Source organism: Lagenorhynchus albirostris, chromosome 1 (genome assembly GCF_949774975.1).
Source record: "Lagenorhynchus albirostris chromosome 1, mLagAlb1.1, whole genome shotgun sequence".
Taxonomy (NCBI): Eukaryota; Metazoa; Chordata; class Mammalia; order Artiodactyla; family Delphinidae; genus Lagenorhynchus; species Lagenorhynchus albirostris.
The window spans coordinates 66,344,591-66,488,769 of NC_083095.1; the positions used below are offsets into that span (position 1 = coordinate 66,344,591).

Sequence of the window (144,179 nt, forward strand, 5' to 3'; positions counted from 1 at the left end):
CATCAGTGAAGTGGCTGACTGCCCACCCCAAGATGCTGCCCAATTGGTGTCCTATTCCTGTGTATACATTTATGGAAAGAAAGTTTTGTGGACTGGCCTGCTTTATACCTTAAAAGATATATTTCCCAATGTGAAATGTATTCTCCATCCAAACAGCCAACTTCCAGTAAGTGTTCATATTTTACAAATTAATCTTTTTTTGTTTTTTTTTAAATTTTATTTTGTTGCACTGGGCCTTAGTTGCGGCATGCGAACTCTTAGGTGGGCATGCATGTGGGATCTAGTTCCCTGACCAGTGATCGAACCTGGACCCCCTGCATTGGGATTGTGGAATCCTAACCACTGTGCCACCAGGGAAATCCCGAAAAATTAATCTTTGAGTACATATTATCATCAAGTTATATTTAGAGTTTAGAATTTTTAGGCCTACAACTCTCAACACTGGTGTTTTGTTTTTGTTTTAACTTTGGGACCTAGCCTATTAATGGGCTGTGAAATTACCAGCTCAGGAGGATTGTAGCTATGATTAGTTGGTTATGATCAATACTAAAAAAATAGAGGAAATATTTGAAAGCATTATATACGGTAAGGGCAAGTTCTGTTTGGGAAACTTTCATATCTGTGTTGTATGTGTGAGTGTGTATGTGTGCACATACACACAGTGGGTCATGATGTCAAAAATATCTCTTACTCTGGGTCTTGGTCAAAATGAGAATTGAAAACTGCTGTTCCATGTAACCTGGCAGAAAGGTTTGTTGCCCAGTATATGGGGCAGGGGCAGGAGTACGGGGGAGGATTCCCTCTTATTGTTCTAAAACCTGAGAGCCCACAACATACCTCACACACATACCAAGAAGTTCCCAGTGTTCAAGTTTGTTTTGTAAGTCAGTTTTTGGGGACTCAGAATGCATTCTGTAAGAGAAAAACATCAAACTGGCCCACAAAATTCTCTTTAACCTATAATGCACTGTAGCCACAGTACTAAACAACCCAAGAACTGTGTGTAAGAATATTCCACAGGGAAAATGCAATCATTTTCCATTTATAAAGTGAGATACTCACTTACATGGAGTAGAAGACTCCTAACTTGGTTTCCACTAACCTCGTGATGACTTTAGGCCAAGTTATGTCTCTGGACTCAGCTTCCTCAATGGTGAAGTGTTGAGGTTCTTTAAGGTTTCTTCCTCCTTTGTCATATAATGATCCAGTATCTCCCTTAGTGTCCCACCTTCCTCCCTACAACAGAGTGTGGACACTTGGTGTCCACAGTCAAATATTCCTTTCTCCACCAGAGCCCAGGAATGTGCCAAAAGCTGTGTTTCAAAAGATACAGGAATTTCCACTGTAGATGGCATGGCCTTGCTCCAGAACCCCAAGGGTCTGCACTGTAATTGTCCCTTTAGGACTTTCAACAAACTCTACATTTCCACTATTGTCCCCTCCAAGACCAGAGGGTCTACTGGGTAGTATAGTATATTTGCTTATACCAAACCTTGTACCTTCTGCTGGGCTGTTTTGTATTCTGGACCACCCTGAAATCTGGCAGCTTTCCCTGTCACTTGGTACATGGGACAGCAGAATTCCTAGGTATATAACAATGGTTCTAAATCAGGGATGATTTTGCTCCCCAGGGAACATTTGCTAAGTCTGGAGCCACTTTTTATTTTCATGACTGGAGTAGGGGGAGTGCTATTGGCATCAACTTGGGTAGAGGCCAGGGATACTGCTAAACATCCTGCAACGCACAACATAGCTCCCCACACAAAGAATTAATTGGTCCAAAGTGCTAATAGTGCCAAGGTTGAAAAACCCTGCTGTAGAATGTGTTGCATTCAGAGCCAGAAGAGGCCTACCAAGTGCTGTACTTCCCTATTTGTAGAAGGGGATGCAAGATGCAGCAAATTTCTCTTACTTTGGAGGGAATATACTGGCACGTGCCTGACCGCTGGACCCCTAAAAATTCTACTGAAGTGACAGCTCGCTGATCTTTAAAGGGCTTATCTCCCTCTTCTGGAGTGCATTGTCTCATCAAGGACGCCACCTGCGTAATCAGTGTGACATCAGCCTAATGGATCATGGGATGCCCAGACACTTTCATCTCTTCACAATGTATTATAACAGATGTTAAGAGAATTGACAGAGTTCTGAGGTAAAACTTAAATCAACATCATCTACTCCTCATGAAAGCAAACTGTTTCTGATTCTCTTTCCCAATTGGAATATATTCTTATACTTGCCAAATCAATGGCCACATGACATGTATATTATTAACATACTCTATCAATGATATCATGCCTAACATTACATCTGTTATGTAATGTTACATAACACCCTTTGGTTGAATTTATGATAGTCTACAGTCATTCTCCAGGATCCATCTGGTTTCTTAGGAGGACAGACTAGTGAATTTCTAACAAAGGGGTGGTGATGATGCTTTGGGTCTCTAGGTATCAAAGGTCAACTCAGACCCTGTGTCTAATATTCTTTGAAATGCAAGGTTCTCCTCTTTCTCCAGTGTACAATCACCTGAGTAAAGGGCCTCAGTCGTTTTGGGAAAAGACAGGAAATCTTACAATATATACTGAGATGTTGTAGGATCTTTCCTCCTGGAGACCTGTTCGCCTTGTTAGTCAGTTGGTTCTGGTTGTGAATACAGGTCAGGGAACTAAGCAAGGGATTTCAACTTTTTTGGACTGGCTGCCTTTGGCCACTTGTTTCTCCATACTTGGTTAAAAAAATGTTTTTTAGATGTTAAACAGCATCCTTATTGAATGCCCATTTCTTTTGCCCCCAGAGATGAAATGTTCTATTAGCCTTCTCCACAATTCCCTGGTCAAGCCTCTGAGATTACCCCTTCAACCTTGCAGGTCATTGTAATTATGGCCTTGTGACTTCTTGCAGTTTAGTGTGCCACCTGCTTTGGGATGCCATCATTCCTGTTGCTATTAATTAGCTCAGTTCTGTGACTACCTTTCCTACCATCATCTCCAGCCTGTAGATGAGAGGAGTCACCACTACACTCTTTAGTGATACTTGGTGCCCCCTCACAAGAACATTCCTGATGGTCTTGATGAATGCAAAGTCACAGGATCTTGGTGAATGCAGAAATATTTAGATCCTAATATCTGTCCAACCCCACCAGTACTTGGTCATTGGCTATAGGTACCCAGAAATAGTATGTCTTGAATTTAAATGCTGCAGTGGATTCTGAAAGTGCTGCAGCTTAGGACTGTCAGCTGAGTGCAATCCTAGAGGCAATTCTTGAAAGATTTGAGCAGTGTACTTCCATGGCTACCATATGCACATGGTTTTGAACTGAGAAGCAGGCACTAGGGCAACACAAGTTGATGAGATGGGGATCACAATGACTTGCTTGTGCAACTTAATTGGGTCCTCCAGCCCCACTAAGGCCCAATCACAGATGTGCCACTTCCATCTTATGATAGATTGCTGCTGGGTCCATCTGACCTCAGGATGACTTGATGGATTTGACAGAACCTACCTCATCTTAAATAGTTCTGGCCACAAGGGCACTTAATAGTCCATGATCATGCTTTCTGTCTTTTCCATGGCCCATAAGCATGCCAGGAGCTTTCTGAAAAGTATGCAGTTCTCTGCTGCAGATGACATGGATTGCTTCAAAATCCTAAGAAACTCTGTTGTGATTCTTCTGTTGGGGAATGATACCATAAATGCCACATGCTGTCTTTTCCCATCAAATACCTAAAAATATAGGTAACTCTGCTTATTTGTCTTTTCAAAGATATGAGTTGCGGTTAACATATACACACTACTGTATATAAAATAGTTAACCAACAAGGACCTACTGTATAGCATAGGGAACTATACTCAATATTTTGTAATAACTTATAAGAGAAAAGAATCTGAAAAATATATATATTTTTTATATATATATATATATATATATGAATCACTTTGCTGTATACCTGAAACTAACACAACACTGTAAATCAACTATACTTCAATAAAATAAAATTTTAAAAATTTCACATTGGGGAAAGATTAAAAAACAAAAAGCAAAGATATGAGTTGTGGCTTTACTCTGTGTGTCTGTTTTCTACTTCATTACTTTTTACTCTTTTTCCTACTGATAATTTAGGTTTCCTAATGCATGCATTGAAAGCTATAAATCCTGTTTATAATATACACATTCAAAGCCATAAATCTCCCTCTAAGCACGGCCCTAAGCAACCTCCCACAATTAACATCCCACGAGATTTGATGTTATTTTCATTATCTTTTAGTTCAAAATATGTTTCATTTCAATTTCTTTCTCACCCATGAACTTCTTAGAAGTATATGCTTAATTTCCAAACATTTGGAGACTTTATCTTATTGTTAATGATTTTTACCTTAATTCTAATGTAACTGGAGAACAAACTCTGTGTGATTTTAATCCTTTGAAATTTATTGAGATTTCCTTTGTGGTTCAGTGTATATTCAATTTTGTAACAATTTTTTTTTTTTTTGCAGTATGCAGGCCTCTCACTGTTGTGGCCTCTCCCATTGTGGAGCACAGGCTCCGGATGCGCAGGCTCAGTGGCCATGGCTCACAGGCCCAGCCACTCTGCGGCATGTGGGATCTTCCCAGACCGGGGCATGAACCCGTGTCCCCTGCATCGGCAGGCAGACTCTCAACCACTGCGCCACCAGGGAAGCCCCAATTTTGTAACAATTTCATGTAAATATCTACAATTATTAGGTGCCATGTGTAATATAGGTCCATTATGTCATGTTTGCTTACCATGTTCAAATCTTTGATACCTTCAGATATTTTATTTGCTTGTTCCATCAGCTATGAAAGAGAGGTGCTAATCTCCTACTTGGATTGTAAACTTTTCTCTCTCTCCTTGTATTTCTTTTTTGCTTTATTTATTTTAATGCTATGTTATTAGGTGCTTCCAAATTTAGAACTACTATCTCTTCTTGCTGAATAAACCCTTCATCATTATTAAATGTTCTCTCTCTAGTAATGCTTTTTGCGTTATATTTTACTGTCTGATAATAGCGTGGCAATACCAGCTATTAGTATTTGCATGATATATTTTTATAAAATGCCTTTTTATCTTTTGACACAATCATATATTTTTCTTATTCCATAAATGCAAATTAGTCACTGATTTTTGAAAGTTGAACCAACTCTATTTCTTCCTCTTAATATCTTGCTAAATACAAATACTTAAGATTTTTGCATTTATATTCATGAGATTGCCCCACAATTATGTCCTTGTTGAATTTAATTATCAAGATTATGTTGGCCTCATAAAATCAGTTAAAGTATTTCCTCCTTTTCAGTTCTGCTAAAGACTTTATATAAGATTTGTGTTATTTCTCCCTTATTTGGTGAAATTCACCAGCAAAGCCATTTAGGCCTATGTGTGTCATGAACTTTGAAGTTACAGATTCATTTTAATAGATATCAGTTGTTTATAATCTTTTTCCTTTTAATATTTCTGATCCTTATGACTTTTGGTGGGGCCCTTGTAAATGCTTGCGATTTTGTCATTTTTAATCCAGTCTGATTCTCGTATCATTTAGAACATTTTTTTTAATTCAATGTACTTACTAATATATTTGGGTCTAAATGTACCATAATACATTTGTGTTCTGTTTGCCTTTATTCTTTCTTCTTTTTCTCCCCTTTTTATTAAGCATTTTTTATTTTCCCCCTTCTATTGACTTTGCTGTTAGACTCTTTTTTACTATTATTGTTAACATTAGATTTACCAAGGTATTTTTCATTGCTTTTCATTCTTCTCACTCTTTCCTACATATCAGCATTCCATTGGAGATTCCTTAAAGGCTAAATTTTTTGTTACTGAATTTTAGGTAAAGATAATTTCACTGTTGTTTGGCTTCTAATATTTTGATTAAGAAAGCAGATTTTAGTCTAAGCAGTACTCTTTCAAAGGTGATTCTTTTTCTCTGGTTGCTTTTATAATTTTTTGTCCAGTTTTCAGCAGCTTTATTATGATATGCTTAAGTATGGATTTCTTTTTCTTTCTTGCATGGGGTTAATTCACAAACTTTGAATCAGTTGCTTGCTCTCAGATAGCTGTGCAAAGATCTCAGCCATTATCCATTCATATAATCCTTCTACCTCTTTCTCTTTCTGCTCTCTTTCTGGGAAGTTCATTAAATTTATCACAAAACTCTCTTCTCTGTATTTTTATTCTTTCAGTTCTCATTTTATTCTATTTTCTTCTGACCAGTCTTTCACGAATTCTATCGTCAGCTGTGTCTAACTGCTATAAGCCCATCCTTTGCGTTCTTAAATTCAATTAATATATTTTTTGGTTCTCTAACTTCCATTTGGTACTTTTCTGTACTTTCCCAGTTATCTGCTGCAATCTCCATCTTGACTTTTATCTCCTAGGGCTCAGTTAGCATATTTTAAATTTTGTGTTTCTGTTACTTTTAATTCATGTTGCCTTATCTCCTCCACACATGCCTTATTTTGTAATGGACACCAAACTTGAGGTCTTGAACTCCAACTTCTGCCCACCTATGCCTACAGGAGGCCATCAGAAGTATTGCTCAGTTGCTCAGCTACCTCCTACAGAATTCTCAAAAAAATCCAAGGGGGAAGTGATTCCAAACACAGGTTTACCTATCTAGGCATCTTTTCTTTCCAAACTCCTGGCTGCAAATCTTCACTATCTTGTTAGTTTTTTGATGGACTTCAAATTGATTTTTTTGAAATAATTTTGTCCATTTTTTTCTAAGTGCCCTAAGTTGAAGAGTTGGTCCAAATGACCTTACCTGGCATTATTATAAATGGAAATCCCTTGTTACTGAAGCCATTTATATTCTAACTATATAGGAACCTGACTTTTTGTAAGAAAAAAGGTGGCTTGATAAGGGTGAAGATATGTGGGAACTGTGGTAAAACAAAACGAAACAAACTTGTGTAACTTTTTTTTTTTCCTTTAAATTCCACTTGAGTTTATGTTCACATAAAATGCTTTTCTTTCTTTTGTGGAGGGTGGCAAAATAGCTCTTACCTGCAAAATCTATGCTGCAGTAAAGTCATCTCAATGACAATTAACATTGTTTGAATCAAAAGTAATGTCAAGCTACTTTATACACTTTCAGTACTATCAGAAGTTAAAACAAGAAGTGAATCCTTCATTTCCAAATTTGCACTGGATGTACTTTCCGAACTTACACTATAATTCCAGCAGGATTTTTCGGACCTTGATGAAATTGCAAGGGAAATTTCTATATCTAAAAATATATTTGTGCAATTGTGGAATTTCCAAACTTCAATTGGAAATGATTTGCGATGCAATGACGTTAATTTTTGTCAGTAGAAATACTGTGGACATTTGTTTTCTCTTAAGTGTCTATATAATATTTTTGGTTTTGGCCTCTTGGCCTACAAAGCTGAAAATATTTACCATCTGGCCCTTTGTAAGTTTGCTGGTCCACACCCTAATACTTCAAACTGGTAGGTTTTCCCTCATTATGCATTATTACTTAAATGAAATGAGATGCCCTTTCCTCAATGCATCCTTCATTTTGTTCTCCTCAGAGTTCCTCTCACAAATATATTTATATAGTTTCTAGGCTACATAAAATCTGTAATGTGCAATTTCATCTGATTCTGTAAGACTTTCTCACTTTGAAGAAACAGATTTTCTTTCAGTTATAAATTGATATACACTATAACTCATTCCAAGGCCCTTCCCACCGTCACTACATTAACGGTGACTCAAGCATGAGTACTCTGGTCATATTCAAACACTGTTTGGAAAAGCCTACACACAGACACACACACAGACACACACACACAGACACAGACACAGACACAGACACAGACACAGACACAGACACACACACACACACACACACACACACACACACACACACACACACACACACAGTTTCTCACACAGTTTCTTTCCCTTTTGAGTCCAGCAGCCACTGGATTCCACTGCTTCTGTGATATTTCCTAGAGGAGCTACCACAGTCAGCACACTCATACAATTTCTGTCTAGTACAGGTTCTCTGACATGTATTTTAAAGATTTCTTTACAAAGGCTCTCTCTTATCTGGTACAAATATAATTTTTCATTACAGGGAGTTTTCTGACATTTACTGAGATTTACTCTAGCACTTAGTGCTTTCTCACTCAGTACACATATATGATTTCACTCTGTGTGAATTTTGTTACACTTGGAACTGTGACTTGGAAGTGAAGGAAATGCACAATCACTGCATTCATAACGTATACCCCCACTATGAACTTTGATGTGCAATTGTGCTAGTATCTATTGCTGTGTAAATTACCCCCAAACTCAAAACCCACCTATGCCTACAGGAGGCCATCAGAAGTATTGCTCAGCTGCTCAGCTACCTCCTACAGAATTCTCAAAAAAACCCACTTATTACATTTCTGAGGTACAGGAATCTGCAAGGGATTCAGCTCTGCCTGTCAGAAATGTTCCGCTTAGCTTTTTAGCCTTTCTAAGCTACAACATTTAATATCTTGACAGGAAGACTGGCTATTCTTTCAAACCTCCAATTTCGTAACTCCAGCCCTATGCAATCATTAGAAGCATAGCTGGTTTCTTTTTCCCTTAACATGGCCCTCTGCCTGGGCCAAATGCAGATCCCCAGACTATGCCCTGATACTGCAAAGGAAATCAGGGAGATTTAAAAAAAAAAAAAAAAAAAAGTTTTTTGATCTTCCACTAACCTCTGAATAGTTCTCCCCTCTGTGAGACTGAAGTCTATTTTAGAGTCAGTCATTTCCATATCACACTGATGCCTTTAAAAATATGGCCTTCGAAAATTATCTTGCTTTTATATGTTAGATGGTGTAGTTTTACCTGCTGTGACCTACTACATCCCATTGAAAATAGAACCTCTACATCGTTTGTAAGGCAAATATTAAAGTGGTATAAAAATGAAAATGACAACTTTGGAAAATTCAGGATGTATAAAGTTAGAACACTAAAAAACGTTCTACAGTACAAATTACTTTTTCCTCCAATTCCTTGCCCTATTCCCTTTATTATCATTTTCCTCTCTATTTCTTTGATAGAACCCTTTTATTCACAAAAAGGGGAAGAAGGAATTGCAAATACTTGAATTTCTAGGAAATAACATTAAAATTTCCTTACTAACAAGCCCAGATCTCTGCCATTAAAAAGCTTAGTTTTAACTAGATTATTACAATGGATGATTATAAAATTGCTCAGTAACTATCAAGCCTACATGATATAGTTATGAGTTTAAATTTGAATACCAAGGCTTTTTCTATGTAATTAACCCTTACCATATGAAATTTTTCTTCTGGAAACTCCATTTTGTCCTCCCTAGATGGAATACAAAAGCACATGACTGGGAATAAATCTGTTACACTTGCACTTCAGAGATTTGTATAGTTGGCTAGCTTCTGGATAGCCTGATTCTTAAAAAGCTCCCACAAGTGATTCTGATGTATGGAAACCATTGCTATAAACAGAAAAACACTCAAAGGCCAGCACATTCTTAAAACTTGAGAAAGGTTATTTTTACCTGAAGGAACTTGTTTGAACTTAAGTATGAATCTATTAGGATTTGCCATTATAAGCTTCATATAGCACTTAAATATAGACTAAAAACAACCAAAAAGATTTCAGAAGTAGAGACCTACAGTTTGAAGAGATGATCCATTAAATGATGGTCACATACTTCTAGATCCATTATGGACATGATTTTATTTTAGGGTTAGCACTTTAAAGATATTAACCACTTCATTAACCTATACAACTTATTGACATACTTATTATATGATCATGATTAATATATAGTGTGTGGAGATGGCAATTACTGCCCTCAAAAATATTACTTTAAGTTATCCTTAAGAAGAGAAATAAAGCTATGAAAGCAATTCAGTTCTGATGTATAAAATTATATCATCATTCCTACCTTCTAGATGCAACGTTTTAATAATTTATTATGATCTTTCAAAAAACTATTCCACATAGCTCTCATTACTTACAACTAAAAAAAGATGATCCCCTTTGGGAAAAAAGGCAGCATGAACAGCGGGCAACTGTCATCATCCTTCATAAAATTTTACTTTGACCTACATTACTTTGTGTTACTCTATCATACATTATTCCACATGGATAAAACTTGGAAGATCCTAATTCTACTAACCATCTGAGGCAGGGATCAATCAACTCAGCTCTGTGGACCAAATCCAGCCTGCTGCCTTTTTTTTTTTTATAAACACAGTTTTATTAGAATGCAGTCGTGTTAATTTATTTCTATATTGTTCTGGTTATTTTTGCACCACAGCAGAGTTGAGTAGTGCCAGAGACTGCATGACCTACTAAGTCTAAGACATCTACTGTCTGTCCTTTCACCAAAAAGTTTGTTCACCATGATCATAATTATCTAAGTGGATTTTAAAGTAACTTACAAGTCATTTTGCAATAAAGAATTGGATAGGGACTTGCCTGGTGACGCAGTGATTAAGAATCCGCCTGCCAATGCAGAGGACACGTTTCAAGCCCTGGTCCGGGAAGATACCACATGCCGTGGAGCAACTAAGCCTACAAAGACATTTATTTGGATAAAATGAAATACCAAGAATCTAGAGATAAGGGAAACTAAGAGCTCCAAATTTGAAACTGATAAGATAGTTTAAAAACTGGTAAGGGGGGGGGCTTCCCTGGTGGCGCAGTGGTTGAGAGTCTGCCTGCCGATGCAGGGGACACGGGTTTGTGCCCCGGTCCAGGAAGATCCCACATGCCGCGGAGTGGCTAGGCCCGTCAGACATGGCCGCTGAGCCTGCGCTTCCGGAGCCTGTGGCCTGAGAGGCCACAACAGTGAAAGGCCCGCATACCGCAAAAAAAAAAAAAAAAAAAAAAAAAAACTGGTAAGGACCTAAAAAATACTAAATAGTTAGGACAGAACATTTAGTTCAAGGTCATAAGAAAATGATCTGTGTGTGTGTGTGTGTGTGTGTATATAAATAATATATACATTATTGATACTATGTATAAAATAGATAACAGAAAAAAAAGAAAATGATCTGGTGAGTACAGATACATAACTAAAACTAAGTTTGATGAATTAGTAAAGCAATTAGTAAATATATCAATTGTTAATCCAACATCACTTGTGCTGGAATAAGATTTAACACAAAACAGAAATTTGAAAAAATAGGTTTTAACACTAAGGGAATCTTAACTAAGTATCAGATAAACTATTAGAACAAGAAAGCCATTATTAAATAGTTCATAATAAATTTATGAATAAATTTTATGAGGCAAATAAAGCTGAATAGAAAAACTATACTGTGGGAATAAACAAGTATTAGGTCGTTTCTAAAGTACAAATTCCTTGACAACTACTTACAGCAGAAGTGCGTATACTGCAGGTCTTGGCACTCTTCTAATGATGAGTAAAAAATAACTAAACCAGAACTGCCAGCACTGCATTAATTTCAAGGTTTATAATTTTATACATTAAACTTAGTTATAACTGAAATCCTACCTTTGACTACCATTGATTAGCTTTTCAAAATCATTCCTACTGCCTGCAAAATTTCTACAGACTAATATTGAACATTTTAAGACTTAAACAATGTGAGAACTGTGGATCCTTCCCACCCAGCGCCACCCCCCAAACACACCCCAAGAGTTAAAACTAATATTGTAAGGGAAAAAAAAAATGGCCTCATGCTTATAGGACGATGATGAGGACCAACTGAATAGTGGATATTCCCAAAGTTCCTTAGTTAGTAGATTTTTAACTGCTTTAAAAAGATCATGGTACTTGGATCACATCTAACGACTGGATATTGGATATGAGATGTCATTAATGCTTGTACAGTCTTCTCAACTACACACAGATCCTACCATAACAAACCAATTTTGAAGAGTAGTTCCTTCCCTTATTAAACCTTAGAAAATTTTATTTTCAGACATTTGATCAATTGAAAATGCTAAGAACTTTAACAGTTCAGACACAATAAAAAATTTTAAGTGTCCCATAAAGTTCTGAAACAAATCAGAAATTGTTCAGCCTAAGAATTAAGGAACGTAATTAAAAGGATTAAACTCAAGATAAACAAAATGATTCAGGTCAAACTGACCTCGCCAGATCCATAGAATCTGACAACATATACCTATAGAAGTTTGACTTAATATTCATAAACCATGAAGAAAATAAAAATATTGTTGTTCAATGTTAGCACCTCTGTTATAAACTAGAATAGCCTTCAAAAAATTTTCAGTGGCTCAAAATATGTCTAGCCACAGCTCGAAATTCCAGGTAACATTTGAGTCTTAGAAATCTGTGCAATCCTGTTTTCCTAAACATTTAAAAATTAATTTTCATCTGTATGTATACATCCAGAATAAATTTTAGATCTCCTCTCATGGGTACAGTAAAAGCTCAATAATACACTTCCCTAATAAAATTTTCATCACAATTTTAAAAACATTTTCCTATTTTATGAAAAAATATTAGTTGATTTTTACCAATAAAATGGTAAAATTAGAGGCAACTATAACTTAAAATTACACAGCTTCTTAATGTTTTATTCACAGCATTCTTCATACAGAAGAAGCTTCACTGATATTTAATTTACTGCAGCATCCTGTTGAAGCACAAAATTACATTAATTATAAACGAAGAAACAAAGCACTTTTGACTTTTTAAAATTATATATATATATTTATATCCAGTTGACAAATAGCATCACAATTATTACTGTATAAAAAACTAAAAATCACATGGAAGCTAAGGCCTAAGTTCTTATTCCAATTGTTCCTTTTTGTTCCTATCTAAGAGATATTAGAAATTAAATTGCAGTACCTCAAAAAAAAAGTCTACATTATTTACATACAGTATGGAAAATAAAAGCTGCTTTTTGGCTAAGTTAGATTGCTGCTACCTACATTATTTACATTGTAAATGTTGGAAGAAATAAGCACTACTAACAAATACCATTTCAAATGAAAATATGTTGTGCCTGGAATTTTGTTCTAAAATTAATTGTATATCCTAATAAGTGTTTGTTGAATAGAATTTGACTTCCCATAAATCTACTGAAAATTTGAGAATTCCACTACGCTTCTTTATACTGCTAATCTAGATACTGTTAAGTACAATACTGTAATAATTACAAGCACTGAAGCTTAAATGAAACGATGGCAACATGTGTGTAGATGGGATTTTATTTAAAACTGTAAAATATAATGCCTTAATGTTTACGCATAATTACGAGACTACCTAATATTCTTTTCATCCTTTAAGAAGTTTCATATATGATAGTTCCCTAAACAGTGAAACCTTCCAGTAACTTACCAGAAAAAAGTTTAATCATATTATTGTTTTTAGCATTATTTTTCTAATATTTAAAAACACATCTAAACCCTTGGCAAAAACAAACGCAATCAATTCAGTGTAACAGACTGAGCTTTAAACCGTATTTTAATTTTCAATTAACTGTAACCTATCTGTTAAGTGAACCAAAAGTAAAATTTTAAATGACCCACTATGAAGCTTTTCAAATCAATTATAGAATGCATAGAAAAGTGGAGATAAATTTTTGGGAAGGTGTAAGGTAGTAAATGTGGAAAATGGTAAATGCTAGTTTCAATAACAAAAGTTGTACTAAATGCACATGAAAGTTAAATTAACACAGTATAAAAGAGAATAGCTTAAATAAACTGGGATTCACATATTACAATAGCAAAGTTATGACCAAATGAACTGAAGACATGAACAGTTCTGAAAATTCTCTTTTCAGCCTACTTCCAAAAGAAATAGTCAGGCTTTTTTCCTGTACATAGTTTTGAGCTTTGTCTATACCATATATAGTAGAAAAATAAATTCTTTAGCAACCTAGAAACAGTTTATAAAACTCTTAAAGTTTAATTTTCTTTGCCAGACATGCCGATGTTAAACTGACAGCTATAAATTAAAGCTATATAGACAATAGGTATAAGTAATATAGAACAAGTTAAGAATACTACATTTACCAGATTTTTCTTTTTAAAAATTACTGTACTTTCTTAATTCCTGTGTGCTTTGCAATAGGAATAATAGGGACTTTGTTTTCTTAGAAAAGATAATAACATGTAAGAGTATAACACAAATAAGATAATTTATAATATACATGTACTTCAACAGCAGCCTGGTTCATGTCAACATCTTGATTCTGAAGTTAAAATTAGAAGTACAATACCTAGGACATAACAGTTGGGAAAGACAATATTTATTTTAGGAAAAAATGGAGTAAATCAAACTCTTAGGAGCCTCAAATCTCAAAATCATCTATTTACTACAGTACACATAAGACAACCTTAAAATTGCAGTATGAAGATTACAATGTGGACCAAAGAATTTTTTCTTTACTACACAAAATATAACCTAGCAACAAAAAAACCATTTTTTCCCTTTCTGGGAAAAAAACCGGCATGGTTTGATAATGAACAAATTTTGAATAAAGCCTAACAAAATTTACCTATGCCACTTATTCTGAAAATTTTATCCATCATTTCGTGTTCTGGTTGTAACTTCACTAAAGAAATGTTTAACCTCCAAAGCAGCAGTCATTTACAGCAAATCTGGTACCAACATCAAAGGAAAAAATTGGTTTAAAAAATGGTGCAAAAGCCACTTTGGATTTTAGTACAACATATCACAGAAAAGAATATGAATACAAGTATGCAACTTTATATATACATACTCCAAAGAGGCTGTCAGTACCCAAAGTATTTTTATTGCTATATTAGCAATGGATTTTTGGATATGTTTTTAAGGGCCACATAAAAATAGATTCAAGGGACAGATTTAAATTGAAGTCCTAGATTAAAATGTTTGGTTTAAAGAATTTTCTACAACAAATTTCATGTTTATGTATGAAAAGTTATATAACCTTATATGAAAATGTCATGAAGTATTTTCTACACTATACTAAATGTATTTCCCAAGAGGAAAAAAATTAAAATATCTAAAATATATTAGATTAAGATTACAAGACCATAATAGATCTTTTGAACATGCATCTGTTTACAGAATTAACAGTATACAAGATGTCTGTTTCATCATGGACTATAAAGAAATGAGTTGGTGACAACTATCCTTTGCACAACATTATCAACTCACTTTAGCCACAAGCATGTCCTTGGTATGTGTGTACAAGAAATATATCCATTTACCCCCATCAGATCATCCACAGGTTTACTTAGAAGATGAAGGTGCAGAAATATGTTAAGTGTACTTTTCTTTCTTTCAAACAACATCCCAAGCATGGCATAAGTAGCCTGAAATTATAAAATACTTAACTGGGCTTTTAGTTATCTATACAGACTGATAAAAGTAAATTAAGTTGCTCAAATTAGCACATCAAATAACAAAACCAGCCATAAAGCAGGCTGGAAAGCATTAAATGTTTCATATACGTGAGTTTTTAAATCATTTAATTTCTATAGAAAAATTTTATTCACAATATAATGTGACAAAAAATGCCACAGGAATGATATACTGATTGCAATAAGGTTGCATGCAACAGCAGCTTTGTATTTTATAGCTATTTTTGTTTATAAAAATTAAACCTCTCCAGTCATGCTTATCACATGGTCTTAGATTTGTAATGTAAATGAATAAGGAATACCATATAGTTCAAAGAGAAAATGTTTCATTATTTTGAATGTGAATTATCTGTAAGAAACATGAAGTATACTACTGAACCCTGAAACATGCATGCCTAGATTTGCTTTTGTCCAATTTCAGGCTGTCTGCAATCACTTCCTACTTATATAATACCAAGAGGATCCGTCTGTAACTGTGGTTGTATCAGCTGAGGTTGCAATGGTGGTGGTAACTGAAGCGGTACCATTGGTTCCACCAACTGTCCTGGGTTTGAAGGTGGTGGAGGAGCCACAGTGTTCGCAGTTTCCACAATTTCTCCATTGTAAAAGAAAAACTGACACTGTTGAATGAATGTTTCAACAACAGATTGATGGATCTTGGTGGTAGACAGAAACTCTCGATTTTCAAAATCAGGTCTCATCAAAGTTGGCCAAAAACAGATGGATAAGTTGTCTGCTGTCATTAGGTTGACTTTATTATGCTGACTGACCCTGAAATTATGATAGGAAAAAAAAAATTAGAAACCAGTCAAAACTCATTGCAATTAAAGAATCTGAGAGCTGGATATTATTTCAGATGATTTGGTTTTACCTTTTTTAAAAATCTTAACTTCAAATTTAAAACATTTTCCTGCTTGTGCATTCCATGTTCAACTACATTCTAATAACAGAAAAAAGCAGTAAAATCCATTCCTTATGAGAACCAAAGATGGTTTTTACTTTGGAAAAACTATCATATCCTCCAACCGGGAGACTTTTCAACTTTCAAAAAACTCAAGTTTCTAGTATTCCAAAAAACAATCTTTTTAATCATTAACTACCTTGTACATCGTTACAAATTTAATTTCAATGACAACAGTTCACAGAGCAAATTCTACCTTAAAATTCTTTTGATCTGACAATAAATAATTTACAAACGACCATATGTTAACTATTTTGCATCCAGTCTTTTAAATATGTGAGCAAGCACTGCTACCATTGTCTGTAATAAGCAAGAAACATAAGAAGCAAATCTTGAATTTTAACTCAAAATTATTAAATTGGGAGGAAAGTTTAGGTATTTTATCCAATCCTCTCATTCACACATGAAGAAACAGCCCAATATGCAAGGTAGCAGGAAAATTTTTTATTTGAATTTGTATATCAAAAAATTAAAAATCTAAACCAAAGGACCCACACCCCCAAACACAGGAGTTGCTCATCTGAGGTAAAATAAGTGCTCTAAAAACATGTGTTCTGTGGTAAAAGTTATTACTATTTGTTAAGAAACTAAATTAGAATATTCAGAGTAAAGTCAACCTCTGTTAAAATATAGTGTATAGAGGGGCCCAGTCAGGTGTGTCTATGTGGTAGTCAAGTATAGGTTCTGAAAATACCCATAGATTTGAAAGACATGAATATGGGCATCAAATCTAATTGTTGAGTCAAAAAGTACAAAGGAAAGGTAGCAAATCAGTTAGATGAGGGTGGTCAGGGTCCTTGAAGAGGTAATGTTTGAGTTGAGCCAAGGGTGATGGGTGTTAGTAAAACAGTAGGAAGAAAGAGTAATTTAGTCAAAACAGTGGTTCTCAGATACTACAAAGCTATAGTAATCAAAACAGCGTGGTACTGGCACAAAATCAGACATATGGATCACTGGAACACAAGAGAGAGCCCAGAAACAAACCCACACACCTATGGTCAATTAATCTTTGACAAAGGAGGCAAGAATATACAATGGAGAAAAGACAGTCTCTTCAGCAAATGATGTTGGAAAAGTTGTACAGCAGTATGTAAATCAATGAAGTTAGAACACTCTCTCACATCGTATACAAAAATAAATTCGAAATGGCTTAAAAATTTAAATATAAGACATGACACCATAAAACCCCTAACAAACATAGGGAAAACATTCTCTGACATAAATCGTAGCAATGTGTTCTCAGGTCAGTCTCCTAAGGCAACAGAAATAAAAGCAAAAATAAACAACTGGGACCAAATCAAACTTATAAGCTTTTGCATAGCAAAGGAAACCATAAACAAAATGAAAAGACAACCTACGGAGAGAAAATATTTGCAAAGGATGTGACTGACAAGGGGTTAATTTCCGAATACACAAACAGCTCAGTATCAAAAAACAAACAACCTAATCAAAAAATGGGCAAAAGACCTACATAGACATTTCTCCAAAGAAGACATACAGATGGCCAAGAAGCACATGAAAAGATATTCAACATCACTAGTTATTAGAGAAATGCAAATCAAAACTATAACGAGATACCATCACAGACTGCTCAGAACGGCCACCATCAAAAAGTCTACAAATAATAAATGCTGTAGAGGCTGTGGAGAAAAGGGAACCCTCCTACACTGTTGTTGGGAATGTAAATTGGTGCAGCCACTATGGAGAACAGTATGGTGGTTTCTTAAAAAACTAAAAATAGAGTTGCCATATGATCCAGCAATCCCACTCCTGGGCATATATCCAGAAAAGATGAAAGCTCTAATTTGAAATGATATATGCACCCCAATGTTCACAGCAGCACTACTTACAATAGCTAAGACATGGAAGATATGGTGTGTATGTATGTATATATATAGAGAGAGAGAGATAGATAGATAGATAGATAGATATACACACACACACACAATGGTATATTGCTCAGCCACAAAAAAGAATGAAATAATGCCATTTGCAGCTACATGGATGGACCTAGAGATTATCATGTTAAGCAAAGTAAGGCAGAAAGAGAAAGATAAATACCATATGATATCACTTATATGTGGAATCTAAAAAAAAAAAATGATACAAATTAACTTATTTACAAAACAGAAACAGATTCTCACAGACACAAAAAACAAACCTATGGTTACCAAAAGTGAAAGGGTGTGTGGGGGATAAATGAGGAGTTTGGGATTAACAGATAAACACTACTATATATAAAATAGATAAACAATACTGTATAGCACAGGAACTATATTCAATAGCTTTTAATAACCTATAATGGAAAAGAATCTAAAAAAAGAATATATATAACTGAATCACTTTGCTGTACACCTGAAAACTAACATGACATTGTAAATCAACCATACTTCGATAAAAAAGCAAACAAACAGATTCTCAGTGTGTATCAGAACTTCCTGGAGGGCCTGTTAAAACAGATTGATAAGTATGTCTGGGGTGGGGCCTGATAATTTGCATTCCTAACAAGTTCCCAGGTGATGCTGATGCTGCTGCTTTGAGGACTGAATTTTGAGAAAGACTGAGGCAGTCATGTTAAGATGTGATAAGGGACCAGGCACAAATTGATACTTTCGGTTAAGTCCTATTAGTTTAATACAGTGGCACTTGATGTTGCACGGTGGAAAAGGAAAGGAGATTTAACAGAGTAAGTTAGAACTAGGCCACTTAATGATAAACAATTTAGATTTTTTTCCTTTAGGATGTAAGTGATCTTTACACAAAGAACTTTTAGAAAGATCATTCTGGCATCAGGATCAAGGGAGAATCAAGAAGAAAAATAGGCAGAGAGAGAGCTCAATGACAAACTAGAGTTTCCTAAATGAGAAATGATAAAATTTAAACTAAAGCAGTGGCAGAGGAATGAAAAGGAAAACTAATCAGGAGAAAAAACTAATTTGACACAATAACTCACTGAATATGGAAGGTGAGAGAAAATACATCCAAAGAACAGCTCCATGGATTAATTTTTGCAATCTGTCAATCACCCAATATATATTTATCATTTATTTCCTATACTGGAATGTAAAGTTCCATGAAATGTGATTATTTTATTTACTGCTATGTCTGTATAGGGTTTACAAGAGTACCTGTCACAAAGAGTACATCCATTATAATCAATAGTTGAGTGTTTGTTCTAAAATTTAAGTCTGATGATACTATTTCTCTGTTCTACTCTCTAGTGGCTCCCCATACCATTCAGAGTAACAATCATGCAATGCTTTTTTCATTGACAAAGTCTTGCTCCCCACCCCACCCCCCATAAATGTCAGCTGAACTCAACAGTGCACTTAGTGATAGACATGAAAGCAACCTCCTTGTCAGTAAAATATTTTGAGGACTAAAACTAATCAATAGGCTAAACTCTGGGTAGTACTGCCCTATCCTTCACTCTGCTCAAACCACACAGGCCTTTTTGCTGTTCCTCAACATGCCAAATATGCCTGTCATTAACTGTTGTATCACTGGAGTCAAACACAGTTAAGTGTCTTAATATAACATTGATGGTGGGCTAGCACTGTGATTCTTTGCATATGCTCTTCCCTTTGTCTCTTTTCCCTATTGTTTTTAATAAAGTCCAATTCTTGTTTCAGCACTTTAATCAGGCAATACAATAATATGTTCATATACCATCCCTACATTCCATATTGGGTAAGGTCTCCTGTAGTGCCCTGTACACATCTGTTAAATCATGAACCACGTTGCATGGTAATTTTCAAAAGAGGAAATTCCACTAATTATACTGCAATACTATGTATGTTGGTATTTTCTCACAGACGGAGACCCCAGAGAAGAGTTACTAGAAGTGCTAATATAATTTTATGCTACATTGATAACAACAAAAAAACTTTAAACACTGCTTAATACTCTCTTTTAAGAGGTATAGACTGAAATGTATTTGTTTTGGACACTGACATTATTAGTTAAAAAAAAACAAACCTCAGTTCGTTAAAATGTTAGTAGAAAATACTGTGAAGAGTAGACTTTTGAAAAATGTAGTACAAATACTAATAATTCTATTCAGTCTCAATAACAACTTTGTGAGCTATTATTCTTCTCATTCTTATAGTTGAGAAAAATCAAGACTTAGGCAGGGTGAAGTATTTGTCCAAAGCCACAGAACTAAAAATGTTTCAAAGCCAAGCCTATTTAATTCCACAGTCTTGAGCTTTACGCTATTATACAATATTAATATTGCCTTTCATTTAAGAAATGGTGTTGGGAAGAGTATCTTTATAGAAAAAAGTATAAACTTGAAGCTTAACATATTTAAGGCTTTTGATACAGGATTAATGTCCTGCATTTCAGTCACAGTCAAGGTGGATAGTAATATGAATTCAAGTTTCTAATAAAATTTCACTATGAAGAATATCCAAACAAAACAAGCAAGATACACAAAAGAGACACAGTACAAAAGAAGAGGCAATTAAACCACTTAATAAAACTTGGATTCTAGTTATAAGATGTGTCACTTGAGCATATGATTTCTCTCTTTAAACCTCAACCTTTCCAACTTCAAATAGGTTGATCTGGTTAATTATCTAAGTGTCATTTCATAACTAAAATTCTAAGATTCTATAGAAGAGAATTGTTAAAGAACAGCAGTGACAAAAAAAAAGTACTCACCACACTTATTATTTATATAATCATGTTAGATACTAAAAGGGTCATATACCTTTCTTTAAACAAGTTGATGAAAAATCTATTTTAAAAATACAGAAAAACTAATTTAGAGAACCAAAATTGAACTGCATGTTTAAATTAGTCTCTCTTTCTCTATTCTATGATCACCCAATTTATAAAGTTACGAGTTTGAAATCCGTAGTGCATTTTATTTGCAAAAACGAAAAATAAAAATACCTGTTTAGATGTGTTATTACATATCTGAATACATCATAGTTAACAGGATGAAATTTCTTAACAATTTCTTTCAGTGCATGAAGACGTTCTGTTTTATCCGGGATTTCTGTAAAATTAAAGTAGCGAGGAATTTGTGTGAAACACAAACATTAAGAAATATTGATAAAGCTTCCTGCTATGCTTATTGTATGAGACAATCAAGAATGTATATAAAGCATATCAGGAGAGGGAAACAAAAACAAAGAAAATGTTGTAAAGAGCCTGCTAATAAACAGACTACCATCTATTTACAATAGCCTTTTCACAAGTAAAGCTAATAACTGAAGATCAAAGTAACCTGGGGGTGGCAAAATAGGAAATGGTATATTAGTAATTTCTCTAAGCAACTTATATAACTAGATACTGATTTAGAATTAACTAATTACTTACAAATCTGTTAGGCTCTTAATATTCATGCTACAGATAGTAAGTATTTTAGGCTTTGTGGGTGAAACTACTCAACTCTGCAGTGGTACAAAAGCGGCCACAAACAATATGTAACTAGAGTGACTGTGATCCAACAGAACTTTAAAAATCTGAATTCATATAATTTTAGTATTTCATAAAATTTTCTTTTAATATTTTTTCAACCATTTAAAAATGTAAAAAAACATTCTTAGCTTGCAAGCCTTCTGAAAACTGATGGCACGCTAAATTTGGCCCACAGGCCAGTTTGCCAACACCTGATTTAAAGCATTATACTTATTTATAATCCACTTAGCTTATAAAACATTGTTCTTCACAAGTAGCACAAGCAGTACAAGCATTTAGCTCAGTTACTTTCCAAATTTACACAAATTATGAAACAGGATAACTGAAATGTGGCTCTGCTGTAAATGGGAGAGGACAGAGTGCCTTACTGCTCTGCTCTTCCTCATTCAGTTCATTCTTCTAAAATAACAATGGATTCCTCCGGAGAAGGCCAGTCTGCCAACCAACTCATGGTAGTACACTAAGTACTAACAAATTTCTCATTTGCCACATATTACTTCTAAATCAGCCCTCAATATTTCCTAAGTAGGGAAGTTCTGAGGCTATTGTTCATGGCCAAAACGTAAGAAAATCTAAGCTATCAATTGGACTATTTTCCTAGTTTTCGTATGAGAGAATGTATAAGGCAACTGCATCTTATGACAATATACTGAAGTGGATTTCAATGAAAAGAAAATTAACTGAGAACTTTAACAATAAGTATTATAAGTAGTCTCATGCTACAGAGCTTGAAGACTTGTAATCAAAAGGAAATATTAAAGAGAAATATTTAGAAACTACATTAAATTTAGCCATTGAGAACACAATGTGGATTAAGCACTAGGTTACCTGATACTCAAATAGACCTTTGGTCTCATTTTCCAGATAACAAATGAGTATTTGATTCATAGAAACATCTGGATGAATGATGATGCCAAGTAGGAATCAATACTGAATGAGTACCCATTTTCCTGTCTGCCTTTTTCAAAAACTGAATTAAGACATGAGGCCAAAGTTAATTTCTTTGACTTAAAAAATATTTATATACACATGTGTACAGACCATACACAGGTTAATATGTTACTAAAGTACATTACAGATACATTCATTTGAAGACTTAATTTCTTTTTTTCTTTTTTTTTTTTTTTTTTTGCAGTAGGTGGGCCTCTCACTGTTGTGGCCTCTCCCGTTGCGGAGCACAGGCTCTGGACGCGCAGGCTCAGTAGCCATGGCTCACGGGCCCAGCCGCTCCGCAGCATGTGGGATCTTCCCGGACCGGGGCACGAACCCGTGTCCCCTGCATCGGCAGGCGGACTCTCAACCACTGCGCCAGCAGGGAAGCCCAAGACTTAATTTCTTTTTCTTACAATGCCTTTGAGTTTGAATTAAAAACACAAATCTCAAACTTCTAGTATAATGATCTAACTTCTAAGAGCACTTAGTCATCTGGGAGCCTAGATAAAACTATTTATTTAAAGGGAAAGAGCTTTAATAAACAGTTCTAGAAGCTGAATTTTTATTAGCTACATATTCTAGTGCATGACTGATTTTAACACAAAGCAATCAATGTACAAACCCCACTATCATCATCCCTCTCAAAAAAAAAAAAAAGGAGGCTTTTACTTACTTGCTGCTTCCAATAGCTCTGGATGAAGAGAATATGGAATTAAAGGATCTGGTAGATCTGCAAAGAAAGCTTTAAGAGCTCCAGCTACAGCATTTACTGTTACTTCCATTGATACTAGACTGATATTATGATCTATAAGACAAAAATAAAAATTAAAAACTATAATAAATTTAAATTTATTACAGGAGAAGTAAGTTAAAGGGATACTTGTAGATCCAAAGACATTTAAGTCTTCTCATGGACCACCTTTCTTCACAGGCTGATTCATCCCTCCCCCATTGTTTTAATATAATTTTGCCTGACAAACTATAGATAAGGAAAGAGAAAACCAAGTAAGAAGCATTTTCTGTGACAATAAAAAAATGCTATTAGGCTTGTCAGTATATGAGACATCTCTCTTCTTTTGAAACATTCTGTTCACATAAGCTATTTAAAAGAGGCCATAAGGAAGCAGAAAGACAAAAGATAGGAATCATGCATATAAATTCAAGTTTTGATGGATGATGGATGTTCACTAAACTTACTGTGGTAATCATTTCATGATATATATAAGTCAAATCATTATGTTGTACACCTTATACAGTACTGTATGTCAATTATCTCAATAAAACTGGAAGAAAAAACAAAATCACTATACCTCATGGAGTATGCTTAACTGGACATAAAAGGGGTAAAAGGCGAACACTATTTTATTGTTTCAATATACATTATTATTCTCACATCGCAGGACCACTTTTGTGTGTTTTTTCTACAATATTATACTGCAAGCCAATATAAATTGTAATCTACAGTGTAAATCTACTAGTTCCCTGGTGGAGAAATTATACTTAAAAAATTTTAATATAAAACACTTTAAACACTTATCAGTGAAGTTCTGACTTAAAAAATAAGAATGTAACATATTAAAGGTATATCATAAGGTTAATTTGCTATTAAAAAAGTAACACTTTCCTTATTATAAATACAATGAATATTTATAATAAAAAATTACTCCCATAACCAAGAGATAATCACTGTTTATACTTTAGCATGTTTCCTTTCAGCCCTTTTCTGCTCATTAAAAATATATATATATATAGATAGATTTTATATTGGATTTAATTTTTAAGGCATTATCCAAGGTTAGTAAAATTTCACAAGCAACTTTTAAAAACTTTTTGAGGGGGCAGGTAACATTTCATTGTAATTTCAAACTTGCAGAAAATTTGCAAGAATAATAAAAATACAAAGAACTCACATATATCCTTAACCAAGAATCACCAATCCTTACATTCTGCCCTACATAAACAATTCTAATGGCTACAAAACATTCTCCCAGATATAAAAATTTACATAATATTCTATTACTGAACATTCAGATTTATTTCATTTAAAAATATTATAAAGATGTTATGATAACAACTTTTATGTACTAAAGCTTAGGTCCTTAGGCAGGCTATATTCCTTGTAATAACAGCTACCCAGTGAACATTTAACATGGTGCCTGGCACAGAAAACTCGTTATATGCATTATCTCATTATTCCTCAGTTACTCTTATCACTCCCATTCTAGATATGAAAAAGTTGAGATTTAGAAAGGTTAACCTCCCTAGGCCACAAAGACAGTAAGTGGCAGAACCAGAAAACAAAACCAGAAACTCTAATTCAAAAGGCCCTGGTACTGACGACTACTCTTCCTTCATTACCTGAAGTGAAATTGTACCAATTTGCTAAAGTCTAAACAGTTCTTCTAACAATTTTTTTTAAATGAAATACCATGCAATAATGTATGGTATTTGAAATATCATGCAATAATGAAATGCCAGTCTTTCAAAGCAAGGCACACACACAAACACCCCACCCACCACTCAACTTTACCATTTACCACTCAAGATTTTACCATTTCAACACATATAATCTTCATTATTTTATACAGCTATCTAGTATTCTACTTATCAACAGGATTGGTCCCCCTACCTTTAAAACAAAATACAAACAATGCTGCAATAAATATCTTGGTATGCTTACACAAAGACTTTTGTAACATAAGTATTTACAAATAGAATTTCTCCAACAAAGCTACCTGAAGCACCCATAACCAACAGCATACAACATACCTGCTTGCCTACACTCTACCAACAATCCTTTCCACTCACATAATAAAATAAATACAACCTTTTTGTTTTAATTTTTATTTCTTTATAACTGACAGAGGTTGAGCATATTTTCATATATTTGTTGGTTGCTTTCTTCTGATATGAATTGCTTAATCGAGCAAAGAAATTCCACAGCCACACCAAGTTTACAGTTTGTCCCCTGATTCTGTTTGCTTTATACAGTATTTCATACAGAAGTTTTACATTTTTAGGCAGTCTAGTTTATCATCTTGTTCATGCTTTCTAGGTTTCATGTCAAGTTTAGGCCTCTCCCTACTCCAAGATTATAAATATATTCACTCGTTTTTCTCCCTAGAACTTAGTTTTCATTTTTTGCATTTAAACCTTTGATCTCATACAGATTTCCTTTAATATGAGTAGGAAATTCAGCTTTTTGAAACTTCCTAATGGTTAGTTGGCCCAGTATCATGAAAGAAAAAAAAAACCTTTTAAATCACAACTTTAAATAGGTGCAATCTGTGATATACAAAGATGATGATGCATCATAACTCAATTTATTGCTTCTCTAATTCTGGTAATGGATTTATAGCTCTCCCATTTGTTGACTGTGGTATCTGTTCCATTAAATACTTCCAATACTACTTCAAAACTTTCTCCCCTAAACATCCATATTCTTAGGAGGTTTTCATATGAAATTTCAATGAGGGAAATAATAAAACAATGATTTTATTTTATCTTCTATAATTATCTTACCTTGATCAAATATATATATAAATATATCTATAATTATCTTCTTACCTTGATCAAACTGCTTCTGAATATTGTCTTGATCAGTTTTGTTCCCACTAACACGGTACAGTCCTTCAGTACATAATCCTAAAAGAATAAAGAAATAAATAGACTTTTACACATGAATATATAGCTATAACAAAGAATTTACTTAACCTTATGTACATCTTAGTGACTTAGAAAATATGGTGGTAAAATATTTTTAAGAATAAAATATTCTTGAGCATTTCATTTAAAGTAAGTTCTTAATGGACTACCTTAATTTTAAACCATTTAGCCTACCCAGTTCCATGTAAAATAAGATACATTTCTTCCTAGTCCACTAAACACAGCTAAAATTCCTAAGTGCAATATATTAAAAACGTCAAAAGACTCTGAAAGGTGGAGAGAAAGTGAATTTGAATAGCAACCACAGAATTTGAAGAACAACAACACAGTGAGTTCCCTGGGTTTTCCTTTTGCTTCTTACGTATCTTAGACCAGGCAACAGAGAAGCCTGCAACCCAGAAGTACCAATGAGCACAGGCAAAAAAATAAAAATAAAAACAAAACACCACTCAGAAAACCAACAAGAAAAGCCAGTTCTCTCTAGTGAAAGGATTGGGAAAGGTGCAGACTAGGAAGCAAAAACATTTTTTACTGTTACTGCCCTACTACAGCCAAACACCATGGAATCCACTCCTCCTCATCCACATCAGTGGAACCAAGTAGGGAGACTAGAATTCTACCTCTGCCAGCAGTAACAAAGGTGCCCCTTCCCCTCTCTAGAGTGTCAGCAAGGACTGAATGGCAAGTCTGAACTTCTACTACCACCTTGAGGTAAGAGGTACCCTCCCCTCTTCACCATGGTAGTCAACAGAGGCTGGTAGAGATCAAGTGGGGGGGGAGTCCAATCTTCCAGCCCCACTTTGTAGTAATGAGGCAGCTGCACTTCCCCTGCCTGGTGCAGTGTCAGAGGAGGCCTGCTAAAATAGATTTAAATAATATCCAAAGTTTCACAGCATACTATCCAAAATGTCTAGAATACAATAATAATAAAACTAAAATCATTCATCATTCCAAGAACCAAGAAAGTCTCAACCTGAATGAGAAAAAACAATTAACAGACACCAATACAAAGATACCAGTTGTGGAATTATCTGACAAGGATTTTAAAGCATCATAAAACACTTCAGTGAACAATTATAAACACACTTGAAACAAACTTCCCAATAGAAAGTTTTAGCAAAGAAACAGAAACATAAGGAGGAACTAACTGAAAATTTTAGAACTAGAAATACAGTAACAGAAACAACAAATTCACTGAATGGGATCAATAATAGAAAAGTGATGACAGAGTAATGATAATGAATAAATGAACTTGAAGACAAATCAGTAGAAATTACCCAATCTAAAGAAATTAGACTAAAAAAAAATGATGAGCCTCAGGGATTTGTGGGACAATAACAAAAGATCTAATATTTGTGTCATCAGCCGAAAACCTATCTCTATGTTCAATGGGAAGTTTCTGAAAGCACTTCTGAAAGAGACTCCATTTGATAAGGCATTGTATTGTTCTGATCCCAAGGAGAAAAAAAGAATCAACAGAAACGCAGAATTTGTCAAATTTATCCCTGGACAAATGTCAAGGTGCTTGTATGGGACAATATGTTAATTCTAATTTTTTATATTCAGAAATTCATGGTCATAAAGGTAGCAAAAATCCACTGATAAAAGTGTCAAAGTTATTAAATCCAAAGTTTTAACTTCAGCGAAGCATGGCAGACACCACCAAATAACCAAAATTATTATCATCTACAGTGGGACAAAATAACATCCTATCCCAACAGATATGATGCACTTAGAAGGATACAACATTACTTTGGTGGTATTTCTAACAAAAATGCATAATTTGAATCTAATAATGAGGAAACAGTAACCTCAAATTGAAGGAGAAATAAAAAGTTCATTTGTACAGTAAAATGCCAACCAATAAACATACAAAAAATGAGAGACTAAAAAATAATCATCAACGGAAGCTAAAACTAGTGGCTTAAAGTCTGATAGTCTCAAAGTCAAGAAAAACAAAAGAAGCTGAGCAACTCTCCCAAACTAAAGGTGTTAAAAACGACATGATTACTAAAAGCAGTGCCCATAGATTAGATCCTGAAGTGTCTGCCTAATAAAGAATTAAAAACACCCAAAATGTCAATAATGCTGAGGTTGAGAAACCCTGACATAGTGATAAGCATTTATTTGCTAAATGAAAATTATAAGGTGCTTAATCATCCATGATAAAAAATCTTGCCTTCCATTCACTAATAAATGAGTGACTTTAAAAAAAAAAAAGAAGAAGCCAACTCAATTATCTAGATGTGAATTATACAAGTTTAACTTTGACTTAAATCACCCAAAGTATCTATCCTGGGCCTCCAAGTAATATATAGGTATTAAAAATCTATACCAATATTCCAAAACTAAATTTAAAATATGTTTGAACCAAATATCATCACCCCTTTTTCCTTCATTAGAAAGGTAACTAATCCTTACGCTACACAGAACTCTTGATATCTGAAGTTCTAAAATGGTCTAAGTTCTCTTTGAGTTGCTAACAGATACAAGAGTTTCACTGAAGTCATAAAACAGATTACAAATGGTAAAGGAGAAGTAAGGTGTGTAGATAATCCACAAGTTAGATTAATATGTCCATGGGAAGTGACATCAGCAAAAGAGATAGAGAAAGGAATTTTGGGGCTTGGTTCCCCCATAAAAGCAACTAATGAGCAGCCAAAAAGTATCAGAATCAACTTCTGCAGAACCTCTGGAATCTAGTAAAAAAATTACAACCACCATTAGAAGGCTTGCTGAAGAAAGAAGATTTAAGCTGCCCACCTACCATTCCCGGTGCCACTCTAGACGGGCAACAACCATAAGGAAGGCAGCCTGCACTCTGGGTTTAGGTTTCAAGTGCCAGAGGGAGCAACACAGATCTTATTCTCAAAGAACTGTAGTTGCATATTTTGACCTGTCTGGTGGCTCCCAGAAGAAAGAGCACAAGGGCTTACCTATGTTTCACTATGTTAAAATATTCAAAACCTCTTATTTTCAACAAAAATATTAAGAGGCATGGAAAGAAGCCAGTATGGCCCATTGTAGAAAAAAAAGAAATTAATAGAAACTGTCCATGAGGAAACCCAGTCACTGCACTTACTAGACAAAGACTTTAAATCAATCTTTAAAGGTGTACAAAAAGCTACAGGAAACCATGAACAAAGAACTAAAGAAAACCAAGAGAATGACGACTTAACAAATGAAGAATATCAATAAATACAGAGAAATTATTAAAAGAACTAAAGAGAAAATCTGGAGCTGTAAAGTATAATAACTAAAATGAAAAATAAACTATAGAGGTTTAACAGCAGATTTTAGCAGGCAGAAGAAACAATGAACTTAAAGACTGGTTAATTGAGATCATCCAGTCTAGGGAGCAGAAAGAGGAAAGAATGAAGAAAAATGAACAGAGCCAAAGAGACTTCTGGGACTCCATCAAGCATACCAACACTAGCATAAAAACTTTCCCAGAGGGGAAAAGGAGAAAGAAGAATATCTGAAAAAATAATGGCTGAAAACTTCCAAATATGAAAAAGAAACCTACAAATCTATACATGAAGTTCAATGGACTGAAAACAGGATAAACTCAAAGAGACCTACATAGGACAAAGGAAATAATAAAAAGTAAAATGGATATAAACAAAATAAAAAGTAGAATACAAAAATAAAAAGGTAGAAAAACAGAGAATCAACAAGGATGTTTGCTTTCATTACTTCTAATAAACACTGTACTGGAGTTCTAGCTAGATTAGGCAAGAAAAAGAAATAAAAGGAATCCAAAGCATAAAAAAATTAAGTAAAATTAGTCCTAATTGCTGATGAAAATACTTACTAAATATAAGAACTGACACCATAAAACTCTTAGAAAAAAACACAGGAGTACATTTTCATGTCAATGGGTTTGGCAATGGATTCTTAGATACAGCACCAACACATAAGAAACAAAATAAAGATAAATTGGATTTCAACAATATCGAAAACTTTTGTGCATCAAAGGACATTATCAAGAAAGACAACCTATAAGATGGGAGAAAATATTTGCAAATCATTTATCTGATAAGGGTCTAGTACCCAAAGTAACTCAAAGCTTTCCCACTACGATCAGGTACAAGGCTAGGATGTCCCCGCTCACCATACCTTTCAACATCCGGTTGAAAGTACTGGAAGTTCTTGTACTTGCTAAAGCAATAAAAGGAAATCAAAGGTATACAAATTGGGAAAGAAGACATAAAACTATCATTTTTCACAGATGACATGATTGCCTATGTAGAAAATCTATCTGCCAAAAAAATCCTTGAACTAGTAAGTGATTATAGCAAGGTTGCAGGATACAAAAATCAACTTCTTCCCTTATATACCAAGGAATAAATGGACCTTGAAATTAAAAACACAATACCACTTACATCAGCATGTCCCCAAATGAAAATTTTCTAACAAATATGTACAAGATCTATATAAGAAAAACTACAAAACTGATGAATGAAATCAAAGAACTAAATGCAACTGACCCTTGAACAATGCAGTAGTTCATCCATGTATAACTCATAGTTGGCCCTCTGTATCCACTGTTGCTCCACATCCACGGATTCAACCAACCATGGATTGTGTAGTACTATAGTATTTACTATTGAAAAATATCCAGGTATAAGTGGACCCACGCAGTTCAAACCCACGTTGTTCAAGGGTCAACTAACTGTAAATGGAGAAATATAACATGTTCATGGAAAGGAAGACAAAATAGTCAGGTTGTCAGTTCTTCCCAACCTGATCTACAGATTCAATGCAACCCCAATCAAATTCCCAGAAAATTATTCTATGGTTATCAACAAACTGATTCTAGAGTTTACATAGAGAGGATAAGACTTAAAGCCAAGACAATATTTAAAGAGAACAAAGTTGGAGGATTGACGTTACATGACTTTAAGATTTACTATAAAGCTACAGTAATCAAGACAATATGGTATTGAGGAAAAAAGAGGGAAATATTCAATAGATCAATGGAACAGAGTAGAGAGCCCAGAAATAAACACCCATTAACAGTCAACTAATCTTTGACACAGGAGCAAAGGCAATAAGAACAGAGCAAAAACAGTCTCTTCAACAAAAGGTGCTAGAAAAATAGGACATTCATATGCAAAAGAATGAATCTAGACACAGACCTTCACCCTTGACAAAATGAACTCAAACTGGGGACTTCCCTGGTGGTCTAGTGGTTAAGAATCTGCCTTCCAATGCAGGGGACGTGGGTTTGATCCCTGGTTGGGGAACTAAGATCCCACACGCCATGGGGTAACTAAGCCCACACACCGCAACTACTGAGCCCGCGCACTCTGGAGCCTGCATGCCGCAACTACTGAGCCTGTGTGCCACAACTAGAGAGAAGCCTGCAGGCTGCAACGAAGAGCGAGCATGCGTGCCACAATGAAAAGATCCTGCATGCTGCAACTAAGATCTGACACAGCCAATTATATATATATAAATATATATATATATATATATATATAAAATGAACTCAAAATGGATCACAAACTTAAATGTAAAATGGAGAGCTATAAAATTCCTAGAAGACAACATAGTAAAAAACCTAGATGACCTTGGCTACAGTGATGCCTTTTTAGATAAAGACACAATCTGTGAAAAAAATATTGATAAGCTGGACTTTGTTAAAATTAAAAACTTCTGCTCTGTGAAAGACAACATCAAGAGAATTAGAAGACTAGTCACAGACTGGGAGTAAATATTTACAAAACACACATCTGGTAAAGGACTGTTATCCAAAATATACCAAGAACTCTTAAAACTCAGTAATAAGAAAACAACTCCAGGGCTTCCCTGGTGGCTCAGTGGTTGAGAGTCCGCCTGCCGATGCAGGGGACACGGGTTCATGCCCCAGTCTGGGAAGATCCCACATGCCGTGGAGCAGCTAGGCCCGTGAGCCATGGCCTCTGAGCCTGCGTGTCCAGAGCCTGTGCTCCGCAACGGGAGAGGCCACAACAGTGAGAGGCCTGCATACCACAAAAAAAAAAAGAAAGAAAAAAAGAAAACAACTCCATTGTAAAATGGGGCAAAGACCTTAACAGATACCTTATCAAAGAAGATCTATAGATGGCAAATAAACATATAAAAAGATGCTCCACATCACACGTGACTAGGGAATTGCAAGTTAAAACAACAATGAGATACCACCATTAGAATGGCCAAAATCTAGAACACTGACAACACCAATTGCTGACAAGGATGTGGAGAACAGGAACTCTCATTCAATGCTGGTGGGAAAGCAAAATGGTACAGACACTTCGGAAGACAGCTTGGTAGTTTCTTAACAAAATTAAATGTCCTCTCCACACTTCTACTGCCAGGGGACTGGGTTCGATCCCACAAGCTGTGCAGTGTGGACAAAAAAAAAAAAAAAAAAAAAAACACCCCCCAAAAAACCAAACTAAATGTACTCTTACCATACCATCCAGCAATCATCCTCTGTTATTTTACCCAAAGGAAGTGGAAACATATCTACACAAGAATCTGCACACAGATGTTTACAACATTTATTTTATAGCTATAGCTATGTTTACTGCATAACTGCCCAAACTTGGAAGCATACAGGCTGTTCTTCAGGAGGTGAATGAATAATTTAACTGTGGTACATCCAGACAATGGAATAGTACTCAATGCCAAAAAAGAAATGAGTTATTAAACCATGAAAAGACATGGAGGAAACTTAAATGCGTATTACTAAATGAAAGAAGCCAATCTGAAAAGGGTACATACTGTATGATTATTACAACTATATGACATTGTGGAAAAGGTAAAACTATGAAAACAATAAAAAGATCAATGGCTGCCAGGGGTGAGGGAGGTGGGGAGAGATGAATAGGCAGAGCACAGAAGATTTTTAGGGCAGTGAAAATACTCTGTATGCTATTATAATGATGGATATGTCACTATACATATGTCACTATACATATGTCCAAACCAACAGAATGTACAACATCAAGAGTGAACACTAATGTACACTATGAACTTTGGGTGATTATCATGTGTCAATGCAGGTTCATCCTTGGCAAAAAACGTACTATTCTGGTGAGTGATGTTGGTAATTGGGGGTGAGGAGGGTTTCACATGTGGGGGGATGGGGGTATATGGGAAATCTCTAAACCTCCCTCTTGATTTTGTTATAAACCTAAAACTTCTTAAAAAAAAAAAAGATATAGGGCTTCCCTGGTGGTGCAGTGGTTGAGAGTCCGCCTGCCGATGCAGGGGACACAGGTTCGTGCCCCGGTCCGGGAAGATCCCACATGCTGCGGAGCGGCTGGGCCCGTGGGCCATGGCCACTGACCCTGCGCGTCCGGAGCCTGTGCTCCACAACGGAAAAGGCCACAACAGTGAGGCCCGCGAACCGCAAAAAAAAGGAAAAAAAAAAAAGATATAGACATATATAGATACATCAAAGCTTATAAGGATGAAGTAACACCAATGGAGCGAGAGTCTTTTAGCAATGATAAGTGACACTTCAGGGACAAGAATGTTACAGAAACAAGAAGGCTAAAGGCAGTATTTTTTTTCCTCAATCAAAAACAGTATTTTTAAATAAGGGGGGGAAGCTATATTAAAAATATATATACATATGTATCTCTTTAATATCCAAGAAAAAGCAACAACAGTGTTCCAATCTTTCATTTTGTTACTTTCTTTACATATAATGCTTAAAAATACGTAACGTAAACATGACATACATTATTTTCATTCCATTTTCAAAATAACAGACAAGAGGCCTTATGTTAATGATAAGGAAACAAACTTAGAAAAGTGAAGTGACTTGCTAAAATTAGAAACTGGGCAAGCCAGGGTCATTAGTTTGTCTCATTCAATATATAAAAGGAAATATTTTTGACATGCTACCCCATTTGTTTTATGCTAGGTGATTTCCTCTCTCTGCATGATTTCTATCACTGGGGTTGGGCATAGCAATTTCATGTCTAGTCATGTTTCCTAGAAAATAAAAATGTGAGCATTGATGTAAACAAAAGGGTAAGTGCCATTATTGACTGTTTCAAGACATATCCAGAAATACGGAATTACTGAATAAACCATAATTATCAAGATGTTAGATACGAAATATAGGTCATAAAAAATAATTCTAAAGTATCTTATCAAATGGAATGAAGTTTTGCTCATATATTAAAAATATTACAAAACCATGTTGAGTTTTCCCCTTTTGAAAAAGCTGTATGTTTAAATGTGTAAACATTTAGAAGAAGAAAAACCTATCTCTTGCTCATGAAATCACAGGTGATTTTTTCAGTTCTATTCCTTATGGACTCATCTGTACTTTTTTTCCTGCTGTAATGAAATAGATAGCTCCCTTCCTTAAAACAAATAAAAACAAACAAAAAAACCCCTGGCTATCAAATATCACCTGTAAGCGATAATCGTAGTGGAGCCTGGGCTAGAATCCAAATGTGTGACCTCAGACAAATTACTTAATTTCTCTGGGCCTCAGTTTCTTGCTCTGTAAAACAGAGATAGTAAATGCACACACACGCCATAGAGGTGTGAAAATTAAATGAATAAACTACAGGGAATTCGCTGGCATTCCAGTGGTTAGAGCTCCATGCTTCCACTGCAGGGGACAAAGGTTCAATCCCTGGTCGGGCAACTAAGATCCCATAAGCCACATGGCACAGCTAAATAAATAAATAAATAAATACTTTTAAAAAATTAAATGAAAAAACAACACACTTGTTTTATAGCATACCGAAAGTTTACTATACAAATAGCAAGCATTCAGTAAAAGCTGAATACATTACTAATTATTTCACCTTGGGGATAAAAAGAATAAGGGCTAGAGTGTTTCTTCAGACTTGCACCACATTCATTTTCCTGCTGGAATTTCACCATTAAAAAAACAAAAGAGCTACAGGTATAATCACCTGGTTGTCAATTAAAAAAAAATGACGATTCAATATGTTTCAATCTAACTTTCAAACAAAGTATTTGACATAGCTTTCTCCTGAGAATAGCCTTTCTTTCCCTGTCATAACCACAGAGCATCTTGCATATTGTGTATCACCTTCATCATCCACTATTATTACAATGTTAAACCTGGGTTTTTAATGATATAACAGCTCAGCACAATACAAATTAGTCAATTGATATAAATGTAAATTATAAAAGTCACACTGTAGCACAAATGCCTCCATTCTCTCATCTTTTGCAAAGGTCATGCATTTTTGTAGGAAAAAATAATAAGTGCTAATTCTAGTTTGTTAAATAAAGACTTAAAGAGATATCATTCATGTATAACTACTGGCACAAGGACACACACTTAGGATTATTAAAATTAAGTAGGGTTCATTTTTTAAACGTTTATTAAAAAAGGATTTATTCACATGTCCTCCTAGTTTTAGGAGCTGGGGGTCCCTCCTCTCTTAGAGATTATGGTCTAATGGCTGTGGTGTTTAAAAAACAAAACAAAGCATTGGCTGTAACCCAATGACCAACTACTTCAAAGAAGAAAATGTTCTTGCTAACAGATAAAAATTTATTTCAAAACTAGAAAACATAAAAGGTAACATATTAACATACTAAAAAACCTTAAGGAATTTCTGCTAGAAATAGGCATACTAAAATTATCTAAAGAAAGGCTTTAAGGTCTAATTTATAATTCCTCTTTGCTAGATCAAAAATAAACAAGTCACACTTGAATCATTAAATTCAGATGCCAATGATACCAACTTTTAGCATTATCTGACACAGATAAGGTTATTAAAAGCCTAGAATTTCAAAAGCAACATAAAAAGTCCTTTAGGAAATAATATGTCTCCTAGTGTGATGCATTAAGAAAGACACAACAGGGCTTCCCCGGTGGCGCAGTGGTTGAGAGTCCGCCTGCTGATGCAGGGGACACGGGTTCGTGCCCCGGTCCGGAAGGATCCCACGTGCCGCGGAGCAGCTGGACCCGTGGGCCATGGCCGCTGAGCCTGCGCTCCGCAGCGGGAGAGGCCGCAGCAGTGAGAGGCCCGCGTAACGCAAAAAAAAAAAAAAAAAAAAAAAGACTGACACAACAGCCCTGTGTAGAATTCCAGCCAAAAATGTTTACCTTGAATCTGACCAGGAATCAGAAAAAATTCAGGAACATTCTGCAAAAAAGTGACTTAAAATTTTCAAAGAATGTGTCAGGAAAACATGCGTAAGGCTAGGGAACTATTCTAGATTAAAGAAAACTAAAGACACATAACAAGAAAGGCAATGCACGATCCTTGACTGGATCCTAAAGTGAAAGAACAAAAAAGTTGTAAGAGGGCATTACTGGGACAATGAAGGAAATTTGATTATAAATAAAATATTAAATAACAGTATTTTATCAATGTTATATTTCCTGAAGGTGGTATTTATACTGTGGTTATGTGGAGGAAATGTCCTTGTTCTTAAGAGACACATGCCAAAAAGATTTAAGAGCAAAGTGCCATGATGTCTGTAACTTTCAAATGGTTTTGGGGAAAAAAAAAAGTTGGGGAGAAATGTGGCAACCCAGCCCCCCATCCAAACTGGTATATCTAGATGAAAGATATATGGATGCTCAATCATACTATTCTTGCAACATTTCTGAACGTTCAAAAGTTTTCAAAATGTGAAGAAATAAAGAAAATATGGGATGGTTACTTCAGATTTGTGGTCACATATTTAACACGAAATGCATGGTTTTTGTTTTTCTACAGCTATAATCTACTTTCTGGTCCAACCACAGAGTAGACAGGGAGTTAGTTTAACCACAGTTGAGGTTTGCCAAGAGAATAACATGGTCAGGGTTGAGGAGGCATGCAAAGGAGTGAATATAAAAATGGATTGAGATATATATAGGTAGGACAAGGAAGTACAGAAGACATTAGGTAATGACATTTAGTGAAAAAGTGTCAGAATAATGAAAATTAGTAGGAGTTCTTCAAAAAAGCAAGTGGGAATGCTTTTAAATAAAATAAATAAATAAAATAAAAAGGAAGTTATACTGACCTTTATTTTAGCAATAAAACAAAGATTTGTTTTACCCATTTAACCTCATTTATTTCATCCATCATTGTTGTGTTGGAACAACATAATTTTTAGACCAATATTTAAAGAAACTTACCGAGACATTCATCCTTCTAACAGAGTCTTAGCAGAAAAATAACCTCTAAGCTATACAGATAGTTTATTTCTTTATAATTCATTTGTAATAGTGGGGGCATTCCAGATTAACTACATCTACATGCAAATATAAATTTTAGGATACATAGGTGAAGAAATTCTTCCCCTATCTGGAACTTGGTCATCTGATCACCTAACCTGTCATAATTGAAAAAATGGAAACAAAAAGGATTATAAATAGCCAAAAAGATGTACAAAGCCCTTGCACTAAAATATATTATTTCCTTTATAGGAGGAATACCTCCTGTTTTTCCACAGATTCTATTTAACCTAACCAAAAACACAACTTAAACTAACTCTGCCATATGTTTTCGTCACTCACAGCAGATTAGAAGTTGCAAACTGGAAAAGTAAAATAAGATTATAAGCAGCAGGAGGTACACTGACAACAAAGCAGGAAATTGAAAAACTATAAAATCTAGAAAAAAATTTAGAAAGTCTCTAACATAGGAATGCTTCAAAAGATTCTGAAGACAGCACGTTTTTAATACCAGAGAAAACTTTCATTAAAATATCATTCTAAAGGATAAAAGGATAAAGGAAGAAACACTTCCTAGCTCACTGTATGAGGTATTACCCGGATACTAAAGCCAGACAGACACCAAAAAAAAAAACTATGGACCAATATCCTTTATGAATACAGATGCAAAAAACTTCAACAAAACACTAGTAAACTGAATGCAACAGCATTAAAAAGATTATATACCATGAGCAAGTGGGACTTATCACAGGAATGCAAAAGTGGTTCAACATAAGAAAAAAATAATCAATGCAACTCACCACATCAATAGAATGAAAGAAAAAAACCCACATGATAACTCAATTGATAAAGAAAAACCATTTCACAAAATCCTTTTCATGATAAAAAATATTCAACTAGGAATAAAAGGTTTTATGGGTTGACTCCGTCTCCCCAAAAGATATGTTGATGTCACAACCCCCCAATACCTCAGAAGGGGAACTTATTTGGAAACAGGGTCATCACAGATGTAATTAGCTAAAATAAGATGACATCATACTGGAGTAGAGTGAGTCCTTAATACAATGACTAGTGTCTTTCTTAGAAGACAGAGACACAGGGAGAATGGAGTTAACACTGCTGCAAGCCAAGGAACACCAAGGATTGACAGCCACCACCAGAAGCCAGAAAGAGGCAAGGAAAGATTCTACCCAGAGTCTCAGATGAAGTGTGACCCAGCTGACATCTTGATTTCAGATTTCCAGCCTTTAGACTGCTGGCAAATAAATTTCTGTTGTTTTAAACTACTCAGTCTGTGGGACTTCATTATGGCAACTCCAGGAAACTAATACAGAAGGGAACTTCCGCGATGCGATAAAGAGCATTTATGAAAAACTCAGAGCTAACATAATGGTGAAAGAATGAAAGTTTTTCTCTAACGTAAGGAACACCAGCAATGCCTGCTTTCACCACAGCTTTTCAACATTACACTGGAAGTTCAAGCCAGAGCAAGACAAAGAGATAAAATGCAACCAAACTTCAAAGGAAGAAGTAAAGCTATCCCTATTCACAAATGGATATGACCTTATATACAGACAAAATCCCAAATACACCCACACACCAAAAAACTAATAAGCTAATAAAAAAAACTTCAGCAAAGTTGCAGGATAAAACATAATCACACGAAAATCAGTTCTATATAGTAGAAACAAATATTCCGAACATGAAATTAAGAAAATAATTCCGTTTATAACAGCATCCAAAAGAATAAAATACCTAGGAATAAACTTAGCCAAGGAAATGCAAGACTTGTACAATGAAAACTATAAAACAGTGTTGGGAGAAATTAAAGAAGACCTAAATAAATGGAAAGACATCTAGTGTTCATGGATTGGAAGACTTAATACTGTTAAGATGGAAATATTACCAAAGTCATCTACAGATCAAAATGCAATCCCTATCAAAAAGGAATAATAGGATGGCTAGAATTAAAACACACACACAGGACAGCTACATGTAAAAGAAAGAAATTAGAACACTCCCTAACACCATACACAAAAATAAGTTCAAAATGGATTAAAGACCTAAGTGTAAGACTGGACACTATAAAACTCTTAGAGGAAAACATAGGAAGAAAACTCTGACATAAATCACAGCAAGATCCTTTTTAACCCACCTCCTAGAGTAAGGGAAATGAAAACAAAAATAAACAGGACCTAGTGAAACTTAAAAAGTTTTTGTACAGCAAAGGAAACTATAAACAAAACAAAAAGACAACCGTCAGAATGGGTGGGAGAAAATATTTGCAAATGAATCAATGGACAAAGGATTAATCTCCAAAATATATAAACAGCTCATGCAGCTCAATATTAAAAAATCAAACAACCCAATCCAAAAATGGGCAGAAGACCTAAATAGACATTTCTCCAAAGAAGACATATAGATGGCCAACAGGCACATGAAAAGCTGCTCAACATCACTAATTATTAGAGAAATGCAAATCAAAACTACAATGAGGTATCACCTCATACCGGTCAGAATGGCCATCATCAAAAAATCTAGAAACAATAAATGCTGGAGAGGGTGTGGAGAAAAGGGAACCCTCCTGCACTGTTGGTGGGAATGTAAATTGATACAGCCACTATGGAGAACAGTATGGAGGTTCCTTAAAAAATTAAAAATAGAATTACCATGTGAGCCCAGCAATCCCACTACTGGGCATATACCCAGAGAAAACCATAATTCAAAAAGACACATGCACCCCAATGTTCACTGCAGCACTATTTACAATAGCCAGGTCATGGAACCAACCTAAATGCCCATCGACAGATGAATGGATAGAGAAGATGTGGTAAATATATACAATGGAATATTACTCAGCCATAAAAAGGAATGAAATTGGGTCATTTGTAGAGATGTGGATGGACCTAGAGACTGTCATACAGAGTGAAGTGAGTCAGAAACAGAAAAACAAATATCATATATTAACACATATATGTGGAATCTAGAAAAATGGTACAGATGAACAAGTTTGCAAGGCAGAAATAGAGACACAGATGTAGAAAACAAATGTATAGACACCAAGGGGGGAAAGTGGGGGAGTGGTGGTGGTGGGATGAATTGGGAGATTGGGATTGACATATATACACTAATATGTATAAAATAGATAACTAATAAGAACCTGCTGTATATAAAAATAAAAATATATAAAACACACACACAGAATATAACATGTGTTGAGGAGGATGTGGACAAATTTGAACCCTTATACATTACTGATGGAAATGTAAAATGCAGGAAACAGTTTGACATTTCCTCAAAAAGTTAAATATAGAATTACCATACAACCCACCATTTCACTCCTAAGTATGTACCCAAAAGAACTGAAAACAGGTATTCAAACAAATATTTGTACATGAATGTTCACTGCTGCACTGTTCACAACAGCGAAAGGGTGGAAACAAACCAAATGCCCACCAAGTGAACAAATAAACAAAATGCAGTATATATCCATACAATGACACATGCTACAACAGATCAATCTCAAAAACATTATGCAAAATGACAGAAGCCAGACAAAAGGTCACACATTGTGTGATTCCATTTATATGAACTATCCAGAATAAGTAAATCCATAAATACAGAAAATAGGTTTATGGTAGCAGAGGATGGAGAAAGGGGGGAAAAGGGAAGGGAATAACCACTTAATTGGTATAGTTTTCTTTGGGGTGATGAAAATCTTTGGAACTAGATGAAGCGGTGGTTGTACAACATGGTAAATGTACTACATGTCACTGAACTGTACACCTTAAAATGGTTAATTTTAGGGCTTCCCTGGTGGCGCAGTGGTTGAGAGTCCGCCTGCCGATGCGGGGGACGCGGGTTCGTGCCCCGGTCCGGGAGGATCCCGCGTGTCGCGGAGTGGCTGGGCCCGTGGGCCACGGCCGCTGGGCCTGCGCGTCCGGAGCCTGTGCTCCGCGGCTGGAGAGGCCGCAGCGGTGAGAGGCCCGCGTACCAAAGAAAAAAAAAAAAAGGTTAATTTTATAATATATGAATTCCACCTGAATAAAAATGTAAAAAAAAAAGTATTCTAAATCATCTAACCCCTGTAACTTCAAAGCTGATAACCATGCTTCCTTCTTATTAAAAATTTTCTTCTTAGTGTTTTAGGGCTCCATTCTTTTGTACAGCCTATCTGCAATGTGATCTTTTCTTCTCACTATGCTCACCCTGAATTTCATCAGCACATAGTTTACATTAATATCTATACAATGACAATTACCAAAATCTCATCTTAAGACCAAATAACTGGGCTTCCCTGGTGGCACAGTGGTTGAGAGTCCGCCTGCCGATGCAGGGGACACGAGTTCGTGCCCCGGTCCGGGAAGATCCCACGTGCCGCGGAGCGGCTAGGCCCGTGAGCCATGGCCGCTGAGCCTGCGCGTCCGGAGTCTGTGCTCCGCAACAGGAGAGGCCACAACAGTGAGAGGCCCGCGTACCGCAAAAAAAAAAAAGACCAAATAACTTTCCAAAGATCCACAGCCATACATTCAATTGAATCTTGAACTTTTAAAGAACCAGGCCACACAGCAGGAGATGAGCAGTGGGCGAATGAGGGAAGCTTCATCTGTATTTACAGCTGTTCCCCACTGCAGTGCTGGAGAGTGGCTGCAAATACAGATTTTCACTGGCAGAGAGGTTTGACTGCACAGAGACCATAATAAATCAACTGCTTGCAGAAACATATCAAAACCCTATCAGTGAGTGGCAAGTGACCATTAAGCTGCATCTTACATACTAGACTGGACCATAAGCAACACACTTCGGCTGTCACTGTCTCCCAATACCCCCAGGTGGGACCATCTAGTTACAGGAAAACAAGCTCAGGGCTCCCACTGATTCTGCATTATGGTGAGTTGTATGATTATTTCATTATGTATTACAATGTAATATTAACAGAAATAAAGTGCACAATAAATGTAATGTGCTTGAATCATCCTGAAACCACCCCCCTGACACCGTGCCCCTGCCAGTCTGTGGAAAAATTGTCTTCTACAAAACCGATCTCTGGGGCCAAAACAGTTGGGGACCACTGCCCTACAGGCACCTTAAGATTTAAGATGTACATAATATGAATCTATTATCAAACTGTCAAATCTGCTTTTCATACCGTAATTCCTGTTTTCATTAATGGTGTACCACCTATGGTCACCCTAATATAGAATCTGAGAGGCATTTTTGAGACCTCTTTCAACTCCTTATCTATCCTAAATAGTTTCTTAGAGAGGACTATTACTCTTTCTTTTCAATCTCTCTCCACCACACTTTCTGTCTACTTAAAACTTATACTAATATTTCAAGGGTCATTTCCTAACTGGAACTTATCACAACTTCAACTAGAAACTGTAAACTTTATATGAAACAACAGTTTTCAGACACTGAACTATAGGCAGCTCAAAACTGATCTGTAAGGAAAAAGAAGCAAATAAATTAAAATGTCTGAATGCCCCGATTTAGTGCCTGGAAACAGATTTTAGATAGCAGTGCAGAGAGGTGGAATCATATTGGCCTACCAGAGTTGAGAATGTGGAGACAGGAGTTCAGAAAGGATGAGATGTCTAGAATTTGTGAGGTAGAATACCAAAAAAAGAGGGAGAGGTATATAGAGAAAGCCTCAGAGATATGCAGAAAAGACACTGGAGTCTTTGGTTGAATACTGCAAGTGTGTGAGAGGAAACTTTCTGAGGACAGGGGCTGAGACTAGTCCAAGTTCTATTCTCAAAAGACTTTTTTTTTTTAAGTATTGTTTTCTTTTTTTAATTGAAGTATAGCTGATTTTAAGACCTTCTAATATGCAGGGCAGTAAGTGAAGTCTTCATACCTTAAAGTAGGTCTAAATAAATACTAGAATAAAAGCTGCCATGGATCTGCCAAAATAAACTTACAAGCAAGCCTAGAAAGGACCAGACTGATCCACAAAAGGCTTAACACATGACAAAACAAATCCAACACTCTTTAAAGGAACACTAGAAAATTCACCACGCAAAATGAAATATTCAAAATGTCTGATGTCAAATCAAAACCGCCAGTCAAAGAAGCAGAAAAACACAACCCATAATCAGGAGAAAAGCCAACAGAAACATAAACAGACCGAGAAATAAAATATGACAGAATCCATAAAACAAGGGCCTTAAAACAGCTATTATAAATTTTATAAGTATATTTAAAGATGTAAAAGAAAATATCAACATGATATTGATAAATGATAAAAAAGAGACTTAAAATGGAACTTCTAGATTTGACCATACAGGAAAAAAAAAAAAAAATCAGTGAACTAGAAGATATAGCAATAGATACACAGTCTAGGTGAAATGAAACACAGAAAGAAAAAAAGGTTTAAAAAAATGAACAGTCTCAGTAAGCTGCGGAACAATTTTAAGATGTCTAATACCATGTAACTGGAGTCCATAACTGGGAAATAGAACAGGAAAAAATATTTCAATAATGGCCGCAAATTTGAAAATTATAAACCATGACATCTAAGAAGCTCCAGAAACCTCAAGCAGAAGTGTTTTTTTTTTTAAGCACACACTAAAATACATTTTTAATAATATTGCTAAAAACTAGAGAGAATAATGTTAAAAGCAGCCGGGAATCGAGGGAGAAAGGGGAACACATCATATACAGAGGAATACTGCTAAGAATAGCAGCAGATTTCCTTTTAAATATCATGCAGGAGACAAGAAGCAGTCTTTAAAAAGCTGAATAAGAAGAGCTTCCCTGGTGGCGCAGTGGTTACCCGCCTGCCAATGCAGGGGATACAGGTTCACACCCTGGTCCAGGAAGATCCCACATGCCGCAGAGCAATTAAGCCCGTGTGCCACAACTACTGAGCCTGCACTCTAGAGCCCACAAGCCACAACTACTGAGCCCATGTGCCACAATTACTGAAGCCCGCGCGTCTAGAGCCCGTGATCCGCAACAAGAGAAGCCACTGCAATGAGAAGCTCGCACACCGCAATGAAGAGTAGCCCCCACTTGCCACAACTAGAGAAAGCCCGCACATAGCAACTTAGACCTAACGCAGCCAAAAATAAATAATTTTTTTAAAAAAAAAGCTGAAAAGAAAAAAGAAATCCATCAACAGCCTAGAACTATCAGAAGAACAAAGTTGAAAGACTACACTTCTTGATTTCAAAACTTACTAGAAAGCTAAAATAATGAAAACAAAGTGGTACTGGCAAAAAAGGATAGGCATAGGGACTTCCCTGGTGGTGCAGTGGTTAAGACTCCATGCTCCCAATGCAGGGGGCCCAGGTTCAATTCTTGGTCAGGGAACTAGATCCCACATGCATGCTGCAACTAAGAGTTCACATGCCACAACTGAGGAGCCAATGACCCACAACTAAGGAGCCCACCTGCCACAACTAAGACCCAGTGCAACCAAATAAATATATAAAAAATATGGATAGGCATATAGATAAATGGAATATACGTGGAAGTGCAGAAGTACTCATATTTACAGTCAATTGATTTTCAAAAAGAATGCCAAGGCAATTCAATAAATGGTGCTTGGACAATGGATACGTAAAAGCAAACGAATCAAGCTGGAATCCTTCCTTGTGCCATACACAAAAATTAACTCAAAATGGATCACAGACCTCAATGAAAGAGCTAAAACCAAAAAAACTCTTAGAAGAACATATAGGAATAAATCTTTGTGATCTTGGGTTTGGTAAAACCTTCTTAGATATGATACCATGTGCACAGTAACAAAATTTTTTAAAAAACTGGATTTCATCAAAATTTTCAACTTTTGTGCTTCAAACGATACCAATAAGGAATCTGGGGAAAAAATTTTTGCAAGTCATATTGAAAGCAACTTGTATCCAGGATATATAAAGAGCTCTTAAACTCGACAGTAAGACGAACAACTCAATTTAAAAATGGTAAAGTATCCAGGGGCTTCCCTGGTGGCGCAGTGGTTGAGACTGCCTGCTGATGCAGGGGACACGGGTTTGTGCCCCGATCTGGGAAGATCCCACATGCCGCGGAGCGGCTAGGCCCGTGAGCCACGGCAGCTGAGCCTGCGCATCCGTCCAGAGCCTGTGCTCCGCAACGGGAGAGGCCACAACAGTGAGAGGCCCGCGTACCGAAAAAAAAAGGTAAAGTATCTGAATATATACTTCTCCAAAGACGATATACAAATGGCCAATAAACACCTGAAAATATGTTCAACATCATTTATCATCAGGGAAATGCAAATCAAAACCATATGAGATAGCATTTCATACCCAGTAGGATGGCTATAATCAAAAAATCAGAAAATAAGTGTTAGCAAAGATGTGGAGAAACTGGAACTCTTGCATATTGCTGGTAGGAATGTAAAATGGTGCAGCCACTTTGGAAGACAGTCTGGTAAATTCCTCAAACGGTTAAACATAGAGCTACCATATGATCTAGAAATTCCACTCTTAGGTATATATACTCAAAAGAAGTGAAAAACGTGTCCACACAAAACTTTCACAGGAGGGTTCACAGCAGCAATATTCACAATAGTAAAAAAGTGGCAAACAACACAAATGTTCATCAATGGAAAATTATTCAACAATAAAAATGAATGAAGTACTGATAGATGCTAACACTGATGTTATAAAACGCTATGTTAAATCAAAGAAGCCAGTCATAAAAGACCAGAACAGGTAAATCTATAGAGACAGAAAGTTAAGGGGGGTGGGTGTGGAGAAGAGGGAGTGACTGCTTAATGGGTGGGGTTTATTTTGGGAGTGATGAAAATGCTCTAAAATTGAAAGTGCCGATGGCTGCACAACTCTGTGAATATACAAATATACCACTGGATTGTACAATTTAAATGGGTGAATTGTAGAGTGTGATATCTTTCAAAAATAAGGATAATTATCTGTTTAAAGCAAAAATTATGAACATATATTGTGATGTTTAAAACATATTGGAAAATTAAAATGTACAACAAAAGAACAAGGGATAGGAGGGTTAAATGCACTGTTCCAAGGTTCTTAAGCTACATATCATGGTGGTGTAATGTTGCCTGAAGATGAACTGTGATTAAACAAACAGTGATAAAAATCACAAATGCACAACTAACTACAGTTCTGTACCACACCGTTAGCCACATTTAACATGATTCTGAGGGAGCAGGACTGACCTTATGTACAAGTCCCCTTTTCCCGCAAAAATGAATGAAAAAATAAAGTCAGCATCTTTTAAACCAGTGGCCACATAGTAAAAACTGTACATCGTTGTCCATTCATTTAAAAACCAAAGTCACTAGGATGGTATAAAAGTGATAACTGATGCCTTTTTAACTTTCTGAACTTTTTATTATTTCAAATTCTAGAGCACCACTAAAAAATCCTAACAGATAAATATAACTAATAACCCTGGCATTGGAGTTAAGATAGAATAAAAAATATTCAGTTAATCCAAAAGAAGGCAGGAAAAGAAAAGGAATAATGTTCACATGAGACAAAAAGAAAAATAAAAACAAGATGGCAGATTTAAAACCAGTCATACTGATTATTACATGAAAAGCCAATGATCAAATAAACGCTCTGCTTAAAAGAAATGGACTGTCAGATTCAGATATGCTATCCATAAGAAACTATGTTAAATATAAAGATACAAATGAAAGGATGAAAAAAGATACACCACATATACACTACTCAAAAGAAAATACCATTGGCTATGTTAATTTTAGACAAATAAGGCTTCAGAACAAGGAGAATGCTTCATAACGATAATAGGTCAGTTCATAAAAAAAGACATAATCCTAAATGTATGTGCAACTAAAAGAATTTCAAAACACATGAAGCAAAAACTAACACAACTGAAAGGAGAAACAGACAAATCTCAATCATGATTTCAGATTTCAATAGTACTCGATTAAAAAAAACAAGTCAACAAGAAAATCAGTAAGGATAGACAAGACTTGACGAATACTCTCAAGAACTTGACCTGACATTTATAGAACCCTTCACCCAACAGCTTAAAAAACATTCTGTTGAAGGCTCCATGGAACATTCTTCAAAACAGACCACATTCTGGGCTATAAATAACAAGTCTCAATAAACTTACACTGAAATCAAACTGTTTTCCAACTACAATAGAATTAAACTAGAAATGAATAACAAAGATATCTGGAAAACATTTAGAAATAAAACACTCTTAATAATCAATGAGTTAAATTAAAAAGTCAAAAGAGAAATTACAAAGTATTTTGAACTGAATGAAAATGGAAACAACATATGAAGATCAGTGGCACACAGCTAAAATAATGTTTATAGGAAATTTTTAAACATTTAACATTATAGTAGAAGACTGGTCAAAATCATTAGCTAGCTTCCATTTTAAGAAACTATAAAGAAACAAAATGAAAGCAGAAAGAAGGAAAACAGAAAAAAAAGTAGAATTCAATGAATTTAGAAATGGACAAGAGAGGAAAATCAATAAAACCAGAAGTTGGTTCTTTGAAAGATCAAGAAAATTGATAAACCTCTCTCAAGAGGACAAAAAAAAGAAATCAGTAATGCCAAAAACAAAAGAGAAGACAGATGCTACAGACATTAAAAGTATGATAAGGAATTTTATAAACCACCTCTGCCAACTTGAATGAAATGGACAAACTCCTTGAAAGACACAATCAATGCTTACTGAAGAAACTGAAAATCTGTACAGCCCTGTATCTATTAAAGGAATTTAATGTATAGTTAAAAGCCTCCTCACAAACAAGATTCCAGGTCCAAATAGTTTCCCGGGTGAATTCTACAGAAATTTAATAAAGAAATATTACCATTCTATACAAACTTTTCCAGAAAATAGACTCAGTCTATGATGCCAGGTTTACCCTGATAGCAAAACCAGACAAAGACACTGCAAGAAAAGAAAACTATAGACCAATATTTCTTAGAATACAGAAACCCTTAACATTTTAGCAAACTGGATCCAGCGATAAAACATTATGACCAAATGGTGTATGACTAACCCAGGAACGCAAGGTTAGTTTAAAAATCAACATTTAAAAATCAATTAATGGGGTTTCCCTGGTGGCACAGTGCTTAAGATTCTACCTGCCAATACAGGGGACACGGGTTCATGCCCTGGCCCAGGAAGATCCCACATGCCACAGATCAACTAAGCCCATGCATCACAACTACTGAGCCTGTGCTCTAGAGCCCATGAGTCACAACTACTGAAGCCTGAGTGCCTAGAGCCTGTGCTCCGCAATAAGAGAAGCCATGACAATGAGAAGCCCGTTAAACAGCAACGAAGACCCAATGAAGATCCCACAGCCAAAAAAACAAAAAAAAAACCTCAAAAAAAAAATCAATTAATATAATTCACCACATAAACAGACTTTAATAAGAACTCTAGGATCATATCAACAGAAGCAGAAAAGCCACATGACAAAATCAACATCCATTTTGGATAAAAATGCAGCAAACTAAGAATAGAAGGATTGGGACTTTCCTGGTGGTCCAGTGGTAAAGAATCCACCTTCCAATGCAGGGAACGTGGGTTCAATCCCTGGTCAGGGAACTAAGATCCCACATGCTGCAGGGCAACTAAAGCCCACATGCCACAACTACTGAGCTCACGTGCCTCAACTAGAGCCAGCATGCTGCAAACTAAAGAGTCCTGGCGCTCTGGAACCCGCAGGCCACAACTAGAGAAGAGAAAACCTACACGCCACAACTAGAGAGAAGCCCAAGCACCACAACAAAGAGCCCGAGCACTGCAACGAGAAAGATCCCGCGTGCCTCAATGAAGACCCCACGTGCCGCAACTACGACCCGACAGACTTAAAAAAAAATAAAGAAATAAAAATCTTAAAAAATAAAAAAAATAAAAGAGCCAGTGCTTTCTTTAAAAAAATAGAAGGATACTTTTCAACCTGATAAAGAATATCTACAAAAAACTAAGAGCTAACATCATACCTGACAAAAGACTAGATGCTTTCTGAGGTGATAAAAATGTTCTAAATCTTGATTGTGGTGGTGCTTATATGACTATAGAGTTATTAAAACTCATACTGTATAATTAAAATTGGTAAATTTTATTGCATGTAAGTTATGACAGTAAAGCTGATTTTAAAAACTTCCACCATATTTTCTTCAGGGTTGTTTAAAAGGTTAGTCCTCTAAACAAGGGTGTTGATTATATTTACGTTACAAGTTAAACCTTAAATATGGAGATGGCTGCTCCAGTCCATAATGAGAATCTGATATTCAATTCTTAAACAACTGAGAATTTCTGCTAAAATGGATTAGCATTAATCAGTAACAAAATAATACATACTACTACATCAACAAAAGAACTAGCTTTAATCTTTATATAAGTATTCTTATGGTTTCATGGTACCTAACTAAGTATACTTCTAACAAAGCACTTAAATATATAAATTACCTGCCAGTTGACTGAACTAATTCAAATGTTGCTAAGAATTGAACTAGAATTTTCATTTTATCTTACACTTGGAATTTATTTTCCTCAAGCCAAATCACTCAACTACCATGAAAATATTCAAGAAGTGGGACTTTTTAATTATAAAAATAAATGTACAAAATGCAATCCATTATTACTTTATTATTTTCTAATCACTAAAGAAAAGTCTTTTTGAATTGCTCAGTCATATCCACAAGGCCTAATTATATTACTAGAGAAAATGAGATTTCTTTTACCTCAAAGCAGATAGCTAATATTATAAGAACTTCTGCATTTCTACTATGCTAAAGATGGACAGAAATACATAAAGAAATTTGCCTAATACTTCTGTTGAAGGAAAAAACAAATGATTAAAGGCATATACAAATACAGGCTCTATAAATTAAAATTTATTAACTTAAGGGAGAAAATAGGCTATTTCAACTCTAATACCAGTGGATAACAGGTATTGCCCCATATTCCAATCGTTATTAAAACTGAAAGTTAGCACTTCTCACCGGACAACCTAATATGTACATATAGAACTTAGCTGACAGTCAAGATTAAATGGTATGGCGTACATACACCTAAGTAAAAATGAGCTTGATTTTTTAGATAGGACATGGGCATCCTAGCTTGTTTATTCTTTAAACAATAGTTGTTTATCAAAAGAGGTCATTAAGAATAAATAAAGCTAAAATGAAATTAGCTCACGTTTTCAAACCATTACATTTTGGAGTCTATTCAAATCACTGAAGTTTCATGGTTAACTTGTATTCATTTTAAATGCACATAAACATAATATTCTGCCTTTATAACCCAACTCTGACTACTTTCTGAATAGTTTCATCAGACAAAGTAAACATAAGAGCAGGCTTGTTTTTAAAACAGTGAGGATATCTACACACTCCTTACAAATACAACTCAAACCATACAAACCATATTAAGCTAGTGGGGCTGAATAAATAGTAACATCACAAGCTACCTCTTGCACATTCACAAATATTGCTATGAATTTTTAAAAGAAAAATTCGTGTGTAAAATGAGTTAAAAATAGTATTAGACTTAAAATGTTGCAAACATTCAAATTACTGATTTAAATCATAACTATGATTAAACAGTAGCATAATTTAATAACTGAGTTATTCTAAATTCCAGAAAAAGGTAAGTTTAACATTTTAGTATTTGACTTAGCCATTTAATAAAGAGAAGTCCAACAAAAGCATGACTGGCTAACGACAAAACTGCTTTCAAATATCAGATGGTTACATCTAGAATTAATACTCAAGATAATCAATCCTAATGAGAACGATACACCTCTTTCAAATTCTAGCTTGAATCAGGAACATTTGACAAACTATTGGTGTAGCAAAAGTGAAATTTTATATCAAACCTCTTGCAATGATACTTCTATCCTACCTGTATCTTCAATAAATTCCACACATTTTTCAACAAATAGTGGTATGGGCTTCTCAGCTGTAACCAGATCCTGGAGGGGCATCCCAAAGTAATTACTTTCCCAATTTCTACGTGTTGGTGGATTGAAGTTCTTAGTTTTCTTTTTCTGCTATAAAAAAACATATTCAAGTTAAAACTATTAAAATTAATTTCTTTCAGAAAAACATTAGTATTAAGCAATGTAAATAAACATTTTGTATCAAAAGATATATTTAAAAGCCATATCCAACCTAAATGTCCATCAATACCGGGTTCATTAAAAAAATTCTGCTAGAAGCAGCAACGTGACCAAGAGAAAGAGACAAAAGTGAACAGACAAAAAAATGGCTGAATACAAGAAACTTTTTCCTCTGTAAAATAATAGAAAACTGGACAGGTAGGGAAATTAGAAAAGATCATTTTTCAATGCCAAGTGAAAAGGAGAAACTAGGAGTAAGCAATGCTCAATTCACAGTTTCAGTGTGGTCTGTTGATTGGTGCATTTGTTATTTGGTCTTTGGGGAAGTTCCAAGTGAGATTTTTGTGCATAGCTATATTAGTAAGAATATAACATAGCTTTAATTATTGATTATACAATGAAGCTATTCAACTCCATGAGTTTTAACCCCATCATTTCCCCATTTTCTTCCTATCTATTGACTCTATTTCTTAAATATTAAGATAATTTTTATAAAAGAAAATAACATCCTAGTGGGAAAGGAGATGTTAATTTAGTCTATTAAAAATGTTTTATTAAGCACTCCCAAAAAGATAATTTTTATAAGTAATGGACAAAACATTTTCACAATAATAAACAAAATTACGTAAGAATTTTCAAAGTTTAATTTCAGTATTGCATTGGGAGAAAATGGGTTCTTAACCAGGGAGCGAACATTTCAAAAACCTAAGGAAATACTGCCTGGAATTCAACCCTTAAGGAGATTCTGAGTCACTCTTCCTTAAGTAGGGTGTATTTATATTTGTCGTAAGTATTGTTACTGACTTACAAATCACATAAAAACATACCATTTCTAATCAGAAAAGTGTGTGTGGGGGCAGGGGAGGGAACACAGGCAGAGCTTTCAATGCTTAAAGCAACAGTCCTCATTTTAATTTCCAGAGGAGTCTCTCTTTTGGATGGACTGATCTTTCAATGTGTTCTTCCAAGTTCCAAGTTATGCAACTGATACCCTGCATAATCAATCAAGTCCTTTCTTCATTTCAATTTCAGGCTGCTCTACCTATCAAACTTCCAGATCTCATGAAATCCAACTTCTAAGTCTTCATATATTATCACTCTGATGATACAGATTACATAAACTCTGGTAGGTACAGATTACATACAATATAACTAGTTGTCTGAAATGTTACCAACAAAGCATTGGAATACTTGGTATGGCTCAAGACCTAGCCCATCAAGTCAAGTAGTGTGGATCCTTCCTTACTCCTTAAACAATCCTTCCACTACCACCACCACCAAAACAGAACAATGTGCAAGAAAGTAGAAATGAAGAGATTGTTATTTCAAAGCTGAGGTAGGGATACAGCGACTGGGTCCTCTTCTTTCTCAGGAGCACTAAGGTGCTTTCCAGCCTGCAAACTATTAGCTGCACCATTTGATTACAAAAGTGAAAACTGAGGCAAAGATGGATGTTTTTGTTTAGAGAGATAATACAGTGGTGAAAAAGATTACACTTAAGCAAGTTAATGAAAACAGCAATGCCTAACCTATGGCAAGAGCCATGAAACAGGAATAAAAGATCTTAATCTGCAATGACACCTAAAAAAACAAAGTTGTAAGAAAAGTAAGCTAGCTAGTCCTAACTGTTCCAATCAACTCTTAAGAAATTCTCTTTTCATATTACCCTTTAGGAACCAAACTAAACTCTGAATACTTCACTAAAATTGGGGGTAGATTTCTCTGGCTTATGCTCAGGGAATATCCATCCCTCAAAGTCCATAAAGTTACAAGGGCAAGTTATTTAATTCTGCAGTTACTCCAAGATCAGATTATACCAGTAATCTGAGGCAATGAAATGCTAAGTGGCTTATAGCATGGAATTTCTGGCAAAGTATAAAGGGATAACTTACTAACATACAACTGCCCTGACAGTCAAGTTATAGTTCACATATATGGGGAAAAAAAGCGTAAAAAGCTTATGTGACTTTACCAATTTTTCTACTAATTTACAGTGGTGCAAAAGAAAACTCTATGTAGGAAAATAGTTTTGAATTAGACATTCCTATATTAGCTTTTATGATGAATAAAAACATATATAACTTTTTTTCTATAAGTGATGGTTCTTAAGCATAAGAATCACTTCAGGGAGTTCTTTAGAAATGTGAATTTTGAAAAACTATACATTATTCTAACATACAACCCTTAGTTAAGAGTTGCTAATCTATAGCTACAAATTTATACCAATTCAAATTAACTTACATAATTTAAAATCTATTTCATAAATTAAACTAAGGCTAGATGATTACAACTGCTATAAAATCCCATCAAGGTTCTCTGAAATGCAAGAAAAAGATGAGGCGTATGGTTATTTGGTCATTTATATCTATAGCTTTTGATGAACCAATAGTCAGAAATCGCAGGTCCCAATAAATAATTATGCCAGCAGGAAAACAGGATCTGATTTATGATAATCCAACTTTTGATTCATTACTACATTCATACAAATCTTAATTTCTGCTTAAATGCAAATACCCAAGGTCTTTTCTTCCTGGCCACTTAGGCAAATCTCATGTCTGCAAAAGCATATCCAGTAAAATAAACATTGTATTTCACAAATAATATAAACAATGTTATCAGTTAAGTGTCCAGTGGATATTAAAAACTATCATTAGTATAAGTAAACAGGACCAGGAAAAGGCATATAAATAGCTCTTTACAGAATCTGCTCTTCCACTTCAGCAATATCAGCAACACAACAAAGGAGAGCATCTAAGCAACATCCTCAAATATTCAATAAATACTGTCGATACAATCAATAACACTGAAAAAAACAATACCTCAATTGCTTCATATGTAACCAACAAACTGTAGAAAACTTAAGTAGCAAAAAACAGTTGAGGAGGCTTTCAAAGAATAAATCCAGGAAACAAGAAATTTTGGACTTCTCTATTCTCTTAAATTTATTATGGGATTCTTGAAATAAAAGATTAAAGAAGAAATGAGACAACCAGAGGCAAAATGTAAAGAAAGTGAAGAAAAAAATCCATTAAAGAAATGAATACCTCTTTAGTAAAAGACCCAATATGATTGAAAAGATCAGAATAAAGTGGAAAAGATCATCAGAGTTCTCTTTTCTACTGTATCATTTCTTTGACACATGCCAAAAAATACTTTTGCTCCCATTCTTAAAAGAAGTCTTAATCTTCTTCTCTCTGCTAGCTACTGCTCCAGAATTCTACTTCCTTTTGTAGAACAAACTCTATATAAATCATCTATACTAGTTGTCTCCAATTCCCCTCCTTCCATTCCCTCTTATATGTACTTATATTAGTTTATCACTCTCATCACTCCACTAAATCTGCTCTTATTAAGTTCACAAATGACTGTTTTGCAATAGTCAGTTCTCAGCTCTCATCTTACTCAACTTTTCAGCAGTCACTCTCTTTAGTGGACTTCAGGAGACGACCTCTATTATCTCACTTGTTCTCCCCTTATTAGTCTCCTTAGCTTGTCCCTCCTCGGCAACCTTGTAATACTGTGAATACCCCAGGCCTCAGTCCCTGCCTTTTTTTCTCAATATCTATAATCACCCTCTTGGTAATGTCATCCATATGCTGCTAACCCAAATTAATACTGCCAGCTCAGCTCTTTCTCCTGAACTCCAGATTCATTTGAAACCTTCTACCTGACTCTTCACTTGAATGTCTAAGAGATATTTCTTTCTTAACACGCAAAACTGAACTCCTGATGATTTCCTTAAAATGAGCTCCATCTTCAGCCTTCTACATCTCAGTTGCTGGCAATTCCATCCTTTCAGCTGCCAGGCTAAAATCTTGGAGTCATTTTTGATCCCTCTTATTTTCTCACACCTTACTTCCAAATCTATGAGATCTTAACCATCTTCACTGCTAATTCCCTGGTCCATACAGCTATCACCATTTCACATATGTAGATTACTGCATTGACTGCTCAATCAATCCTCCCTGCTTCTACCACCATTCTCTACATACCGTTCTCAATAAAGCACCCAGAATGATAGTGACCCACAAATAACAGCCTTCAAGGCCATATATAATCTAGCATGCTTTGAACTCGGCTTCTATATATTCTTACCTCATTTTCCTCTACTTTCTCCATCATTTTACTCCCTTTCCTTACTTCCTTGTGCAAGTAAGTTACACAGCTTACTTGCTTTTTTAGCATGTGACACATGCTCCTAACTTAGGACTTTTGCATTGGCTGTTCCCTTTACCCTCTTAATAAGGCCTACATGGACTATTAAAAATTGTGATCTATGGCCTGTCTTTCTCTAACTACTGCCCAGTACTTCTAATCCCTCTTACACTGCTTTTCCTACCCACAACACTATATAAATTTTCTCATATATCATCATCATCATCATTATTATTTTGGTGTACGCCTGCTACAATTTAAGCTCCACACAAGGGCACGGATTTTTATCTGCTTTGTTCATTAACATACTCCAATGCTCTGGAATTCTGCTTGTGAGAAAGAGAAAAGTGCAAAGATAGTCGAGGTCTCTTCTGAAATAATGAATTTAATTTGTAGATTGAATGATCTCACCACAAATAGGAGTAAACCATCAAGTTACAGACATATGCTGCTGAACTCAGTAAGCTTCAAAAATCTTAAAAGCATCTAGGCAAAAGAAACCAATGACCAACAAAGGAGGGAAAATATCAGGCTAGCCTCAAAGTTCTCACGAAAACTTGGGAAGTCAGAAAACTCTTCTATGTGAATATTCATGGTAAAAAGATTTGTCAAAGATTCTTTATTTAGCCAGTATGTCATCCAAATGTGTGTAACAAGCAACTACAGCTTTTTTTAAGTTCTCAAATATGTAATAGTTAATATTTAAATTATAGCACTCTCGAACTGCCCTAGAAATCCTAAACACATAATGAAACATCATCGGGCGGAGACAGGGCATGGAGGGATAAATTAGGAGCTTGGGATCAACATATACACACTACTATATATAAAATAGATAACCAACAAGGACCTACTGTATAGCACAGGGAACTATACTCAATGTTTTGTAATAATCTACAAGGGAAAAGAATCTGAAAAAGAATAACTATTAGTTCCTTTATTTCTCTCTCTCTCTTTTTTTGCTGATGAAGAATAAAAATAGATAACAAGAAAAAAGCAAATTAAAAAGTAAATGTAAATGGATTAAGATCAGATCAGCTATAAAAGACTCTCAGACTTGGTACAAAACTAAACAGGAGAACCTCCCTGGTGGCACAGTCGTTAAGAATCTGCCTGCCAATGCAGGGGACACGGGTTCGAGCCCTGGTCCGGGAAGGTCCCAAATGCCACAGACCAAGTAAGCCCGTGTGCCACAACTACTGAAGCCCATGCGCCTAGAGCCTGTGCTCCGCAACAAGAGAAGCCACCGCAATGAGAAGCTTGCGCACCACAACAAAGAGGAGCCCCCACTTGCCACAACTAGAGAAAGCCCTTGCGCAGCATCGAAAATCCAATGCAGCCAAAAACAAACAAACAAATAAACAAATAAATTCATTTAAAAAAACACAAAAAACTAAACGTGACTAACCACATACCATTTAAACAGACTCCTAAAAACTGAAAACAAAATGATGGAGAAAGTAATGATTTTTTTTGTTTTTACAAGAGCAAGGTTAACATTGCAGCTGTCTTCAAAGCAAAAAGCTTTGAACTATACAAAAGAGACTCACTTACAATTATCTAGAATTCAATCCACCAAGTAGCAGAAACAAAGTATAGCAGAAATATGTACCTCTATGGAAACAGAATAAGAAATTTTAAATGATCTCCTTTAGTCCTTGTCAAGATCTAGTACACCAAAATTAATGATAATAAAGACGAATTAAGAAGGTTGATTTTAACAGATTTACATATACTGATATATGTTACAGTTTAAGAACAGGATAAATAGTATAATTCCATTCCATCAAAATAAATCATTTATGTTAATATTATAGCAAAAATTAAAAAACAAATACCAAACTATTGACAACGATACCCTTAAATTTAGAGCAGGGTATAGAAGGAAAGAGAAAGAAAAGACTGGGAGGAGGTTATACAGAATTTTCACTGTAAATTGTACATTTCCTTTTGTAAAGGAAGTACTTTTTGAAAAGATAAAGATCACTTGTGTAACCAGAAAAAAACCAAGATTTAAAAAATTGTGTCTATGAGGGACTTCCCTGGTGGCACAGTGGTTAAGAATCCACCTGCCAATGCAGGGGACATGGGTTCAAGCCCTGGTCCGGGAAGATCCCACATGACGTGGAGCAACTAAGCCCATGCACCACAACTACTGAGCCTGCGCTCTGGAGCTCACAAGCTACAACTACTGAGACTGCGTGCCATAGCTACTGAAGCCCGTGTGCTTAGAGCCCATGCTCCGCAACAAGAGGAGCCACCACAATGAGAAGCCCACGCACCACAACGAAGAGTAGTCCCCGCTTGCCACAACTAGAGAAAGCCTGCACACAGCAACGAAGACCCAACACAGCCAAAAACAGATTAATTAAAAAATTTATGTCTATGATATATAAACTTTAATCCTCTTTTCAAAATGGAAAGAAATAGGAAATCAAATTTCTCCCCAATGGCTTCCAATTTGAGTTTTCTCTGGTCCTGCCCTATATACTCTGTCCCACTCAAGAGATTCTCAACATATCATAGCATGCTAAAAAATTCTGAGAAGTTGTACAATTAAAGAAACTCATGTAACTACAAGTACTACCTACCCTCTCTCTTCCTAATGTCCTCAACTCACATTTCATTGGAAAAGACACATAGGAATTCCCTTTTCTTCATTTATACCTACAACCAACCCACCTATGTATCTCTACCCTGATTCATGTTTTCCTTCTGTAGTATCCCCTGTTCATACAAGCCAATATCCCCTCGCCTCTTCTTTCATAGCATCAACCTGTCCCTCTCCTGGGTCATTCTTATGAATATACAAATATAATATCTCTCATCTTTAAAAACAAACATGAAAACAAAACCCTCTTTTGATCCCATATTGAACTCTAGCTACTGACCCAAATCTTGCTCCCTTTCATAGAAACACTTCTTGAAGGTGTCATCTACATCTATCTCTACTTTTCACATCCCATTCATTCTTCACCTTGCTTCCATCTGGCTTTCTCTCCCATTCCACTAAACTGCTTGTCAAGATCAGATACTTCCACACTATCAAATCAAAAAGAAACTTTTCATTCCTCTTGAGCTCTCAGCAACATTCTTTCTTGATCACTTCCTCCTTAAACACTTGCTCTCTTGGCTCCCATGTCACTACTCTTAACCAGTTTTTCCTCTTTTCTCACCAGGGATTCATTTTTCTTTCTTTCTTTCTTTTTTTTTTAACATCTTCATTGGAGTATAATTGCTTTACAATGGTGTGTTAGTTTCTGCTTTGTAACAAAGTGAATCAGCTATACATATATATATATATATCCCCATATCTCCTCTCTCTTGTGTCTCCCTCCCATCCTCCCTATCCCACCCCTCTAGATGGTCACAAAGAACGGAGCTGATCTCCCTGTGCTATGCGGCTGCTTCCCACTAACTATCTATTTTACATCTGGTAGTATATATAAGTCCATGCCACTCTCTCACTTCATCCCAGCTTACCCTTCCCCCTCCCCGTGTCCTCAAGTCCATTCTCTATGTCTGCATCTTTATTCCTGTCATCCTGCCCCTAGGTTCTGCATAACCCCCCCTTTTTTTTTTTAAAGATTCCATATATATGTGTTAGCATACGGTATTTGTTTTTCTCTTTCTGGCTTACTTCACTCTGTATGACAGTTACTAGTCCATCCACCTCACTACAAATAACCCAATTTCATTTCTTTTTATGGCTGAGTAATATTCCATCATATATATGTGCCACATCTTCTTTATCCATTCATGTGTCAATGGATACTTAGGTTGCTTCCATGTCCTGGCTATTGAAAATAGAGCTGCAATAAACGTAGTGGTACATGACTCTTTTTGAATTATGGTTTTCTCAGGGTATATGCCCAGTAGTGGGATCAGTTTCACCTGCCAACAAGTCTTCCTGGTCTACCCAAACTCACTTCTGAGCCCCTCCCTTCTTCTCTAGTTATTCTCTGTCCTTACGTGAATTTATCTAAACTCATAACTTTCAATCCTTTTATAACCTGATAAGTCTTCCTCTGAATACCAGATTCATAATCTAACTTTTATACTTCCACTGGGATGTCAACATAGATATTTTAAACATAATATAAAAAGCACAAAACAGATGTCTTGAGTCTCTCTGGTCTGAAACCTTTCATCCTTAACCTTCTTCACTATCTCAGTAAATCTAAATCTACCCAGTTGCTTAAACCATAAATTTATGAATCAGCTTTGATTTTCCCTTACTCTCCACAGTGAATGCATAAGAAGCCCTGTTGGTATGACTTCCAAAATACTCTAGAAACTGTCCACTTTTCCTTTTTAGTACCTATAACTTGGCACATGGTGGGTGCTCAGTCAACACTAACAGCAGCAAACAAAATTATAAACAAGAACCAGAGAAAGCCTTTACCATATAAGATTTCTGTTAATAAACATACGAAATACTGTTAGTTTATTTACCAGTTATGCAAACAGTTTCATTATACCTAATTTTTTTTTTTTTACTACGGGAGTCATTATATAGATGTATCTAAGCTTAAGCATCTGAACCTAATAAAATCAGGATTCATACAAAATAATGATTCTTATCATAAAACTACAAAAAGGATTAAATAGCCAACTCTATGTGAATTCATTTGGATATAAGGTAATGTACTTTCAACAGTGTGTAAGAACTGAGCATTTACCATGTGCATAATAACATCATGCTAGGTACTGTGCAGGATAGGATACACAAAGCTACACGTGTGAAAATCTGCATAGAGTACACACACACACACACACACACATGCGTGCACACAGTCACAAGTACAAGCAAACCTGGGGGAATCTCAAGTATCTGCGGGTCACATTAATGTCAATACCCTGTTTGTGATATTTTACTAGTTTTGCAAGATGTTACCTTTGCGGGAAACTGGGCAAAGGGTCCATGGAATCTTTCTGCATTATTTCTTACAATGGTATGTCCATCTACAATTACCTCAAATTAAAAAGATTTTTTTAAAAAAAGGTCATTGCAATAATCCAAGTAAGAATTTATGATAACCTCAACTAAGACTATGACAATGAAATGGAAACAACATGTTTCACAGCAGAATAAAGATCAGACAAGTTAAATAGCAAGAGCATGTAGCTTTGACCCACAGTAACTCCTTCCTGAAAATACATCCTTACCCAATCATGGTGAGGATAGGGAAGAAATATCTATGACCTGTGAGGAAAAACCTGCCTTTCCTAATGAGCAAGTACAAACAAGCCTTGTATGACTGACTTCTAGAATCTCACAGGAATTTCATTAAAGACCACATTTGGCTACACAGGGTTTCTCAACTTCAGTATTACTGACATTTTGAATTGCAGGGTGTTTAGCAGCATCCTTGGCCTCAATCCAACAGATACCAGTAGCAATTCCCCACCTGAGTTGTGACAGCCAAAAATGTCTCCAGGTATTGCCAGATGCTCCCTGCAGGTCAAAATTGACCCTGGTTGAGAACCATTGCGCTAGGCTAATAAAATCAAGGACTAAGAACTCAAGTTTGGGAGATGGCTACAGATATAGCCCTGGGAAGTCTGAGACTTTAACTTTAAAAAAAAAAAGTCAATACATAATTCAAGATAGAGAATCACTACTGTACGGTACACAAAGATGAATGATAATCATAACTGCCTTCAAAAAGCTTACAATGTAGTAAGAAAAACAAAACTTATTAAACTACAAAGCAATAAAACTACTAGAAAGTGATTACTTTATGTGGGAAGAATAAGTATTACACCATAGCATAACACATCAACATAAAAAGTCTTTAGAGTCAGTACTCCATGAAGGTCTACTTAATCCTTTTTTTTTTTTTTTTTAATTCTCTAAAAGCTGTTAGGTGCTGGATGTTGTGAATGCTCTTTCAGACCCTTTAACCTAACACTAGGTGAAAAGAGGGAAGAGAAAATAACTGAGGGCAAATAAATGTGGTCTGGGTTCTTGTATACATGTATCAGACAAACTGGTTCTTGCACTGATTCATCTCTAAGATGACACCTTCCTATAAAGCATTTCAACATATATTATCTACCTGGCAGGCATTTTATTAATGCCATTAACAATTTTACTAACAAAAAATTAGACCTGGAGTCACCTGGAGAGGGTCCTAGCAAAACATCTAGCTATTCAAGTTAACGATGAGTGATTTCTTCCCAACTTCCCTAAAAATATTTTTTCAAGTGTATTCAAATCAAAATAAGTTTTATATTATACCCAGCATTTCATTCTTAAAACCATTACTTCTCCCTTTGCTTCCCATGTCATCTGTTAGGTTCTTTCTGTCACTCTGAAGATTGCAAATCAGAGCATCAGTAAAGAATGAGACAAATTCAAGTGTGTTCTTCTCTTCTCTTACATCAACAGAGGTTCTAGAGTCCATATATACTTTAGAAAGTATATATGACACCCTTAAAATGCCACTAAAATTTTGTGAACGTGCATTTTTCCAGTTAAAATATCCAAACCTTTCCTCAGATTTTCAAAGGCTAAGAACAATTTCCAAAAAGCTCAAAACAACTACACACACATACACAAACATATGCAAGGTGTACCTTTATATGGACAAAGTTAGATACTAACTCAAGATCTCTTTTGTCACACCCTTATATTCTGTTGTAAGAACTGTAAACATCAGATATTACTACTTTTAAAAAGCAGTCCTCCTTCCGCTGAGGTTTCTCTTAACACAGTCATAGATTAAGCCCTATTGAGGACTCTTTCAACGCATCAGCTGAGATGACAAGAAAACATTACAGAGCTGAAAATCATAAAACTATACCTACTGTGGAAATAACTCTTCTAGGTTTGAGTGGGATGATTTGTAGTATATAAATTTTTGGAGCACATAAAATTGACAACCCTATAAACTCACTTATAAGTCTTGGAATAGTAACAATTGTCCATTGATATAAAATTATAGTAAGAACACAGTAGTCTATGTTATAGAGGTAAAGTGCCTCCTTTATATATTAACTAAATATAGTCTAACAATTAATATAATGAATGTGCTGCAAAAGAATAATTTCAGTAATTTGTGCTATGCCAGTTTTTGCTAAACATTCAACATGCTGTTCTGAAAACTAAGTAAAAACACAAAGTTTGAATAGAAAGCCACACTGAAGACATTTACATTTGCTTTTAAATTAGTAAAAACAAGCATACCACTGACACATCATTTAAACTGAGTCTTATTAGAACACATCAGTCAAAATATACTTTAAAAACTAACCATCTCGTTACATTTCATTCTGAATTTGAAGAGTAACAGATCATGGTCAACCCAACAGCACAGAACAAATTCAAAGAAACAGCAAATAGTGAAATGTAGGCAGAAATATTCACATTATATATCCACACTTATATCATACCATAAATTGATGTCACCAGCACCAGAAATGCTACTAAAGAAACCAATTTTAACTTTATGAGAAATTTCAGAAACACCTTAGAACTAATCAGTCAGATGTAGAACATATTTAGCCAATATGAAAGCAATAAAAATCGTTACTAAGACTTCTAAATAAATGCTTTCCAAATGAAATGAGAGATATGAAAGAACCAGAAGTTTTACTAACCTTGATGAAAATATAAAATATGTTTAATTTTCACCAAAATCAAATGTACTAGACTGAATGCCTGAGAGCAGAGCCCATGACCAAGTCATCCCTGTATCCTTAGCTTTGGACAGTGTTCAGGCATAGAAGGCATTCAGTAAGATGCTTGTTGAATAAAACAACAGTTTCCTTGAGTCAAAATAAATGTAATTATTTTTAAAAACCCATAAATCGTTCTTTCATTACCACTACAAAAACAAACCTATATACTCCTACTGACTTCAAACTGATCATAGTACAACATACTATGCTAGGCCATGGAGATCAACTATAAACAACATGTAAATCTAGCCTGCATTAGACACTGCAATTTTCATCCCTTAGAAATTATCCTAATTTGGGGGAAGCCAACCTCGCCAAGAGCTCTAAAGGCTCAGGCCTACATTCAATAGCATAATTCTCCACCTCTGGCCAGACTTTACTGGTCAGGAATGGATATAAGACCCAACTCATGGCAATGAGGCTGGAAAAGATGCTGGCTGAGGAATCTGGGAAAGCAATTTTCTCATTCTTCTGATCATACTTCCTTTATAAAAGTGACCCTCACTCTCTCCCCTAAGGAAGTGTCTGCAAAGTAATAACATATATAATGGGCACCCTATTATCAACTGCCCAGAAATCTAACCAAGGTACTCCCCAAAAAATAGGTGAAAAATAGAAAACCTGAAACTGTCGAGCAGTTCAAGACTTTGTTAAATGACTTAGCTCATTAAACAAAGTGCAAACTACTCTATCTGTATCTGATCTGTAAGTATTGCTCTTCCTACAGTAAGCTCTTTAATCATCCAATTTTTTTTTTTTTTTTGCGGTACGCGGGCCTCTCACTGTTGTGGCCTATCCCGTTGCGGAGCACAGGCTCCGGACGCGCAGGCTCAGCGGCCATGGCTCACGGGCCCAGCCGCTCCGCGGCATGTGGGATTTTCCCAGACCAGGCACGAACCCGTGTCCCCTGCATCGGCAGGCAGACTCTCAACCACTGTGCCACCAGGGAAGCCCCATCCAATTTTTATTTAGCCTTAATTATAACTCTTCCAAGAACCTCAGATGTGAACACTGACAGTCAGTTAAGTGACTGTCAAGAGGTTAAGTGATATACACTAAAAATAAAAAGCAAACTTACCCTACAACTTATACATTTTGATACAGACAAACAGCAGTTCACCACAGACATACTTTCATATACTTCATTACTTTTATATCTGGAATGAACAATCTATAAATCAAGAGAAAATTCTGGTCACCACTGTCTGGTTGACAGTGTTTTCAAAAGGCATTTTACTTAATAAAGACTGTAGGTTCTAGAAGTCAGAAGTCAAATAATTCTAAACTTAAGATTTACTATACTCTAAAGGATCTACCCTATTAATAGCTTGGTATCAGTTCACTATCTACTAATACTAAATTAACATCTTCGACTCAATATATACATATAGATATCTCTTCAGTTTTTTGAAGAAAACATACCTATTTTGGTCTTCTTCCCTAAACAGGCTCCAAACCCTAGTATAATGGCTAAAGCAGCAGAATCTTCTAAGATACTATTTGATAGAGGGGTTTAATAAGAAGGGACCAATAAAACACAGAGAAAATAATAAGGACTGGATGGAACATTTGAGAGTAAAATAGGAGTTGGTAGTTGCTAATATAAATAAGAGGATGAAAAGATTCATGACCTGGAAATAAGACAGGAAAACAATTTTAAAGAAAAGCTCAAAAAGAAAAATCATTAGAATACCAGCTTATTCTAATGCACCACAAAATTCACAAAGTATTCTACTATTTACTATCTGAATCAAGCTGACAGCACTGAAATGGATACTGAAGAAAAAACAAACTAGTTAAAACACAAGTATATCTCATTGAATGGATGTTAAAAACTGGCAATTTTATCAATATTAACTCAAATTTTCTCATTCAGTTCATTCTCTTAAGCACTATTTTTCAAGCACCTGTTAAGTTAAAGTCAATTCAGTAGGTCACAACCAGCACCCCTTTTTTCACTGCAATAGACTAGAAAATCAAAATAACTTATAAAGTAGGTATTGTTTTGCAAGATTTCCTTTACATAGAAATATTTATGTCTATAACGGGTTATGACTTAAGAAAATCCTTGCAAATCAAGAAATATCTTAGAGGTTTTGTTCCCACAACTAACACTAAACTCATTTTGGGGTATAGAACAAAAGATAATTAAGCATAAAGCCTTCTCTGCTTGGCAGGAATGACAACTAAAGCCCACATTAAGAGAAACAGATCTTTGAGCCTTCCTTAGATGCCACTAATGCCCAAAAGTTATAATCTTCCAATGTCAAGGAACCTGAGAAAATATTCCTAGACTATAGCTCCCATGTTGGAATCAAAGAATGAAGGTAAAAAGAATGAACTTTTCTCTTAGAGGAAAAAAAAAAAAAGAAGAAGAAGAAAAAGTACATAAATTCAGGATCAAAAATCACAGGAGTATTTAATTTAAAAATGAGTCAGGAGACTAATCCAGCAAATGGGTCAAAGGACTATTCTGAAATACAGACAGAGTATACTGAGATATTTCAGGCCTGAAGCACACTATAATAGCATTTATTGAACACTGCTGTATGTCAGGCACTTGAGACACACAGTTCCAATTTCTACCACAATTCCAAGCGAAACATTATCATTCCTAATTTACAGGTGAGGGAATGAGCTAAGAAAGGGTAAGTGGTCTATTTTTACTCTCCCTACCTTTAAGGATCCTCTCTGCTCCTTGGCCATTCAACATTGGTCTAGGCTGTGTTAGGCACTCCTCTGTATTCACTCCCTAGGTCATTTCATCTACTGCCATCTCTACTTCATTGTCTCCTAAATACATATCTCCAACTCAGACCTCTTCTCTGAGGACCTATATATCTAACTGCCTATTTGATATCTCCACTTGAACTCTAAAAGTTTTCATTTCCATCCCTCCACTCCAAACCTGGCAAATTTCCAATGCTCTACGTCAGGAACAGCATCATCACTGATTAAGCCGCACAAGCTAGAAACCAAGGCGATATCTTTCCTATCTCTTTCATCATCTTTACTCTTCCCCCACATATGCAATACATTATCAAATCTTATGTATTTTAAGTATTTCTCAAATCCATCCCATTCTATCCATTGGAACCACTCTCCCTCCCCACTCCAACTATTCAAAGCTTTTATCATGATTCGCTTAGACTACTGTAAATGCCTACTGGTCTTCTGTATCACTCAACCCATACTCCATACAGAAACCCAGTGATTTCAGATCCACTAACTCTGTTAATTTCAATATACTCTTAGGCTAAATAACAAAAATTCCTAACAGTGCTAAAAAGGTCTGCATCTAGTCCCTAGCCTCAAATCTCTCCTTGTATTATTCTCTCCCATAGATCAGGTATCAGCAAATTATGGCCTAGGGGACCAATCCACCCTGCTGCCTGTTTTTAAAAATAGCCATACTGGGCTTCCCTGGTGGCGCAGCGGCTAAGAATCCACCTGCAGATGCAGGGGACATGGGTTCGTGCCCTGGCCTGGGAAGATCCCACATCCTGAGGAGCAACTAAGCCTCTGTGCCACAACCACTGAGCCTGCGCTCTAGAGCCCACGTGCCTAGAGCCCGTGCTCTGCAACAAGAGAAGCCCTCGCTCACAACTAGAGAAAAGCCCGCACGCAGCAACAAAGACCCAACGCAGCCAAAAATAAATAAATAAATAAAAAGAAGCCACACTCATTCACTTACATGTTGTCCATGCCTGCTTTTTTTTACAGCAGATCTGAGCAATTATAATACAGGAGGTATTACCTTCAAAGTCTCAAATATTTATTATCTTGCTCTTTACAGAAAGTTTGCCAACGACGGCTTTAGATCAATGACTAGCCACAGTGACCTCCTTTAAGAATATGCACATTCTATTCATTCAGCATTAAATATTCTTCCATCCACCCAACCACTCCCCTACTTAAGTCCAATTCATCTATCAGATCTGACAAAATGACAAGTCTCAGGGAAGCCTTTATTCACCCTGTAGACCAGTATATCCCAATTCAGATTAGCCACATTTCAAGTGTTCAACAGCCTCACATGGCTTGGAAGGACAGCTCCAAGTCAGAGGTCTGTGTATTTGGGAGCACTTTGTTCTGTTTTACTGGTAAATGTGCCTGTCTCTGAGCCAATAACACATTATGTTAAATACTAAAGTTTTACGTTATCTGACAGAATAAGCACATGTATCATCACCACTCTACCTCTGCCTTTCTTCTTCAGAAGTGTCCTGGCTATTAAATACTTGGTTTTACTATTTACTCTTCCATATTTGTATTAGAATCAGTGCAGAATTTCTTGAAAAATCTTTGACACTTTGAATGAAACAACACTGAATCTAGAGATAAGTCTGAACAGCAATAACTTCTTTGTGATAAGCCATATTCATGGATAGGAAGGCTATAGTGACCCCATTTACTTAGATCTTCTTTAATGTCTTACAATAAAGTTTTATACTTTTCCACACGGAGGTTTGCACATGATGTTACAATTACTCCCAGGTACTTGATAATCTGCCATGCTTTTAAAAATGGTGTCTTCTCTGATTATTTTTTCTAGTTGTTTACTGCTGATGTATAGAGATGCAACGGACGATTACTGATCTTATATGGAGCTGTTTTGCTCTTTTATTAATACTAATAATTTATCTGTAGATCCCTTTTGGCTTTTACATAGGCAATCATATCATCAGCCAAGAGTGACAATTTTGTTTCTTCCTTTCCAATATTCATCCTTTTAATTTTTTTTCTTATCTTACTGCTTTAACTAGGATCTCTGTATAATACCAACTGGAAGTGGTGATGGTGTGTACATTCTGTCTTGTTCCTGGTTGAAAAGGGAATCCATTTCCCTAATTAGGATGATGCTTACTTGTTTGCATATTTATAGATACCTTTTCTCAAGTAAGTTCTCATCTGTTCATAATTTAGTAGCTTTCTCATTTATTAAATTTTATCAAGTGCTTTTTATATATATTGTTGGATTTTTTCTTTTGGTATTATACATTCACAATCCCTATGTAAAACCCTTAGGGTAAGATATTTTAGAATTCAGAAAATTTTAGTCATCATCCCTACTGTACAGTACAAAAAACGTGTATTAGGTAACAACCCCAACAAACTGTGGGTCAGTACCTGTATTCAAATACATTAACACACTTGCAGTGAACTATATGGATATTCACTCTAAATAAGACAATGCTTATATGTAGCCTCACACATTAGTTCAAGTCAGGTTTTCCCACCAAGAACAGGGTAAATCAGATTACACTGCCAAGTTCTAAACAAACTTTTGGTTTTCAGAGGTTATTGGATTTCAGAATTGCAGTTAAGGGTCTGTAGACCTGAACTTTATTTAGAATTTTTGCATGTGCACTCATAAGTAAAATGGGACTAAAATTTTCTTTTCTAATATTACCTGTGACTGGATCTGGAATTAAGAATAGATAACTTCAGATAATGAATTAAAGAATGTATTCTCCTATTCTATTTTCTGGATTTGTAGAACACTGGAATGATCTGTTCCCTAAAAAGTCTCCTGTAAAATTACCTGGGCCTGGTATTTTTGTGGTAAGATGTAACTATTACTTCATAATTTATTTAATAGTTACAGGATTATTCTAAGCTTTCTTGTCAAGGAGTTTAACTTTGTTTAAACTTTCAAATTTGTTGACATAAAATTGTTGATAGTATTCTCTACTATCTTATTAATCTGATCTATCTGTAATTATATTCCCCTTTTCATTCTCAGGATTTATGCCTTCTCTTTTTATCTGATCAATCTTGCCAGATCTTTGTCTATAGTTTTCTAGTCTAAAAAACGTTAACCATCATCTGAGCCGACAGTGAGCTGTAATCTTTTTGCAACAGCAACATCAAAGATCACTGATCACCGTAACAAATATAATAATCTAAAAGTTTGGAATATTGCAAGAATTACCAAAATGTAACATGGAAGCAAGTAAGAAGTAAGCAAATGCTATTGGAAAAATGGTGCTGATGAAGACTTGCTTGTTGCAGGGTTGCTAGAAACCTTCAATTTGTAGAAAATGCAGTATCTGAGAAGCGCAAAAAGCAAAGCACAATAAAACAAGCTATGTCAATGTATCAAATTAATATTGCAAAATGGTAGATCAAAAGGGAAAAACAGACAAATGGGATGCTTACAGACAAACAGAAAAAAATGAACAAAATCACTTTATATCTGAGTTTCTGCAGAGAGAACACACATATTCAGCTAGAACTTTTATGCTGAAGAATGTGAAATCAAACTTCCACCCCAAATAAGATAAAGCTCAAGTAAATAAAATGTAATAAGTAACAAAAAATAATCTGCCCTCACAAAATACTCAGAAAATTTAAAAGAGCTGTCAATTATATTTACTGAATGACACAGGCAGCCTAAGTTCTCATTGATGTCAAATCCATTCTCTTAAAAAATAATTTTTTAAAAGTCAAAAGCAAACATCTTTAGAAACATTATGAACCATAAATTAAACTTACCTTTTTATCTTCTTTTACTTTGTGTGTTTTCTTCTTCATTTTCTTATCATCTAACTCCTGGTCTGAAGTGATTGCAGGATTATCAATACCACCTTTCCAAGTTTCAACAGGAGAAAGAAGTGGATCTTCTTCACTTCCACGATGTCTTCCTTTTCTTTTTGTTTTAGAAGTGGTGAAAGCTTCATCATCACTTGCATCTGAATGCGTTCTTCTGTAGTATGACTTGGCTTTACTAAATAGGGTTTTAGATTTGTATTTGTATTTTGAAGGTCTCCGTTCCCCATGACTTTTTGAGATTCTATCAGAAAATCCATTTTCCTCATCTCCTTGGGTGTTATTCACAAATGAGTTTCGAATTTTAATAATGCGATTCTGACTATCATCTGGGACAACATATATCTCATCAGAATAGCCCTTCTGTTTGAAAATTGTGTCAATGGGTTCTGAATAGTTATCTGAAGGATCCATATCTTCAGGATGTGCCAAAGGCACCCGGGAGGTCTGTTTTCTTGGATTTTTACCAATACCAGCTTCAATTGTTTTTAAAAGGTTTGGATCCAACTTTTTCACATTTGTCTTAGGTACAACTGGTTTAGGTTTAATAGGTGGAGGCACTTTATGGTTGCGTTCATGGTCATGACAGTTTGGTGTGCTGTGAATAGGATATTCATTTCCTTCCAAATCTAATCTATATCTGGAACGGTCACTAGGCGTTGGAAGCAACTGTACATCATCCCCAATTGGACTATAAGGAGGTGGTGCTTCTGTATCATCATCTGAATCAGGGTAGTTGTTATAGGGAAAACAGTCTCTGGGAGATGGCAGGAAAACATCTTCACTTTGATGGGTTGATTCCCTTGTATTATCAGATAAATAGGAATTTTCTATCATATTTTTTTTCTCTAGAACATCACTGAAAAACAGTGTAAACACCTCAGTTTGCCGATGATACTGAGATAAAGAATACAGTGCTGTAAATTTAGCAGTGATCTCAGTTGCAATGTGTTCTCCTTCAGTCATTAACTCTTTGATGGCTTCATTTTCAAAAAAGTCTGCTTGGCTGTCAGTAACTGCCACCAGCTGTACAGGAATGGTGTCCTGAACTTCTGACAGAAATGCTCGAAGCATTCCCATTGATGCTTTCCGTTTGGCAGAATAAACTAATATATACCCATGAACCAGTTCATCTTTCCTTACTCCAATTGAGGAATGGTATGATAATATTGTGATCTGTATTCGCCTCCTTTTTTCACCAATGATTTTATCAAGCATTAGGGAATTATTCTGTCCAGCTTGAGCAGCACTGCAAGAATGAGAATCAAGGAAGGGTGAAAGAATAAGATCCACACTAAATGGATCACCACACATGGCACACATGACAATTCTCAAGTCAGCTTCTGATACATCCTTATTGGTGGGAACTGGGCTCACCACATCTAAATTATGTTTAACTGATTCTAATACTCCTCTTAGAGCTTGCTTTATTTGGGTTTCATTAAATTTACGAGGATATGTACCAGCAGGCACATCTACAAAAGGACATTGTAACTTGTTTGCCAACTGTTGCCCTTGGTGCCTGAGAATTGGTAGATTCTTACTAATAGAATCTCTCTGATTAGCCAGAATTAATGTAAATGGAAGGTTAGCCATATACTTATCTTTTCTGATCTGAGAAGCTTCCGTTCTTATTTTTCCAATAAATTCCCCAATAAAATTCAGTGACTCAATGGAATTAAATACACAGAAGCACCCATGTGGTTTAAAGGCAGCAGTCCATAACTGACTCAAAAAGTAAGGCGACTTGGCATCAACAGGCCGAAGATCAAGTTCATAAATTTTTCCATCTAAGGCATACTCATCATCAGTGGATTGTGTCCTTATCTCATTTGCTAGTTCTTGGGAAAGGCCATCCTTCCCTAAAATGAAAAGGTTAACTTTATCTATATTGGTACTATCATGATACAACCGTAAGCGGCCATGATCCAACTGCAAAAGACTGCTGGCAAGTAACTGCTCTACTTTAATGTCTGTACAGTTTTGGCCACTAAGACATGTTTCTTTAGTGGGATGATAAACAAATCCTATATGCTTAAGTAGAAGAGACTCCCTATCAGGTGCAAGTTTCTGTAAAGCTTTGTATCTAGGTTCTTCACTCAAAACTGTATGAATTTCACTCATTTTATCTGAACTAGGTGTTGCATTAAGATCTAAATCATAAAAAAGTTCAGAATGTTCAAAAAGCATTTCCTGAAACTCTTCTTTGGCTTTTTCAACTATTTCTCGCTGATGCCTACCATACACCTCTTTGCTATCAGCCTCAGTGATATATTTGAAGGCTTCATCCTCCATAACAAAGCACATAACTTCCTCCCATGGCTGCCCAGGTGAAATAAACTGAATTTTTTCCAAAGTCTTCTTGAATTTCTCCTTCATTTCTACTCTCCTCTTCTCTGATATTAGATGTTGTACATGGTTCTGATAGACTTTTTCAGCTTCTAAAGTGCTCAGGAGGTCAAATGGGATCCGTCTATCATTAATTTTGTCTATATGGTCAGTTTCATCCCAAGGTGTTTTTTCTAGCACCACAAAACATAACTGAAAATCTGCTCTCTTTTCCATTAACTTCAAAGCTTCTGACCAATTCAAATGTTCAATCTCTTCTAGGTTTGGCAAAAGAGTGTTAAAAGCTCTTGGTAAAGTATTTATATATTCTTCTCTTCTTTTTCTTATATGTTCCTGTTTAAGTTGTTCTATATGTTTTGAGAATGTATTTCTGGCCTTTCTTGTTCCCTCTAAGTTGATGTATTCCTCATAATCAGGATGATTTTTCAATTTGTTACTAACAGTTTTCCAAGTTGCATGATAATCTCTCACAGTCTGCACAAGTTTTTCAAACTTATCTGTTGCTGTGACAACAAGCTGTCTCTGCGTTTTATAAGCATCCAGATAGGGAATAATTTTAGGCTTGCCACGAGTTTTATCCAGCATTTGTACCAGTGCAGTGAAACACGTCTCAATGTTGACATTAAATCGTGCAGATGTTTCCACTACAAGAAGGTTCTTTTTGTTTGAAGCAAATGCCTGAACTTCTCTAAGATAATGATCCACACATTCATCACATTTAGTTGCTGCTATTATTACAGGTTTTTTTGATTTTGATAGTTGGACAAAAAGGTTATTTACAAATTTAAGTTGATCATCAAACTTCCTATTGCATCCCTGACTTACGTCAATGCACAATAAAAATCCATCTACATTGAGCTTCCCTTCAGGCATTTGCTTCTGTTCAAAGTCTTGCTCCAAGCCTAGCTGATCAGTGCAAATGTACATCAGTTTTTCTGCTGACTGCAATTTAGAGGCAGCTGCACGTTTTATATATGGTTGCAAATTCGTACTCCGATGAGGCAAGAAAGTCTGGTCATCAATGAACTCAGTTTGTTCAATGACATGAATTTTGCATTCTACTCCATCTTCACCACTTTGTGTTACGTCACCCCAGTACAAAAAATGATCATTGTTTACTACTCGTCCTCCAAAGTCAATGGTGCTAAGCACAGAAGTATGCTCTGGATAATATTCATCTGCTTTTGAGCGTACATATCTATTGCACAAACAAGACTTTCCAACTCCACAGTTACCTTTGTCTTTTTCAGTCCCAGAGAGTCCAACTACACTGATGGTATAGGATGGGGGGCGAGGCTCTTTGTTTTTTGCCATCATAACTCTCTTGTCATGTCTCTACATTCATAAAGATAACCAGATATACTTCTCATTCTGAAAATAAAATCATCTCAAAATACAGATCCCGAATTTCAGAACGATATTTGGTTCTTTGTATTTCCCTCATTTCTGTGCAGAAAGGTCTTCAAGATCATATGGATCATCTTCCTAGAAAGAGAAAAAGGACAAATCTTAATCATGAATTACACATGTCGAATTATATACATATTAAAGACGTTCATAACAAAGCACCAGGCAAGTTAACAATGTTACATGTATTTTAAGAAATCACCAAAGACAGTTTATGATTTACTGTTTTAAATGCAAGATGACCTCAAAATTTAAGGCAAATCTAACAACAAGAAAAACTAAATACAAATTTTAATGTGATCTTACAAACTTTAAAATAAAACCCTCTTAACCAAATGTGCATTTTGTTTCTACTTCTTCCTATGAGTTTGAGGAAACAACTAGTCTTTTCCCCTCCCTCAATTTTCCTGCCTTTTCTGACTGGAGGCTGGCTATGTTTGACGATAACTAAAACATACTAGTTGCGTGAACAACTCTCTCACAACTTTAAAAAACTATCTGCTTTCTGTAACATGGTTCCTCAAAACTTATTCCCTAAAATGGAATTTCATATGAATTTAGCAAGATTTTAGAATTAAAAAAAATTTTCAAGAAGTTTCAACATACTCCTGTGAAATCTATCAAATTTTATATCTAAAAGCAATTAAGGATATTCATATACTTAAACAAGGAAATATAAATGAACAGTTAATACAAATAATGACAGCATTTAACTAGATCAATGCTTCTCAAACGATCTAAGGACCTTTTATTTCATATCTGTAAGTCAATTTTTAAAAATACAATGAATGAAATGTTTAAAAAATCTAGGTCCCAGTTTCTTATTAGATTCAAGAGATACAAAATTACTGTCAAATTGTTTCTAAATGTTTTTGATTTCTGTATTTATTCCCTCTGAGTATTTACAAAGAGCTCAGAGATCACATTTTGAGTAGCACAAAGCTAAAGAATTTTACGATTATGTATTTGAGAAAATCTTTTAGAATTATTTGATATACCAACAACATCAAATAAACTTTAAGAATTGCATGTAATTTAATTTAGGTTATTTGTGTGGAAGCAATGAATCAGTCTCTTACGAAGGTATTATTTGGAGATTCTTCACATTCTTTTGAGGTTGAAGGAAAAGCAATACATCATCATTTCTACCACATCAAAATTTCACAAGGAAAATATCCAGTCATGTACATCAACATATGTGAAAATTATCTTCAATCCAGACAAAATAAAAGAATAAAAAGACCATGAGGAAAAAAATAAAGAACCACTACCTGCCCCCAATATGTGGCTTCTCCACTACCCTCAAAATTGCAAGTAAACATCTATTTAGGTTGTGCTGCACATCTGCTATACTAACAACTAATGGTAAAGAGAAATTATTCTTGAAATTTAAATTCTAATATTTCTAGTACAATAATATTTTAAAATAAAATTTCAGATTTATTTTTGTATTCTCTAAGTTTATCCTATCAGCCTCAACCAAGTATTACTTTTAACAATATCAGCCATCTGATATTCAAGCAAAATGTTCATTATCTTCAATTCGGTAATAAATAAAATATTGTCATGTTGAAGGAGCAACATAAGTAGTAGAACACCATGAGTAAATAGAACTGATTTCAAATTCAACTCCTAGTATTTACTAGTTTATGACAATAGTAAAGCCCTAAACCTCTTGAGACATGGTTCCCCCATCTATAAAATAGGGCTGCCTATCTATACAAATTTAAGAACTAATTTTTTCTTTAATGTTAAAGAAAATGTTTAATGTTAATCTTTAATGTTAAGTGCCTAGCAAAGAAAAAAATGCTTAATAAATACTAAGTTCTGTTTTTAAAATTTGATTCTTAGAACCAAGGAAGCTATTGAAGATTTATTAAAAATGATGTGATCAGACTGGTGACTTACAAATATTTATCTGGTAGCAGTATATACAATAACTAGCAGTATAAGAAAGTAGGGCAGTCCCACCCAATGCTCTTAACTCTCTTTCATTAAGTAAAAATTTTTACAAATCTTAACGTGATCAAACTGAATATTTGCACTTAGCACCAAGTTTAACATTCTTTACCTAAACTGCATAAAAGAACAACTGGGCTACTTAATGGATATTTACTGAAAAGACAACAGTGAACTAACTGGATAACAAAGTTATAAACAGTGATAAAAAGGGAAATTAGTTTGTGAAAATAGCATAGTGATTCATAACTAACAATTAAGAAAAAAATTGAAAACACAGTGGAATACAAGGTCTATCCTTCTTTCTTACTAAGCAAGCAAAAAATTGCAGAAGATATCCTTTTAAATGTACATCAAAAGAAAACATAACCAGTGATTACTCTGGGGAATTTTTACATTAAACAGTACAAACACTAGAACTACATATAGCTCTTTATTAACTCTTTGGTAGACAAACATCTATTCTGAAAACTAAGAGCAATTCAAAGAAGTTTAAGACTATCCCCTGCTTTCCAGCTCAAGAGACACAAAGCTGTTAATAGAAAGGTAACAATACAACATCATATGGACCTGAATACTGCAGAAAAATTTCAACTACAAATCTAATCCTTGTCATAATGGTCACATCTTTGTTAATATTTTTTACATATACTTATCGAAACACATGAAAAGAATCATTCATGCTCTCGTAGAGCATAAACCTCAAAAGACTGAGATACTTTTCTACCTAAAGTTATGGAGTATAAGAGAAGAAATAAAAACACTATCACAAAATCAATTTTTAAAGTTTCAGAAAGAAAAAGGCCTTAAAAGTAAATGAAGATGAGTGGAGGCATGAAGTCTTCACGCTTTCATCAGTCATTGAAAACTGGAAAGCTTTTTATCTAACAGACAAAAAAAACTCCTCTATTATGTGTTTTTTTTTTTTTTTTGCGGTGCGAAGGCCACTCACCGCTGTGGCCTCTCCCGTTGCAGAGCACAGGCTCCGGACGCGCAGGCTCAGCGGCCATGGCTCATGGGACCAGCCGCTCCGCGGCATGTGGGATCTTCCCGGACCGGGGCACGAACCCGTGTCCCCTGCATCGGCAGACGGACTCTCAACCACTGCGCCACCAGGGAAGCCCCTCTTTTCTATTTTTGACATAACTATTTTCATATAACTAAAAATACCTTGTTCTCTCTAACATCTACTATCATGCTGATTTTTGCTCATGGAAAAACCAAGATAAAAACAATGACCTACTCAAAGTTAGAGGGTTAAGATGAGTCTCTTGATGACCAATCTTTACTTTCTTAAGCAGTAGTGCTGCTTTTAATAGTTTGCAATCAGTTTCTCATCCTGCCTTTAAGACTACCCTATAAACTTTCACTTCAAGGAAATGTTTAGATTAAGCATCCTTACAGAAATTAATGACAATGTACAATTTTTGAGTGGAACTGTCCTACAATTGTCTGCTGCAATGAAGCTACCTCTACAACTAAGTTTTCTGAGCAATTTTAAGCCATTCAAACATAACGTGCTCCTTTTAATGGAGTTTTAATAACATGAAGTGGTTTTCTGCAAAAAAAAAATGTTTTTAAGTTCTATAAGGGATCTAGGAAACTGAAAAGATTCTTATTAATTCTGGACTTAAACTAAATTTTGTTTTGTACCTTTTCACAAAACTATTGCACTCAATCAATAAAAAGTATATTTTAAAAACTATTTTACACTTTTAAGTTACCATACTGTGTCAGGAAATTCTTGCTGGCCCTATCTTCAAAATACATCCAAAATTTATTGCTTTTCACTACCTTTATTGTTATAACTCTGATCTCATTCCACTGTCATCTCTGGCTCTGGATTATTCCAAAGGCTTCTAAACTAATTTCTCTGCTTCCACTCCTGCTCCCCTTCCCCCGTCTGTTCATAGAGCAGCCAGAGTAATTCTTTTAAAACTTAAGTCAGACCCTTCCTTTCTTTTGCTCAAAACTCTCCAGTGGCTCCTAAAAATAAAAGCCAAGTCCTTTCAATGGCTTTCTACAAGATCTACCTTCTCCAGCCCTACCTTACTCTCTGACCTACTCTCATACTATTCTCCCCATTCTCATTCTATTCCAGTCACAGTGAGAAACCCTGAACTGTTGCTCAACAAGCCAAACATGTTCCTACCTTTGCACTTATTTTCCTAATACTCCCCAAATTCTCCTTTGCTTACCCTCCTAACTTACTATACAACTTACTTCTTTATTATCTGTCATTAACTCTATCCCTCTCCCTGCCCCACTCCAGGTTTAATAAAGATGCACAAAGGCACAAATCTGTTCATTCCATCATCTGGGCTCCCAAGAGCCCAGAACAGTCCTTCCCACCTAGTAGCTATTCAACAAATGCATGAATGCTAATAAATATTAAAATCAAATGTTCTTAAATCTTCGGTTAAAAAAAAAAAAGTAAAGCATGTTAGGTTTACTAAATAGGTGCCATGATTTACTAATCTAAAAGATTTTCTAAAGCTACTTATGGAGAAAATATACATATATTCAAGGTCCCAAAATTTTTTGTCAAAAATTAAGCCATCAGAATAAAGACTAACTATAATCTATAATACTGTACAGGCATACCTCGGAGATATTGCAGGTTTGGTTGCAGACCACCACAAGAAAGGAAGTATCACAATAACGTACCACCACAAGAAAGCAAGTATCACAATAACATAAGTCACATGAATTTTTTGGTTTCTCAGTGCATATGAAAGTTATGTTTACACTATACTGTAGTCTACTAAGTGTTCAGTACCATTATGTCTAAAAAAACAATGTACATACCTTAACTAAAAAATAATGCTGTTGGAAAAATGGTGTCTATAGACTTGCTCTACACAGGGTTGCCAAAAACCTTGAATGAGCAAAAACACAGTATCTGTGAAGCGTAATAAAATGTATGCCTGTATTCAGCCAGAATAATCATCTAACTTTTATTTTTGACACCTAAAAATTTTTTTAAATCACAACTATTTACTACAGAAAACATTTCAAAGACCTAATTACGCAGAAGCAGCTCTGTAATTATGTGCTCCATCTTCTTTAAGTCAAATAGAGAAAATATCCCTTAAATAAACAAATATTCAAGACAGAAGCAGATCCAAGCCCAAAGGTGATCATATATTCCACAATCTTAGGTAAACTTATCGAGAACAGTTTGAGAATAAAAACATCAACTGTATACTAAAAGATGAATATGGCATAATATTGCCTTAAAATATACTTTTCTTAATGTTGCTAATTCTCAATGATAAATATATGCCATAAAAATTAGAAGAGGAAATGGAAAAGTCATTTTAACATATAAAAGATAGCTAAGTAAACAATGTTAACACCTGTAGGAGAGTCAATCATATTCCATGTTTTCTTTGACCAAGGTCTGTACCACATAAGCACACTATCTTAAGGGTGAAAGGAATGCTAAAGTCATCATTCCTATGAATTAGTCTTTATTGAAGCATATCTTGGTAAGATTCAGGATAAACTGTTAGGATGGAGATTTTGTTTTGTTTTTTACCATATTCCTAGCACTCAGATCAGTGCCTGACACACAGTGGGTGCTCAAGTATTTGATGACTGAATGAATCAATCTCCAGACTCGGATCCCAAACCACTGGACAATCTGGAAGTCATATTCGCAGTCACAATTAACAAAATCACACACTATTATGGGTCCATAGGTTTAGCACAGCAGAATATTCTAATATAAAAAGTCCAGTATTTTTTCCAAGATCTTTAGTCTGCTCATTAACAAATTATGGGTTTATAAACATTAAGCCTGAAGGGTACCTTCCAGAAGGGTCTCAGTAGGCAGTACTCTTGAGATCTCCCCAAAACCTACTCAGCAAAGGTAATTCTGCTTTTATCCATTTTTATCTTTTGATATTTCAAGGATTTATTGTTTGAAAAAGTTTCATTGCAGAAAATATTTGAAAAGCAATGATGTAAACTACTCCCTAGATAAACTGCCTATCCTGTTTTTAATCCACACTTTCCTCTAACAACATGTTGCCTCTGAGGACATGGTGTCAAAGTTATTCTAAACTCTTCCTAGTCCATTTCCTTATTCTGTGATGAAAACAGAAGAACCAACAGTAACCTCATTTACATCAACCTATGTAAGCAACCCATTAAGTACATACTGTGCTTAGCTACTATTTGCTTAGCTTTATGTCAGAAGTTTTGAGGGTACAAAGGTATGTACAGGGAAGTCCACTAAGCCAGGCTATGAATATGCTCCCTTCCAGGGTCTGAGTCCTTTCTTCTCACTTTGAAGAACTGAAAAGCAGGGGGAAAGGGCATAATTTAATGTTTGTTATTGTAATGCTACACAGGAGGGAAAACAAGCTGTATTAAGTTTAACAATATTCTTAATTATGGGAACATTAGGTGGTCAAATAAGAATCTCAAAAAGGGGTATAGACTAAAAAGGAGGTATGGATTTTTTTTAAAAGGCTGAAAATCACTTTCCCCACTATTTTTAAGAAGCTTTATATATAGTACCATAGCTGAGGAGTCATAGGCAGTGTGCTATACTATGGAACTGATAAATGTAACAGGAATTCAAAGAAATGAAAAATCAGTACATATTGGTATAGGTCAGGGCTTGGAAAACTTTTTCTGTAAAAGGCCAGACAGTAAATATTACAGCCATAGACAATACTTACAAAAATGATCACTGGTTATTTATGGACAATGAAATTTGAATTCCATATAATTTTCACATATATCAAAATATTATTCTTTTAACTGTTTCCTCAACCATTTCAAAATGTAAAAAGCCATTAAATGAAAACAGGCAGCAGGCTGGATTTGGCCCAGAGGCTATAATCTGCAGACCCCTGCAACAGATTAAAGGATCTGAGTAAACTCTGAAAACAGACTGGATTTGGATTTTAAAAAGAAGTCCTTCCTGGTGTGTGATTAGGGTGGAGTGGTTGAGCACAGCTGCCATGTTGGAAAGTAGAAACTTATTTCTTATTTATTTCTGAAGATATAAGATCTATGGAAGGTCTTCAAGGGCAAACGTGAGTTAGACTTTGTAATGAGCAATAAGTAGCCATTCCAGATTAGACGTAGAATACAAAACTGGATTTGGTAGGGCACAATGCCCAAGAGATGTACATATACTAGAGGCTTGAAAGCACCTGAACTATCACAGAACTGAAAACAGCAGTCCAAAACAAAGATCTTGGTGACTGGCTGCTAGATAAAAGAAATAAAAACAAATGAGTCAATGTTTCTTAAAGAAAAACTAATCAGTCCCAGCAACAGATGGTGCTATCACTTGAGTTTCAGGTAACAGTATTACCAAGACAAATGAAAATACAGAAATGAAATGAGGCAAAGTCAAGATCAGTAACATCAATTTCAAGATCATAAACTTTAGAAAATTATTTAAGAGGCCATTTGATTTAATACTCTTTTTAACAAGTATCCAAAGAGTTACAAACTTACAGAGAAGAGTAGAAATCTCGATCTCAGTTTCCCAGATCATAGGAATGTTAATTTTCTACCTTCTCTTTAGTAATCAACCAAAGTAAAAATAAAGGAGCAAATAAAAAGAGATACATTATCCTGACTCTGGAAAGGCAAGTATAGAAAGAAACGTAAAATACTGGATCACAATATTGGATCACTAGGAAGAAAAAAAACAAACTATATACCTTAACAGAAGCCAAAGAATGAGTTTTCCAAGGCTGTTTGACAATGCCAAATATAATAACAAGGACAGTGATGAAGATGTAATTTGTTTATTTCCCGATTACTCCTCCTATTAACCTTGTGTTAACACTTTTCCCCAATCCTTCAATTTGGCTCACAACATACAAACTGATGCTCTTACATTTTTACCTTATATTTTCTCCTCACCTGTCAATTTATCCACACTTCCCCTGTGCTTTGGGTCCACAGTGTCATTAACTTAAATGTTTTTCTCACTCATTCCAATCCTAGGCAACTTGCAAATGACATCTCCTTTATCTAAATTCCTTTACACCAATTTTTAAATCAATAGGTACTACCTTGTATATGGCTCTTCTACTCTACTTCTAACTGGCATTTAACTATTCCTAAATTGTCAAGCTCACTCCCCACCAAAGCTTTTAAGGGAGCAATATTTTATATTTCCTTGTATCACTCACAGTGCCTAGTTGCTCAATAAAATACTGGTCAGGGATAATAAAATAGACTAAATCTAATACGAAGATAGAAAAATAAAAATTCACCTTTCCATTAACTCTTCATGATGAAAAGCTTGAGAATCTAACCAAATGGAACATACCAGTCATATTTTAACCCTAAAACTACAAAGTTATGCATAATTTTTTCCCAACAGTCTAATTCTAAGGAGTAAAACACACAGACATGACCAAATATTAACAACCTACTTTATCTGACTGCAAATCTAAGGAATTGTGGACAGTCAACCTCCAAAATACAGTGAAAAAACAAAAACCTTTTTTGTCTCTCTTACATTCAAACTCCTATTTGCAGTCAAAACATCCAAATTCAAATGCTTCTTCTGTAAAGGTTTCCCAAAGAGGCCCTGACAGGAACAGTGGTTCTCTTTTCCGCATCTCTTAGTACTTGTAACTATTTATTCCTGGTAAAGTTACTACTAACTTATCTTGGTACCCCCAAGGCCAGGCATATAATAAGTGCCAAAAAAGATAATCTGAACTAATGAATACAAATTGGAGGCTTTCAAAAAATTCCTAATGCAGATGATTTCTTTTTTCAAAGGAATTTTTATATTTAAGTATTGATACAATACACTTAATAGACAAAAATAAAGGCTGCCCTGGTTTTGAAGGGTGGGGTATCAGAGGAAGTCTCAAGACATCCAGCAAAAATCCATAAGGGATCCAAGGAACAGAATTTGAAAACCAATTAAAGTTCATACTTAAAATTCTTAGTACCGAACTATTTTTTCTTAATTTTCCGAGTTTGAGAAAATTATCAACAACCTTCATGTAAACAAATAGGAGCTTGATTACTCAAGTCACCAAATAATGGATCACTTCATAAAGTTTCTTCACAGTTCTTTAAAAAGCCGAATTCCCTTGGTGTACTTCAAATGTATTTTACAAACATCCTTTAGGAACATAAGACATTACTAAAACAGAACACTATACAGCGTTTCTTGAGTGAACTATATTACCTGTATCCTTCCTTGGTGGGCAAAGAAACAATTAGCCCAAATAAAGTTTTAAAAATAATATCTATGGAAACTGAAGTTGTGAAAATTAAAGCATTCTGTAGTTATCAAGAAAATCTCTATTATGCCATTTCATATTTAAGAAGTGAATACTAAAGGCAACACTTACCTTAAGTCCTGCTAATGATGAAAAAGTAAAAGTTTAGTAAGCTCTTCTTGAGAAATAATTTTTTCAATTTAAAAGTGAGTTACAAAACTATTATTCTAAGCTGTGCCACAACTTCAATTCCAAAAAAAGAATGCAAGTACAGTATTTTATTCCTTAAAAAATCTTAACTTTCAAGGTCAAAATAATTTTCTCCGAAAGAGCAAGTGTGCAGATTTAAATCTGCCTTTCAAACATAAAAAGATGGGGGTGGGGGCATGGTTTGAAAACATTTAGGATAAGTACCATGTGACAGAAGTAAGATATTAATTTTGCAATACAATTTCTAAATGGCTAATTTAAATGTGGGGGAGGGGTGCTAAAAAATTGATAAAGATATCAGATTCTGTGACAATTCTTTCTCATATCAAAGTGTAACACACCCCATTCCCCAGTGCTCTTGCAATTAACGTACAAAGAATGGTAAAATAAGACATGCTGAGGTGGGTTAAAAAAAAATGTAGCCTACACATGACAACCAAATCGACTGTTATCTAGTCACCTGTATTGCTCTAATTTTTGCTTTAAGTCCATCTGATCAATAGTGCTATTTCTTGAAAGTTAAATGCACAGGTATTCCCAGCTTTTCAGTCATGTATGTTTAGTCATATGCTCCAAGGCCTATAAAAGTTTTTGGTGATCTGCATTTACCAGCCTCTTCCTCTCATCTATTGATACTACAGATACAAGAAATGTGAGTCAATTACAAAGAACACATGAAAAAGCCAAAAATGAGAAAGCAATTTAAAATGGAAGCAAAACCTTAATCTGGAAACTGTCTAGCAGGTTACCTATATGGTCAGTATGTCTATCTAAAAATACTAAGAGTACAGTTTTATCACATTAAAGTCAAATAAACTGGAATTGACAGCAAAACACTTCCAAACACAATTTATTAACATATCTTACTTAACTAAATATTTTTCTTAAGAGTTGAATCTAGATCACATTTTTGTTAAAAGAACCATCTTAAATGGAGACTTAGAGAAATATGCCCTGAAATGAAGGAGAACAGCAATGTAAATAAACACTCCCTAATATACTATTCAAATTGAATACTGGTTTTGGATTTAAGTGGAGTCGACAAACCCCGCCCCCCCAACACCTGTAGAAGACAGCATAAGCAAAAATCAGTAAATATAGCGATGCATTTCACTGTTTTATACCTGAACACTTTTTAAAGAATGATGTCGTTTCCTACCAATCACAAAGGCAAATGCAAATTATCGTTGGGAATTTAAAGTTAAAAACGCGCGTACACACCATCTGCATGCCTATTTTGGCCTAAATTTAGAACATTTAAATTCCCATATATTCAGCATGGGCCCAGACTGGAGCTTCTCCCCTACAACTTTCTCGAAATTTTACTAAACGTCCTGATAGTTTGCCTTGACTTCCGAGCACCTTTCAGCCTCAGCTGCACCCAGAGCGTCCACCTCACTTGCATTTCTAGTAACGCTGGAGAGGGAGGGTGTGAAGGAGTGAGTGTATTTATGTGTGGATAAGTGCGCGCGCGCTCCCGCGCAGCTCCCCACCCCCACCCCGATACTTTTCTTTAGTGGAAACAGGGAGAATCTAGAGGTTATTCTAGCGAGAACTCAGTATCAAAGGCTCACCCAGTCGCAGTCAACCCTTAGGACTCTTGTGTTTTGGTTGCGCAGCGCAACTTCTCATATCCTACCCTGAGCTTTAGGAGCAGACGGGAAATTGGTGAACAGAACCCAGGGAGGAGTGGGGGAGCTAGGGGAAAAAAGTGAAAGGGCCGATCCCCCAGAAAGACGCTCAAGTTTGCAACGAGGACTGTGTCTCCGCGAATATGCGCCCACCCCCTCTCCCCCTTCCAGGTGGAACTCGTTAACAGCAGCCACCCGGGCAACAGACACGGCCACCTTCCTCCCCCACGCACCATCCGAGACCAGAGCAAGTGAGGGCGGCGGGCGAGGTCGGACACCCGGCGGGGCCCGCGCGATCCCCGGCCGCCACCAGGCCTCCGCCGACCCCTGCCCCGTCACCTGTGGAGAAAGCGCCCCCCACCCCCACGGCCTCTCTGCCCTTCACGCCGCCCGTATCCTCCCCGCGGCAACCGCTCCCCGCCCCGGCCTGCAAGGACCGAGCGCGGCGCCAGGCTCCCCTCGGCGGCTGCGGGGCCCCAGCCCCTTGAACTGGTTACAACCGGCGGCGGCGACCGAGCGGGACAGAGGGCAGCGGGCGGCTGGAGGGTCCCCGGCGGGGAGGGGGCGAGCCGGCAGGCCCGAGGAGCAGGGAGTCGCAAGGTCCTACCTAACACCGTCGGTCTCCTCCATCTCCTCCTCAACGGCAGCGGTCCCGGCGGTGGCGGCGGCAGCGACATTCCTGGGGAGCGCTCCCGCCGCCGCCTCCTCCTCCACTCTCTGCTCGTCTCTCTTCCCCGGCGCGCTCACCGTGCGCCGCGTCCCTTCAGCCACCTCCCCCCGCCCTCCCCAACACACACGCCCCGAAACCTCAAGCCCTACGGCTCCCGCGGCCGGGTAACCCACCCTCCCTCCCTCCCTCCCCGCCACCAGCGGCGGCCCCGTCCCTCCCCCCTTCCCCAGCGCCCGCCGCCGCGCCGGGCTCAGTAATGGCGGCCACTCGGGCTCCCTCGCGCTGACGGATCTCTCCCTCTCTCCCGAACTTTACCTCAGCATCTCTCCCGGCGCGCACCGCCGGAACGCACGCGCGCGCGCGCGCTGCCACACACACGGCCGGGGGCGGAGCGGCGGCGCAGCCTCGACGGGGCGCGCGCGCGCGCAGCCACAGCGCCCTCCCCACAATCCCCCGCCCCCGCCGCCCTCACCTCGCGACGCCTCCCGCGCCGCGAGCCCGGCTGGGCCCCGCCCCTGCCCTCGTCTCCCGGGAGCCTGGGAAGGCGCGAGCTCCCGAGAAGGAGGGAGGGAGCGAGCGCGCGGGGCCGCGTCCTCGCTCGCGTCCCGGCTCCCCCATTGGCTTCTGCCCCTCCCCCTTCTTCCTCCGCCCCTCCCACCCATTGGTTCCCTCTCTTACTCCATTCCTTCTCACCTTTTCCCTTTTACCCATTGGCGTGAGTGTTTTTCCTCTGCTTTCCCCTTTCTCCGTATTCTGCTCCTCCTCCGTCCCATCCTCCACGCTTTAGAAGCTGCAGACCATGCCGCCCTGAGCACGGTCGTCTCCAAACCTTTCCTGCTTTCTCCCTTTCCTTCTGTTCCGGTTTCTGGCCGTAACTGAGAGCAAACCACAATACTGAAAAGGAACCTGATATTGTGTTAGCCGCAAAACATCGCATGAGCACTGAATGATTCTCGATAAATCAGCCTACGGTCTCAGAGCGTTAACGAATTCAAGAGATGAAAATATGCGCCCAAGCTCGTTCTCAGGGACATACTTGCCTGCATGCTCTTGTGTGTGCAGCCAGTTTTCTGCCTGGGATCGCTGGCCAACTACAGACATCACCCGCCCGGGACCTGGTGCCATACTCACCCAGAAGGGAAAACTCCATGGGAGCAAGAAGAATCCATTTCGCCGTCGACACCGCACAAGGACGGAGGCAGGCCCTCGGTTTAGTCCGTTCTTATGGAAGTTGAGCGAGATGCCAAGACATGGGGCGGATTTTGGGGTAGCCCAGAAGACCCCTGCTCACACCACTACCAGCCCAACCTTAGGAACCATCGGCCACCCGGCTTTTATTACACTGCCTTAAATATATTCAATATTTTTTGAGACTTGTGGAAATCTCACAAGTTTGGGGGTACACTGAGCTTTCGGTGTATCTCTCATCTGGGCATTGGCATTGAATGGTGGAGAAAGGACGGTGGAAGAATGCCTTTTCTTTTACCATTGAAGAAACTGAGGTCTTGTGATTTTCCCAAGGTCATCAGAATCCGTCTTACACAGAGGTCTTAAAATAGCTGCCAGCAGATGAAAGAATGAATGAGCGAAAACATAAATCTACCCCAATTTGTTGTTAAGTTTAAAAGAAAGAAGTAATGTGGAGGAGAATTTCTCTTTGGGGATAGATTTCCTGCATTGAAAACAGTTTGTCATCAGTAAAGTTAACATATAAAAAAAAAAGTCTTTTAAATTCAAATTATTCTGTATTTCTTATGTTACATAAGGTACTGAAGTTAGCCAAGGTTGCTTTTTAGTGTTATAATGATGCAGCTGCTTCCAGCCAGAAGTACGTTTCCGGTCTGTCAGTAAAGAAAAACAAAAACTGCCTTTTGGTAAAAATCTGTTAGAAAATATTTGTCAGTAAATCTGTCACAATATTCCAGCAGAAATTCTGTTCATTTCTTCCACACCCCTACCCCTCTATTCTCCATATTTCTCTAAGGTAAACTTAATAGACAAAAACAGAAGGGATGTTTAATTTCTCTAGATGTCTCTTGCTCCCTAAGTTTAAAAAGGTGTGACTAAAATTACTCCAGTCACTCCCTCGCATCTGAATGGTACCAGATAAGTAAGGTACATAGGTACTTATTTCTTTCAGTTACAAACTATGGGCAGGGAAAAAGGACACTAAAGAAAACTTGCAATGAAAGAAAATACAGAGAAAAGGAAGAAAAAAGAGGAGAGGAGGAAATTTCGGAGAGTGGATCCATCAACACATGGTACTAATGCCTTACATAGGCATTACATACTAATGCCACACCACTTGTATAGGTTGGAAAGTTCATGCATTTAAATGCATTTTTTGACCTTTGTACTAAAAGTCCTTAAAAGTACAGGAAGCCAATTCAAAGCCATAATTTTGAGGTTGAAATGTTAAGTACTATAGGGTGTCCTAAAGATATTTTAAAAATTATTTCCTAAATAATCAGAAATTTCATAACCATGGACATGTATCAATATAAACCAAAGTCAAATCAGGGCTTTTAAACATGTTACTTTCTTTACATAATACTGTTTTCTTTAAAACAGGACATGATACTGAAGAGTCAGGACATAATACTGGAGGAAAAAAAGGACTTTTGAAATCTCATTTTCTCATAACGAAGACACCAGAAAGTGTAGGGGGAAAAAAGTCATGGTTTTCGAAAGATAATTTTCATAGCTGGCATTGTTTTTACTTCTTAGTCCTCCTGCATCATCCATCTTGATTTAAGGGGTCTGGAACTTTACAACTTTGCTCCTTATTAATACTAATATACTGGTAAACTGCTTAATAACTAACAAATTTGTATCATTTTTATGTTAGTACCTGCCTCCTCTCAAAAAAGAAAGCATACAGTTTTCTGTACACATAAAAATCTGAAAATAGGAATTGGGGGCAAAAGTTCTAGGGTTAAAAATGCTTACATATATACAAATAAAAGGCAATAAACAGCAGAAAATAAAACCCAAGGACAACATGGCATGTTTTAAAACTGATCAGGAACGATGCGTTCAGAGAAATTGCTTTAAACACCAACACTCCCCACCCAAAACAAAAACTTTGAGAAAATAAGTAATTTATCATTTACACACACACACACACACACACACACACACACACACACACACACACACACACGAGAGAGAGAGAGAGAGAGAGAGAGAGAGAGAGAGAGAGAGAGAGAGAGAGAGAGAGAGAGAGAGAGAGAGAGAGAGAAAGAGAAGAGAGAGAGAGGAAATATTACCAACCCCTCTCAGATCAACTACTCTTCTTATCTTAAAAAAAATTTAAGCATTTGTTCTGCTGTACTGGATAATTAAATTCACCTGAAGCTTTGTTCTTCATTTACTTTTTAAAAATTAGCAGAATAAGATTTCAGTCAGGTATTTTAGGTTTTTAGTTTAAATATTCTCCACAAGTTTCTAGTTCTTTAACACAGCCTAATAAAGTATTAATATGCATGGTCTTTTTAGGATCAAAAGAGATGACAGCCATAAAAAATGTTATCAAAACTCTACCTTCTACCATCAGTGGTAACACTACACACCATATTGAGATGTTTGATGTCATTTGGCTTCAATAAACTTACCCTATAGAAGCAGGTACACCCCCTGCTGGAAATCTCTAATCATAACTACTTTGGCTTTTGTAGGCTGAACCAAGAGCATAGGAAAAGCCAAATAAAGGGCCTTTCCATTCATAACAAAATTGACCCATACTTTTTGCCTGTCTGACATAAGACAGGCTTTTGGAGAACAAACTATCTCAGAATATCAACCTGATTACAGACAAAATACCCAAAGAAGTTGGAGAATAACAAAGGCAAATAACTAAATAACCAAAGCATGGTAATGTTGTTTCTTGCCTAATTTCCTATAGAATGTCACAACTCATTTCCATACCCCACCTAATCCCCACCTTCTCCCTAGACTTTTCTCTTTCTCTGTATCTCATACAGTTAGGGCTATTAGAAGGAAGGAAGGCAAAGTAAGATGGAGTGTTTCTCCCACTAGCAGGCAAATACCAATAACTAATGACCACAATATAACCATAGTAGCCATTTGCTGAGTTGAGGTGCTGAAAAGCTTTCTCCAAATTTGTTTTATGGCTACCAATGATATTTTCAGCATGAAGAAAAGGTGCTAATTATGTCTTGGCTGTTACCATAGAAAATATTTTGACAAGAGTTAAGGTAATTGAGAGCATGGGACTGGAACAGTAGGAAAGTAATGCATTGACCTTCCTGGCATTTTGTTCCACAGAACCTTGTTCTGTTGATTTTTCAGAATTGTATTTTCAGACTGAAATCCCAAAGATGGTATCAGAGTCTAGTTTCAAAATGTCATGTTCATGCTGCTCTGGTTCTCAGACATAACTGAAAGAGTGAAATCAGAGCTCTAGTTTTGACTAATTAGTATTTTATAAAGATTATTTGTAATGCAGACTCCTTTTAAAGGAATAACCAGCACAAATACTTTAATTAGACAAAAATCTTCAAGTTATTTCCTCTCACAAAAGGAGGTAATGTTGGACCATCTGGACCCTCCATTGAGTTTTCATGAAAGATCGCAGCTTGAATTTAATCAACCCCAGTAAGGTTAACCCCGTAAAGATAAAAAATAACTGCAAAGGTTGCTAACTGAATTCTCTCTTTGAGATTGTTGGCACTATAATTTGTAAATCATTACAATGGGAAACAGGAACTTGTATTGCTTGACTATTTAACCATACACATAATTTTTGTGAATATCCCTTATTCCCACTCTCTTTAGGCCAAATTTAGATTGCAAGCCCCTCTAGGTAGGAATCACAAATGAATGTTTGGACCTATACAATAACTAGAATACAACTAGTAGAAAGCTCAATAAATGTTTGATAATAATAATATGAAACACTCTAGGTTTTATGGATTTCTGTGGACTTATTACCAACAGAAGGCTTCGGATTATATTTTGAAATACAGCTGAGATAGTCACTTTGGAAAATACAAATCATTTAAAGAAATTGATGTATTAGCCTGTGAAAGCTGAGTTAGATGTCCTTCCCTAAGTACAACCCACATTTCTCCATATTACATCTCTCTGGTAGGTAAATGTGAGTTACTAGTGACAAGTAACCATGGATCTGAAACATCAGAGAACATTCTAAAGAAATGCAACTAGCAGTTTCTGAAATCAATGATAAGGTATATAATCATTTCACAATTAAGGCTTTGTCATTTTCCTCTGTTATTATAAACTGCAATAGATGGCAAATGTTTGTCTCACCAATCCATGCTACTGCATTTTCTTCAAAACGCTTCACAAATAACAATGTGATTTTTCTGATGGATGCACAGCTTCTTTCATACACACCTATTACATAGTGAGGAATAACAATACTCATCTTTCCCCAAATAGTCTTCCCATCTCTCTTCAGCAGAGCCCGGCACAGGGTTCTAGCATATACTTTATTATTTCTAGCTTTGGTTTTCTTAGAAGTAGACGTTAAGTAACTCTTTTCTATTCTTTCCCCCAAAAGTGTTTACATTAAGAATTCTGAGGGTTTCCCTGGTGGCGCAGTGGTTGAGAATCTGCCTGCCAACGCAGGCGACACGGGTTCGAGCCCTGGTCTGGGAAGATCCCACATGCCGCAGAGCAACTAGGCCCGTGAGCCACAACTACTGAGCCTGCGCGTCTGGAGCTTGTGCTCCGCAGCAAGAGAGGCCGCGACAGTGAGAGGCCCGCGCACCGCGATGAAGAGTGGCCCCCGCTCGCCGCAACTAGAAGAAAGCCCACGCACAGAAACGAAGACCCAACACAGCCAAAAATAAAAAGTAAAAAAAAAAAAAAGAATTCTGAGATTTTACAAACATGATAAAAAAGTAAAAGCAATAATTCATAAATTTGTAAAAGCTCTGTGTGTCCTATAAATCAAATTCTTTAAAATTAAATTTAAATGGAGGCAAATATTTAAAATATTTTTCGACACCCTTTATTTATTTATTTTTTTTGGCCACGCTGTGTGGCTTGTGGAATCTTTCCCCACCAGGAATTGAACCCGTGCCCCGTGCATTGGGAGTATGCAATCTTAACCACTGGGCCGCCAGGGACGTCCTAAAATACTTTGAAAGTATGTATTTATTGAGGTAGAAAGATATTCATTTATTTTCTGTGAAAAAATCAGGCTACAAAGTGAGGAAGGAAGCACAGTTATATTTTTATAAAAAAGAAAATGTTTTGAAAAGATGGCGATATTATTGACTAACATGTTACTAGAGATTTAATCTACATGGTGATATTACAGCTAATGTTTATTTTATTGTTTTTGCTTTTTCTGCAATTAAAACTTTTAAAAATGAACCTATTATTTCTTGTGCAATAAAAGTTTGGATTATACTGGTGTTGAAAATTGAGAAAAAGGCAATGTATAAAGCAGAATAAGGTAAACTGTCTTGAAGCAATTGAACTGCCTACTATATATAGCTACTTTTTTTTTATTCTTCCCTTTTCTTTTCTTCACTCTTTTCCCCCTCTTACTCTTACTTTAGATGTTTCCTCCTTCTTCCTTTCTTTTTTGATTCTCCATCTTCTTTTCCTTCTCCCTTAACTTTCTCTTGGGCCTTTTACAAGCCACCTTGGGCATTGTCTCTTTCTGTCTGCAGCAGCCTCTGATGTAAGGGAATGAAACGGTCTAGGCAAACCTATTATTTCCACCACTAGATTGTACTGTCTTTGATGAATTTTTTTTAAAGTTCTTACAGACCAAATCAAGCAAAGAACATACATTTTATTATATTTAATGACTTATTTTTTTATTATTATTTTTAAAATTATTTATTTATTTTTGGCTGCATTGGGTCTTCATTGCTGCACGCAGGCGTTCTCTAGTTGAGGTGAGCAGGGGCTACTCTTCGTTGCAGGCTTCTCATTGTGGTCATTTCTCTTGTTGCAGAACATGGGCTCTGGGTGCTCTGGCTTCAGTAGTTGTGGCACATGGACTCAGTAGTTGTGGCTCGTGGGCTCTAGAGTGCAGGCTCAGTAGTTGTGGTGCACGGGCTTAGTTGCTCCACGGCATGTGGGATCTTCCTGGACCAGGGTTCAAACCCGTGTCCCCTGCATTGGCAGGTGGATTCTTAACCACTGCACCACCAGAGAAGTCCCTAATGACTTATTTTAAATTATGTAAATCTGCCAATACCAATGCCTCTATTGTTGATGGTCTCATGGCACAGATCTATTTTTAAGCTCTGTTTCTACACTAAGACTCTGCTGAAAAGCTTTCAGGTATAGACAATAGGTAGCTTCTCTAATGCTGATAAAGCCAGACTGATCTTTCCACATGCTCTGGCATTTCCCTTTGGACCACAAGGTTTATGATAAAATGTGTTCCATTTGGATGGTTTCCCATGTGGATTTGCTGACACTTAGGCTACCTTTTCTTCCTATCACCCCTAAGGAAATGAGGGTTGCTTTTCTAAGTCAGACATTTATCTTGCAGAGTTCCTCCTCCACTATATCCTCAGCACAGTACAATCGATTACCAGTTTAAAGGAAAGGTAAAGATGGTCTTAACTGTAGTACAAAGGAATGCTGGGGCACAAATTAGTCTGTAGTGGAAAGGCCACCAAACTGGGGATGAGGAGACTTGAATTTGTTATCTCAGGTTCTGCTTTCTGTGTGACCTTCAGAAGTCATTGAATCTCTCTGAAGTTTCCATATCCATAAAATTGTCCCTTTGCCACTTTAACATTATTGAGTTTGAAATTATTTTACAGGGTTAGCCTATAGACCAGGCTTCACTTCTTCCTGTTTCACACTTAATTTACACCCACCATCACACCCAGGACAATGTTGTTACTCTCAGCTTCCCTGCGGGTTTTGTCTTGGGTCCCATACCTCATCCCTCCCCACAAAGAGAAAAAAAAAAAAAAACTTTATCCTGATGAAACTAAATTAATTACATTCCTCCAAAACCCATCTCTAAAATCTATTTCATTAGGTTTGGACCTCTGTTTTCCTAGAACAAGCCAGCCACATCCCTGTTATAAGGTCAGCTTCTCTGAACCTTCTTTGACAAAAGGTTGCTTTGTAGTTTCTAAGCTTACAGTTCTTTATACTCCCACAATGTATTCATCACTCTGTCCCCCACCCCCCAATCAGCAGCACCATCCTGGGCATCCAGTAGCCAATCCTGGGTCCTCACAATCCTATTTAGTAATCTATTCAGTTGCTCATGGTCTCAACCATGTTTTTTCTCCCTCGTGCCCATTTACAATCAGTCTTGTTTCCACATTCAGCCCCAGACAACCACTAATCTTCTTTGTACCTCTAAGGATTTGCCTATTCTGGACATTTAATATAAATGGAATCATACAATATGTGGTCTCATGTATCTGGCTTCTTTGACTTATAATATTTTTGAGGTTCATTCATATTTTAGCACGCATCAGTAATCCTTTCCTCTTCATTGCTGAATAGTAGTCTGTTGTATGGATATATCACATTTATTTAGCTATTCACCAGTTAGTTAGCATTTAGATTGTTTGCACTTTTTTGGCTACCATGAATAATGCTGCTATGAACACACAAATGTTGGCATGGATATATGTTTCCATTCCTCTTTGGTAGATACCTATGGGTAAAATTAATGGGTCATATAATAAATTTATGTTTCATGTTATAAGAAAATGCCAAATATTTTCCAAAGTGGTTGTACCATTTTACATTTCTGTCAGCAGTGTATGAGGGTTCTAGTTTCTCCACAATCTGGCCAATACCTGTTATTGTCTGTCATTTTTATTATAGCCATTCTAATGGGTAAGAAATAGTATCTTATTCTAATTTGAATTCACATTTCCCTAATGACAAATGATGTTGAACATCTATTTATGTGCTTTTTAGCCATTGGTATCTCTTCTCTGATAAGATATCTATTAAAATCTTTTGCCTATTTTAAAATCGCATTGTGAGCCTTATAATTGAGTTGGGCCTCCCTGGATCTTAAATTCTCTGATTGAATTTTCCCCAGAAAAATCCTTAAGACTTTTTCTTAATGCAACAATGACTTTATTAATATTTCCCAATACTTCCTTGCATGTTTGTAATGCTTCTTTCTCCCTGCTTGCAAAATGTTGTAAAACAATACAATAGCATTGAGTAAAATATTTTCTCTTCTAGGGTATCCTTACAATCAGTTTGCTTAATTGGCAATACATAGCTGTTGTTTACTTTCCTTCCCCTTCCTTATTGTTTAAACAGGATGGCTTCATGCCAGTTATCCTATTTGATTTTGTTGTAGAAACAGTACACACATTCTATCAGAAAATCTGGGTGAACGACTATTAAACTCTGAGCCATACGCTCCCTGATCCATGGCAGTTGGGGTCTCTATCTCAATAGCATGAGCCTTGAGCAGAACTTTTGAGGCATTTTGATCAAAAGTGAGTTACTACAACTAACCTTCTTCTCCTTGGTGCCTAATTCACTTTCAGTTGTAAGTGTTTTGTTTTGTTTTGTTTTTTAACATCTTTATTGGGGTATAATTGCTTTACAATGGTGTGTTAGTTTCTGCTTTATAACAAAGTGAATCAGTTATACATATACATATGTTCCCATATCTCTTCCCTCTTCCCTCCCACCCTCCTTATCCCACCCCTCCAGGCTGTCACAAAGCACCGAGCTGATATCCCTGAGCTATGCAGCTGCTTCCCACTAGCTATCTACCTTACATTTGGTAGTATATATATGTCCATGCCTCTCTCGCTTTTTCACAGCTCACCCTTCCCCCTCCCCATATCCTTAAGTCCATTCTCTAGTAGGTCTGTGTCTTTATTCCTAGGTTCTTCATGACATTTTTTTTCTTAAATTCCATATATATGTGTTAGCATACGGTATTTGTCTTTCTCTTTCTGACTTACTTCACTTTGTAAGACAGACTCTAGGTCTATCCACCTCATTACAAATAGCTCAATTTCGTTTCTTTTTACGGCTGAGTAATATTCCATTGTATATATGTGCCACATCTTCTTTATCCATTCATCTGATGATGGGCACTTAGGTTGTTTCCATCTCTGGGCTATTGTAAATAGAGCTGCAATGAACATTTTGGTACATGACTCTTTTTGAATTATGGTTTTCTCGGGGTATATAGTTGTAAGTGTTTTTGAAAGTGAGTTAACTCTTTTAAGCCAAGGGAATACAATTTTAAAACACTTCAAAGTGATCTTTTCATTTGATACCTTGAAATACTGCCATGCCTTTTAATATTTTGCAGTGTAAGGCAACTTCTTGGCCTCAAAGAAATCATGTGCCACAGCAATTTAGGGATTAGAAAGAAAAGAGGCTACTGCAGTTTGGATACTCTCTTCTGATTTACTATGTGTACATCTGCAGTGTGGCCTGTGGGTTCATGCTACTGTGGTAAGCATCCCAAGGGTCGCCCTAATTCTAATAAAAGAGCTCTGGCTTTGACAGCATTCTGTATGTTCACCTTGTATTGGAACAGGCTGCTGACAATTCTTTGAATTTACCTGAGGATAAAACTCTTCACCCTCCCCAGTCATCTCATCAGTTAACTTGCTGTAATTGGCTACCACAGCCCACCTTTCAGATAAGTATTTTTAGCTAAATCATCACAATAATAGGTATTTGCCAAGGTGTTTTCAGAAATCAGATGTCACTATGTACACCTGCAGCTTAGAGGGAATGCTTGCCTATCAAACTCTCCTAAGATATTGCGAATAAATACTCTATAAGCTGCTAAAGTAAAATGCCCTCATTTGAAAATGGAAAGTCTTCATACAAAGGGGAAACACTCTAGGAGTGCTGACAACTAGAAATCTCCTCAGTCCCCCTAGTCCTGTTACATTGGTTCAAATCTTATTTAGTTTTTGCTTTTAGTTTAAATTTGTTGAGAATTCATTGTTTGAAAGTGATATATATTAAGTGTAAGCTGGTTATAGGGTAATTATTTTTAGTTTACTCTGGATTATTTTATATATGAGATATATGTGGAGTTTGACATATTTTGGAAATTCAATATGATTCCAAGTTTGTTCAAATATAAAAATCATATGAATACTTAAATAGCCTGAAAGGAAATATATAAAAATATGAACAGTGGCTATCTCTGGGTAATTTTCTAAAAAATATACTTATCATATATACTTCTTGCATATTCATCTTATATACTTTCTTATCTATCCATATACTTTATTGGACTTTTTAAAAAGAGGATTCTTTTTTTAATGCTGCACATACTAATCATGTCTTCTCATTCACAACGTTCCTTAAAATTACACTGTCTGGCAGACAGAATACAATCAACAAGAGTTTTGAAACTTAAGTAGACCATCTCTTTGGAATATTATTTTGATATACTCTCTTATTCAACAACTATCAATTTGTACCAACTCTGCTCAAACCAGAAATATAAACATGAAAGGCATGGCCCCTGCCTGCAATGAACTCATTTTCATGTCCTAGGATTGGATCTTTACTGAGAGCTAGGTCCATATATTATATCTGTGAAGGTCAAATAAGTCTTTCAATTTCTGTTATTCTATAATAACTTCATCATTTACAATTTCTCCTTTTAAACATGACAAGCATAGACAGATAAATAGATAGATTGATAGATGATAGATAGATAAAAAGATAGATAAAACCATCTATAGAATGACAAGTTTGAATGGACAATAATTTCTCCTTAATCTAACTAAACAACTAACTTGTTCAAATTACTTTTACGATTACGGTATTTTCAGATTCTGATCATTAGAGGTACTCTAAGTCATTTTTTCTCTTCTACTGTCAAATTTGTAGTCTCATGGTTTTTTTTTTTTTTTTGCAGTTTTTAGGTTAGTGCCATACCACCAAATGACACAGAGACCATTCCAAGACCAAGTGAAGTCTTGTTTTAACTGGCATATAACTGTTTTTATTTGGGTTTCTGTGGAATTTGAGTCTGCAACTCATCCAAAATGAGGGCATTCCGCAAATTCCATTTCATAAAAGCCATCCCTCCTTCGTATACTGTTTCCATTTCCTTCAGTGTAACTAAACTTTTAGCAGGACATTCCAAGAAAAGTGATAAAGGGAGATGTTTTAAGACAAGCAAAACACAGAATTCTTATTCAGCAAGTCCTCTTGGTAATATTAATAGTAGTAGCAGCAAGAGCAGTAATAATAGTAGTATAGAAAAATAATAAACATAATTAAACATTAACCCTTTTAAATAAATTTTGAAAATCCAAGAATTAAAAATATCAACATTTTGTACATGTATTAGTTGATCCAACACAAATAATAGTCACAATTCTTTAGCAATGTGTGTTATTTCTCAAATTGTTTAAACAAAAACTAGGTTTTTCTGGGTTGCCAAACTTTTAACCTAAAAATCTTAGTTATTCTTTTAAATGCAAAAGTGTATTTAGACTCCGAGCACTTAAATGCAAAGAGAGACAGATTCTGCTATGGAAAGGAGGCCTTAAGGAAGACCTTGGTTATCTTCCCATGTAAGATTACCCCTGTGGCGTCTTGTTTCCTGAGAAATACAGAGAATGGTAGCTCCCCACATACAAGGGTCGGTCTCTTGATTGCGGGTAAAACTCATTAAAGTTAATGGGGATGAGGTGCATACATCAAAACAAACATGGGACACAGAGAATATAATAGAGGAGGCTCTGAGAACATTCTGACTACAAATGCGCAGTTGGTTTGTGGAATTGTAATAAGGGCTGTGTTCTGGATCCTCCTTTCTTCTGGGAAAGCCTCAGAATGTTTTCCTGAACCCTGCTTGTGTGCAGACTCATGGCAGAGTGTTTTGCTCTAGTGATGTGCTACTCACTGTCTCCTCAACAGAGCGCAATTTAATATGAGTACTTCTGAGTGCCCTAATTTATGGAAAATAAACTCCATAAGAGCAGAAGTAACTTGAATTCCTTTGCTTGAGAAAAGGAAAACTATTTTTAAGCATATAAATGAAGCAGTGAAGAACGAACAAAAGGGAATGAGCTTACACTGCCATAAGGTTAAAAAGAAGGAAGATCTGACATTGCTAGATACCTTAGGGGTTTTCAGGCTTCTCCAGAGTTGCTTGAAAACCAGAATCAGGAGTATGGCTAGTAAGTCAGGATAAAGGACTAGGTGGATATTACTATGATACTACTTGTGTCAAGTGAAAAATGCCATTAAAATCAAATGTTCTGTGTGTCTTAACATGCCTATAAAACAAGGAGGTTGCCTTTCACTTGGTGTGAGTGCGTGGTAAATAATGCTGCAGTGGCACAGGGTACATACCAATATCAGCATGCTTACCTGAGCCCTTGGTTTCAGGCTCATCTTTGCATCAGTATATCTGGGCCTCTGTTCCCCCAGTTCATCATCATCATCGTCATCATCATCATCATCATAACAAATGAATAAATCATTATCCTTTCCAGCCATTCAAAATTTTAATAAATAGATAGGAGAAGGGATACTGTGTCATGGTTCCCAAACTTTTCATATTCTCTTCAAAATTTTTCAGTGGCTTCCATGTGATATTTTGTATTTTGAGAATCTATTGATGAGACAAATACAAAATGACAACAGCAAAAATAACAACTGTCATGAATTTTCTTATTATTTAAAAATGAATGTATTTTGTTAATCCCAGTGGCACTTACGTACATTTGAAAAATTGCACCTGTGGGACACTATATGTTAAGTTTCCAGACACTGGTATGCACCTTCAAAGGTCCCAACAAAAGTCAGCCCTCTGAGGGAAATAACAACTGGAACTGAGGAGATCTGGATGTGCAGTCACTCCGTGAAAACATGAACAAATGCGTTTTCCATTCTGAACATAATTTCCTCATCTATAAAATAAGGAGCTTGGACTAGCTGCTCTTTAAGAAAGCTTTGAGCTTTAAAACTTTGATTATATCAGATCCTTGATTTAGCAACCATATGCAACTGGATTTAAATGTCATATGTGGCTGTAAATGTCAACATGTGGCAATATTAATATGCTTTTCATGCTAGGGAAGTTGTTCTTACCAAAAATTTCTCAATATTCCTGCACATTTGTGTTCAGTAAACCCATTAAAAATATGCAGCATGCCTATTTTCAAACATTGCTTTATTTTTTATATTCCATTTAGTCAGTGGATCTTCAAAATTAGGTTTCAACATATTTATCCATGTATTATAGATGGAAACATTGAAGTCTGTCCAAAGAATCACATAGTATGTCAGTGACATAGTTTAGAACAGAGCTGTCTTTAGAAGATAATTTCTGCAAAGAATGCTAAAAGTATGTGTTAATGCTGTCCTGACAGCAATGAGTAAGTTATGGAAATAATCACTGTAGGAAATTTTCTTCTCCAAAACTATCATTATCCTTATTGCTGATGACTATTAACTCAGTATTTTTCTGGTTTGTGCTATTTGATTGTAATTGATTAATAGACTGTGAAGTTACTCTATCAGGGTTTGTGTATGCTTTTTAAATGTTGAAGTTGAACTATACCTTAAAATGTTTAATATTAATATTATTATTGCTCATGTAAATAGCATTTCAGGAAAATTTTGAGAGTGAATGAGTTAGTGAAATTGTAAGTGCTGTTCCTAGTAAATTTCAACAAATGATAATACTTTTTATTTTAAAATATCAAATCTAATTTTAATGTTTATAGATCTATTTAATGTTCACTTTTCTTCAATAATGTGATTGTAGCATTATCTTTAACATTTATTTTACTTTTCTTTTTTTTAAATTAATTAATTTATTTTTGGCTGTGTTGGGTCTTCCTTGCTGCGTGCGGGCTTTCTCTAGTTGTGGTGAACGGAGGCTACTCTTTGTTGTGGTGCATGGGCTTCTCATTGGGGTGGCATTTCTTGTTGCGGAGCACGGGCTCTAGGCATGCCGGCTTCAGTAGTTGTGGCTCGCACCCTCTAGAGCACAGGCTCAGTAGTTGTGGCACACGGGCTCAGTTGCTTCGCAGCATGTGGGATCTTCCCGGACCAGGGCTCAAACGTATGTCCCCTGCATTGGTAGACGGATTCTCAATCACTGTGCCACCAGGGAAGCCCTGTTCTACCCTTCTGACCATGTTTTTTCCTGAAGTGAGTATATGTACAAAACTAATATGATTTTATACACAAACATATGATATTTAAGTGCCAACCAAGCACACATCTCTTCCTCTTCTTAATCATTTTGAACTTTTAGTGGATATTTTAGGTAGTCACAGAAATAATTTTATTCATAACTGTTCCACCATTTTAAAGCCTAATTACAGGAAATATTTTTATTTTAAAATACTGGGCGCCTAGAAATAAAGAGATTTCTACTCCAAGAAACTTGGGATAGCCAGTGTTTTAAGAGTAACTAAGCACCTAATGTACTGGGAAGAAGAGTAGCTTTTAACTTAGGGCAATAGAACTACTGTCCAGAACAAACCAGTACCAGTTTAAAGAGGATTTAGTATGTTTACATTTCACCCAGGTATAAAAAATTATATTGAGTAAGAATCTAAGAGGTCATGTCAAGATAAGTATGATAAAGTTTCAGCAGTTTAGCTGGCAGTGAAAAGGAGAAGAATAGAGCCTAAAACAGAAGGACCTTAAACCCAGAAAACTTCTATAGAGCTAAGGAGTATGGCATTAAGACTTTTGTCACCACAACTCTTCCTTCTTTTTATCCTTCTCATTCCTGAATAAAGCAGGATGGCTGGTCCACACTGCAGGCCCCTATTAGGGGTTGGCCCCCTTCAGAGTCACTCTGCTGTGTGGGTATAGATGCATTCATGGGAACTAACTCTCCAACCTTAAGCAAGCTTTGCACCCTGATTAAGCACTTGCAAATTCTAGGCTGCTGAACAATCTCTTCATGAAGCTTTCCCAGGTTCTTGGCAGGATAAAGATCTTCCTCAAAAACACACTGATTAAAGGAATGGTTCAGATACAAACTGAAAAGTGCTACATGAGATAGGTAGGGTCAGAAGCAACTAGTCAGAAATTCACAAGGGTATAGCTAAGCCCTTGATTAGCCACTGCATGATGGGAGGACACAAAATGGGAATCTAGACACAGACACACAAAAAAAGTTGAGAAATACTAGCATGGTTTCGTGGCTAAAAAACAGCTCAGAAATTAATTTCAGCTTTACATAATCACACAGGAAGCAATGAAATGAAACAAGACAACCTGCTTGTTCAGAAATTAATTTCTATGCTAATCTTGAACCCTAAACTTTTGCTAATCCTGATTCACTTTAATCACTTTTACAAAGGCACACACGCTTAACCATGTTTCCCGAATGCCACTGTTTAGCAGTTTTCACAGCGTATTTTGTTTTGATACAGGTCTTGTCACTTTGGCCATCATCTGACAAATTTTAAAAAGGCAATCTAATCTAAACACAATCACACACAAATTTTGGAATGTTTCTTGGTACACATGGCCCTGAAAATTCCAGATTTTTATGAATCAGTTTGGCCCAGTCCAGACGATCAGAGGTCTCTACAACAAAGCTCTGGAATCCTTTCCATGGGCTAAGTAAGAATCCAGCAAATTACCAGATGATGGATGAACAACTGCTGTCATGATGCCTTCTGGCACATTAACAAACACCAAATCACGCACTAGTCATTCTCCAAAGTAGGTGATTATCATCCATACTCAAATAGTTTAAAGCGTCTAAGTAAAACGACTATAGCTTTTACGGACTCAGAAAGTAGAGAGGGAACTCTAATCCATCCTTCTTCCTCTAGATTGAAAAATATTTATGACATCTAAGAAAGGACTGTTTATCCAATTGGTTTATTCAGTCAGTTGTTCATTCGTCCATTCATTTAACCAACATATACTGAGTGCTGGATGTTGTGCTTGGTGCTGGAGATACAAAGATAAAGACAAATCTATTCTCACTGTTTAATGGGAGAGACAAACAGGAGAAAAGTATTGGATTATAGTGATAAGCATGTTAGAAGAATGCTCTCCACTGGGAGTGAGGGTATACAAAGGATGGCTTCCATCACCAAGGAAGTGATAACCAACCAGAGTCTGTATAAGGAGGAGGAACTGCAATGTTGAACAGAGTAGGGAAAGGCCAAGGAATGGGCACATGTGCTGAGGGCATGGAGAGGGAGATGTTTGATTTGCTCATTCTGTTCTTATTAGTCACCACTTTTTTTCTTCAGTTAAAAAATAAGTGAAAGAAATTCAATAGGAATCATTTGGAAAGACAGATGACCTGTGATTACACTAGAATGCAGCTCAGTTTTAGTACTTCAGGACAAGAGAAAGAAGTTAGTGGTCTCCAAGGACTCCTTTTCCACTTTAAAATTTTCTGATTTTTGAAGCTGTAGCAGAAGCTTAACAATAAGATGATAAAGAAAATCATTTCACTTGTGACCACAGCAGTCAGGATAGGTGGAGGAGGGTACCAGGAGATTCTAGGAGGGAGTCCAGGAGGTATGACCAAACAGCCCCAAAACACCATCATCCAATAGTTTCCCAGAACTCTATGGCCCTAGTTCCTCAATCCTCTATGAGTGTTATTCATAACTTCCCATTTGAGGGGCTGTGATATAACCCCATTCTTAGAAATCTCCATAACGTTTTAAAAAGATAGCTCAAATCATGATCCGTATAGCTGTAGCTTACATTTCTCATTTTCAACACTTAAAATTTCAGAATTCTTAGATTCTTCCCTTTCTGCAATACAAAAGAAATAATGAAAGCATTTGTTCCCCCAAAACCAAAAAACAGAAAATGTACATTAAATTTGGCAGCAATAATTTTGCAGGGCTTCAGTAGAACTGGATTGCAATCGTGTAATCTAATGAGAAGCACTTCACTCCATATTTGCCTGCCCCCCTCAAATCCATGCTGTAGGGAGATAACTTTTTTAAGTGACTACCAATTTAAATGGTTAAACTCCTCTTGGATGTGGCATAAGATAAAACAATAAGGTAAAACGAACTGAACTCAACTTTAAAAGAAACTTTGTTATGGTGAAAACCCAAACATTAAGACATCATTAAAGCTTCCTGATTAAATTAACATAAGAGGCAAAATCTTTCCTTTCCCCCTTCTTTTTAAGAAGCAAAAGCTTCTTTATGCTGACATCTCAATGTATTTGAAGGATCAGTTAAACCAGAGTAGATTTCCAACCTCTATAAAACAGGAAAGAAAAAACAAATAGCAATGGTTACTAAATGCTGCAATAGACTGTTCTAAGTGGCACTCAGAAAAATGGTGTGCCCTTTAACACAGCAATTCTACTTCTAGGACTCTACCCTATGGAAAGATAAATAGACAAGAATGTCAATTGCTATACTATTTATATTGCAAAAGAGGGAAAACAAATGTATTTTGATTAAAAGAAGAATAGATAAATCAATTTTGTTAGAACCATGGCATGGAATACTATGCAGCCATTAGAATGAGATGTATTTATATGTACTAACATGAAAAGGTGTCTTAAGATATTAAATGAAAAAAGCATGTCACTTAATTTTATATATATATATATATATATATACACACACACACACACACACATACATATATATGGCTGGATCCCATGTGTGTGAAAAATATATGTGTATGTATGTGTACATATATCTATACATTTAATATACGGTAAAGATTTGGAAAGATGCGTACCTGTGGAAGAAAGTGGATGGAATGCAAGGGAAGGAGGGTAAGGACACGGCAAAGAGGAATTAGTTACTTACACTTTTATGTTGTTTACATTTTATGATTAAAACTTTTTACAAAATTAAAAAGAAAACAGTATGTATCAACTGTCAACCAAGAGAAAAGAATAGCAACAGCAACAAAAAGTCTAAAATAAAGAAAGTTAGGGGCCGTAGCACACACTAGAGAAGGGGTACTAGAAGTCTATTTGAGAAGACTGAAAACTATCTTGGTAGCAGATTCTTGTTCTTTTGTTTTCTTCAGATAAGGTATTTTCAAACAGTGAATTATGTAAGCCCGAAGCATAACATCTCTGATTGGTATGCACTGCAACTTTATACTACACAGATTGAATCATTTCTTAATATGTGCCAAGCACATCACTAAAAAGGCACAAAACATATGCTTTTTACCTGTGATAAATCACCTTGACTAGGTCACAGACTGCAGTTTTCTAAGTGCCACATGAGAGCCCTGAAACATGGTGACACTCCTCTTATTTTGCTGGCCTGAGTGACACGTGCCATCAAAATCACAGCCCACCTCACATTTGTTACACTTTCGACAATCAATTTTCATTCAGGAATGCTTGTTCATGAACATTGGCATAAAACAAAAGGAGGGGCTTCCCTGGTGGTGCAGTGGTTGAGAGTCCACCTGCCAGTGCAGGGGACACGGGTTCGTGCCCCGGTCCGGGAAGATCCCACATGCCGCGGAGCAGCTGGGCCCGTGAGCCATGGCCGCTGAGCCTGTGTGTCTGGAGCCTGTGCTCCGCAACGGGAGAGGCCACAACAGTGAGAGGCCCGCGTACCGCAAAAAAACAAAAAAACAACAAAAAAAAGGAGATATATATATCTATTTTTTTCATTTCAAAAGTATGAAGTAGCATTCAAGAATTTTTTATAGTGCTGGTAATGCTTAAACTTATTACAATTAGTATGATAAAACAAATATTTAAAACACAATAACTTGAATAATTATATAGGGGGTTTTGTTCCATGGTACTCAACTCTACCTAGTATTTAGTTCCCTCCATCTCTCACCTTCTCCTCCCTTTCTTCTTTGTTTTTTTCCTCCCATCCTTCCTTCCTGCCTTCCATAATTATGTATTCAACACCTCTTATGTGTTAAGTAGTGTGCTGGGTGCTAGGAATCCAAAGATGAGTATAACATAATTCCTGCCACGAATGAGTTTGCAGTATAATGAGGTAAACCATATGTTAAGCAGGTTAGTCTGAATAAAACGTGGTGCTGTAAACAAAATCCTGACAAAAAAGAAAATAACATTTATCAGGCATCTACTACATGCAAAGAACCATGTTAGATGTTTTATCTACATTATTCATTTAACCTTCATATCTTCCCATAGGTATTTTTACTTTCTTTTTGCAAACGAGGAACTTGAATTGCAGAAAAATTAAACAATGTTAAAAATTTCAAAGCATCTAAGAAATAACCAGCAGTGCTGTTAAGATGCTAAATTATAAACTTGGCCGGATTAACTCACTTGTTAATACCTGTCCCTGAACTAGAACCCCAAAATCTTGCCATCCACTGCCAAAGCTCACTTTTAGACAGACAGAAAGAAATGGGTTGCTATACCTCATTACGGTGAAACTTGGCTTTTTTTTTAACATCTTTATTGGAGTATAATTGTTTTACAATGGTGTGTTAGTTTCTGCTTTATAACAAAGTGAATCAGCTATACATATACATATATCTCATATCTCCTCCCTCTTGCGTCTCCCTCCCACCCTCCCTATCCCATCCCTCTAGATGGTCACAAAGCACCAAGCTGATCTCCCTGTGCTATGCGGCTGCTTCCCACTAGCTACTTTATGTTTGGTAGTGTATATATGTCCATGCCACTCTCTCACTTTGTCCCAGCTTACCCTTCCCCCTTCCCGCGTCCTCAATTGGCAGTTGTTTTTAACAATTATGTTTCGAATTTTAAGTAAAGGAAGGCAACAGTATCATTTTATTAACAACTAATTTTAAAAGGATTGATAATTGGGAGAGTGAAGTTTTCTGAAAACAAAAGTATTGACACTATATACAGAAAATGGAGGACTCTAGAAATGCTACTGAATGGCTTATGTGACCTCCGTTTTACCAAGTTTCCTTAATTTCACAGTTTAAATGCATTCTTAATTTCTCTTCCCTTTTGGGGGACAGTATTGGAGCAGTTTCTATAGCTAAGATGTACCTAGAAGACTTAATTAAGGCTGTGTAATTTTTACGTATTATATTCTGTAAGCTTTCTGGGGGAGAGCAGGAAGTAGGCATTTTATAGCTGGTAAAACTGAAGATCCGAGTATTGACTGAAGGTTGAAAGAAAGAACAGCTAATGAGCCTTCCTCATAAATACAGTTTAACACTTTCTGTTTTTTGTTAATAGAGATGAAATGTAGCTTGTTTGCTTCCTCCTTTTCTTCCAACAAACATATATTAAATACCTACTGTGATCCAGACTTTGTGCTAGGTACTGGGGATACAAAAATGAAGTAGCTCACAGCCTAACAAGGATAGCCGTGTAAAGACCATGTTCTAGGCATTGTACTATGTGGTTAACATGGCTTATCTCATTTAATACTTACAATAATTCTGTCTGATAGGTAGTAATATTGTCTCCATTGTGCAAATGAAAACAACAAGGCTAATAGAGCCCCCAGTTACACATCCAGAAAGTGGCATTGATAAGTGTGTTTGAATTTTAATTACTGCATGACACTGCTAAAATAAAGATATACCTAAAGAACTGTAGGAGTCAGAAAGGCATAAAGGGGAGTGACCGACTTGGCTTCAGGCAGTCCAGAGAGGCTTTATAGAGGAGATAACATTTGAGCTCTACCTTTAAAGAAGACATAGTGGATATTCACTGGGTAGAGAAGAGTGGAAGGGCATTTTAGGCCGGAAAAAAAAATATGCAAAGACACAGAGTTGTAAAAGGGCATGGAAAGGTTGAAGAAACAGTTCAGGATCTGCAAGAAATGAGTCAACAGACCTACAGCTAGAAGAGGAGGGTTTGCATGCTTCAACAAGGAGCTTAGGCTCTATCCTGAAGGCAGCAGAAAACTAAGAAGGAAGTAGAATAAGATTGTGTGTGTGTGTGTGTGTGTGTGTGTGTGTGTGTTCAAGATAATGCTTGTGGCAATGCAGAGAATGTGCTGGAAGTACAGTGTCTAGCTGTAACTGCAACAGTCTATGAGAGAAAGAAGGGGCTGCCCTGAGGCTCCATGTGATACTGTGATTTATAATAAGAAATATATATTTGGCCTTCATCCCCAGTCTCTGACACAGAGCTCCTAAAACCTTTATAAATTCTTAAGTGATAAGAGAACTAGGAGCATCTTTTGATCTAATGAGGTGACTCCAGGTGGGCTTCTGGATGGGGGCTGATCACCAGAAAGACCAAGCCATGATTAGAAATGGAATTTTTAGCCCTGCTCTTACCTCCACTTCTCTAGAGAGGGGAGAGGGACTGGAAATGGAGTTAATGATTGATCAGGCCTACATGAGGAAGCCTCCATAAAATCCCAATAGTGTGAGGTTCAGAGAGCTTTCAGGTTGGCAAACACATCCATGCTAGGAGGGTGATGCACCCCAGCTACACAGGCACAGAAGCTCCTGCATCTGGGACACTCCCAGACCTCGCCCTATATATCTCTCCATCTGGCTGTTCATCTGTATCCTTTAATAAACTGGTAAATGTAAGTAAGTGTTTCCCTGAGTTCTGTGAGCTGCTCTAGCAAATTAATCAAAGCCAAGATGGAAGTAGTGGGAACCTCTGATTCGTAGCCAAGCCCCACAGAAGTTGGGGACCGACTATTTGCGATTGGCATCTGAAATGAGATGAGAGCTGTCTTGTGGGACTGAGCCCTTAACCTGTGGGATATGACACTATCTCCAGGAAGACAGGGCCAGAATTGAGTGTCACAGAGAATTCCTTGTTGCGGGGAAAAACACTCCATGCATTTGGTGACCATTTTGGTGACCAGAAGTGAAGTGTTCTGTGTGAACATAAAGGAGAAAGACACAGGAGGAAAAACTGGGTTTTTTCTTAATTTACTCTAGTTCTGTGGATGTTTAAGTATCCAAGCAGCCAACATTGTGCAGGATGCTGAGGGGGGTGATAAGAGCAGGTAATAAGGGAAGTAAGTATATATACACCTTACACATGCGATGTTATTGTATGTATTGTTTACTTGATCCTCACAACAACCCTCAGAGGTTATTTCTTTCTCTATTTTGTGGAGAACTCTGATTATTAAGAAAGCTACCTAACATCATTCAAGTGACCACTGGCGGAGCTGGAATCCAAACCACCCAAGCCTGTCTTCTTCCAAAGCCTATTGCCTTTCACAAAGGACACGCTGAAGGACACTACAATCTATGTAATGGTTCCATTCATTTCGGTTTGCCTTCACTGAATTTAACTAAAGTACCTTCGAGAGCCAAAGTGTTCAAGCAGCAAGCAAAGATGACAAAATAAAGATCACAGAGCAGATCTATAAAATACAGACCAGGTTAGGGGCTCCTTTTAAAAGTACGCTCTGGGGCTTCCCTGGTGACGCAGTGGTTGAGAGTCCGCCTGCCGATGCAGGGGACACGGGTTCGTGCCCCGGTCCGGGAGCATCCCGCATGCCGCAGGGCAGCTGGGCCCATGAGCCATGGCCGCTGAGCCTGCGCATCTGGAGCCTATGCTCCGCAACGGGAGAGGCCACAACAGTGAGAGGCCCACGAACCGCAAAAAAAAAACAAAACGGTACACTCTGTACATCACGTTTGTGGGCATACTGCCATTCACCTAAAAGGGAAATTTCTAGAGATGCTTGTGTCATTTGCATTTGTGGTTTTGGAAACTTCCCAGAAGTTTCCATCCTCTGAATAAAAGGATGTAGCCTTAAGGTAAAAATTATACTTAGCTTTACCTAGCAACCCAACGTCCAGAATCAAGGTTATCACTAAAATGATTTTGAGTAGGCTTTGTGTATTTAGATGCACATATATGCACGCACCCACCCACACATACATACACATACAAAGTGTCTTTTTACAGAAAATAGGCTTGCCTACTGCCCTTAGGACCTGTTTGTAACATTGCATTCCAGTGACTAAATGGACTTGATACCATATTATAGTAAGCTCTCACACTGCTGTGGCAAAACGCCATTATACTTTTACTATCATTCACTAAGTTTACAAATGGATTGGGAAATATAAGCCACATGGTGTAAGTGCTATATAATGTCAGTTGCTGCTGTTGTTGTTATTCATCATCATTATTATCATTATTTTTCTAATTCATACAGTCATCAGCATTAATACTATCAGGGGTAGACCCTAAAACTTTGGAGGATCTAGCAGTAGCAGGAATCTCATGGGCCTTTGACCAAAGAAGTATCTTCTTTTTTCTGCAAAGGATGCAGATTGACTCAACCAGGCCAATCATCTGCAGATGATCAGATTGACTCAACCAGGCCAATCATCACCTCATAATTTCCCTCTCCCATTTTTCCACCTTATTCTTCTTTTTTTTTAACATATATTTTATTTTTATTTATTTTTTAACATCATTATTGGAGTATAATTGCATTACAATGCTGTGTTAGTTTCTGCTGTGTAACAAAGTGAATCAGCTGTATGTATACATATATCCCCATATCCCCTCCCTCTTATGTATCCCTCCCATCTTCCTTATCCCACCCCTCTAGGCGGTCACAAAGCACCGAGCTGATCTCCCTGTGCTATGCGGCTGCTTCTCATTAGCTATCTATTTCACGTTTGGTAGTGTATATATGTAAATGATACTCTCAAACCTCGTCCCAGCTTACCCTTCCCCGTCCCCATGTCCTCAAGTCCATTCTCTACATCTGTGTCTTTATTCCTGCCCTGCCTCTAAGTTCATCAGAACCATTTTTAAATCCTTTTTTAGATTCCATATATATGTGTTAGCATACAGTATTTGTTTTTCTCTTTCTGACTTGCTTCACTCTGTATGACAGACTCTAGGTCCATCCACCTCACTACAAATAACTCAATTTCGTTTCTTTTTATGGTTGAGTAATATTCCCTTGTACATATGTGCCACAACTTGTTTATTCTTTCATCTGTTGATGGACACTTAGGTTGCTTCCATGTCCTGACTATTGTAAATAGTGCTGCAATGAATATTGTGGTACATGACTTTTTGAATTATGGTTTTCTCAGGGTATATGCCCAGTAGTGGGAAGGCTGGGTCATATGGTAGTTCTACTTTTAGTTTTTTAAGGCACCTCCATACTGGTCTCCATAGTGGCTGTATCAATTTACATTCCCACCAACAGTGCAAGAGGGTTCCCATTTCTCCACACCCTCTCCAGCATTTATTGATTGTAGATATTTTGATGATGGCCATTCTGACTGGTGTGAGGTGATACCTCATTGTAGTTTTTATTTGCATTTCTCTAATGATTAGTGATGTTGAACATCTTTTCATGTGTGTGTTGGCAATCTGTATGTCCACTCTGGAGAAATGTCTATTTAGGTCTTCTGCCCATTTTTGGATTGGGTTGCTTTTTTTAAAAAATTAAATTAAATTAAATTAATTTTTTTATACAGCAGGTTATTAGTTATCAATATACATATTAGTGTATATATGTCAATCCCAATCTCCCAGTTCATCACACCACCACCACCACCCTCTCCCTCACGCCACTTTCCCGCCTTGGTGTCCATATGTTTGTTCTATACATCTGTGTCTCTATTTCTGCCCTGCAAACCGGTTCATCTGTAGGGGTGTTTGGGTTTTTTTTGACATTGAGCTGCATGAGCTGCTTGTATATTTTGGAGATTAATCCTTTGGCAGTTGCTTCGTTTGAAAATATTTTCTCCCATTCTGAGGGTTGTCTTTTTGTCTTGTTTATGGTTTCCTTTGCTGTGCAAAAGCTTTGAAGTTTCATTAGGTCCCATTTGTTTATTTTTGTCTTTATTTCCATTTCTCTAGGAGGTGGGTCATAAAGGATCTTGCTGTGATTTAGGTCATAGAGTGTTCTGCCTATGTTCTCCTCTAAGAGTTTTATAGTGTCTGGCCTTACAGTTAGGTCTTTAATCCAATTTTGAGTTTATTTTTGTGTATGGTGTTAGGGAGTGTTATAATTTCACTCTTTTACATGTAGCTGTCTAGATTTCCCAGTACCACTCACTGAAGAGGCTGTCTTTTCTCCATTGTATATTCTTGCATCCTTTATCAAAGATAAGGTGACCATATGTGCATCGGTTTACCTCTGGGTTTTCTATCCTATTCCATTGATCTATATTTCTGATTTTGTGCCAGTACCATACTGTCTTGATTACTGTAGCTTTATAGTATAGTCTGAAGTCTGGGAGCCTGATTCCTCCAGCTCCATTTTTCGTTCTCAAGATTGCTTTGGCTATTCGGGGTCTTTTGTGTTTCCATACAAATTGTGAAATTTTTTGTTCTAGTTCTGTGAAAAATGCCATTGGTAGTTTGATAGGGATTGCATTGAATCTGTAGATTGCTTTGGTTAGTAGAGTCATTATCACAATGTTGATTCTTCCAATCCAAGAACATAGTATATCTGTCCGTCTGTTTGTATCACCTTTAATTTCTTACATCAGTGTCCTATAGTTTTCTGCATACAGGTCTTTTGTCTCCTTACATAGGTTTATTCTTAGGTATTATATTCTTTTTGTTGCAATGGTAAATGGGAGTGTTTCCTTAATTTCTCTTTCAGATTTTTCATCATTAGTGTATAGGAATGCCAGAGACTTCTGTGCATTAATTTTGTATCCTGGTACTTTACCAAATTCATTGATTAGCTCTAGTAGTTTTCTGGTAGCATCTTTAGGATTCTCTATGTATAGTATCATGTCATCTGCAAACAGTGACAGCTTTACTTCTTCTTTTCCGATTTGGATCCCTTTTATTTATTTTTCTTCTCTGATTGCTGTGGCTAAAACTTCCAAAACTATGTTGAATAATAATATTGTTGAGAGCAGACATCCTTGTCTTGTTCCTGATTTTAGAGGATTTTTCACCATTGAGAATGATGTTGGCTGTAGGTTTGTCATATATGGCCTTTATTATGTGAGGAAAGTTCCCTCTATGCTTACCTTCTGCAGGGTTTTTATTATAAATCGGTGTTGAATTTTGTCGAAAGCTTTCTCTGCATCTATTGAGATGATCATATGGTTTTTACCCTTCGGTTTGTTAATATGGTATATGACCCTGATTGATTTATGTATATTGAAGAATCCTTGCATTCCTGGGATAAACCCCACTTGATCATGGTGTATGATCCTTTTAATGTGCTGTTGGATTCTGTTTGCTAGTATTTTGTTGAAGATTTTTGCATCTATGTTCATCAGTGATACTGCCTGTAGTTTTCTTTTTTTTTTGATATCTTTGTCTGGTTTTGGTATCAGGGTGATGGTGGCCTCGTAGAATGAGTTTGGGAGTGTTCCGCACTCTGTTATATTTTGAAAGAGTTTGAGAAGGATGGGTGTAGCCCTTCTTTAAATGTTTGATAGAATTCGCCTGTGAATCCATCTGCTCCTGGGCTTTTGTTTGTTGGAAGATTTTTAATCACAGTCTCAATTCAGTACTTGTGATTGGTCTGTTTATATTTTCTATTTCTTCCTGGTTCAGTCTTGGAAGGTTGTGCTTTTCTACGAATTTGTCCATTTCTTCCAGGTTGTCCATTTTATTGGCATATAGCTGCTTGTAGTAATCTCTCATGATCCTTTGTATTTCTGCAGGGTCAGTTGTTACTTCTTTTTCATTTCTAATTCTGTTGATTTGAGTCTTCTCCCTTTCTTTCTTGATGAGTCTGGCTAATGGTTTATCAATTTTGTTTATCTTCTCAAAGAATCAGCTTTTAGTTTTATTGATCTTTGCCATCATTTCCCTCATTTCTTTTTCATTTATTTCTGATCTGATCTTTATGACTTCTTTCCTTCTGCTAAATTTGGGGGTTTTTTGTTCTTCTTTCTCTATTGCTTTACGTGTAAGGTTAGGTTGTGTATTTGAGCTTTTTCTTGTTTCTTGAGGTAGGACTGTATTGCTATAAACTTCCCTCTTAGAACTGCTTTTGCTGCATCCCATAGGTCTTGGGTCATCATGTTTTCATTGTCATTTGTTTCTAGTTATTTTTTGATTTCCTCTTTGATTTCTTCAGTGATCTCTTGGTTATTAAGTAGCGTATTGTTTAGCCTCCATGTGTTTGTATTTTTTTACAGTTTTTTTCCTGTAATTGATACCTAGTCTAAGAGCGTTGTGGTCAGAAAAGATACTTGATATGATTTCAATTTTCTTAAATTTACCAAGGCTTGATTTGTGACCCAAGATATGATCTATCCTGGAGAATGTTCCATGAGCACTTTAGTAGAAAGTGTATTCTCTTGTTTTGGGATGGAATGTCCTATAAATATCAATAAAGTCCATCTTGTTTAATGTGTCATTTAAAGCTTGTGTTTCCTTATTGAATTTTCATTTTGGATGATCTGTCCATTGGTGAAAGTGGGGTGTTAAAGTCCCCTACTATGACTGTCTTACTGTTGATTTCCCCTTTTATGGCTATTACCATTTACCTTATGTATTTACCTTATTTACCTTATGTATTGAGGTGCTCCTACCTTTGGTGTATAAATATTTACAATTGTTATATCTTCTTCTTGTATTGATCCCTTGATCATTATGTAGTGTCCTTCTTTGTCTCTTGTAATAGTCTTTATTTTAAAGTCAGTTTTGTCTGATATGAGAATTGCTAGTCCATCTTTCTTTTGATTTCCATTTGCATGGAATATCTTTTTGCATCCCCTCACTTTCAGTCTGCATGTATCCCTAGGTCTGAAGTAGGTCTCTTTTAGACAGCATGTATATGGGTCTTGTTTTTGTATCTATTCAGCTGGTCTATGTCTTTTGGTTGGAGAATTTAATCCATTTACATTTAAGGTAATTATTGATATGCATGTTCCTATTACCATTTTCTTAATTGTTTTGGGTTTGTTTTTGTAGGTCTTTTCCTTCTCTTGTGTATCCTGCCTAGAGAAGTTCCTTTAGCATTTGTTGTAAAGCTGGTTTGGTGGTGCTGAATTCTCTTAACTTTTGCTTGTCTGTAAAGGTTTTAATTTCTCTGTCAAATCTGAATTAGATCCTTGCTGGGTGGAGAAATCTTGACTGTAGGTTTTTCCCTTTCATCACTTTAAATATGTCCTGCCACTCCCTTCTGGCTTGCAGAGTTTCTGCTGAAAGATCAGCTGTTAACCTTATGGGGATTCCCGTGTATGTTATTTGTTGCTTTTCTCTTACTGCTTTTAATGTTTTTTATTTGTATTTAAGTTTTGATAGTTTGAATAATATGTGTCTTGGCATGTTTCTCCTTGGATTTATCCTATATGGGGCTCTCTGTGCTTCCTGGACTTGATTATTTCTTTTCCCATGTTAGGGAACTTTTCGACTATAATCTCTTCAAATATATTCTCAGGCCCTTTCATTTTCTCTTCTTCTTCTGGGACCCCTATAATTCAAATGTTGGTGCATTTAATGTTGTCCCAGAGGTCTCTGAGTCTGTTCTCAATTCTTTTCATTCTTTTTTCTTTATTCTGCTCTGCGGTAGTTATTTCTACTGTTTTATCTTCCAGGTCACTTATCCGTTCTGCCTCACTTATTCTGCCATTGATTCCTTCTAGAGTATTTTTAATCACATTTATTGTATTGTTCATCATTGTTTGTTTGCTCTTTAGTTCTTCTAGGTCTTTGTTAACCTTTTTTGTACTTTCTCCATTCTATTTCCAAGATTTCGGATCATCTTTACTATCATTACTCTGAATTCTTTTTCAGGTAGACTGCCTATTTCCTCTTCACTTGTTTGGCCTGGTGGATTTTTACCTTGCTCCTTCATCTGCTGCGTATTTCTGTGTCTTCTCATTTTGCTTAACTTACCATGTTTGGGGTCTCATTTTCGCAGGCTGCAGGTTTGTAGTTCCCCTTGTTTTTGGTGTCTGCCCCCAGTGGGTTAGGTTGACTCAGTGGCTTGTGTAGGCTTCCTGGTGAAGGGGACTGGTGTCTGTGTGCTGGTGGGTGGGGCTGAATCTTGTCTTTCTGGTGGGCAGGGCTCCATGTGGTGGTGTGTTTTGGGGTGTGTGTGAACTTATTATGATTTTAGGCAGCCTCTCTGCTAATTGGTGGTGTTGTGTTCCTATCTTGCTAGTTGTTTAGCATGGGGCATCCAGCACTGGAGCTTGCTGGCTGTTGGGTGGATCTGGGTCTTAGCATTGAGATGGAGATCTCTAGGAGAGTTCTCACTGATTGATATTACATGGGCCCGGGAGGTCTCTGGTTTTCCAATGTCCTGAACTCATCTCTCCCACCTCAGAGGCTCAGGCCTGACACCAGGCCAGAGCACCAAGACCCTGTCAGCCACATGGCTCAGAAGAAAAGGGAGAAAAAAAGAAAGAAAAAAAGTAAAAAGTAAACTAAAATAAAATAATTAAAATTAAAAAGAAAACAATATTAAAATTAAAAAGTAATAAAAAAAAGAAAAAGAAGAGAGCAACCAAACCAATAAACAAATCCACCAATCATAACATGCACTAAAAACTATACTAAGAAAACAAGAATCAGAAACAAGTCAGCTTCAGACAGCAAACTCCAAGTCTACAGTTGCTCACAAATTCCACAGCCTTAATTATGGGTGGATTTGTTGTCTATTCAGGTATTCCACAGTTGCAGCATACCTCAAGTTTATCTTGGGGATTTAATCTGCTGCTCCTGAGGCTGCACGGAGAAACTTCCCTTTCTCTTCTTTGTTCACACAGCCCCTGGGGTTCAGCTTTGGTTTTGGCCCCATCTTTGTGTGTAGGTTGCCCTCAGGCTTCTCTTCCTTCCCAGACAGGACGGGGTTAAAGCAGTGGTTGATTAGGGTGCTCTGGCTCACTCAGGCCAGGGGGAAGGAGGGGTACGGTAGTTATAATGGGAATGTGGGGCGAGGCTGTGGTGGCAGAGGCTGGCGTGACATTGCAAGCTGTGTGTTCTCCTGGGGAAGTTGTCCCTGGGTCACAGGACCCTGGCAGTGGCAGGCTGCATAGGTTCCTGGGGCAGGTGTGTGGATAGTGACCTGCGCTTGCATACAGGCTTCTTGGTGGCTGCAGCAGCAGCCTTAGCATTCCATGCCTGTCTCTGGGGTCCAAGTAGATAGCTGCAGCTTGCATCCATCTCTGGAGCTCATTTAGGGGGTGCTCTGAACCCCCTCTCCTCATGCACCCCGAAACAATGGTCTCTTGCTTCTTAGGCAGGTCCAGAGTTTTTCCCGGACTCCCTCCCTGTTAGCTGTGGTGCATTAGCCCCCTTCAGGCTGTGTTCATGCAGTCAACCCCAGTCCTCTCCCTGGGATCTGAACTCCGAAGCCGTAGCCTCAGCTCCCAGCATCCCCCTGCCCCAATGGGTGAGCAGACAAGCCTCTCAGTCTGGTGAGTGCTGGTTGGCAGTGATCCTCTGTGTGGGAATCTCTCTGCTTTGTTCTCTGCACCCCTGTGGCTGTTCTCTCCTCTGTGGATCTGAAGCTTCCCCACCCCCACCCCCAGTGAAGGGGCTCCCTAGTCTGTGGAAACTTTTCCTCCTTCACAGCTCACTCCCAGAGGTGCAGGTCCCCATCCCTCTTATTTTGTCTCTGTTTTTTCTTTTGCCCTACCCAGGTACGTGGGGATTTTCTTGCCTTTTGGGAGGTCTGAGGTCTTCTGCCAGCATTCAGTAGGTGTTCTGTAGGAGTTGTTCCACATGTAGATGTATTTTTGATGTATTTGTGGGGAGGAAGGTGATCTGCATTTCTTACTCCTCCACCATCTTGAAGGCCTCCCCACCCCCATTCTTTTCCTTCAACATTTATTAACCCTAATGATTAATTCATGCATTTATTTAATTAATATTTATTAAGTGCCTACTCTATGCCAGACCTGGTTCTAGGTGCTGGGATTAGAGCAGTGAAAAAAGCAGTCAAAAATACCTACCCTCAATAAGCCACGACATAGAAACAATCTAAATGTCCATCAACAGATGAGTGGATAAAGAAAAGCGGTACATATATACAATGGAATACTACTCAGGCATAAAAAAGAATGAAATGAAATCATTTGCAGCAACATGGATGGACTTAGAGATTATCATACCAACTGAAGTAAGTCAGAAAGAGAAAGACAAATACCATATGAGGAATCTAAAATATGATACAAATGAATTTACCTATGAAACAGAAACAGACTCATAGACATAGAGAACAGACTTGTGGTTGCCAGGGGGAAGGGGGAGTGGGGAGGATGGGTTGAGAATTTGGGATTAGCAGATGCAAACTATTATATATAGGGTGGATAAACAACAAGGTCCTACATATAGCACAAGGGACTATATTCAATAATGGATAAGAATGTATATATTTGTATAAGTGAATCCCTTTGCTGTACACCTGAAACTAACACAACACTGTAAATCAACTTTACTAGAATAAAATTAAAATTAAAAAAAGAAACTAATTAAAAACAAAAAACAACAAAAAAATACCTACCCTCAAGAAGATGCTATTCTAGTGGACCACTCATGCCACACATGTCAGCCATATCACTGGTCCACCTGAGGGCCAGTATCGGACACCCTGTCAGGACCCAGGACTGGCAATAGGTAAAGAGTGGGAAGAAGAAAAGACCAGGGCTCCAGACAGCCACGCCCCACCCCCACCCTCCTGCCAGAGTCTGACTACACACCAGCATGGTTAAGAAAAAAATTCCGTATTGCTACACTCACCTTTGTGTGATGCTTTGGGTTTTACCACCTCTGGAGGCTCACAGTTCTTGCAGCTGAGATTGTGGCTCTCCTTTCCAACCAACAGACGCCTATCACCAAGAACTTTTCATGAGGAAAAACCTGAAGATCTGAAGGAACCGAGGGCATTTTACATGAAACTCTAGGCTCCTGGCTGCCGGCCCTGTGCAGGCACCTTCTCAGTAGGTGTGAACTATACTGACTGAGCAGCTCTGCGATCTAGGAATCCATCCACATGCAATCCACCTCTGCCACGCTAGAGACTCGTGTCAGCAGTGCCTGAAGGGCATGACTGGGAGATTGAATTTGACCTACTTCATACTCGGGTTCCTTCTCAGTAGGATCTTAATGAGTTTCACTAAACCACATCTTCTCAGTTTCCCTAAAATGTAAGGAAGGAAACAAGATTCAGATGATTCACTTAGAAATATCCCTTTATCATGCAATGTTGACTAAAATCACCTGTTTTCAAATGAGGGCATGTCAAGTAGATGACTACCACTTTTCCATTACAAGAGCAGGAACAGAAACTATCTAAAAAATAGATAAACTCAATTCTCAAAAAAACTAAAAACTGTTATTTTTGTCAGTGATTCAGCCTCTTTCTCTCAAACCAAGCCTTTTAGTAAAAGTAATAACGTATGAGGAAAATAGGTATTTTGAATTGAATTTCTTTTTTTCCATTTCCTCCTAGTGGAGGTGACTAATGGACAGTGAAATGGCCAAGAGATAGGCAGGGAGCCACAGAGGACAGGAGGAGGAGTGAAGGGCAGAAATAATTCACGGATGGTAGCTAAGTCTAAAACAATGTAGAATTCAATATATTTCTACTTTGCATGGGAAGGGAAGAGGCATGGAAAAAAATAGTTATATTAGCTTAGGTAATGACAGTAATTAATACCTGCATGCCTCTACTATGCTAGGCCCAGTGCCTGCCAGGTATTTTCTATCCATTATCTCTCAGCAATCCTGCAAGGGTGGCGTTATTCTTATTTTAAAGAAGAAAAATTGGAGACTCAGAGAGTTAAGTGCCCTGACCAGGCTCACACAGAAAAGTGGAAGAGCCTGGACTGAAACCCGAACTCAAGGCCCTTCCCTTTCACCCTGTCTCCTCTGCACCACTCCTGAGAACCCACTGCAAAATTTTACACATTTCTCAAATGGGAATCTATTATGTTATTATGACACTTTAAAATGTTTTAAATAACATTCTAGTGAAACATGTAGGGTATCATTAGGGCATGGAAAAATTACCTAGAGAGCTTGTTTAAGTTGCATATTCCTGGGTTCCACCCCTGGAAGATTGAAATTCAGTAGGTCTGGGGTAGGGTCCAGGAATCTACATTTTAAACAGGCATCCAAGTAATTAATACAGGTGATCATCAGATTATACTTTGAGACACAATGTCATAGACCCTACACCAAATTTCTAATTCTCAATTTCTTATTCCCTTGCCTTGTCACTCACTTTATTCTAAAATGTATGGATATGTGCCAATGAGATAGTAGTCTGGTATATTGGGAAAAAAATAAAATACTGGTGGGAAGGGACCTAGGTTCTGGGTAGAACTCTGTTGCTAACTAGTTGGGTAAACTCAAACAATTCCTTTGAATGTTGTGGGCCTTTGCTCCTTTACAAATGAGGAGTTTCTAAGATCATGCATCTATGATTTTATTTGGCTGCAGAAAGCCAATTTTTAAAATGATAATGACCTCTAGAGCCTAACCATTTCGATGGTGAAATCTAATAAGCAGAGTCTAGTTTCTCCATAAATTTTATAATATCAACACAGTGCCTCCAAATATTATGGATTTGAGGGAAGGGAATGGGAATCCCAAAATGGAAGCAAGTACAAGTTATATTTTTAAGACCATTCAGTTGTTTGCTTAGCAACTGATTTCTTCAATCAAGTAGTTACAGCTATACTGAGAATTCTTTAAGTATATATACAGTAGACCCTTGAACAACATGAGTTAGAACTGTGCCAGTCCACTTATATGTGGATTTTTTCAATAGTAACTACTGTAGCACTAAATGATCCACAGTTGAATCTGTGGATACAGATCCACAGACACGAAGGGTCAACTGTAAAGTTATAGGAAGATTTTCCACTGCGCAGAGAATGGGGTCCCAAACCCCCATGTCGTTTGAGGGTCAACTGTATTTCAAATCTTAGAAAACAAGCTGTTGCACAATCATTCTAGTTTTCAGTAGCATCTTGAAGTCCAAAGCTATTTTGAGTTAGCTTTTAAAGAACTCAAGATAACCCTTGATTTACATCAACACACCCTTGGATATTGAAAACACAGGTTGAGAATTGCTGATTTACATCTTGTTTTTAAATGTCCAAAGTATGGCTTATTGGATGGTTAGTATCCATGGAGATAAACCTAACAAGTGAACTGAGTCACACAAATGAAGCCACAAATTACAAAAGAGAAGGAAGACCACGGTGAAAGAGCTATGGTTCTAAGTCAGTGAGGAAAATCATGAAGCAAACTTGCTCACTTTCAGAAAATTGTGTAATATATTTACCTTGAAATATTCCTTTCAGCTCTGTGACTTATTAACACCTTTCTAAGGCACTAATTTTCTTGTTCAAACAGACTACTCTAGCAGCAGAATTTGGTTACAGAAAGAGACAAGGAAAAGATATATTATTACGTGGGAAATCTGAATCACCAGAAACAAAGGAAACAATTCTCTCAATTATGAACTACGTTGAGATGCACTACTTATAGCAATGTTAAGGGAGACATTAATTTCACATTTAGATAGTGTGTAATATTTTCTCCAGCATTTTGCAGTATAATTTAACAGCTCTTATTTAAAAAGGAACTTTTCAACTCAATTGATGCTAGTTTTATCTCTGAAGCTTTCAATTATACCACATTCCCAAAAGCATCATATTAAGTAAACTCAATGCATTCATAATCTTACATAGCCTACATAGCATAGTAGAGGCACTTAGGGAAGTGTACTGAGATTATTTTACATGTACCATAAGGATAAATATACATTTTCTATCTATTTTCTAGCTCTTTCCTTAATAAGATCTTGGAGAGTTCATAAATTGACTTTGACTTCTTCAGTTTATGATTTTGCAGCATCCTAGAAAGATGAAATGTTTGCTGCTGCAGCTAAGGAGTATAATATTGCTGCAGTCTATTTACTTGTATTGCAAGGTAAGCTCAGAGGTTAAAATGAAAAGGTTACTTTTTTAGATCAAGAATTCTAAGGAAAACAATTTTTTATACTCCATACTAATCTTTAATAACATTCATGACTGCTATGACCTAAAAAACCAAAGTAACTATTTTTTCCGGCTTAGAAAAAATTCCAGCCAATAACCTCTAATCCACACATAACCCAAAATATGAACTCCAGAACCAAACCCCTGACAAACCATCAAAGACCGGGTGGGCACCAGGCTATGTAGGTGCTCAAGCAACATCTCCCTTCACATTTTACTGCATCTTCAAAAATGTAGAAATAGTTCTGTGAGCTAAAAAGGGGGTGGTGGAACTACAGAGCTCTCGCTACTGAGACAAATGAGAAGAGTGTGCCCCCAGTGGATCAGAAACTTCTACAATCATGATGTTCAGAATCATTGGAATGCTACTTGGCCTGCAAATTTTTCATTTGCCTAATTTTTCAGAGGTTCTGGGCTCACTTAAATAACTTTGGGTATAACTGTGGTCTAAGGATATTCTATCAGTGCTGAGGAAACCCAGAGAGCAGGCCTTTTTGGAAATGTGTCTATACTGTATCTGAAGAATAAATAACTTTCTCTAGGATTGTTGTTTAGGCATTTAAAATTTTGGTAGGCTAAAGCATTCTCAATAATAATTCTGAATAATCCTGGTGTGTGAAATGCCAGACGAAGGAATAGCGAGGTAGAAGAAATGAATTCATAATAATGGCAGCTAAAATTTATAAGTGTTTGACATGAATGATTTTGGTTAATCCTCAGAGTAATCCTCTGAGGTAGGTATAATTATATATTCCATTTCACAAATGAGGAAACTGAGATCCACAGAAGTGAAGCAACTTGCTTGAGGATTCATAGCTGGTAGTGGCAGAACAAGAATTTAACCCAGGCAACTGGGTTCCAGGCCTGACATGTTTAAATGGTGTGCTATACGGCCTTCCAGAAGGCCTCTTTTGTTTCCAGAAGGTCCAGCTCCACAACGGTCAGCTTGTCTCTGCCTACTTGTCCTTAGTTGCCAAGGAAATGAGACAATCTCTAAGGTGAGCAGCATAAAACGTTCAAATGAGATTTAAATAAGGAACTTAACGTTTTTATTTGTGCTACATTGTGCTGTACTAAAGGCAATTTATTTCACTCAGTACTTCAGAAGGCATACCATTAATTTTAGAATGTGATACTAGCATGGAAGATTTACCCTATCCAATCTATCATTCTTTTCAATAGGAATTTTCTGACATTGAGGATACAACATGTGGGGAAATGGCATTAACAGCCTCTGTGAACATATTCCAAGTTATAAAGCTCTTTGCAAGGGGTTGGGGAAGAAGGGGCAACTCTCTACCTAGAATTTGTGGGAAGTGACCATAAGACAGATGGAATTCTCAATCCTGTCACTTTGACTGGGAAAACCTCATTGCCTTGAGGTTCGTGGAAAAAACTTGTTGCCCACCCTGGGCCCCTGGGATGTCCCCACAGCGCCTCCTCAGCAGTAGACTTTTTACAGTATGTATACCCCTCGCCTCTAGGGACCAGGGAGTTCCTCAGCTCTAGTAGAGCTGCTAAGGAATTCCAAGAACCCTGTGCAAATCCTAACATCTTTGGGTGCACAGCTAAATCGTGCACACTATTTTCTTCCCTAGCTTTTCTATTCTCAGCTGTGGCGGTTCTGTGTTATCTGTACTCACACAAATCTCTATGCCTCTGGAAAGTGACAATGACCAAGTTCTCTCATCACCAATTCATTCAAAGTTTGTGGTCAAAATAGACAAAGAAATTACTGGAAAAGTTTGGAAAGGCTAAGAAGGTTTTAATAAATGATGTAATATATTAAGTTGCCCCAAAGTACAAGCGCCTTTTCAAAAGGCAGCGCCCTAATTTGTAATCGCACTCTTATTATTTAGACCCAAGTTCATTCCATATTTCATGACATTTTATTATTTTATTATTTCCTTATCTGGCAATGGTTACTCTTGACCCTGTGGTCAGATAATAAGGTTGGGCAGATGGTACTTTCAATTTAAATGGACTTTTGTGCCATTAAATGGAATGTTTGCTCTGTCTAAGAAGAGCATTGACTGTAAAAGTCACAGGCTTCAGACCGTTTCCTGTGGGATTTTTCCGCTATCCTTCCAATTAGTCAGTCAATGTGATGTTTCCCTAAACATAATCATTTATTTTTCTCTGGAGGGTTACCTTCCATCCCATTCAAGAAAGATGATCCTGGAAAATAAGGAAAGCTTTCTACACCCCCCAGTACAATATCTATGATTAATTGCAGCCTAACATAATGAATGATAAAAGGAAAAAGTATTAAGTTTCCTTGTGCTTCTCATATAAAAAAGCATTTGTTGCAGTTTGAGTCCCAGCCAACTTCCATTGTTTAGGCAATAATTAGTTGAATTATACCAATCACCAGCAATCATAACAGAAATTATATAATTGTACTTTAGACCAATGACCTTGGACTTATGAAAATAGAACATTGGATATTTAATTGCATCATGTGGCACTACAATTCTATATCTATAAACTCGAGGTTTTATATTAATTAATTTACAATACCCTGTACCTAAACATTTCTGGAAGTGACAAAATTATGTACGTTTCACAAGCTATCCAAATAGCATTTATTTCAAACTGATCCATATTAAAAACAAGACTTCCACTCTCATATAAATAATGACTTCATATATTTCAGAAATTTGAAGGGACTTTGCCGCAAACATGTTTAAACTGAACTGTTTCAGAGAATTGGACTAGTTTACATTATTGAAGGATGAAAACAAAGCAACATCTTTTGTAATCAGAGAAACGTTGAATCTGTTCAATACTCACTGTCAGTAGAGTTCACCTTAAGAAACAGAATGGGCTGTGCATACAAAAACAAACCTCAAGTTGGAAGCTTCACATCAACAGAACGATGAATAAAGGACTCTTCCAACACAGTAGGCAAATTTCCCCTTTAATAAGCAGCCAGGAAAAAGCAATATTTCAACGTTTGCTTTCCTTCCTCTGAGGGAGAGGGTTTCACTATGACTTATTTTACTTCCTTTTTATTCTGTCCTATTTTCTTGGCTCTCACAGACAGCTCCAGTAGCAACATGACAATCCCACTTTGCACTTGCCGAAAGCGCCTTTTCTCTAAAACTCTCAGCTGTGGTCTATGCGAGGAGAGTGTAAAACAGGGGAAATGATGCAAACATTGAAGTTCATCCTCTCAGTACAAACATTTTGAAAGACACAGACTCATCTGAACCCCAGACTGGGAAAGAAGGACACCAACAAAACCCAAACTCCTCCCAAACTTCAGGCTTAGTATCCCTGAGGCCTTTGAGCAAGATTTACCATTATCTTGAGCTCTGACTCACAAATAAAATAAAACAATGAATGACATTTTTTTTATGAGCATCTGAAGAGTAACTAGATTGCGTTTTCTAAAATAAAACTTGGAAGAAAAGCAGATTCTTGGAGTTCTAAAAATAAGACTAAAGTGGGTACTTAGTGTGTATTACTCTTGAATGCATGTTTCTAGGGTCAAAAACACTCACATTTCTATTTTTTTTAATGGAAAACTTACTTATCCAGGGAAAAATCATCTCAAAATAAAAAATGCTTCAGAATAAAATTTATCAAAATGTTGTTGACTCTCTCTTCTCAAACCTATGTATATGCATGTGTAAATCTGCATCTATAGCTATCTACACAAGTATTTTTTAACGGAAGAAAGAGAACTTTCTTTACAAACATCAGAGAACTCTATTGTATGTTAAAGTTATTTACAGTTACTATCATAAGATAGAGATTTTCGATTCCCCAGATTCCTGAGGAGTAGCTTGACTTCAGGAGTCTACGACCATTCCTTTGCCTCAGCATTTATAATGGCTTTCAAAACTTACAGCAGTTTTCTCTTCATATTTCATCAAAGATGCAAATAGACCTTTTCAAAGGTTATCAGCTAATTAGAAGAGTTAATTTGTGTGGACTGGAAATTTCTCATCCCCAGTCTGGAAAACAGTTTGGTATTTTCTTATAAAGTTAAACCTTTACCTAACATATGATCTAGCAACCCCATTCTTAGGTATTCATGCAAGAGAAATGAAAACTTATTTCCAATTGGCTTTATTCAAATTGCTGAAAACTGGAGACAACTCAAATGTACCTCTGGTGAGTGGAAACAAACTATGGTACATCTATCTATACAATAAAATCTTAATAATAAAAAGAGATGAACTGTTCATGCACCCAACATGGATGAATCTCAAATGCCTTATGCTAAGTGAAAGAAGCCAGACTCAACAGACTACATCCTGTACAAGCCTGCTTATATGACATTCCAGAAAAGGCAAAATTATAGGAAGAGAAAACAGATCAGTGGTCACCAGGGGCTGGGGACGGGAGTAAGAGGAGAGGTTGACTATAAGGGCAACAAAAGGAATTTTTTTGAGGTTGTTAGAACGGTTTTGCAATTTAATTGTGCTGGTGGTAACAGGACAGTGTGTGTCTGTCAAAACTCCACATTACACCAAAAGTGTGAATTTTACTGTAGGTGAATACGGCAAACTTAAAAAATGAATTAACACATACAAGCACAAACATAAAAACCTGGAAGGATATATGCCAAAATACTGATGGTGATTATCTCTTAGATGTGGTATTATGGGTGATTTTAATTTTCTTTCTTGTCCTCTAAAATTTTTAAATTATCCCCAATAAAGATATGTTATTTTTGTTTCTAGGGGAAGAATAAAATTGCATTCCTTTCATCTGTTGAATGTGAGCCTCCAGATCTAGTTGACTGCAACTGCCTCTTGGAGGCCTCCTTCATTCCAGTCCTCCTTCCTTCTGTCCTTTGTCCTTTATAATAGTTTCAACATGTCAACACTCAGTTCAAGAAGACGCAATGGTTGCCTAATGCCTACTCAAGCAAGCCCTAATTTCTTTGCTGCCTTTCGAGTCTATTGCTGACATAATAAGATTGGGCAAAGGTTTACTGAGCCTTTATTATATGCCAGGAACTGCTAGCTGCTCTACATGAAATATCTTATGTAATCCTAGCACAACAGTCTTAAATGATATGTTTTTTCTGTCCTCAATTTATAGATGCCCACTGTCACACGCTAATAGAGAAAGAACTGTGATGATCCCAGAGCTCAAATTCTCAATCACTGCAGTGGAGTGAGGCGCTTAAAAAGTATGGCATCTGGAGGAAAGCTGCCTGGGTTCTGAAGCTTGGCTCACTACTGTAGCTGGTGATCTTGGGGGAAATTGTTTAACTTCCCTGAGTCTTTTCCCTGACATTAAATAAGGATAATAGTAGCAACTATTCATCAGTTGGTTGTGCGGATTAAATTATATTACACGTGTAAAGTGCCTAGTACAGAATAGGCGTTCCCTCTGTGCCCTCTCTCCCACCCCTTCCAGTGTTCTTTCCCCTTCAGCTCTAGCAGGAACCTTCAGCTCCCGTCAAGGTGATCTCCTAACTATTCAGTAACAGTGCCAGGCTCTTCTTGTTTCTAGGTCACTGGTTTATTATCCCTTTAGTCCAGAACATCCGCTCTTCTCTTTTCCATCTCTGTCTTACCCTAGCCAACAAGGCTCAGCTCAAGTTTCCCTCCCTCCAAGACAACATTTCTTTATAAACCTCCTTATGGGTGGTCACTGATGATTTTATGGGCATTAATTTTGTCTTTGATTAAAATGCCCATCCAAAAAGGTAGAGAGCATTTCCATCATCATGGAAAGTTCTATTAAAGAGTGCAGGTCTGAAATCTAAACCTTTGGAGGGTAAGGACTATAGCTAAGGTTCTGGAAACCCAGCAGTGCGTAACACAGTGATTACATAGGAAAAATTCAGTTGAGCACTTATGTTTTGCTTTATTGATTTACCAAGGGTATGCACATTTGATGGGAATACTAATGTAGGCATGATCATCTGACCTCAGCTACAAAATAATGGTTGATTCAGTTATTTATACAATTTCAACTTTTGTTTCAAAAGACCAAATTTCCAAAGAGCCCAGCTCATCTCTCCCTTTTGAGGGAAATGAAACAGTTATTCTGCCAATGACCCCTTTGGTTATGAGCTGATGTCCACTGTGACACATGCAATTTTCACAGACTCTTAGATGAAAGCTGCCTGTGTTAAGTAATCTTTTGCAAATCATTACCTAAAATAATTGTCTTAAAGTGAAAAGACTTCCTTGTGCTTGACAAATACTGCCCTGATAAATTGCAGCATTTCAAGAAAAGGAAAAATGCATGTATTCACCTTATTTTAAAGGTAAAGAATTAAGGTCAAGTGATACAACCAGGGTCACACTTCAGCACTACTACTGGATCCAGTTCCCTCAGATACCTGAGCCCCTAGCCTACTTTCTCTCCACTGAATCCTAGACTTCTAAATCACTCCCATACCCTTAGGGCATTTTGTGCCCACTAATGATGCCACTTATTCTGAGCGCCTACAGTTTGTAAGCTCTCTGCAAAAGCGGCAAAAGCTGAAGCCGATGCGCACACCTCAATCATGTAAACATCTTGGCTCTAACGCAGCTGAGTCACTGTCACAGAGTAAACGACTCTCAAAAAAGTCAGACTGAGCTTAAACCATTCTACTAAAGCTGCTGCAGAGAAGTAAGCTATTAAGAAATAAAACATAGGGCTTCCCTGGTGGCGCGGTGGTTGGGAGTCCGCCTGCCGATGCAGGGGACACGGGTTCGTGCCCCGGCCCAGGAGGATCCCACATGCCGCGGAGCGGCTGGGCCCGTGAGCCATGGCCGCCAAGCCTGGGCGTCCGGAGCCTGTGCTCCGCAGCGGGAGAGGCCGCAACAGTGAGAGGCCCGCGTATCGCAAAAAAAAAAAAAAAGAAATAAAACATAAAATCAACAAAACAGCATTTTTTCCACCATATGCTAAGAGGTTTCTCCAAATGATCACACACACACACACACACACACACACACACACACAAATCCACACATCAGACAGGAGAGCAAACTGAGAAAGTGGTTTCAGGGATGTGTTCATTGAAATACTCAAGCAAGATGAATTGCTTTTTGATAATTAGAATTGAGGAAGTCTTTTTATTTCATCTTCTATGACAGGGGTCTCCAACCCCTGGGCTGCGGACCAGTACCAGTCCACGGCCTGTTACAAACCGGGCCGCACAGCAAGGCTTCATCTGCTGCTCCCCGTCACTCCCCATGGCTCGCATTAACGCCTGAACTCCACACCACCCCCGTCCCTGGAAAAATTGTCTTCCGCGAAACTGGTCCCTGGTGCCAAAAAGGTTGGGGGCTGCTATTCTATGACTGCTTTGTGTATTACAGAAAGACTTAAAATTCCAAGGAGGTAAAGGTCTTTCTCCACATGCTTCATCGCTTTGTGCTTATATCCAGGCCACAATGAGAAATTTTATAAAAATTTCTCTTATCAGGCTTATTTGCCAAATATTTTCAATGTTAAAACGGTTCACTATTTCACTCCAACTGTAATTAAGACTTGAAGAAGAAAGTTATTCCTCGGTGCGTCATTATTAACATTCAAAAAGAATAAAAGGGGGATAGATGTGAGTTTCGACAAATGAATTAGCGAAATGAACCTGAGTTTATATTTTTGGCATTCCCTGATAGCATAGCTCCTGGAATCATAGCATAAATAATGGCCCCTATTATTAAAACTGAGAAATTTAACAAGGCACAAGATCAAAGTGCACACACACTGGGTTAACCTCACATTCATTCAGTCACAATTATTAAAAAATGCTTTCAGCTAGACTTGCACTTTGAATTTGAGAGGATTTCTTAACTGACAGCAAATTTACAGCCTCTCCTTACTGCAGCAAATTTGCTTGACTTTTGGTCTTTATGCTGACATTTTGATAAACTAGTACTCTGGTCCCATGGAGAAATAGCATGATAATAATCTATAGCAAACACTTGCAAATTAAAAAAAAAAAAAAGGAGCAGAGATATCAAGATAACATGCAGCTCTCCAACATCAGAAAAAATAATCAACAGTACCAACAAAAGCCTATTGGCAGCCTCTTTGCTTTTGCTCATATTGAAATTCCCTCCCCCTCCCACAATCCCCTGGGAGGTGTGCTCCATCTTTTCATTAAAGAGATTGAGATGGGAAGGTAGCGAGAGTAAGAGACAGAAAGAAAGAGAGTGTGATGAAGAGATACACACAGAGGAAGAGACCCAGAGACACGGAGAGAGACAGAGAGAGCCCAAGACAGATGACATAGAGCGAGAACCTGAGAGAGAAACAAAAGCCTCTAATTCAGAGCTAGTTGATATTAGGTTAGGCATTGAGTATAATAACCTGTTGGAAAGTCCAAACAAGAGTGAAAGGAAGGTGGATGTATTCAGCTTAAATTGACTTGCTCCGTGGTCCAATCATATTATCCCTGACCTTTCCTCCACATCATGCCCCCACGTCACGTTCAGGGGCTCTATTTTGAGCAACATCTAAGCTTGGTATTTTTACTCAGGTTGTGCTAGTTGGGTCAGTCACCAGAAAGTGGAGAATACTAATTTGTAATCGCTAAGGTATTTGGATCAGGGAGTTATTTTTCATTTGAAACTCAAACAGTCTGAGCCACTCATCCCCTGATACCATAATACTGCTTAGCTGCCCAGGGTGCTCGCAGATCCTGGCATTTCACTAATTACTGCAGGAGATGATTGCCTCCAACACTTGCGTTAGTTGAAGCATCCTCTTCACCAGTGAAGCAGGAGGTAGGAGACACTGCAGGATTGACTGATTCTGGGGTATTGACAACGCAAAGCAAAAGTCTGTGAGATGTGCTCTACCTCAGGTGACACTGGCCTATTTGTTATACACGACTGAAGACACTGTGTATTCCAGTGAACTTCATTTTAAAATGTAGACCAATAACATCAACTATGCCAATAACAAAGTTCAAAGGTTCTTGAACTTTGGCATGCATCAAAATTACCTCGACCTCGGCCAGAGGGCTTGCTAGAACACATGCTGCTGGGCCCTCCCCGCAGAGTTTCTGACTCAGTAGGTCTGCGGATCCACCTTGAGAACCCAGCAATCCCAGGTAATTTAGGAGAGGAAGACTCAGTAAAACAAATAGGTTCATACATACAAAGAAGGAAGAAGATGCCTCCTCTAGACCAAAGCTTTTTAAACTTAAATGTGCCTATGAATCACCTTGGGATCTTGTTGAAATGCAGATTCTGACTGAGTAGGCCTGGACTGGGTCCAGAGATTCATCATTTCTAATGAACTCCCAGGTGATGTTGACGCTACTGGCCCAGGAACTACTGAGTTTCAAGGTTCTACATTACACAGGGAAGTGCTTATCAAAGTATGTCCTGAGGACCATCTACATCAAAATCACAGGGCTGGTTGGGGAGGGATGGTATTGTTATTATGGCAGATTTCTAGGCCCACCCCCTAGATATACTGTATCAAAAACTCTGAAAGTGGGGTCCCAGGAATCTGCAGGTCAAACAAGAGTTTCTATGATTCCTATACAGACTAAGAACAATGCACTGGGTGTTGGGGGATGGCATGGGGGAGAGGAAGTCAGGGAGAGGGGGACATTAATAGGTAGTTATTCAGGGATTAATATTTCCAGGTACTGGCTAGTAGGGCGCCTGGGTATTTTCTCTCTCTCTTCTATTGCCCACCTTATGTTGGCTGTTGATGACATCAGAAAAACTAACTAGGATCCTGAAAGAAGGGGTGAAATGTCTAATGGCCTATTTTGCTCTGTACTAGCCAAAACTTAGTAAGGAAAAAATAAATGGAAACTATAGGCCATATTTTAAATTTTTTTCATAAATTTAAATTATTTCTGCTTTACCTATCTTCTGTTTCCATAGACAACCACAAATTGTCTAGACTTCTTTTGTTAGTAGTAAGTGAAAAAATGTTTCTGTAATGATTACTTAATATGTTGCTAAATCCAGGAGAGAGCAACTGCCTGCCAGCAAGTACCATATTGAAGTTTCCTAAACACTACAAAAAATAGAAATTATTTATGGTTAGCATTCAACATTGGCAAACAAGTCATGCTATTAAAGTTGTATTTGCATATGTTATATTAGGAGGCATGCTAATGTATGTGCAAAACTGGGCATAATTAATCATTTCCACCAGTGATAAATGTCCCATTTCCAATCTTGTGGTCCAATCCCTCCTTTCTTGGGAGCAGAGACCTCCTGGGAACACAGCATGATGTGCAATACCCCTCCCCCAACCCCCTGCTCCTATACCTACCTTTAAAGGACTGAACTATGAAAGATAATTCCATGTGCTTATCTGAAGACTAAGAAAATAAAGCAGTATTTGAACAGCAGTAAATATGACAATTGTTTCTAATCCTAGTCATATTGTCAGGAACATTTAGGGAGCTTTTCAAAAGCTCAGGTTCCCCAACCATCTCAAGATTCATATTCAGTAGGCTTGGGGTAGGCCAGAAACTTTATAACTGTCTAAAACACCCCAGGTGATTAAAATGATCAGCCAGCATTGGGCCCTACTGGCCAATGAGCATTGGACAGAATCAGGGAACTTCGATAATATTGTAGTTATTATTTTTGTGGTTCATAATAATTTCTGTTAATATTGAGTTCTTCCTACATATCAGGCATGTTACTAAGCACTTTACGTATATTATCACTGAATCATCACAACAACCATGCATTTATGGGTGGGGAAACTAAGACTTGGAAAGGTTAAGTAATTTGCCTAAAGCCAGAGATATAGTAAGGGCAAAGCAGAAATTTGATTTTATCACTAAGTAGTAAATCAGTCATTTGAGTAGTTACGTGAGTCATTTAAGTCATGGGTTTTCTCATTTGGAGATGAGGGCTGGTAGACTAGATGCTAGAGCTCTTCTAATCTTCCTTTTTTTGATTCACTATTTTATTTTATTATTTTTTAACATCTTTATTGGAGTATAATTGCTTTACAATAGTGTGTTAGTTTCTGCTTTATAACAAAGTGAATCAGCTATACATATACATATATCCCCATATCTCCTCCCTCTTGCGTCTCCCTCCCATCCTCCCTATCCTACCCCTCTAGGTGGTCACAAAGCACCGAGCTGATCTCCCTGTGCTATGCGGCTGCTTCCCACTAGCTATCTATTTTACATTTGGTAGTGTATATATGTCCATGCCACTCTCTCACTTCATCCCAGTTTACCCTTCCCTCTCCCTGTATCCTCAAGTCCGTTCTCTACATCTGTGTCTTTATTCCTGTCCTGCCCCTAGGTTCTTCAGAACCTTTTTTTTTTTAGATTCCATATATATGTGTTAGCATATGGTATTTATTTTTCTCTTTCTGACTTACTTCACTCTGTATGACAGTCTCTAGGTCAATTCACCTCACTACAAATATTCAGTTTCGTTTCTTTTTATGGCTGAGTAATATTCCATTGTATATATGTGCCACATCTTTATCCATTGATCTGTCGATGGACACTTCTAATCTTCCTTTAAGCTCTAATGTTTACTGGTGGAATTCTGTTGAACTAGGTAGGAGACATGGTTTTTGGCCTCCTGGAGCTCAAGATGCGTGGTCAGACTCCCTTCCCCTCCTTCCCATTTAAGGTTTAAAGTGTCACTTCATCTCTGTCTCCTCATTTCCTGTGGAGCAAAAAACCCCTTCACCAGCAACCCTAGTTCCTCTCTCAGGCTCCATCTCCCAGCACCTCAGGGCAGAACCCCAACCCTCCGGGCCCACTGGATAACAGCTTACCCAGCCCTGTGCCCTTTGCAAAGTGTTCTTTTTGCCTCAGTACTTTGCCCTTCTTGGTTACCTGATGGAATAACCTTGCTCACCCCTCACAGCCAACCCATATATCAACTCCTTTGTGCAAACATCCCTCTTTTCCTGGTCAGAACTGATTTGTTCTTTTAAGATTTTATTTTTGTCTTGTGTTATATGTAGAGTGAACTTAAGTTCTAGCTCTCTGGCAATCTCAGTTTCAAATATTCTGTCAGTTTATCTACACAAGGATGCCAGCACTTGGCAGTCTTGGTTTAGACAGCATGGCAACTGTAATTATGGCATATATCCCACTAGGAGTGTGAACTGTTTTCCTTTTGGTGATATTCTAGGGGACAGAGGCACCTGCCTTATCAGTTTGGCTGTTCTTCCAACCATATCCATCCATCCATCCATCCATCCATCCATCCACTAATTTATTTGCATATATGACAAGTTATATACCCCAAATTTAAGTTGCCTATACTTGGCACATAACAGACACAATTTTTTATTGAACTGATAGTAACTGATTTTATGTGACTCTCTACTTAGATAAATCTTGCAATCAGCTTCTTCTCCAGCATACCCCTGCCACCTTGGACAAAAACTATTTCCTCTGAAAAAGTAAGTAATGAAGTATCAAAGGAATGATAGCTATAGAAAATGAATAGAAGGGCAAAATGTTAAAATTTGATTAGTGCAGGCTATCAGCATAATAAAAGAGACAAAGCTGACACTGTGCTTTGGTTAAAATACAATGATGAAGGCCAAGTTCTTTATCTGGACCTGTGCCCAGCACTGCCTTTGTACCAAGCCTGGAAAAGGATTCAGACAGCATGTGACCAATGTGACCTGTAAGATTAAATGAAGGTAAGCAAGGGGCCATGTCATATTCAGCTCAGGCTGCTAAAACAAAATACCATAGACTGGGGGACTTATACACAACAGAAATTTATTTCTCACTGTTCTGGAAGCTGCAAGTCCAGGATCAGGGTGTGGGCATGGTCAGATTCTCGTGAGAAATCTCTTCCATGTTGCAGACAGCTACCTTCTCGTGGTATCCTCCCATGGCCGAGAGTAGACGAAGCCGTCTCTCTTATGACTCTTCTAAGGGCACTAATCCCATTCATGAAAGCTCCATCCTTAGGACCTCATCTAATCCTAATAGCCTTCCAAAGGCCCCACCTCCTAGTACCATCACAATGTGGGGTGCAACTTCAACATATAAATTTTGAGGGAACACAAACATTCATTCTATTAACAGGGCACCAAAAGGTCCTCAGAGCTGTTCAACCCACCACAGCACAAGGTGACAGCATTCAGGGAAAAGAAATATGGTAGACTTCTGAAAGTGGTTTCATCTCCCAAGGCAATAGGAATAAAAGCAAAAATAAACAAATGGGACCTAATCAACTTATAAGCTTTTGCATAGCAAAGGAAAGCATAAAGAAAATGAAAAGAGAAGCTATGGGCTGGGAGAAAACATTTGCAAATGATGCAACCAACAAGAGCTTAATTTCTAAAATATACAAACAGCTCCTACAATTCAATAACAAAAAACAAACAATCCAATGAAAAAATGGGCAGAAGACCTAAATAGACATTTCTCCAAAGAAGACATACAGATGGCCAGTAGGTACATGAAAAAATGCTCATCATAGTTAATTATTAGAGAAATGCAAATCAAAACAGAAATGAGGTACCACCTCACACTGGTCAGAATGGCCATCATTAAAAAGTACAAATAATAAATGCTGGAGAGGGTGTGGAGAAAAGGGAACCCTCTTACACTGTTGCTGGGAATGTAAACTGGTGCAACCACTATGGAAAACAGTATGGAGGTTCCTCAAAAAACTAAAACTAGAGCTGTCATATGATCTAGCAATCCCACTCCTGGGCATATACCCAGACAAAACTATAATTTGAAAAGATACATTCACCCCTATGTTCATAACAGCACTATTTACAATAACCAAGACATGGAATCAATGTAAATGTCCATTGACAGATGAATGCATAAAGAAGATGTGGTATATATATTCACAGTGGAATATTACTCAGCCATAAAAAGAATGAAATAATGCCATTTGCAGCAACATGGATGGACCTATAATAGAGCTTATAATACTAAGTGACGTTAAGTCAGAAAGACAAATACTATATGATATCACTTATATGTGGAATCTAAAATATGACACAAATGAACATACTTACCAAACAAAAACAGACTCACAGGGTTTCCCTGGTGGTGCAATGGTTAAGAATCTGCCTGCCGATGCACGGGACACGGATTCAAGCCCTGGTCCAGGAAGATCCCACATGCCAAGGAGCAGCTAAGCCCAAGCACCACAACTACTGAGCCTGCGCTCCAGAGCCCACGAGCCACAACTGCTGAAGCCTGCGCGTTTTTTAGCCTGTGCTCCGCAACAAGAGAAGCCACCACAATGAGAAGCCCTCGCACTGCAATGAAGAGTAGCCCCCGCTTGCTGCAACTAGAGAAAGCCCGAGCACAGCAACAAAGACCCAACACAGCCAAAGATAAATAAATAAAATAAATAAATTTATTAAAAAGAAAAACAGACTTACAAACATAGAGAACAGACTTGCGGTTGCCAAGGGATGGTCAGCTAGGGGAGGGAAGGATTGGGAGTTTGGGATTAGCAGATGTAAACTACCATATATAGGATAGATAAACAAGGACCTACTGTATGGCACAGGGAACTATATTCAATATCCTATGATAAACCATAATGGAAAAGAATATGAAAAAGAATATATATATGTAGATCAATCCTTTGTCAGTTGCTTCATTTGCAAATATTTTCTCCCATTCTGAGGGTTGTCTATTGGTCTTCTTTATGGTTTCCTTTGCTGCGCAAAAGCTTTTAAGTTTCATTAGGTCCCATTTGTTTACTCTTGTTTTTATTTCCATTTCTCTAGGAGGTGGGTCAAAAAGGACCTTGCTGTGATTTATGTCATAGAGTGTTCTGCCTATGTTTTCCTCTAAGAGTTTGATAGTTTCTGGCCTTACATTTAGGTCTTTAATCCATTTTGAGCTTATTTTTGTGTATGGTGTTAGGGAGTGATCTAATTTCATACCTTTACATGTAGCTGTCCAGTTTTCCCAGCACCAGCTTAATAACAAAAAAACAAACAACCCAATCCAAAAATGGGCAGAAGACCTAAATAGACATTTCTCCAAAGAAGATATACAGAGTGCCAACAAACACATGAAAGAATGCTCAACATCACTAATCATGAGAGAAATGCAAATCAAAACTACAATGAGATATCATCTCATACCAGTCAGAATGGCCATCATCAAAAAATCTAGAAACAATAAATGCTGGAGAGGGTGTGGAGAAAAGGGAACCCTCTTACACTGTTGGTGGGAATGTAAATTGATACAGCCACTGTGGAGAACAGTATGGAGGTTCCTTAAAAAGCTACAAATAGAACTACCATATGACCCAGCAATCCCACTACTGGGCATATACCCTGAGAAAACCATAATTCAAAAAGAGTCATGTACCAAAATGTTCATTGCAGCTCTATTTACAATAGCCCGGAGATGGAAACAACCTAAGTGTCCATCATCGGATGAATGGATAAAGAAGATGTGGCACATGTATACAATGGAATATTACTCAGCCATAAAAAGAGACGAAATTGAGCTATTTGTAATGAGGTGGATAGACCTAGAGTCTGTCATACAGAGTGAAGTAAGTCAGAAAGAGAGAGACAAATACCGTATGCTAACACATATATATGGAATTTAAAAAAAAATGTCATGAAAAACCTAGGGGTGAAACAGGAATAAAGACACAGACTTACTAGAGAATGGACTTGAGGTTATGGGGAGGGGGAAGGGTAAACGGTGACAAAGCGATAAAGAGGCATGGACATATATACACTACCAAACGTAAGGTAAATAGCTAGTGGGAAGCAGCCGCATAGCACAGGGAGATCAGCTCGGTGCTTTGTGACCGCCTGGAGGGGTGGGATAGGGAGGGTGGGAGGGAGGGAGACGCAAGCGGGAAGAGATATGGGAATATATGTATGTATATAACTGATTCATTTTGTTGTGAAGCTGAAGCTAACATACCATTGTAAAGCAATTATACTCCAATAAAGATGTTAAAAAAAAAAAAGAATATATATATGTATAACTGAGTCATTTTTCTGTACAGCAGAAATTAAACACAACATTGAAAATCAACTATACTTCAATAAAATTTAAAAAAATAAAAGGGGTTTCTGTGTGCTTGGATACCAAGAGAAGAGCATGCATATGGGAATTGTTTACTCAATTTTCATAATCTCCTTTTAATGGTTATTGTTTGCCAACTTGTAGAAGGTGTCACTAACTTCCCAAGGTTTTCTTAAGCATCTCTTCTCTGTGCTCCTAGACCATGTATCTCCCCCATTAACTACCATACTGTAGTTTCCTGCGAATGATCTAACCTATCTATCACACACACACACACACACACACACACACACACACACACACTAAACTGAAAGCTCTCAAAAAACAAGGTGTAATTCGCTTTGGTCTTCCCAAGGCTTAGTAGAGACATGGAAATTGCTCAGCATAGGTTTGATGAATTAATGAAGGGAAAAAATTAGCCACCCATACCTATCATGAGTAGTTCCTTCTAATGACCACCTTTGGACTTTCAGAGTAGGTGGTGTTCTGTTTGTGTCATCCTCATAAAAATGTAGGCTGTGTCAGACCAGAGGTAGGTTTCTGACCCTGGGGGTATCTAAGTTTGGTGATGATGAGGTAGAAAGGATCAAAGCTCAGGGGGACTAGTTGGGCTAAATCCCCTCTAAAACAGAGAACACCAGAACTTTACTATCCCAGCCATTGCTAGAAAGCAGTTCTAATTCTGATTTTATTCTGGTAAGATAGGCAAGTGTTTCCTTTGCAAAGGTTTGTCCTCTTCTTTCTGACTTTGCATGAGTATCCAAAGAATTCTTGTAGAGGTGGCAAATGGACTCCTTCTGTGCAAGATGAGAATTACAGCTTTAACATTTACTTCCTCTTAACGAGGACTCAGGAATTCTGAACCAAATTTCAAAGACCAGATGAGATGGACTTTGCTTTGTAATGTGTTTTTCTGCCTCATTATCCACACACCCTGCCCTTTTCTTTTCTCAATCATCTGTAATTAGTTTTCTGCTATGACCTGTTTAGAATAGTGGATGCATTTCCCTTGATCATCTACTTGAATATTATATCATTACTTCACATTTGATGAAACCTTGGTTATTCTAGGAAGGTTGGACACAGATGACCATGTTTTCTTATAGGGCAGTGGAGAACTAAGTTTTGAGGCTTGCCCCCAACATAAAAATGTTGGGGCTTTTGACATTCTCCCAGCACGGCCTCTAATCCATTCTAAGTCACCTTCACTGTGTCTCTGTCATAAGTCAAAGATCTGTGATCCCTGCCTCAACGCTGTTAAAAATAAGAGGATATACTTTTTTTGCTTTTTTTTTTTTTTTTTTTTTTGCGGTACGCGGGCCTCTTACTGTTGTGGCCTCTCCCGTTGCAGAGCACAGGCTCCGGACGCGCAGGCCCAGCAGCCATGGCCCACGGGCCCAGCCGCTCCGCAGCACATGGGATCCTCCCGGACCGGGGCACAAACCCGCGTCCCCTGCATCGGCAGGCGGACCCTCAACCACTGTGCCACCAGGGAAGCCCAAGATGATATACTTTTAAAACCACATGCTGTATGGTGAATGATCACTGCATTGACTCTCTTGTACCTTTTCCTGTTCCCGTTCTTTTCCCTAATGCACATCCAAAGAAAATGGCCCAGCTGAATGTCAACCAGTGGAAGCAGAGGAAACTATTTTGCTACAGTTTTCAGATCCAGTGGGGATGTGGCCTAAAGGCCTCAGATGACTGAGGTCTCATTATTCTAAGATTATCCTGTGTTGTTTTTATGTTTGTAACTCTTTACTGTGCAAATCTCCAGGAAGAACAATGTTTCCTTCTTTCATTTTTCAAATCTGGTCACTTAATTGTTTAAACATAATGCTGTGTATACGTGATGTTTCCATCTACTGAGGGGATCTTATATAAATTATAACTCTCTCAAGCCCTTTTCATATGGGAAGTTTTAAAGTCAGATTAGATCTAGATTGAGCTTTAAGAGGGGTCTTTCAATGGTAAAAATAGCAAAGCATTTAAGGAAATGTTATCTACATATGAACAGTTCATATCTTCAAAGGATATTTCATTGTATCTAACATTCAACAATCCTGACCATTTCAGTAGGCCATGGACAGAAAACATAATCCTCCTTTCCCTATTTTATTTTTTCTGATAGTGATATCACAGACCAAAGGATCATTAATTAGGCCCTGGATTTTTTATTTTCTTCAGAGGAAAGTGTCAAGAGAAAGTAGCTGCTTTTAAAATCAGCTTATCACTGACAAGTCACTCCTTAGATTATTAAAGTTGCAAGAACTTCCACAAACATCATTTACTTCTTATAGAGAAAAAATTTGTTATGGTAAGAAGAGAATAATAATGTAAGTCTATTCAGAACTGTTGAAAGGCATAACTCACAAGACACTATGCAGTAGTTTGCAAAACTGTCACTTCTCATTCACTTGAGTTCCAAATCTCTACTTGGGTGTATGAGCAAAATCTTTTGCTGCTTCTCATCTCTTTAGGGCCACAGGTTCTCCTTCCAGACTATCTGGTGCATTGTTTCTCAAAATGGTGTTTTGCAGAACACTGACCTTCAGGATGGTGGACAAGACCACACAGCACAGTGGTGGCAACCTCAGTGGGTATGGGCATGAGCTATATGTGGATTATGACAAGGAGTGTATTGGACTCAGGTTACTGATTAATCCAGTGCTGTTCACCTGATGCCAGCAACATTTTAAAAGCAGACTTTAATGCACATATAGTCCTAGTTCTGGTATTTCCACCCCTATGATTTTAAATGTGACCTTCTCTAATCCTTGGTCTCATTATTTATAAAATGGACATGATAAAAATAGTCCCTGTTGCACTAGTTGAGAATATGAGATGAGGCATGCTGATTTTTTTGTTCACGTGTTTGTTTACCTGTTTCTCCTCTGTCTTCTCTTTACCTTACTCCCAAGTAAAAATCAGGGACTTTATCTTGTTCATGAAGGTATCACCAGTGCCAGGAACAATGTGGTCACATAGCAGGAGCTCGCCAACGTTGCTCTGAAGAAATGAATGGCTGAAAGAATACAAGAGAAGTTCTTGGCATGATTCCTGGCAAATAGTAAGTACTCAATAAATATCAGCATAAAAACCAACCTAGTTCTCTGAAATGTTTCTCAAATAAAGAAGCTTGTGTAATATATATTGTAAAGACTCTGAAATAGCCTTTGGGGAAGAAATTTGCATAATTTTGGCTCCATTTACCAATCTTATTTGGCCGCAAAACCCCCTCTTCTCAACTATACTTGTTAATTAATATTCTGCAACATTATTGTAACATTGAACACACTTTGGGAAATAATGAATTAGTTCAGTATCCCTATTTTAGAGGTAAAGAAACTGAGGTCTAGATATTAAAGGGTTTGCCTAAGTGAAGTAGCCAGGAGCAGCAATTCCAGAGCTAGAAGCAGATGTTCCAAGTTCCAGGCCTGCATTCTCTCCCCTAGGCCAGTGTGTGGGCAGTGACATTGTACTCTGGAATTAGAAGGTATTGGATTCAAATCCCACCTGCATTGTCTAACACTGAGGTCTGTATCAGACATTGCTGGTGCCCCACCTCATAGCCTCTCTTCTCTCAGTGGTGCTGCTTTTGACACCTGAGCGTGGTATACCTATTGGAACAGGAATGTGTAACCAGGAAGTTCTCAGGGATTAACACCCCACTGAGCAACCCTTGACCAATGGGGGATGGTCACTCATGGGTAAGTGCTTTCCCTTTCTACCCGCCCAGGCAGATAGCTCTGAGGTGCGGTCTGTATGTCTCCCTTGAGTGTCCCTGTGGGGTGGATCCCAGGCGCCCGTATCAGTGGCATAGCCCACAACTGGATAGGAGTACAGACGAACTCTCCACATTCCTAGCTTTCCTCCTTTCCAGTCATGCTGCCTCTTCCCAGGTGTGTTACTCTTTTTTTCTTTAATTAATTAATTTATTTATTTTTGGCTGCATTGGGTCTTCATTGCTGCACGCGGGCTTTCTCTAGTTGCGATGAGTGGGGGCTAGTCTTCGTTGCAGTGCGTGGGCTTCTCATTGCGGTGGCTTCTCTTGTTGTGGAGCATGGGCTCTAGGTGCGTGGGCTTCAGTACTCGTGGCTCGTGGGCTCTAGAGCGCTGGCTCAGTAGTTGTGGCGCATGGCATTAGTTTCTCTGCGGCATGTGGGATCTTCCCTGACCAGGGCTCGAACCTGTGTCCCCTGCATTGGCAGGCGGATTCTTAACCACCATGCCACCAGGGAAGTCCCCCAGGTCCGGTACTCTTTTGCTTACTGTCGAAAAGAGCTGTGTCGTCTCTTGTGAGCCCATCAAACAGGTGCCAGGTTTCACACCAAAGGTGGCTGCGATCTAGCAGGCGGAAGTGTAAAAGAGGGAGTGACATCTAAATATAAGTTGGACTAGAGTGGAGGCCTCTGAAAGATGAGAGGTGCTCCAAGGCTCAAAGCCCTGTTGTTTTTTTCTTCCTGAGTTTTCAAGGATTTTGAGAAGTCGTAAGAACAATGTGTTTAAAAACATACTCCGTGTTTTTGACACCTTCTGGTTTTCCTGTTATGCTGAATAAAAAGAGGGAGCTACTCTTGGTGTGGGAAAGCAGTGCAATCTGAGGTGGTTACCATGCTCCTTTAGCAACGCTGGGTAACCTACCAGGGCAAGAGAGGTTCAAGCTTTAAGCTTACTGCCCTGCTCTTGACCCCTGAGGCAAGAAGGCGAGGCAGCCTGGCTGTTAAACTGTGGAAACAAACAGACCCCAAAGTCTCAGTTTATTTCCTGCTTATGCAATAATACAATACAAGGGTTTCAGTTCAGCAATTTTCTTCCATGTTATGACTTAGGGACCTGGGCTCTTCCACACCGTGGCTCTGTTGTTCCCTGGAGCCCCATCTGTCATCTGCATTCAGCTGGCAGAAGAGGAGAGTGTGCAGAAGGCTCTCTCTGCCCACAGGTGACACTCAAAACCAAAGTTCATACTCCACTGGCAAGAACGAGTCACATGGCTCCCGCCCCCGGACAAGGAGGTTAGGAAATGTGGAATATAAATTGGCGGGAGCAGCCAGCCATCTCTGCCACAAAGGTACAGTTGTCAAGAATGCCAGTTCTAGAGCCCAACGGACCTGAATCCAGACCCCAGTTCTACCACTCACTAGCCATGTAGACATGGGCACGTTATGTCACCTTTGAGACGCTTTCCTCCTCTGTAAAATGGGGATAACGGAAGAATCTGTCTCACAGGTTTGTCATGGGGTTCAAGCAAGATGATGCAAGCACAACTCCCGTCACAGCGCCCAGCACTTAGTGAGCCATCAGCAAACGGTGTTTTCATTATTAATTGTGAAGAAATGCCACCATCTCAGTGAGATGTGAAAGTTTCCTTCGGTTTGAAAGAAACAGAGGCATATACAAGTTTTTTCAGTTAATTTGAATTTTTTAAAGAGATAAAAGGAAACAAGAAACAGCAGGAAAAAACCTGAGCTAGAACGTCACATAGGTGATGAAAAGGACTCGAATTGGGGACAGTATTCCTGGAAGCTCAGGAGTACCTCTCAGGAGGGACTTTGGCTGCCCTACCCACAAGACTCACCTCCTCACTGGTCCCGCATCTTTCTTTCCTGCTGCTTCTGATGGTCTCTCTGTTCTTCTCAGCACCTCCTGCTTTCTTCTTCCTCACTACTTGTGTGAGCTGTCCTCTGTGTATCTTGGCTTCTTTACCATTGTGTTTTCTGCAAGCCTCTGTCTATGTCTGTGTTCAGACACCCTGAGAGGATCTGTTGGGTAGCCCTTACCCAATAAAGGGCACCCATCACTGGTCAGAACCCAGAGCCAGTCCACCTAGGCTATCAATGGCTTTTTATGGTGCCTACAGTGAATCTCTGACTCAATCATCTATGTCTTTGGCAGTGGGAATATATCATACAAACACGGTGTCCTGGTGTGAGAAAATGTTTCATGCTTCCTTGTATAGAAAGGAAGAAACTGTGGTTGGAGCCAGCACTCAGAGAATGAAAATAGGACAAATCATGAACATTTTCCCTGGTGAAAATCTTCAAATGTATTACCTGCCTTCAATTTGCTGTGGATTAACTTGGTTTCTCAAATCTTATGAATGAATGCTTAATAGTGAAGTATTCAGTCAATTCACTTAACTGGTATCCCTGGTTGAAGTTTGTCTACATTTATCCATCTTCCATACTGCCATTAGAGTTCTGTCCCCATATAAATCTGATTATTTTATTTTCCTGCTTAAAAATCTAAATTGCTTTTTTTCTACCTAGGAGTTAAGCTCCAACTTCTTAGCCTGGTATATCGGGCCTTCTAGATGCTGATACCGTCCCCTCCACCATCCTTCCACGAAGGCCTCAACATGCTGGATTTTCTCCATTCTCTTTCACACTTTTGTGGCCACGTATATGCTGTTCTCTGCTAGGAATTCTGTTCCCCACCTCATCACCACCTGGAAAATGCCCATTTCTCCTTCAAGGCCCACTCACCTGACCCCTTTTCTCTGAAGCTTTCCCTGGAGCTGCCAGTCTCCGCCTTCTCTCACCACCACCACACCCCTATGCCTGGGTGAAATCAGCTACCCCTTTTCCTGATTCCGATAGCATGTAAACACACCTCTATGGTGGTGTTTATTATTCTACATCCTGGTTTTCCAAGAGTCAGTCTCCCAGGCACAGCTGTGAGCCTCAAAAGCAGAGAACATGTCTGATTCATCTTTTACATTCCCAGGGCCCAAGAGAGAATCCTTCTCATTTAGCACGCAATACCCAGAAATGTTGGATTTTGTTGGAATTCAAAACGCTGACATCACAGAGGAATCTGGAATATGGAAAAAAAATCCACTCATTCTCTTGTTGTGTTTCTCATTATGCAGGATCTTTACTTCTCAAGGGTTATTTTACGGTGGACCACATGCAATCTACTTCATAGAGTATGAAAGAGAAATACGTCTACATCTTCTATAAAGTTACATGTTGCCAGCTTCGATTCTTATTTAAGATCCAGGAAAAGTGTACGATGTTTTATAAGTCATATGATTCTCAAACATCCTCTCTTATGCTTTTTCTCTTAATATATGTATCATCATCTGGGGAGCAATGAAGT

The 144,179-nt window shown here is 37.3% G+C and overlaps 1 protein-coding gene across 5 annotated transcripts; it reads right to left on the reverse strand.

The window, feature by feature from the left end:
* Positions 1 to 13,191: 13,191 nt before the first annotated feature.
* On the reverse strand, positions 13,192 to 85,440 carry ARHGAP5 (Rho GTPase activating protein 5). 5 transcript variants are annotated; one of them, XM_060143870.1, is made up of 7 exons: positions 85,334 to 85,440; positions 69,897 to 73,784; positions 51,341 to 51,485; positions 26,239 to 26,316; positions 23,345 to 23,476; positions 21,208 to 21,313; positions 13,192 to 16,118 (listed from the first exon to the last, which is right to left on the reverse strand). In XM_060143870.1, exons 2-7 carry the CDS (start codon positions 73,614 to 73,616, stop codon positions 15,791 to 15,793), a joined length of 4,509 nt encoding a protein of 1,502 aa, XP_059999853.1. In that variant the 5' UTR covers positions 73,617 to 73,784; positions 85,334 to 85,440; the 3' UTR covers positions 13,192 to 15,790. The 5 variants fall into 5 exon arrangements, 3 of the variants coding, with proteins under 3 accessions (XP_059999853.1, XP_059999842.1, XP_059999866.1); XM_060143859.1 differs by having other exon boundaries at positions 51,341 to 51,488; XR_009539611.1 differs by lacking the exons at positions 13,192 to 16,118; positions 21,208 to 21,313 and adding exons at positions 30,828 to 31,012; positions 34,736 to 34,828 and having other exon boundaries at positions 23,419 to 23,476; positions 51,341 to 51,488.
* Between the last annotated feature and the right edge of the window lie 58,739 nt (positions 85,441 to 144,179).

Coding starts and splice junctions, on each gene's coding strand:
- ARHGAP5 (XM_060143859.1), bottom strand. CDS start 73,616: ATGATGGCAAAAAACAAAGAGCCTCGCCCCCCATCCTATACCATCAGT. Junction 51,489..69,896: donor AAGTAAAAGAAGATAAAAAG/GTAAGTTTAATT, acceptor GTTTTTTTATAG/CAGAAAAAGAAAACTAAGAA. Junction 21,314..23,344: donor AGAGCTATTGGAAGCAGCAA/GTAAGTAAAAGC, acceptor TTAATTTTACAG/AAATCCCGGATAAAACAGAA.